The sequence below is a fragment of the Aphelocoma coerulescens genome, chromosome 4 (assembly GCF_041296385.1).
Source record: "Aphelocoma coerulescens isolate FSJ_1873_10779 chromosome 4, UR_Acoe_1.0, whole genome shotgun sequence".
Lineage (NCBI taxonomy): Eukaryota > Metazoa > Chordata > Aves > Passeriformes > Corvidae > Aphelocoma > Aphelocoma coerulescens.
Window position 1 is genome coordinate 32404360 of NC_091017.1, and position 139475 is coordinate 32543834.

General features: G+C 46.0%; 8 protein-coding genes across 14 annotated transcripts; 4 read left to right on the forward strand and 4 right to left on the reverse strand.

Annotated features, from left to right (window-relative positions):
• Window positions 1–6990: 6990 nt before the first annotated feature.
• REST (RE1 silencing transcription factor) lies at window positions 6991–23923 on the reverse strand. Of its 2 annotated transcripts, XM_069013436.1 has the most exons (6): window positions 23865–23923; window positions 21899–22809; window positions 15898–15981; window positions 11271–12890; window positions 10494–10595; window positions 6991–8293 (listed from the first exon to the last, which is right to left on the reverse strand). In XM_069013436.1, exons 2-5 carry the CDS (start codon window positions 22797–22799, stop codon window positions 10504–10506), a joined length of 2697 nt encoding a protein of 898 aa, XP_068869537.1. In that variant the 5' UTR covers window positions 22800–22809; window positions 23865–23923; the 3' UTR covers window positions 6991–8293; window positions 10494–10503. The 2 variants fall into 2 exon arrangements, with proteins under 2 accessions (XP_068869537.1, XP_068869536.1); XM_069013435.1 differs by having other exon boundaries at window positions 6991–10595.
• An 11104-nt stretch (window positions 23924–35027) lies between these two features.
• On the reverse strand, window positions 35028–45156 carry SARAF (store-operated calcium entry associated regulatory factor). Its single transcript, XM_069013437.1, has 6 exons — window positions 45048–45156; window positions 44213–44388; window positions 42581–42974; window positions 39483–39591; window positions 37849–37967; window positions 35028–37363 (listed from the first exon to the last, which is right to left on the reverse strand). Exons 1-6 carry the CDS (start codon window positions 45139–45141, stop codon window positions 37338–37340), a joined length of 918 nt encoding a protein of 305 aa, XP_068869538.1. The 5' UTR covers window positions 45142–45156; the 3' UTR covers window positions 35028–37337.
• A 224-nt stretch (window positions 45157–45380) lies between these two features.
• Window positions 45381–49738, forward strand: LEPROTL1 (leptin receptor overlapping transcript like 1). Its single transcript, XM_069013438.1, has 4 exons — window positions 45381–45466; window positions 45709–45784; window positions 47161–47347; window positions 48371–49738. The coding sequence occupies exons 1-4, from the start codon at window positions 45451–45453 to the stop codon at window positions 48485–48487; spliced, it is 396 nt and encodes a 131-aa protein (XP_068869539.1). The 5' UTR covers window positions 45381–45450; the 3' UTR covers window positions 48488–49738.
• A 2199-nt stretch (window positions 49739–51937) lies between these two features.
• On the forward strand, window positions 51938–65888 carry SRP72 (signal recognition particle 72). The gene is made up of 19 exons (XM_069013439.1): window positions 51938–52090; window positions 53128–53248; window positions 55025–55148; window positions 55950–56093; window positions 56841–56952; window positions 58040–58071; window positions 58646–58770; window positions 58867–58924; window positions 59092–59223; window positions 59597–59725; window positions 60210–60282; window positions 60883–60947; window positions 61946–62041; window positions 62503–62606; window positions 63203–63280; window positions 63895–64032; window positions 64301–64338; window positions 64652–64811; window positions 65635–65888. Exons 1-19 carry the CDS (start codon window positions 51985–51987, stop codon window positions 65807–65809), a joined length of 2010 nt encoding a protein of 669 aa, XP_068869540.1. The 5' UTR covers window positions 51938–51984; the 3' UTR covers window positions 65810–65888.
• Window positions 65889–67946: 2058 nt separating this feature from the next.
• Window positions 67947–73937, forward strand: ARL9 (ARF like GTPase 9). Its single transcript, XM_069013440.1, has 4 exons — window positions 67947–68198; window positions 68601–68769; window positions 71515–71690; window positions 72763–73937. Exons 1-4 carry the CDS (start codon window positions 68001–68003, stop codon window positions 72940–72942), a joined length of 723 nt encoding a protein of 240 aa, XP_068869541.1. The 5' UTR covers window positions 67947–68000; the 3' UTR covers window positions 72943–73937.
• Window positions 73938–74139: 202 nt separating this feature from the next.
• On the forward strand, window positions 74140–83797 carry SPMAP2L (sperm microtubule associated protein 2 like). Of its 4 annotated transcripts, XM_069013442.1 has the most exons (9): window positions 74140–74171; window positions 74857–74905; window positions 77077–77127; window positions 78132–78254; window positions 79834–79947; window positions 80258–80378; window positions 81444–81575; window positions 82090–82262; window positions 82842–83797. In XM_069013442.1, exons 1-9 carry the CDS (start codon window positions 74147–74149, stop codon window positions 82954–82956), a joined length of 903 nt encoding a protein of 300 aa, XP_068869543.1. In that variant the 5' UTR covers window positions 74140–74146; the 3' UTR covers window positions 82957–83797. The 4 variants fall into 4 exon arrangements, with proteins under 4 accessions (XP_068869543.1, XP_068869547.1, XP_068869542.1 ...); XM_069013446.1 differs by lacking the exon at window positions 78132–78254; XM_069013441.1 differs by lacking the exons at window positions 74140–74171; window positions 74857–74905 and having other exon boundaries at window positions 76965–77127.
• Window positions 83798–84734: 937 nt separating this feature from the next.
• HOPX (HOP homeobox) lies at window positions 84735–92165 on the reverse strand. 3 transcript variants are annotated; one of them, XM_069013447.1, is made up of 3 exons: window positions 92082–92165; window positions 87479–87654; window positions 84735–85162 (listed from the first exon to the last, which is right to left on the reverse strand). In XM_069013447.1, the coding sequence occupies exons 2-3, from the start codon at window positions 87620–87622 to the stop codon at window positions 85085–85087; spliced, it is 222 nt and encodes a 73-aa protein (XP_068869548.1). In that variant the 5' UTR covers window positions 87623–87654; window positions 92082–92165; the 3' UTR covers window positions 84735–85084. The 3 variants fall into 3 exon arrangements, with proteins under 3 accessions (XP_068869548.1, XP_068869549.1, XP_068869550.1); XM_069013448.1 differs by lacking the exon at window positions 92082–92165 and adding an exon at window positions 87918–87989; XM_069013449.1 differs by lacking the exon at window positions 92082–92165 and adding an exon at window positions 87817–87902.
• Window positions 92166–103665: 11500 nt separating this feature from the next.
• SPINK2 (serine peptidase inhibitor Kazal type 2) lies at window positions 103666–109231 on the reverse strand. The gene is made up of 4 exons (XM_069012108.1): window positions 109166–109231; window positions 108640–108680; window positions 108022–108131; window positions 103666–104221 (listed from the first exon to the last, which is right to left on the reverse strand). Exons 1-4 carry the CDS (start codon window positions 109215–109217, stop codon window positions 104176–104178), a joined length of 249 nt encoding a protein of 82 aa, XP_068868209.1. The 5' UTR covers window positions 109218–109231; the 3' UTR covers window positions 103666–104175.
• Window positions 109232–139475: the final 30244 nt, after the last annotated feature.

A 139475-nucleotide genomic window follows, 5' to 3' on the forward strand; every position in this document is an offset into this window, starting at 1 on the left:
ACTGCACATTCCCCAGCAGCCCTAATTAGTTGAAGAAACTAAGCGTTTTACCACATAACCTTCAAATAATCTCTTTGAATTCACTGGTTTCCCAAGTGCTTCTTCCTTGTCCCATTTCATACAGTTAATGAAACATCTCAATCAAGGAGCAGGTTTTTATATGTGAGCAGTTTCTGTCTGCATTCTAAAGGACTGAGATTTGAAACAAATCACCACTCTTTGCTTTGCTCCTTAGGGTAAAAATGAGTGTCAGCACCATATCCTCTTTCTGACCCAGAAATGATTTCTCAGGTACCTCACCTCCATTTTCAGTCTCAGAAGAATACTTTCACATCTCAGGAGGAAAAGAGTATGGGCATAGGAATCCAAAAATGCTTTGCTTCTCATGTACAGCTGCTAATTGGAACGTCCAGCCCCTCTCCAGCTTTACATTTGAGGTGGGGTATTCTGGTCTGTGCCCTGGGAAAGTTCTTGTGAACAGAACACAGTTCATACTTGTCAAGGCACTGACGTTGCCACACCTGGCACATATGTATGTAAATAAAATTTAATCCAGGGCAGAGGGTGACAGGGGCATCCTGTTCATGGAAGGCCTGTCTTCCTTTTTTTTTTTATCCAGCAGCTGTCCAGAAATTGCTTTTCAGTGACCTTTAGTCCAGTCTTCCAGGAACAGATCTCCAACATAAGATACCTAAGCTAAACTGACCAAAGCAGTGTCATTCCATTCCAAAGTCTGGGAAATTCACCCACACAGAGAAAGTCTGGAATTTGTGCAGCATTTCTAGAGCTTCTTCTGCCTTTCTCCTTGTGTTCCTCCACTCACTTATTTCCATTATGACTAAGTAGGACAAATACAGTTGAAATTCCTACTGGAATTATTGCTATTGGCAAATCCTCTACTAAGGGAAAAATCTGTTGAAGTTTAATCTATATGGAGTCACATAATTCAGATGGTTAAAGTGTTCATGTAATATAGGTACTTGATGACCTTCAAAATTTGGGGTCTGGTTGGCTCAGTGAGCTACCCCAGAATCCTCAACATGGTCACTGTTTGCCTCTCTTTCTCACTTTGAACTGCACTTAGCTAAAAACTTAGTGAAAAGGTTTATAAGCTCATCAGTTTTGAGGACAGCTGGTAAGCAAAAGAAGATGAAGTTAACTAATCTGTAAAATAATTGTTAACATTCTTTTACTCTATTTTTTTTCTAAAAATGCTCAACTAAATGATCATTTAAAATATGAAAAATTATTGCTGGATTTCCACTAAAAATCCCAATTCTGTTCCTGCTAAAGTTGTGGGGGTTTTAGAGTAACTGAAGAACATTGTGTGTGTGAAAGTGTTCCAGTGAAAACATTTGGCCAGCCCCAACAGACTCCTAGAAAACTTCTTCCTTTGTCTTACCATTGCAAATGTAAGTACATAATGGGGTAAAGAAATTACTTATTGACGAAGGCTTTTATCTATTTGCTTTCTGAAATAAGCACACATTGCAGTTTTGAAGGCTGTAAAAACTACAATGCAAATGCAAGCTCACGATCTGCAGCATTATAACCCATTAATGACTAGGCACAAGGAAGAGAACAAAGACCAGAAGGGAAGAGGTGAAAGAAAGCATGGCATACAAATCTAACCTCAAGAACCAGCTGGAAATTATCCATTAGAGGGTTCCCTAATTGAAAACAACTTCAACAAAACTGCAAATTGCATTTTTTGCAGTAATTATTTCAACTCCACATTGGGAGAAATTGCAATGAAGTTATTTCAACAGTTTTCAGCATTTTCAAATCCTACTTCAGGTCATAGACAAATGCTCAAAGGTTGAAATATTCCTTAGGAGGGGGAAAAAAAAGTTGTCCAGACTTGCTGGTTCACTTTGATCTTCCTGAGTAAGATATTCTTTTGACAAACAAATTCTCATCAGGTGGAAGCAAACCCAGTGGTTCAGAACCCACTGAGTTGTCATTTGGCTCACAGCTTTGACAGCCTCTGTTTTCCTGGATGCTCTTGGAAGAATGCTGTTCAGAGAACGTGTTTGCTTCTAGTGCCAGGTACATTTCCTTTTCAGAGTATCTGGGGCACACAGAAACCAGCACCATCAGTGTTGTGCACCATGTTCTGACTTCTCACAATGGGGTAACAGAGAAGGTAAGTATCGGTTCAGTATCACATAAATCTGTGATACACCTGTTCTGCTCCAACTGTTACTCCTTTCCTAAGAACTGCTCGTTTTCTTCCTGTGTAAAATTTTACAGCTGCTTGAAAACGTGCTCGTGTTTCTGGCACTGTTTTTGCCTAGAAGCGATTCGCTAACTTGGAACTTTGTAAAAAATGCGGTTGATTGTTTTGTTCAGCTTCGGAAAAATAAACCGGGCTTGTCGCCCTCAGCCGGGTGTCCAGCCCACGGCCGGGACATAGCATCTGGAAGCTGGTGTTCCTTCCGGCTGAAGAGCAGTGCTGGAGCTGGCGGGCTGCTGGCACCATCTAGTGATGCCTGCGGGCTTGCACAGCTCCCTCCTGCCTGAAGCACGGGGGAATGCTGGCTCAGAGTGCCAGAGATCCCTGGAAGGAAAAACAACTCTTAAACCACAAACACTGTTACAAGGACTAGAGTTCTATCCTTGGCATCACCCTTTTTAACTGGCTTTTCCCGTGACACACCATGTAACACTAAGTACGTTTGCATCACATTTGTATGGATATCAAATGAACTACACAGGGTTTACAGGGCACAACAAAGTGGTACTTACTGGAGAAAGCAAGATGCAATGGGAAGGGTCAAACACATTTCCACATGCATTTTTCTGTAAATCCAAAGTTTTCAGTCAAAAAAAAAAAAAAAAATCTAGACCAACCCCCAGGTTTTCTCTCCTCCCTGCTGAAGTTGACAGCTCTCTCAGGCTCTGCTCATATGGCAACAAGGAGAACTTCCACTGGTCCTCTTTTGGAATGTTTTGAAAGGCCTTCACCTCAAGGCACTGGGGACACTGGCCTTTCTCTCGGTCTCCTCATCAGCTGTGAGATTGGACTTGGGTTCCTGTTGTAGAAACCAAGGTGGAAGGTGCTGCCACCTGTCACCTACCATGAAGGGGGGCTGCAGCGGAGAGGAGGCCTGTGTTGATTTCCCACCTTCGTAACAAGAAGTCCATGCTCCATTGTGAATTTGACTGTAGGTTCCTCCTCTCATCCCAAGTCAGGTCCCTTAGTGGTCCCTTGCCTTTCCTGCCTGCTCTTCTGCTTCCATACTGGCACAAACCAAACTGAGTGCAGTGCTCAGCTCTCTGAGGACTGACATCACCTGTAAAGCTGGACACATCTTTTCTTTCCTGCTTCTCCTCTTCAGGAGGAGATGGTTTTGGTCAACCAAAGGCTTTTGTGACTCTGTCCCCGTTTTTTGGTCTGTTGTTGCATTTTTTCCCCTTAGAGGAAAATTAATCAAGGTATCCAAGGCCATTTTAGGATCTATGGATCAAAATTAGGCAAAAAAAAAAAAATTCTAGGGGAGTTGGAAGCCATTTTTAGTTTAAAAATCTTCTTTCTATGTAAGACAGTCCAGAACTGCCACTGAATGACAGGCTCAGAGTCAAAAACAAGGGTTGAGGCTGACCAGAAATTTTTTCCCCATTGTTTTCATCCACTGGCGGATATAGGAGGTCAAAACCAGATTACTTTGAAAGGAAAACATTTCCTTTCCTCTGTCCTCCTTCTTCTTAACAGGTGATCTGAGTTTTGGTGATATCTTTAGTGCCACATCGCTGCAATAATAGCAGTGACACACTAAAGACCACAAAAAAGGCAGAAGATCACAGAGAGATCATCAGGTTGGAGAGACCCAAGGACAAAGCAGGGGACTTTGCCTGAACACAGCTGGCTGGAGAGAGAGGCATCCATTTCCAAATGAGGTCAGCTCGTGCCCTCAGCTCCCAGGCAGGACTTGAGTCACACCCATGAGTGCAGAGCAAGGTGACTCCTAGAAAGAGGTTTGCTTAGCTCCATCTGGCCCAGGAGCATTTCACTGGATTTCAGCCCTTGCCAGGGCTGCAAGTTCATGCTGAGGCAAGAGACCTTGCCTGGGGCTAAGGGTTATGTCAGGGGACCAACAGGAGACCCCCAGCCCCTGGAGTGGTGCTTGGAGGACCAGCCCAGGAATTCATACTCTTTGTTAATATAATGCAATTCACTATTTAGAAAAGACAGGGTTTGGTGGATGGTTTTTTTTTTTATTAGAAGTGGGAAACAAGGAGTCACAAGTCTCAGGATCAGTGCTGTAAGTTACTAAGCTCTCAGTTTATTGCCTGTCTCCAGAGTCCCTTGTGTAAAAGTAGGGGCAGTTCTTGTCTGAATTGTCAGAGCATTTCCAGGGTTTGCTGGCTAATGCTTGAAAAAAGGCATAGAAACCTTTGAATGAAAATTCTGTGACACAGAATTCAAGAGACTAGAATTAAAACAGAGCAAGAGAAAGAGCAGATTTGTGTAAAAAAAACCACCCCACAAACATGTCTCTAGTTCTGCCATGGGGAGCAGGGAAGCTATTCACCTAAAAATGAACTTAAAGGCTATTGGTGACTTCGTGGGGATTGTAATTCTTTCTTTTGAGTTTGAGGGCAGAGAAGATGGGAAGGGATGAGAGCAGAAACGAGGTGCTCTCCATTTTTCCTTCCACTGTGCTAAAGCTGAGGTTTACATTGTGTTCCCAGAGACTGAGTACCTACTCACAGTCCAATCTTCTACTAAAATTATCCAAAGAGGTCTCACCTGAAGAGTTAAGTTGCTGAGTGCTGTCTATATATGAGCTGATAGATGCACTCTGCAACCACTCAGGGCACTGTCAACATCCCTGTTCCTGGCATCCCCTCTGAGGGACCCGTCACTATCTTTCCACTCAACTTTTTGCCATAACTCTCCTTTGGCTGGTTTTGATGGAAACAAACCCATCAATAAACCTCATCTGTCCCTCACATGCAGCACAGCCTCTGCTGCAGATGACAGCAGCTTGAGCACTCGGACCTCTACAGGGCTAAAGGAGACCAAGAAGGCTCCTTTGACCAGCCCATGGGCAGGGGACAGGTTCAGCTGTCTGGCTTGAGCCAGGGTGCGTTGCTGCAGGTCTGGTGCTTCCAGCCAAGGGGGAGACGCAGAGAACTCAATTTACCAAGGTTAAAAATACAACCTGGGCAAGGGAAGGATCTATCCTTTTAGATTTACCTTTTCCTACATATAGCTCATGTTATACATATATACACTTATATTACATACAAGAACAGTGGTAAAGCCACTTATGACAGCATGGCTAAGCTTTAAAAACAAACAAAAGACAACCACCAAACCGAAATCAGGAACCTAGCATTTCAGCTCCTTCAGAGCATTAGCAAAGCCTGAATAAGGCAGCTGAATTAAGAGCTTGCTCTGTCCCTGTACATGCCATCAGGAAGCTAAGCCATCCCCCACACAAGCCAACACACCTTTTAGGCAGCTCAGTTTGTGGGCAGATCTCCCACTGGCCTGCAAAGTACGGCAGAGCCATGCGCTTGTGCTTGGCTACCTGGTTCTGTTAAAAAACAATTTAGCACAAAGCAGATTCTTACCATGTTTTCAGCCTAGTAGGTTTTACCCTGGTTTTCTACCAGGAAAAAAACAGCAGGTTTTCTGCCAGGGTGTGAGAAACTAGTCAAAGATGAGGATGACCTGACTGCAGGTTTAAGGGAAAATGATTTCTCAGGTTGCCAACCCACTTGGGTTCCCTAGATCAACCACCTTGTCCTGAAAATGCCTTCCTGGGGGTGGGGGGCAGCACTAGCTGGTGGTACAAAAGGCAGGGCCTCCTGTATTGATGCAGTTTGAAATCATTAACTCACACAGCACAGGCAGAGGCGCTCACATACCCAGGCTCCCCATCTCTATGCCATGCTCTTAGATCTCCCTTGCAGTCCATGGGCAGGCCCAGGCACCACTCCTGTTCCCTGTCTGCACCATAAACTGCTCACATGCTGCCTACAAAACTTCAGGAGCAGCAACCCAAGCCTGCCCCTTGGCACTGACAGCCCCTGCCACACTGCAGCCCCCAATGCTATGTCCTGTGGTAGCACTGCACCCTGCTCTTTGCTGCTTGAGTAACAACTGCACAGCTCAGAAACCCACATTTCCATGACAGACTAAGATGACAGAGGGCAGGGGGGCACTGCTTATTAGAAAACATTTAATCAGAGACAAAAAAAGCTCTAGGACTGTTGTTCAAAGCTGCACATACAGCTATCCCCTTATGAAACAGTTTGCCTTTATCCCTTGGCAAGTACAAGTTGTTCTGTGCTAGTAGGAGGCGAGAATGACCAAGGCCCCAGAAGGTAAGTCAGCATCATGGGCTAATCAGCCCAGGTTTTCTAAAGTGGCCAGGCTGGCAGAGGTGAAATGTCACCTTTGCAGGCTATCCCAGGCTCAACAGCTCTCAAGACACTTTCAGTAGCTCTCCAGACAGTACTATAGCCATAGGGATGATGGATGACACAAATTTTTATACATCTATTGCTAATTCCCCGAGTGAGACTGCACCAGAGATCCTTCTGGAGTGCAGAATGAATTGTCACCTGCATCACCTCTGAAACTCAAATTTAAATTCCACAGCTTCCATCAAGCTACCTTTCTTCTCCTGTGGCAGAGAATATAATTCCTTTCATGCCCACTGGCCCCACCCTTCCAAATCACAAACAGGTTCAGCATTGTGTTTGAACCTCATCCGTGTGCATGCAGCTCCCACCTTGCACCCTGTCCTTACTGAAGTGGACAGAGAAATAAAAACAAAACGTTGAAAAGGAAAAAGAATATTTTTCTGGAGCCACTACCCCTGTCTGCAGTCAAGTCTGACACCTCTGTACTGACTCCCCCAGTCCCACCTGCCTGGCTTGAGGTCTTCAGGAGCTCTGTCAATGACACTGGCACTGCTCCTGCCTCTCATTACAAATGGCTTCCATAGCCATTAATAAGTGGAAGATAGAAGCTGCAGGTTCCTTAATAAAGTTTATTTAATCAACTATGCTTAGGAAAATACACTTGTAAAGGTTAATATAATGCAATTTAGTTTATACTACATTTTGAACAAAAGACTTCTTATACATGATTTAGGTAAAAACAGGAAGTATGATCTGGCTCGTTTTACATCTATTACAAACGTAGAAAAGACTGTCATGCACTACAGTAGAGAGCATGAAAAAAATTACCTTTGGTTTAATTCAGAGAATACAAGTATTGCACTGTAAAAGCATCAAACATGGTGCAACTAAACATCATAAACATGTTTCCATGCCAGCTTACAAAAGTTTGTTAGCTAGTGTAATTTTAGAGGGGGGAAAAATATATGTACACATAAAACAATTTAATTAGCTATTTGGATTCTGTTAATATCATATGCACGCCACGTATCTACACAACTGACATTCAAGAAAACTCTTGAATTTGATTTAATACCTTTCAGCTACATTAAATGTGTTGAAATCAATGACATTATTGTATCTTAACTGGCCTGTCAGCTGTTAAACATTCTTCTTTAAATGACTAAAGTTCCAGCCTAGATCATCAAAATCCAGAAACAGCAATTGCAATACCATGGATTTTAAGTGCCTAGCTACACATTTCTTGACCATTTCTCCAGGCAGTTAGTTTGAGTGTATAGATTCATACAGAAAAGGCCCAAACACATGACTCAACTGAGGGCTGGCAGTGTAGGGGTGTATAAGCGTGCTAATCCTTCCAACCACATATTGGAGGTTGAACACAAATACAGGTATTATTGCCAAAAAACACAAACATGCTAGCATTGGCAAAACCAACACAAAATAATTTAACAATATTGAAAGAGACCAAAAAAAAAAAAAAAAAAAAGGCATTGTTTACAGGGAGATACAGCAATGTAAGACCACCATATATGGTAGGCTACGTGGCCCGCACTCCCCCTCAAATACTCATATCAGCAGTGCCTAACATTTGAGATAAACATAATGCATAAACACAATACATCCTTGCCTTTTTACTGTAACATAATCCCAAACCTTGCAGACAATTTCAACACAGTTCTGCACCAAGATTAGTTATTTCAGGACATTGTCGACGGGTCTTAGATAGAAAAAATCAACTTTTCTTCTTTTTAATACGTTAATAATTTATTTTCAGTTTCTCATCTTCTCATCCGCCAAAGAGGAGCTGACTGTTGTCTTCGAAGAGTTCTTGTCAGATCAAGCATTGAAACCTTGACCACTTCACAGAAATGTGCAGCACAGTATTTCAGAGAACCACCTTCGCTTTTATCTCACAGAAAGAAATTTAAAGTCAGTCAACAGCATCATTTTCGTTTAAAAACAAACAGGAAAAAATTATCAGGCCAGTCCATGAGTTTACTTGAACATAGCTAAAGTCCTTGAAGTCTCTCATAAAATAGCAAGGATAGGAAGGGAGTTTTAAACCTCTACACAGTACTGGAATTCCCAGCATCTGCTCATATCACTCACAAATGGTGGCAACATTTATATATAAAAGAAACACTATTAAGAGGAAAAAAAAATACATCTAAAACGATTACAACTGGTACTTTAGGAAAGCAATTCAACTAGGTTTGTCTTCTTAATGTTTAACATAAATATAGTTGCAACTTGATCTTGAGTTGACAATGATTGTCGCAGCCAAGGTAAGGATTGAACACTATCTATGCAAACAAAAACTCACTATACATTATACAACTTATTTCTGCCATGAGGGATGCCTTCCCTCTCAAATCTTTGGCCTCCTATTACTAATCTCTCCCAAAAGCAGAAGCAATATAGCATTGTTGCTCTCTATTCATTCACAGCAGTGGGTTTGTTTGGAGGGGAAGATGCTGTGGGGACACACAGTGAAGAATGGGGTTTATTCCAGAGCTTACACAGAGAGTTACTTGCAATAAAGTGCTCTGACAAATGCTGTCTGAGCTCTTCAACTCCACTCTCCAAATAACACCTGCCTCCAAATTTGTTTCTTTGGAGCTGTCCCCAACTGCTCCCACTGGAAAGGCAGCTAATGACAGTTGGAAGAGTGCACAGATGGGACCTGGAAGGTTTTCCTTCTTCCCTGCAGGTTTGGATTTTGTTTACATTTTGCCACTGGTTGGCAACCAGCATTTAGGTATGCCATCTCTCTTGCATTTGTGTGTGCTAGAAATGAAATCTGTTTAGAATTAAAAACTCCTGGTATGACATGTAGACCTGAGATGACAATCTGATCACTTATATGTTTCTCTCTGCATGGAAGCTGGATGGTTTTATTAAATGCAACTTGAATTAATACGGAGCAGAAATTTCTGCAGATTTTTAATGCCAGGTTTGTTGCTTACCAGTTGATTTATCCTTATTTGTTTGTTGTGGTTTCTTGTGTATGAGATGTTAGATTATGTCACTGCTGCTATTTTATTGTTTTAAAGCTCTTGAAGTTTGACTGCTGTCCACCACAAAAATGAAAACGGAAGGGGAAAAAAAATAATCATCCAGACTTGCAGAATCTGCAGACTGTTTCCACTGAAAGCAATTATTTTCCTGCCTGGTGATCCCAAATTATAAATCAGAACTTATTACTCTGCATGTGTATTCAAAGAATCAGAAGTGGCATTTCCATGACAGAATAAATCTTGTAAAAGAGCATTTTGGAGCTGCATTGATATCCTTTTGCTCAAGGACTGTACAATTCTAAAGCCACTTAAAAATGCATAGCCAAGCAGTTCATAATTTCAGCAACTTCATGCACAGCTAATCACATCCCAGGAAAACAAGAAAAATCTGCAGTAAGGAGCATCACAGAAAGCTGCCACAGAAAACTGTCCCATGGTAAGCAACAAGTCTGAACGTTTTCAAATAAAAAAAACTTACATATACAAAACCAAACATGCATATATAAAGTGTACATATACTGCACAAGCGCTATTCCTAGAAGATTAAACTGCATAGGTAAAAATCAAAAACAAGTGCAACATTTTAAGCCCTTAAAGCACAATCAAAAAACAAAAAGCAGAAATTAAAAATAACAAACTTGCTCCCCCACAACAAAGCCAATTACATATCAGTGATTAAGATATTAATCAAGACAAAGACTTTCCAATCAAAAGTTGGAAGTGAGACCTTAGGGTTTAACTTTTGTATTTTTCAAATCCTGTACTGCCTAGTGTGTAACTCTGAAGTTTCGTGTGGCCTGTTAGCTGCTGCTCTCTCATGCTGGTTAGACATAACAAACCTCCCTAGGTTTGCTCTCCAAGGACACCCAGATTGTCCTAGGTCCAAAATGTGTAAACTAAAATCTTAAGAAGGGGGGTAAACCTGGGGAAATTACATCATTAACTGAAGTTTTAATTGGAGAATTAACCCTGATATGCAAATGAACCAAACTTATAAAAGTGTGAAGAAGAACCCGTGAGCTGCATCCATCTTGGGTGTAGCCTTTTGACTGCCCAAGGTGTACTTTGAAAGCCCTTCAAATAAATACCTACCTTTATTCCCTTATTCTTGTCTAGCCTCTGTTTTTAGGTGGCCACCCCAGGCATCAGAAGGACTACTCTCAAATTTTGGCTCATCATTCACACTTAGGGGATCTGAAATGTATGTTCATAATTGTAATTAGCTTAAACATTTATGTTCATCACTAGCCAACTCTGATTTCTTTTACAAAGTGCTCTTTATGTAATAGAAGCTATCTTCCTGGTAGAAAAACCATCAAGTAGTTTAACACTTTGAACATCAAGATACATTGAAAAGAACTTAAAAAAACAAAAAGTGGGAAAGGGAAAAAGGGAGAGAAAGAGTTGGCTGCTAGAACAAAAAGCAACTTATGCCAGTGGCTCTATAAACATCCAACTTGTATATTGTTAGCTCCAGTCTTGTTCCTAAAACTCAGTTTATAAAAGAGCTGCATAAGCTAATGGACTAGAAGCTTACAGTGACTTTATAGGACAAAACCTTATACACCCTACCTGCTTTCTCTAATTAAGAGATCCAATAGTTAATGAGTTCACCATGACACATAAAGTTGTCAAAAATATTTTCAACTTTAAAAAAAAAAAAACACTAAACCAAAAAAGAAACCAATGCAGACACTAAAGCAAACCATGCTTAAAAAAAAAAAATCTACAGTATTTTTACATAAGCTGTGTAAGATCTTACAAAAGAAGATTCCCCAAACCACAGCTACTTCTACTCCTGCCCTTTTGCTGCCTTCTCAAGATAATACACATTAACTAAGTGCCTGTTGAGGTGCTTGCTGTATTCACCTTCCTTTTTAAATGAGCGGTCACAAAAAATGCACACATAGTTCTCCCTGGCCACCGTGGTGTCCGGAGCTCCTTGTGACATCTTTGGACTTGTTTCCTCTTGTACAGAGCGAGCACCATTTAACCCCGAGTCATCACTTCCTTCTGATATGTTGTCGCTGATGTCGCTGCCTTCATGGCTGTGGATGCCCTCATCCTCATCCATTTCCTGAGATTCATTCACTGCTGTGTTATCCCGAGGTAAGGACAGAGCCACTTTAGGGCTTTGTGTATGCCCTTCTCCAGGCACAGGTGCTGGCGCAGCACCTCCTGCTGGCTCTGTCGCTGGCAGGCATGTCTTGCTCAAGTCCATCAGGTCTGAGTTACTCTCAGTTTCTGCCACAGTTTCCTCTGGCTCCTTCTCAGGTGCCAGATCTGGTACCACATCCATGAGCACATCCAAGCTTTTTTCAGAAGACACTGCATGGGAAGGTTTCTCAGAGCAAGTGTCTTCCCCTCTGTCCACCTGTTTCTCCTCCTCCTTTGCACCACCAGTGTCTTCACCCTCACCTGCTGCCGCAGGCATTTCTTGGTCCTTTACCTCAGCTTCTGTGTTTGCATCCTGAGCTGGCAGACGAAGCTGCCCTGGGCCTTGGATGCAGTTTCCTTTGGGATCAGTGCTCTCCCCGCTGAGAGCATGACCACCATTGTTGTTTAATGCCACTGTGTCAGTGGGATCTTGCTCCTTCTGGTCACTGCCCTCAGTGTCCAGCTTCACACATCCATCTTCTTCTGTGATAGGATACTCATCTGGCATCTCCTCTTCCTCAATCTTCTCCTGATTGAGTTTACTGCTTTTTTTACTATGCTTAATTTTCAGAGCTTTCTTTTTTCTGTTTTTCTTGAGGCAGTAATTTTGCTTTTTAGGCTCTTCCTCTGGTGCAACATCACTTTTTTGAGCTTCCTGGCAGTCTCTGGGTTTAGCTTCCACTTTCTTTTTCTTTTTTGTTACTACTGAGGTATCATTTGCAGGCTCTTGCTTTGAGGAAGTTGCCTCAGTCTCTGCCTTTCTTTTGACCTTCTTTGTTTTACATGTTTTCTCAGTACTTTTCTCAGTTTTAATATCCACCTCCTTGTTTTCTGAAGCCGATTTCCGACTTCTGGTTGTCACCTGGCCTGCAGAAACATTGTTTGTTGCCTTCTTTTCCTTTGCCGAATTATCTTTTTTCTCCACCTTCACAATTTTCTCCGTTTTCTTTGCAGCTGAATCCCCTTTCGTTGGTTCCTTCTCCACTTTGTCATTACTGCTCTCAGAAAAGTCAGCTTCGCTCTTTTTAGTCCGTAGCTTCACCTTTGAGACATCCATGGTGATGTCAGAACAATCAGGATGCCTGGACTTGATGTGATACTGCAGGTTACATTTTTTAGACGCTGCATAATCACAAACAGGGCAGAGAAACTGGCGCGGGTTGACGTGGAGCTCAACGTGCTTTTTGAAATTGCTGCGGTCAGCGGTTTTGTAGTTACAGTGCGGGCAGATCAGAGGCTTCGGCCCATTGTGCACTTGCCTCGCATGACGAGTCACTTCGTGCTGGTTTGAGGCCACGTAGCTGCACTGGTCACATTTGAATGGCTTCTCACCTAAGGAAAGGAGGACGGAATGGAATGATGGTGATTATTAAGCATGGCAGTTTCGGAGCAATCACGTCCCACTAACACAGATACAGAAATATGAAACTTGAAAAGGATAAAAAAAAAATGATCCATGCGCCTTTAAAATTAAGCAAAGTCAACATAAGAAATCCACAAGTCACAAACACATTCACGAGACACTAAGAAAAAAATACAAAAAAAAAAAAAAGAGAGAAGGGGTGAGGGTTGGGAGGAAGGGGATCCAAAACCAAACAAGCAGTAACAACGTCACAGGTTCTGGCTAGGCATACATACCGGTAGAGATCTCTCTACAGTAATATTAGCAAATGGAATCCATACCCAACTGGTCCATTGAATGCATTGTAGAAAAATGGAAATGTAACATTTGATGAATAGCAGTTTCACACAAGCGTTTCAAAAAAAGTCCAACTTTACACAGATTTAGCATACTTCATGTTTGCATTGAAAAGGAAATGAGGGAAAAGAAGCTAGCAAAAACCTAAGAACATGAAAGGGGTGCCCAGATGATCTTTACCTCTGAAAAAATTCAGTTCAGTGTTTTGGTGCCTCCAACACATGGTGCATTGCCTGCAGGCTACTCTTGGCAAGTTAAACAAACATACTCCAAAGCCATCATGTTACTATTTAAATCTGCATTTATGTTAGCGCAATGACTCTTATAGAAGTGTTCCTGAAATGTTCTGTTTAGTGCATGCCACTGCAGCAGAAGTAGCTTTCCCTTACACATCAAAGCAAATAGGAAAAACACTTCTAGTGCAACAACTCAAGCAAGTCCAGAAATACTTCGGGAGTATCTGTGCATGTGCCAATTTAGCTGAGGAATTTGGGATGCTCCTGAGCTCTTAACCAGTATCTCAAAACTGATGTGAAGAACTAATGCATGCTACTTCTTCAGTATGTTGAAAATCCATTCCAGTCCCTTCTGCTCCCATACAACAGGGCTTCTCCTTTCCCTGCAACCCACTGCCCATATTCAAGCATGCTCTGTAGCATGACTCAGGAGACCAGCCAGCGTGCACTGAAGATGTGGTGCCTGTGTGTGTGTTAACCACATATCTGCAACACCCTCACAAACTCTAGAAAAGCTGTGCTGCCTCCCTGGCAGGAAGGAGCAGGACACTCGTTTAAGAGTCCAGATCATTTCATGTCTGTCTGCAGCATCCAATTATTATTTAAAGAAGAGCTACTTTGATTCCCTCCCTCTCCACTTTACTTCCTTCTTTTTTCCTCCCACTTCCTGGTGACATTTTCCACAAGTTTAAGCTTGATGTGTTTATTGCTCATCCTTCCTCCAAGTATAGAGCCTTTATCACCTAAACTTCAAAGAATAGTTCTGTGTTACTGGGGGAGGACAGCCTCTCTTACATACACATGAACGAGCTGTTCTAAGCGCACAGAGTGCTCAGAGGCAGCTGCAACAGCGTAACTCAAAGATAGCATGTGAAGAGTTTGTGTCCATCGTCTCTACTAAATCCAGGGGTTTTACTGCGCAAGTGAAAAGGATATGTACCAATATGGCTAAAAAACCAGCTCTGAATTAGGCTCTAAACCACTGTTATTTGCCATCTGGCATGGGAAGAAAGCTACAGCGCCTGCGAGCCTGTGAACTGCAGGACTCCAGAAATTCCCATAGAAAAGATGCAGATGTCTGGGCAATGCAATAGAACATACAATAGAATTTAGGACAGCTAGTAATACAGCACCCCTGATAGCAAAAGTCATGCCTTCCCTCAGAGACCTTTGAGGCAAGGGCCACAGGCAGATCACACTCCTTACCTCCTTCAGATTTGAGACTTCCTTGCACAGAACAAGGGCAGAGTAATATGTTAGTGACATGGTTTCCAGGCTCGGTATTGATGAAACCATTTGCAAATTTAGTGGTTCATTTGCAAACCAGAGGTTCAACCAACTATTATTTTTGTTTCTGCAAGCAGAATACTACATTCACAAAATTCTCACACCAAAATACTGACATGACATTTTAAAGCTGGCTATTTTTAATGGGCCCAAGCCTTACTCCACTACAGTTAAAACTGACGTGACTCCTGGTTTCAATTAAAAGCCTCATCAATTGAAACTGAGACAATTACTGCTCAGGAGACTTCAATTCCTGTTTGCCAGCATTAGGAATTCACCTAGGGCTGGTCAATTCAGATTTTACAAAAACAAATCAAGATCATAGGCTCAGGTCTACCTGAACTCCCCTACAAGAGTCATAAAGGACAACTACGCTTGTGTCTATGGTGTTACAGCTCCCAAAAATGCTGTTAATTCATTCAAAAAGAGATTCACAAGAGCGCAAGAGCAGATATTTGTAACACCACACAGCTCATGACCAGTAACTGGAAATCAAGGCTAGTGAAAATTGTTAACTTGGCTTTTAGTGCAACAAGACTGAGTTACTTGTGAACATCCTCTGAGTTTGCTTTTTCTCCTGTGTCTCCCTGCCACAAGCAGACACTAATTTACATCACTGTGTCATACAAAACAAAAGCTCAGAACCCCTGGATGAGATCCAATCCCAGACATCACAGAGGAGACTCTCAGCTACTCAAAATTTTCCCAGCTTCACTGATTTGAACTCAGCTATGACAGCAGACAGAGTACAAAGATTTGTTCCTGTATCATCACAATGTTGTATTTATTCCTAGATTACTAGGACAACTAGAGCAGTCCTATGAATATCAGAATAGATCTTGAAAAGTAAAAAGATATATTCCCATTATCAGTTACATTCATGGCACTTAGCATTCCTTAGCAAGACAACCTTCCCCATTATAAAAGGAGCTAAAAGCTTAGGCCATACTCGCTAAGATGGCATGTCACACAGAACTGGGCAGGCTGCTTTAGGTGGCCTTCTGGACCCAGGATCTGGCCCAGATGACCTCCAGAGGTCACTTCCAACTGCAACCACGCTGTGATACTGTGACCCACCCCCTTTTCCTCAGTCACGCTGCTGCCACTCTGTACCAACCTGAGTGGGTGCGCATGTGCCTGGTTAAATGGGTCTTCTGAGAGCTGGAATAAGGACACATCGCACATTGATACGGTCGCTCCCCTGCAAAAACAAACAGCAAAGCAGTTACTGAAACACAGCAGATTCCCAAACTTGGTTACAAAGCCACACAGGGGAGGCTGTCACAGATCCTCACACTGTGGGGCATGTTATCTCGCAGCAAAGGGACAGTGAGAAGTATCTGCCCAAGCTGGACCACTGCAACATGTCATGCCTTATGAATGAGAGCAGTAAAAGGGGAGGATATGACAGAGGCACATTCTAATGTCCACCTGGGGTCAAGAGTAACCCCAGCAAAAAGGTGATGAGGACAGACAACTTTAGGAAGCCTTAAGCCACCAGACCTGACTTCCCTACAGCATTTTCTCCCAACACTCAGAAGATGCACAAAAGATCCCCTAAGAAACTAGCTATGTTTTTGCTTTGCATAACATCTTACCCGAAACCTCCATGTTTAATTTGGATTAAGATGTGGTACGACCACCAGAAAACAACTGCAGATAGACCAAGTCTTTACTTCCAAAGTTTTACTGGCAGAGTGAAAATAGCTTGCAGCATGGAAAAGCATGATGCCCTGCTCAGTGAAATTATGCTGCTAGAAAAAGCTTAAATGTAGCATAAACATTTCTTTTGAAGACTCAAAACCCCATGCCTGAAGAGTTATTGGTTCTGGAGAACTAATGGAAACTAAGCTGTCATAAATTATATCTCCACTGAGGACAGTCAGCTTGTAATTGTAGCTAAAAATTGTATCAGTACAATGATACTTGAAAATCTTTTTCAAGTGAAGACAAGCTCCAAACAAAGGCAGACAGTTTTATAATTAACATGTTAGGCAGGTCCAGATAAGCACCAGGAGTTTTTGCCCCAAACTGCTAGCACACTGTCTCCACTACAAAGACTTTTTAGTCTTGGGTGGACACCCACAAGAGAAGAGAGGAGGGAAGCTGAAAAGGGAAAAAGAAGTTACTCAGTCATAGTATTTATTCAAATCATACCCAGAATTACACTACAGCATTTTGATAAATTTGCTACATATGAAGCATACAACCAAGGTGCTCTCCAAATCACAGAGACCTGGACATCAGTAAAAGCCCTGCACATGGGCTATGTGTTCACTCTCAGAGGCACACCTGTATCTGCAGCAGCAAAGACCTGCATCTGCCAGTATGTGATGTGAGGCTCCGCTGCTGGCCTGTGCCAAAACAGCAGTAGAAGCAGCCTTTGTAATGCAGATTAATTCCACATTTCTTCCTTCCATCCAACATTTAGACTATCGTTCTTGATTAGATCAGCAGTTTAAAGGTAAATTCACCCTAACAACCACAACTCCCCTCCCTTTCCAATTAAAACAAGGTAGGAGATTGGTGCAATACACACAGTAAGATTAAGTCATGTACAAGGGAGGGGTAGTCCTTTTGTTACAAAGAAATGGTTTTGGTTTTAAATGACTCCTTACAATTAAAAAATATGTGGCCGAAGGTCCTGGAATATTCAGTCATATCTTCTTCCCATTACCTGAAATTTCATATCTGTAAAGTTACCTACAACGTTAGGAATGTGAAACAGGCTTTCCTCCATGCCCTTTTTTACATAGGGCACAGCCACAAAACATACTGGATTTAAGCATAATGAACGCAACTAATTTCAAATGTGTTGTTGCCACTTGAGAATTAAATGCATTGTACAGGCTGTTCTGTCAAATACGATCCCCCAAAGGATATGTATTGTAATTTTATAAGCTCGTTCATTATATGCAAACAAGCCATCAAAAAAACCTCTCCAGAAGACACTTACAGAATAAGCCGCAATCTAGCAAAAGCTTAAGCAGGCACTTAACTCTATGCAAATGAACAGGCAGACTGACATCAGCATACAAATTTAAGATCATCTTGTTAAGGAAAGTTCCCACCATTCAAGAGACTCTGGCATTCACACTCCCAAGGCCAGACTGCTGGGTCTGAAGCCCCTTCATGGCAGGAGCTCCAGTGACCCAACACATGCCCCACTTGACTCCCTGCACACCCCACTCACACAGTGTCAGACCAGGTTTCCTCACTAGTTTGACCCCAGGTTTCCCAGAGCAGAGTCTCAGATGTCTCGTTCCATAAAGCCACTTACTCATGGCACAGTAACACAGAAACACCTGGAGCTGGTGCCTCCAAAGAGGACCCCCAACGATGGAACCCCTGGGCTCTTATACCCTCACAATCTACCTGCAGGCAAGTCTCGCTCTTCCTCCCCAGCCTTCTGCTCCTGCTGCTGAGCCTCTCCATGTCCATCTACCTCGCTGGCATCATCAGTCTTCATCTGCTTTGTTATCCAAAAGGCTGGCAGTCCATGGCTCCTGCTGTGTCACTCAAGTGTCCATTCACCTGGCTGGCACCACCAGTACAGGGTTGGCAATTCATGGCCTCTCTGCGCTCTCACCCTGAGCAAAACCTGCATCTCGAACTGCAGCCTGCACACTGAGCTACCTGCACCAAAGGCAATCCTCAACAATCTCTTGATAAAGCCTTTTTTTGTAATGCCAAAACTAGACACAGAACACTGTAACTGCCTGAAGCAGATGTCTTAGTTACATAGTCCTTCAGATTATTTTCAACGAAGTTTTCTAGAAATTTCTTCTAACAAGCAAAATACGGGAAAAAAAAAGAGAACAATGCTGCACTGTCTTGCATATAGTACAGCTTCAGGATCAGCAGGTAAATCAAGTCAAAACTTGGTCTAAAAGGTCTAACAAGCACTAACGAGCTCAGGTAGATCTGTCCCTGACACAAAGAGTCCTTTCTGCTCCAGCAGCAGAGGAAGGGATTGCCCTGAACATCTCCAGCCACCCACTGGGCAGCAGACAGGCTCTTCCAGATGCAGCTTTCCCAGGTGGCAAGCCTATGACCATCTGCAGGGTCCCTGAAACACCCTTCTGCCCAAGGTGTCCCACATTTGTCAGCAGCCTGTCACACAAGCACTGTCACAAGCTGCAAGGTATCTTCAGTACAGGGTGGGCTCTGGGACACCTGCTTTTCAACGTGGATGCAAGCAACAGGCAGGCACACAACCTCTGCCTGCCTTCCCGTGGTCCCCAAACATGCAGAGGATAGGTATGTTTCCCAATCATGCATGCAGCCCCCTTCCCTGCTCCTGGCCACGTGCTCTGGTGTTCACATGTTTCCTTAGTAAGGCAACTAAGTTCACTAACCAGCAGAGAACCAAGCTGGGGAAGAGGAACTCCTTTACTCCATTTTAGCGAGCTGAATCAGCTAGTCCCAGGATACAGGTAGAAAACTGAGACTGCCTTTCTCCAGCAGCAGCAGCACATTCACAGTGCAGTGAAACCCCACTCTGTACAGTCAGTGTTTCAGAAAACTGTATGGCTCTAACACAGCAGAATCAAATTAACTGCAAAGAAGCATTTTCCCACACAAAAAAAAAAAGTCTGGTGAAGAACAAAAAACAGGAGAGAAAGAAAAGTATCTATCCAAAATTATTTTACCTATTAGAAATCAGGAAACCAAAGAAACAGACAATTCCAACTTTCTTCTCTAATATCCTGAACCCATAAAACAGGAAGAAAATGATGGATGGATGTATCCCATTCATTTTTCCCAACAAATATATTTCTTTAGTTTCAAATGAAAACTACAATCCAAAGCTATTTTGGTATAATTTAGACAGTTTTTACTAAATTCAATACTGTTATGTAAACAGTCTGCAAATACTTTTGACTATAAAATATCTGTGGGTGTTTTTTTCAAGATTTTTTGGGGTGGGGGTTGTTTGGGAAGTTTTTTTGTGCATTCTGGTTTTGTGTTTTTTAAGGCAACTTATTACACACTAACATTGGCAGAGATTTTTAGCCTGGTATATAAAATATACCTGCCAGAAGCTTATTCATTCTTCTAACACTCTAGCTTTAACAGTCTCCTCCACAAAATCAATGTTACTGGAAACAAGGCACATTCCTAAATCATTCTACTAACATATTTGGAAGTTTTTTATCAAGCAAGAACTGCCTGAAAGACCTTAACTATGTAGTTATGAAGTAACAAAGAAACACCTACAAGGGTAGACTAAAACATGCCGAAATCATAATCGCTCATTCCAGCTTAATTACAGTAATGAAAAGAACCAGAAACCTTGACTGCACCACTGTCTTCAAAGGAGCAAAAGAGGATCTGGATATGCTTGATTTTTTTAAAGTTTAACACAGTCCATTGGTAAATTGGTCAAATGCAGTGATAAGAGAGCGCTTCTTCAGCAAACACGCTTTCAGGGTTAGTTTCTGTAAAACTCAACAAGTGCTTTCAGAAATCAGAACGGGAGACCTAATGTAATCCACAAACACAAGCAGAGATTAATTTAAAGTTGAGACAAATGTAAACTAGACAGGAACTACAGCACTGGTTCACATTTCACCATGAGTTCCACACATGATTCATTTAGGTTTTTTCTTACTATTTTGACATTTTTACCCTGTCTCTTTCCTGTTTTCTCCTACAAAACACACAAAGAAAATGATCTGGAGGATAAACCACACCATTTTCCTAATACCTCTCACAATAAACTTTGTTTACTTGGTTAGAAAAAAAATAGACAGGACTGATTTTGAAACTGATGGTATCCTCTGAACAACAGCTATTCTTAGGAGAATAGTATGTCTTAAAGTACTGAAATTCCCAGCAGACCCTCCCAGCCCCAACAAAGCAGATACTGAAGCGAGCTGACGAACACTAACTCCTGCACACTTAAGCTCAAGCCCAGCCCAGAGGCCTCCGGAGTGCCCAACCCTTCCAGACAGCTGCAGCCAACTGAACTGAAACCTCCAAACCATTCATGCCTCTGCTGTGACAAAACACGACTTTAAAGGAGAAATTCCCCAGTGTTTTGCTCAGCCAGCACAGTCTACAATAAAGGGGAACCAAGTCAGGTGAGCACACTAGGAGATGGTTAACAAGTCAACCCTCTCCACAGAAAAGCCCTGACAAGGTGGAAATAAAAGCTTCTAAGAAGCAGCAAGGAAGCTCTGAATTGCCCTCTCACTTCCACAAAAGGGATTAGGAGGCATAGTAAGTGTACCCCATGACCCAGAGAGGTGACATGGATATGATAACCCCTCGTTGAAAGGAGTTTTGGTTCGTCAGAACTCCCCATCGAGAGGCTGGTGAGGCTCTCTGATGAAAAGCAAGGTATTTCCTAAGTCACCTGTGGTCCCAGCTCACAGGACGGCAGCAACACTGCAGGTCCTCTGATTCCACTTGGTATACACCAGGGAAAAATGGGTCTCACACTGTCCCTTTTAGTTACAAACCGAGGCTAGGAGAAGTCAGGAAGTCAGGCCAGACTCCCTCGAAGGCTTCCTATATGGCAACAGCAGTATGTGTCTACTTCTGGCTGCTGCAGTGATGCAGACCCTAGAAAAAACGAAGCCTCTGAGCACTAAAAGGAATTAATTCACTGCTCAACTCTTATTCTGACTTTGTGGATGCTGGAGGACTCCTTTCCATGTATCTATCAGCTCCTTCTTCTCTGTAATTACATCTTAGTCAAGTTTCAGCTCAGGCTGAAGGTACCATTTTCAAAACTACCTATGGGATTCAGGCACCTTTTGTCAACCTGTTTGTTTTGGTTTTAGAGTACATCACGTTTTGGCGTTGTAGACCCTGACAATTATCACTGGCACACTTTGTCCCGCCCTCTTCAAAAAACTGGCTTAAAATTACTAAACAGGATGCCCTTAATCTTCTCTTGGGCATCTGAAATTTCCTCAGTCGTCTAGCACTGTAGACTGGAGCTCAGACCAAATTCCATGAGGCTATAACCTGGTAGAACCAAGAGAAAAGAGCACAAAGCTTTATCAGGGTAGAACAAACTTTGCAAAAAGAGGACTCTGCTTGTTTCATTCATCACAGATTCTCAGTAGTCTTACTGCACTTCAGTCAAAAAAAGATGAAAAACTTACCTGTGTGAGTTCGAATATGTTGAATATAATTGTTCTTCCTGTCTGAAAAATAGGAGCACTCTGAGCAGGTATACACTTTCCTGGGAAAATGATTTCTTAGGTGTTTTTTCCAGTGATATTCACTGACAGTAGTGTAAGTGCATATGGTGCACTTGTAGACTCTCTCATTTTCCCCTGCTTTGTTGTGGTGCTTCAAGTGAGCCAGATAGTGATCATATCTGTTAGTGTTATAGCCACAGCGATCACAACGGATTGGGCCCTTAGAGAAATCCACCTCTTCTGCAGTGCAGGAATCAGACTCCTTCACCTGTGCTTGCTTTTCTGCACTTTCTTCCACAAAGAATTTCTTAGCACTGTGAACCCTGATATGATGCACAAACTCCTCTTCAGACTCTGCCTCATACTGGCAAGGCTTACAACGAAATGGTTTGCTCTTCAAGCTCTTACACTTGTCCTCTGTGCTTTCTGGAGTACCCAGTGCTTCCAATGAGACATCTTTGTCCACACTGGGAGTCTTAGGAGGGGAACAAGCAGCTGGACCTTGAGTTTCCACACTAGGAACCTCAAGGGAGCTTAATTCCATATTTTCAGGTGCCTCACGGTCACTCTCCGCAGCCTGGGTATCTTCCATACCCTCTCCATCACTATCTGAGAAGTTGCTGTCCCCCACCGTTGTCAGTTCTGCCATTTGTCTCTCTTCTCCAACCAGGTAATCACAGCAGTTGCCACTAACTTCTCCCGTCAAGGCCACATTTGCCAACATAATAAGCTGAGGAGCTGCCAGCTCAGCTTTAGAAAGGTCCTGTAAGTCATACATGTCATTGGACAATGCCATGCCAATATTAGAACTGCCAGGAAAGAGGCTGTTCCCACCAGACTGTCCCAGCACTTGAGTTGCCATGGCAGTAATTCTGTTGGAAGAGAAAAGAAACACCTGTAAGCACCCAAGTGTGGAAAAGCCTCCTCTGCTGTGTACTGTCGAAGCAGCCCTCCAGGGAACACCAGCGAACTAAAGCTCTTTGCTGACGTGCTAGGGCAGCGGGAAGCAGAACCCGGAGCTGGGGGATCTCGTTCCTCGCCCGAAGGGGCTGTTGAGCTCTTGCCTACGTGTGGTGCGGGATCCCACCGTGTGGAGGACGGGTGGGAGGCGCTGACAACGGGGTCCCAGGGCCCAGGCGAGGCTCCGGGCAGGCGAGGGACCCCGGGCCGGGCCCCGCGGCTCCCGCCTCGCCAGACACCGGGGGCCCGCCGGTGAGTGCTGCGGCCAGGCTCCACCGAGTGCCCCTGTCCGGCCGCCGCCCGCCCCAAGGGCCCCGCCGGGCCCAAGGCCGCCAACAAAGGGGGGCGGCCCGGCCCTGCGGCGACCTCCCCGCGGCCCGGCGCACATCCGCCGGGGGAGCCGGGCCGGGCCGGGCCGTGCCCCCGCCACCCTCCCTCCTTCCCTCCCTCCCTGCCTGACAGGCATGCGGCCATTTTCTGCCTGCCCACACAAAGCGCCCTCCCCGCGCCGCCCCCGGCCCGCCCGCTGCCGCCGGCCGGTCGGGACGCCCGGCTTCCTCCTCCCCCCGCGGCGGGCAGGGCAGGGCAGCGGCGCCGGTGCGGGGGCGCGGGGCGGAGGAAGCGCCTCGGTACCGGCAAGGTCACGGCGGCCGCGCCCACCCGATGCCCGGCTGCGGGAGGGGGAGCGAGCGGCGCCCCGGGCCTGCGCCCGGGCCCAGGGCCTGCGGCTGCGCCCGGCCCGGCCCGGCCCGGCCAGCGACGGCTTCGCCTTCCGGCGGCGGCGCGGCCCGGCGAGCGCCCCCGCGGCCAGCGCGGCTCCTTAGCCGTGGTGCTGATCGCCCCGCGGCCCGGCCCGCCCGGCCGCCCCCGCCCGCCCGCCGGCCGCAGATCAGCCCTGGACAGCGCCTCTCGCCCGGCTCCCGGCCCCCCCTCCCCGGCCCCGCCGGGCCCCGCCGCACTCACTCACCCACCGGCGGCGCGGGGCCGCCCGGCCGCGCGGCTGCTGCGGGGCGGGGCGGGCGGGAGGCGCTGCTGGCGGCGGCGGCGGGCGGAGGCGCCCCCGCATTCCAGCACACAGCGCGCAGCGGCGGCACCGCCCCGCCCGCCCCCGGCAGGAGGGGCCGGGCCCAGCGGGGTCACCCGGCAGCGGCGGGGGCACCGGGCGGGCGGCGTGCGAGGGGGAAGGGGCACCCGCCCGAGGGGAGGGTTCGTGCCCAGGGGTAGAGCTGGCGGCCGCGGGGATTGTCCGTGCCTGGCCCCGCTGCTGTGAGCTCCTTTGTCCCGTTCAGGGATGATAACGCTGATCTGCCCGGCTTCGAGGCGGTGCCCATGGCATCGCCTTCACGAGGCGAGTCCAGAGAAGGGCAGCGAAGCTGGTGAAGGGTTTGGAGCACAAGTCTGATGAGGAGCAGCTGAGAGAACTGGGTGTGTTTAGCCTGGTGAAAAGAAGGCTCGGGGTGACCTTATCGCTCTACAAGCACCTGAAAGGAGGTTGTAGCCAGGTGGGGGTCGGTCTTTTCCCCCAGGCAACTAGTGACAGGAGGACAGTCTTCAGCTGCACCAGGGGAGGTTTAGGCTAGATATTAGCCACGGAAGGGATGGTTAGACATTGGAATGGGCTGCCCGGGGAGGTGGTCATCGTCTCTGGAGGTGTTTAAGGAAAGACTGGCTGAGGCACTTCTTGCCAGGGTCTAGGCTGACGTGGTAGTGTTCAGTCAAAGGTTGGATTCAGTAGCCCCAGAGGTCTTTTCCAACCTAACTGATTCTGTGATTCACCCTGCTCCACCATCACATGGTCCAGGCCACTAAAACTACTCAAATTGCTCTTGAAACATAAAATGCCTTAACCAGTCATGGGACTCAAAACCTCCATAGTTTGTCCTCATTGTTACAAAACTAGGGAAAACCCAAAAAAGTTGCTCTTGCAGAGCCCAGCCATGCACTCACTGGCTGCAACAGAGAGCTCAAGAGCAGCATCCAGTCCTGCTTAGGCAACAATCCCAATCCTAAGTGAGGAACCCAAATTTCTTAGTGGTTCTTTCTTCTCTTGGGCACTCACGTGGCTCTTCACCATGAATATCTGAAAAATTTCCTTGGCCCTGACATTCCTCAGGCTGAGCTGATTTATGAACCTCAAAACTTTCAGCAGGACCTGAGTACCTATTGAGCTGACACCACTGGGAGACTGCAAAAACCCCTCTCTCTGTGTCATCTGGCCAACTTCAAAGCGAGCTGTGCTGCACCGCCTGGCAGTGGGTGCAGGCAGGGCCAGCCACCCCAGCTAGCAAAGCAGAAATGTCTCTAAAACTGGAGAAAGTAAATGGGGTTTTTCCTAGGTACAAAAACAACTGGAGAATGCAAACTACATCAGGAGTTGTTGAAGGAGCAAAAAGATACTTTGTTAGATATTTAAACTGAGCATGTAAAAAGTATCCCTGATCTACTCCTGTGAGTAACAGCCTTCCTAGCCTGAACAGCAGAGATGTTGCGTGTGTGCTGGCCAGTCTTGCCAACTGGCCCTACTTCTACTTAGCTATTTCTGTTTCCCAAGGGCAAGCTCCTTTCTCCAACCTCCATATATGCCTGCCTGTCATTTTCATCATCCAGAAGAGAAACTCTGTAATACGTGTATGTTGTATTACAAATTTATACATATTTATATGTATTATGTTATGGATTTATTTGGGAGAGGTTGTCCTAAAACCTTAACCTGAGGTCCCTTGCCTAGGCACCACATCCTTGCAAACTCTATGTGTCTTTCCTCCTGCTTCACTGTTCTCAGGATACTCATAGTTAGGAGCAGGGTGCTAAGACCAGAGCCGTGCTCTGGTACTAATAAAGGCTACAGCTCTGAGCAGCTACTCTGGCAAAGAAACTTGAACACACGGGGAGACAGACTCACATCAAAGCTTTGCCTTTACAAAATACACGGATGCTACTGGCTCAGACTACTTGGCTCCAAAAAATCTAACCCAACTTCAGTCCAACGTCTGTAAGCAGTTTTGACATTGCCATTGCCTACCCCTCTTCCTGCAGAACTTACCTTATTTGCAGACAGCTCCTTCTTTGCTCAACGCTCTCCTTATGCCAGGCAAACACAAAAGATGTGTTCCCCAGTGAAAACTCCTTTGAGCTCTATGTCAAGTCTGAGCCATTCACAAACCCCTTAACTCTAGGGCTGCCCCATCAGATTTATAGGTTAAAACCCAAGTTACACCACTCCTAAGCTATGCCAGCAGTCAAGTGCAGTTAGCTCTCCAGTGCTTTTCAAAGAAATCCCACATGTGCACCTCAAGAAATCTTAGCAGCACGCGGAAGTGGCTACACCAATTATTCCGTGGTCAGGATGCTCTCAAGCAGCTTGAATATAGACAGTCCTGCAGTGAATATGTATCGTGAAAGAAATGTTCCACATCAAAGCCTGTAATGTCTGCAAGAAATGCAATCATAAATAAAAACTTCTGCCAAAACAAGAAACTTGACATTAACATTCGGATGGATTGTTTCCATCCTGCATCAGCTGGAGAGCAGGGATCTGCAACTGCGTTTCTAATAGAAAGCATATTTCAATATTAACATCCATCTGTTATAAAAATAAAGGCACTGCATTTAGAATTGTTAAAGCATTTTAGATGACTTGAGATTCCTGAGGGAACTTTGGTTCTTTCCTTTGTGTATAATTTCACAACTGAATTTGACATAAGCGCCCTTTTAGGTTCATTGCCTGGCAGCAGGTTTTTTGCACCGTCTGGTTTTCCTCATTTTTTTTTCTAGTGACCAAATTGCTTAGGCTTCTCTGAAAGCACCACTATTAATGTTATCTTAATAGTATTTTAATGTTTATCACTTCAACAGAGATCTCTTTCACCTTTCAGAAACCAGTCTGACCAGATTTCTCAACTTCTGTACTCTGCAAGTACACCAATGTGCCGTAACTGTCTGTGTTAATGTGGTAAAAATGTGTTTATCGTTCCAGTGTTCTAAAAAAATTAAATATTAATTGCTTCACTGCCAGGAATAGAGCCTACAAGCACTTGCTTTAACAATGCAAACACTAATTCAGAGCCTCACACCATATATACACTTTGTAGTATTGTGCTCCGGGAGGAATCTCTTTTAGTGCTAGTGGAGAAAAAGCATTGCTGTCTGGGTTAAAAAAGGTCTCCATCTGTTTTGTTTTGCCTCCTTTGCTACTTACAAGACATGTCATGTTTGAAAGTTTCAAGCAAAATTTCAAGCTCTATGCAGCATCGCTTACATCTCAGAAATCCTGGCCTTAATCCTTTTGAACAAGCTCGTTCTACAGCTTTCAGTGGACACAGATCTCATGATGAGAGCAATCTAATAAATTATTTTTTTTAAAGGGTCAGTAAAATTCTCTGACTCATAGCCATTCCACTGTGGCACCTCCTCCCTCCTTCCAGCATGAAGGTTTCCACACCTGTGTGGTGAACAGGATCAGTAGAACAACACATATTAAAACTACCTCTCCAAAAAGCTCCTCATCTGTGAGTAGCACTGGGCTTTCCTACCTTACAAGATCAGTGGAAACACCATGTTCTCACTTCTGCCTAGAAGTGGGTGTAATGGGTCAGTTTGAGGGACTATGAGTTTCCAGAAGGTTATCCACACTTAGCTACTTGCTCTTTGCTCTTTCAGAAAAGCACACAGAACAGATTGCATTTGTTATGGTTTTGCTGCCTTCTTTGATATTGTGAAGGGACAAACTTTGGCAAAGGCATCATTTCATACACTACAAAATATCATGCACAAATAAGGCTAAGACTCTTCAAAAAGGTACTTACTGAAAGTTACCTTTTTTATTCAGAGGATATTTCTCTACAAGCAATCAGTCTTAATACTTGTACCTATTTTAACATAGCCCTCTCAAAACATCTTTCGCCTTCTAACATAAGACTGTTTCCAACTGCTGTGGCTGTGATTTTACCAAGCAGTAAACCCAGTGTTCAGGTTGCCACTGCCAGACCTAATCCACCACAGCCATCTGACTCAAAGCACAAACCTGGCACAAAACACATCCTGTCAAGTCCTGTTTGTTTCAAGATGCTCTGAATGGTTAATTTTGTGCCATCAGACTTTACACAGCTCCCATTTATGTGGTTGGTTCCACATGATTTCAGTCCATGGAAAGGAGAGGCAGTAGGTACCAAGAGATGTGGAAAATGTGCTCTCAAGTTTGCAGCTGAAAGCTGTGCAGCTGGGTGTCAGGGCTAGGCACACAGCACCTAATCCTCTGCAGCAATTCCTGGCTTCTAAAATGAAAGTTGCCTGAGTAACTATTTGGAAGGGGAGGGTAATGTTGTGCCTGGAATTACAGTGCCACAGCCTAAACAGACATGCAGCTGCAACAACTCGTAAAACTGTTTTTAAAGGCCTTTCTCGTATGGGAGCACTGGTGTAACTGGATTTGGAGCTGTACATCTTTTGTCTTGGGTGATGGTAGGGTTGGGAATGGTGTGCCTGGTGTTTGACAACAGCTCCCTGGATGAGCAACTGTTGCTTAAGCAACAGCCCTCTGCTCTTTGCCACTGGCTAATTGAAAACAACAGGGATTATGCGGGGAGGAGAGGAGATGTAATGTACAATTGCTGGGTGAGAGGAAGAGGAAGGGAGGAGGAAGGCCCCCCTTTAGATGGAACACGTGGTTGTATGGTGGGGCTCAGCTGTTCTGACCACAGTCCTGTCCCTTGGCTTCCCCTTTGTTCCCAGCAAGTCAAACTCCATGCTGCATGTCTGCTGGTAAGAGTCTGTCTTACTTCAGGCTCAGAAATTCCACCTAACTTTGCTAAACACCTCTGCATTTAAGCCACAGTCCTCTTGCTCCTGCTTCTCACCAGGCTTCCTATGCCCACTGGCTTGGAAGTGTCACTCAGCCAAACCCATGTGGGATGTTCACCCCTTCTTTAATTAAGCCCTTCCTTCCTCTGTTTCCTCCTTCACTGAGTCTTTGCCCTATCTTTCCCATAACAGCAACCACTGCCCGTTCTCCTACCTGCTGCAAGCACCAGCTTGCCCTCTGACAACCAGGCAATATTTAACCCCAGTTTGACTCTCAGGAAGAGCTGTACCTTTGCAGTACCAGGGACTGGAGGAGGGGTTAAAGATTGTACAGTAGCAAGGGAAGGGTACTTTAAATCATGTGATAAGACTAAAAAGAGACAAAAAAACTTCCAACGTTCACTCCAGCCCAGCTCTCCAACCTTTGCTGTTTTCACTAGCGCAACTGTTCTGAGGGGAAAAGTTGAAAACATTGCCTAAATAAACATATAAACTTTTCCACTTTGCCTCTAGTAATTGTTCAGTCAACAGAAACATCGTTTCACTAGCCTGAAATAATCCCTAAGAATCAGTGAAGTGTATGAGCATTTTCCTGAGCACGCTCTCTGTGCACTCCCCTGGAATTGTACGGGCTTTTTCAAATGCTCAACACTGGGCCATGCCGTGGCTTTCCACGCTAGGAAAGCTGCACCACACAGGACACCCACTTACTGTCTGAATGTCAGGAAAATCCACAAACGCCAGAGGTTTAGGTCCAAAGAGGAGACAGAGGAGTCCTGCAACTTTATTCTAATGAAGGAAGAAAGTCCACTGGGGCACACGCCCACAGGGTTTCCTCTCTCGAGGGTTCGGAGGGCGCAGCCTCCTTTTATCCCAAACTCCCGGCCACACGTTGCCCTCTTCCTTCCCCCATTGGCTGAGGTACCAGGAAGGTACAGCCTTCCCAAACTGCCTCCCACATATCCCCCCTTGAACCTACTATTTTACCCCAAAGTTCAGAAACTCGGGCTTATGCAGACCCCCTTGTCTGTTTCAGGAGCCAAACTATCTGGGCTCTGCAAGAAACCTGGTGCCCAAAGTTAGTGGAGACACGAAGACCCATTTCAAAGATGTTAACACCCATACCTTCACCCATCAAACTGTTTGTGAAGACAATAACACACATCTTTCCTATCATGAACAAAGCACCCTGGGGTGTTTCTTGCCTTTCTGTTCTCAGGGTAAGTTGTGGGGTTGTAGCACAGTTTCAAGAAAGGTTTCACTGGTGCAGTCACATCACTCAGTACAACACTGGCTAAAGCCCAGGTTTAAGCAAGGCCTAACATTTCCTTTACATATGGAAAATGCAGTGCTCTATGCAGAGAAAATTACTTTTCTATTGTCCTCATTTTTTTCTTAACGGGAAGCCAGAAAAAACAAACAAAACAAAAGCTGTCATTAACAGCTGCCATTCACCTTTGACACACAGGTAAGTCTCAAACCCCCACTATTAATGTCTCCCTTTTCACTCTTTTCCCAAGTATCTCTGCAGCTCATCTTGAGCCAATAAACCACTGCCCACAAGGTAAGAAAGGAACCAGAAAACCCACCTCCCCTTCATCTTTGCAGGGTGATCCTTGCCCCCAGTCTTTTGTCTGGGGGACCTGAAGGAAGGGGATTGTGTCTTACTGGGGGTAAAACGCTGCCCAATATGATCCATCCTTTTCTTTTTCCAGTCTGGGCAAAGCGTTTTTCAGTTGGCATTACCTTTCTGTGCTCGGAGACTGTGCCTAGGATAAGTAGATCCTTATCCTCATAAACAGTGATGTAAGAGCTGTCATACTGCCTTGGAGGAAAGCTCTGCCCACCCCAGTACCCCGACTCTGATGGAGGCCATTAACACCTTCTGTTTCTGGAATTCAAGTTCTAGGGCTTTTTCAGCCAGAAGTGTAATGGCTCAGTCACTGATGTATTGCTTTTAAGCAAAATCACCCAATCCTTTCCTTTTCATCTTTAGTTTTGGCCTTTAGAATATGTTGTGGTACAAAGTTTCATAAACCAAATTGCCTGTGTTTCAAGGTGCACGCGATTTCTGAGCTGGCAAGATTGTGAAAATGTATGGTTAGGCCGTGCATTTGGGAGGAGAGCAAGAGAACGGCCAGCACTGACCCGGCAGCTGAACCAATGCAGAGTCTTCATATAAGCCACATGCAGACCGTGGCATGCAGCTCCTCCAGCTTGCTGTAGCCACAGTGTACAAGAACACCCTCCAGTGTGCCGGCTGGCTCCACCAGAGCATTCTACATCTCTTTCTAAAGGTCTCTGCTGCTGACTGTTCCATACCCTTGATTTATTTGTCATTCCAGGGCATGAAACATTCCTGTAGCTCAGCTGTCTTCCTGGGCCTCTCCTGACATACTGTGCAAAGGTCATTAAATACAATATTCCCTCACCCACAGCCTCTTGGCTTGGAGGTCTGCCAAGCTGAGGCTAAGTGGTAGCACTCGTGGCTACATGAGGCCTCTCAGGTGCTTAAGCACACAAAGACTGGAGAGGAACAGATGCCTCAGTAGCAGGTTCAGGCTAGAAACACACTGGTTCCTGTGTGGGACTTCCTGTTCTCCCCTCCTCTTCTCAGGCTGAATGCTCTTGGAGGATGGTTCACGCTGTGCTTCTCTCTCAGCTGCTGCAGAAAGTTCTGTTTCTCAGTTATGTCCAAAGCAGTTTCACAATTTAAAAGTCACTATCTGCCCAAACCCTATCTCCTCTTTAGCAGCTGCATCAGCTGGGCTAAAGGGAATGTATTAGCATCTTATGTAAAACTGGATTACCTGAGTCAAGTATGGTCTTCCTCTCCTCACTTATGTTTGCACTGTTTCAGCTCTTCACACATTCACTTAGTTACAGCCTAATCCCCAGCTCCTTGTTAAAAAGGAAATAAATCGTTCCACCCATTAATGTAGAATTAACCACCCAAGCCTGCCAATTCAGAATCACACTGGACTATGACCCAGGGGGCCTGGCTGATTTTCTAACAGTCTGGATGAGGACACAGGGTTTGCCTACCTAAGGGAAAGAGAACTTCAGCGCTGACAGTAGTTGTCAGCAGCAAGATGACAATTTGTGCCAAACAGGATCTCCTTAGCTCAAAGCAAAGACAGGAACAACTTTCTGAGCTGTTTCAGCCTGATTTGAGCTTGTTTTCACCTCGGTTTCAGAAACAGCACAGATCAGTTTGTTTGTGTCTATGCTGTAACCATGTGAATTTCTGCACTGATCTAACCTCACTTTTTACTGGTACCAATTCTTTGCAAGCTGTGTATCAAACTACAAAGAGCCCCAAACAGGTCTGACTTTATTGAACACCAAACCTGGTACAGTTCTAAGTCTTCCACTCTTGCAAGTGCAGAAGACACTGATGGCATTATTTAAATCCACATCAATAAAGTATTCATCCAACTCCTGGAGAAGAATGTTGATAAAGTAATCCCAGCATGAAGGTTAGCTCTGCAAAATTGTTCCAACTCAACATTTTATCTATATTCATTGTACTTTTTTTCCCTTTACCCTCAGCTGCAATTGTTGTCTGTCCGTTAAAGCAGATGTGATATGTTTACAGCTGCTAAAGGACATGAAAATGACTACAGGAGCTGACTGGGAGGTGAATAACTCCCATTAGGCAGCAGCAGCAAAAGGTGTTTTGGATTGCTGGTAATTCCAGTGCTGCCTCAATAAAGACATCCTCCCCACATGCTCATTACAAGGACACAGGAGGCATACAGAAGGCAGCTTACAGGAACAATGATGTCAGGGCTGTGATCTCAAGGCCAAGTCTCATAGGATCCTGCACAATGACATCTAAATAAAGTTGCACAGCAAAAACTGCATAAGTTCTGGTGCCAGGGAAGTCAAGGCAAATGCAGTAAATGAGGAAAAGCTCCCTTTGCAGTACTTCAGAGAATCTGGTCTTTAAGCAGGCAATGATTCATCTCCTCCAAATTTCACAGTGGTAGTTTGAAGTCTGCACTATGGTATGGCTTAGATGGCCCTCAGAACAAAAGGTGTCAATGCGTATTACTGCTAATTGTCTGTAGGACTTAACTTTAGGGATGAAAGATAAACTTTTAAATCCAGTAAAATAATCCTGATACAACTGCTGTTGTGTGAGAAGAGGGAGCAGGCAGGCCATACTAGGACACAGACTGCACCTGCAAGCCTGGCTTTGGCCTACTGTAGATGTAAACTTGCTACCCTTTGTTACAGTTGCTTGCTGCTCTTTCCATGTTTGGCCTTCTCTGTTCACTCCAAGTCACACTGCAGCAGGAAAGAAACACGGATGCACGGCCAAGTCACTTTTCTTCTGCTTGGCATTTTCAGAAGCACCTGGTATCTTTGAACATACATCTGCCTACAGGATTTGCAATGACATGATTGTGGAGTGGCTGAGCTAGCACATCCTAGGCCAGCTTCCTGGTGATACAAGTCTTAGTCATTCCTAAATTAGGATGGAAAGGATGTTTTCAGGTCTCCTTGCTGCCAGTTCACCAGCCCTTAATCTGCTCCAATCCCCAGCTGCCACACTGTACCTTTGACAAAAATGCTTCTCTGACAGAAAGCTGAAAAAGTCTTTCCACAGACATACTGCCCACAAAGGTCAATTCACAGCCTGACAATCGGCTCCCGTGACTTCATTGCTATCTACTCCATCCATTCCCAGCTGAATGCACTTTTTACAACTGCTCGTCCTTTCCTTGCTAAAGAAACATTGACCCCCAGCAGGAACAGAGGGAACTATAAGATGGAACACAGTGGGAGATAAGATATATAGGCCACATAAAGGGAGTCTGCTGATTATTTTCGTTAGCATTGGCAAATCACAGCTGCAATAGAAAAAGGGGTGTCAGAAAGTGAAGACTACTGCAGCTACACACAATACTTGTAAAGCAAAAGAACTGGCTGCAGAGGAAGGTTTCAGCAAAATATGCCAAGTGATAAGGAGCCTCTCCCACACAGCACTCAACCCTGAGCTGCCCCAATAGGTACAGAAGGAAAACAAGGAACCTGACGTTATGTTTCATTAGACACAACATGAGACAACAGCACTGATTGCTGGTACACACTGCATTGCTGTGATTTTAATATTTTTGTGGGTTTGCTCATATACCTTAGTTCACAGGCAGCTGGGCTATGTCTGAAAATATTAACACTACTTTGCTTTAATAGAGAAGAAAAAATACAGCACTTGTAATTGGTGCTAAGTGCACAACAGTCTATGTGCAAGTGCTGCATTTTCAGCTTTTAGACAGCTGTGTAGGCAGGTAGGTATTGCTTGTTACTTCAGTAATTTCTCTCTGCAACAGCTTCTAGTGCTGGAAACTGTGCCACCTGGCTTAATTCCCCTTTTGGAACTCGGTGATGTAACGTGATGACCACGGAGGACTTATATTTTTAAAACCAACCACCTACCATCTTGCCTTGGTGCTAAGTCAAACACACACATGGCATCCAGGGAAAAGAGCAAGGTGCACAGCATGAGAGTCCACAGAACCAGGCAAGATCTGACCTGGCAGCTGAGTCACAAGACATAGCAGCATTGAGAAAGCTTATCTCTATCTTTTTTTTTTCCTTTCATCACATGCTTCATGGGAAGTCAGCTGTAAAACCAGGAGTTTCGTTTCTGTAATGAGTTTTAGCTTTGTGTGAGGATGTAAGCCTTGTCAGAGTACCAGCAGTTCTGGTCCCAAGTGCCAACTAGAATTGCAACTATCTACAACAGCATTTAACAGTTTAAGCATTTACATATGCCTTGCAGCAATGAAGTTGCTGTGAAAATGCTTCCAAAACCCCACCCAGGAGCAGAAGGGAGACTAGGAGCTTCCAGATCTGATGTTCAGGAAGGAAGTTCAAGGTCTCTCACAAATATCAGCTCTAAGCTGCCTTCCACAAGTCCTTTTCACTCAGGAGCATCAGCAACATTTGACAAAGGAAAACACTGACAGCAGGATTTGCAGGCCTTTGTTTAACCCCAGTTTACAACTGCCAAGATGTTTAACTCTGTGTGTAGAGTGTGTAGACCATGTCTCTGTTCAGCAGTGCACATCCTCTGTGTAAGAAACCAGTACATCAGCTTGGGCTATCCCTGTGCTGAATTCTGCTCTGTCCACAACCAAGAGCAGCAGCAGTGATTATAAATTTTTTGAAGGGTTCAGCTCACCACCTTGTAAGAGCAGGAACTTGCTCACATAAGAGTTTTTTCTGCAGACTCAGATCCCAAACCTTGATTTACAAGAAAGCCTTCAATTCCTTATAGGGTTCAGTGTTTTGTTATTGAAAACTTAATTAATGCAATAACTCTATTCCCAGTATTGTTTTATTTTATTGAAACAACATACAGCTTACCCACTCTGCATCTGAGGGGAAAGGATGGTATTACACAACCCAGGAAGTGGATGATGAGATGGACTCTGAGAAAACACACAATTCTATCCCTGCAGGCCTCAAGACAGTGATTTAAAGACAAAAATACTCCTTATTCACTTTTTTCATTCCTTTATCAAAGGGAAGGGCAAAAATATCCTACAGATTCAAAATCTATGTAATTCATCAGATTTATGTATCAAATCACATTTCATGCAGAAACTGTAAATACATAAATAAAAATGAAAACATTGTCTAAAACATTTCATAACATATTGTAATTTGAGAGCAAACTTTGGCTTCAAGCTACCCAGTTAGAAAAAATCCAGTTTCATTGTTATGCAATTAGTTGGCAAAGCAAGTATTGACTGTGACCAACTTAACCTGAATACACTTAAAAATAAGTAAAATACATTCTTTTGCTACACTGTGTCATAAAGGTAAGATTTACCATGGACTTCTTCTCATAAAAGGTAGAACTTTCCCTTTTTAGGTTCATAATGCAGGCTATTAATGCAGTTATTTTCTCCCAGCCCTCAGGGAGATCTGAGAACCAAACCACCACCTTTACCCTCAAATTATCAATTTCACTTGATACTTTCAAAATAACACTTTAAGTACAAGCACTTTTTCATGAACGACTTTTTCTGTCTGCCTGCTTCATAAAGATGTCTGGGTTTTGCTGGTTTGGTTTGCTTGTATATTTTTTTTGTTTTCTTTTCTTGTTTTCTCTCTCTTGGTTGCTTAAGCCACACAACGAACTTGGTGTTACCATATGAGCTTCTGTACTCATGAATGGACATGACTGCTTTCCAGTGAGTTATGCTGGAGTCAGTTTCTTAGACTAACCAAACCTACTGCATCTCCTTGTGCAGATGCACCTTGTATCAGCTCAACAGTGCTTTGCTTTTGCTGTAGTAGTGGATATCAGCTCCCAGACACAGTGTTTTCACAAGGCTGGAAGATAACGCTTCTCTGGCTGCTGCCAGCATAGGTGAGCTGTGCACACACACTTCTACACTGTTAGCATGGCTCAGGAGAAGAGCTGGTAATCAAGCAGCCCGTTTTTCACTCTTCCTCTCTCCCCACAACCCTGAGAAATTTCTCTGCTTTTTATCCAGCAATGCCTCTCCCAGGAGAGAGTAAATTACCCAAGAACTACTGTATGACACTTCACAGAGGCCCCAAAATATCATCACAGAACAAAGCAAGGCCTCTCTGCTTCCCACTCTTTGACAGCACTTTGTTTTAATAACCACAGTTGGGGAAGTTTACATCCTGTTAGATATTCAAGTTCCTTTCTTTGCTTAGTATCAAGGCCTGCTGTGTCCCAGAGATTCCACCTTCTTTGCATTAAGAGCATTCCCTTCCCTTTCGTAACGGTTTACTGTGCCCTGGACAGGTCATCTAGCAGGACAGACCATTCACATCACAAGTTTTCACAGCATTGCAAACATCCACCATTAAAAGGAAAGTCTGTGGCCTCAATGGAGGTAAAATGACTGTAATCACCTGAATTTAAATTACCTCGGTCTTCCAGAAACAGGTCCAAATTTCCAGGCTACTTATTTCTTTACCCCCATAACTTAGAGACAAAATCCCATCGCTTTGCACAGTCACCGTGGATAAGCTCTAAAATGTTGAGAATCCATGAATCTGCACAATTTGGCTCCAACAGTCACACAGCACAGATATAAATATTAATGTTAGTCTCTTTATATACAGTTTTGCTCTTGTCCACTGAGGAAGAACTCCAACACTTATCTGAGTAGCTGACTGCACTTACAGTAAAGTTCACATGAATTCTGCAAAGGCAAACAAAAGTAGCTTCAAAGAACAGCCCTTCTTGCGTATCAGGTAGATACTGGAGTACCAGGAAAGAGGAAAAGAATATCAGAAATCCTGGATCAAATGAAATTAAACCCAGAACATGAGTAGTAAGATACATGCTTTGAAAATCTGGTAAGGCTGTCATTGCCATAATCTCTCAAGTACAGTTACTGTAACATCATTCTTCTTAACTTGGATGAGCTTTTTCTGCATGACATGCTGCTGATTTGAAACAGTGGATGTTCCAGCACTTGTGATACCCTAAACAGCAGTGAGAGTCCACAGAGAAAGTGAGGAATTCTTTGCCTAGTCCTTCACACCTCATATTCACTTCTGAAGTATACTACTACTAAAAGAAGTACAAGTACACAACAAGATTTAGTTCAATCACTCTGATGTAATAATGTCAAGGATTTCATCTTCGTTTTGTGCCCCCAAAGCCTGCAAAGAAAAAAAAAAAGTCAGCTCCCCCATGGCCTTTCCACTGAACTCTCTAGTTCTAAAAAGGCTAAAGGTGGCAAGGGAGACAAGGTAAACATATTCACATGAAGTGGAACAGCAAGCAACTGTGGGCTGACTGGCCTGGAAACTATTCTGCTCTTGCAGATTAGACAACCTGCATTCTACAGAGAACATGTCTGTGCATGTTTGCTAGAGAAGGGAAAGCCTTAAATTAATGCACCTTGCCAGTGAAGACAAGCCAAATGCTGGTGATGCCATGCCCACCACAGGCCTGTGGGGAATTTCATGCCTCACAATGGTGCCCTACTTCCACAGGGAATGAAAGGAAGGGACATCATTACATGCCACCTACACCAACAGGTAAAACAAAACAAGAGGCTTGTTGAACCTCAACTAACATCTGCATGTTTTTGATAGGTCAAAGTCTCTTGAGCTTCAGGAAATTAAAAGGTGTTTTGCCTTACCAGAAGCAGTTCTTGCTCCTGAACTGCTGCCTTCTGTGGAATTCCTTGAGTACCCGTTCACAGGAGGTGCAGCTGTGGGATCTGTCCACATACTGTGATACGGGGAACGCGGCTGTGCTCTGGCACGAAACAAAGTAGAAGAAAGGCTTCATTAGTGGCCTTAGGAAAAATTAAGAGGATACCATTCCAAACAAGAGAACTGACTGCACCTCCAAGGGAAAACTGTAAGCAGTTATTTCAAAGCTGGAAATGTTCCTATATAATGTATTTAACACGTTGAGAGCAAGGATACCCAGTGCTGTGATATCATGATCTGTAGACTTTCAAAAGGAAATTAGCTTTGTTTTTCAGAATAAGCAATTCTAACAATTGCAAATGAGGAATTTTTCCTCTCTGAAATTTTGACCTTAGATTCTGTCAGACAAGAAAGAAGTTTGAAATCTGAAGTTTAAATGCATTTTGGTATCACCTGCATCCCAGCCATGTTTGGCAAGAGAAAACATCCTTCTGTTAACTAGTTTGAAAAGGTCGTATCAGTAACACTAACATATCACGGTCTTTGACTCATTGACTTAAAATTACTTGCTTCCATGGATATGGAATTTCCTGCTGTTGAAATTTACAAATAGCTCTCTCACACTTCCTGGCACCAGCATTTTGAGACACAATTTCAAAAACCTAAAAAACCAAATTAAACAACAGTGGACCAAAGACTGTTTTAAACAAAAAGAAGCCCAAGTTAGGAAGATTGTTCATGTATTTGAATGTACTCAGTTACATCTCTAATCTTGAACAACAATTTGTGGCTCCTGAAATGGAGGTTTGTGCAGAAATCAGGGAACTAACCTGTATGTAGATACTACGTAAATATAGTGCCTCAACACAAGAGTCATGTATTTAAGACTTAAGAAATACCAGGCCAATAAAAACTTCAACACATTATACCTTAGAAAAATTCTTAGCAGAATGAATATAAGGCTTCTGTTATTAAAAATAGCCCACAACTTTACAATGAAGATACTTAGCACGCTCCTGTCCATAAATCTTACTCTCTAATCTGTTACATTACTACAAGAATAGACTTGATACATATGCAAGTTATTTGATAAATAGAGAAAACTGCTTAGGCTCTGAAGATTTCCTGCAGGAATCTCATATTTTCTCCAGTGAAACCTAGAATGGCAGCAATTGTTCTCTTTAAACTGTTAATCTAAAAATGATGCATTCTACATGTCTAAATGTCTATAGCAAATATGGCCATCCAGACTTATTTTAGGAAATATGACACTGATAAAAGAGACCCATCTACAGATGATTATACGCTTAATATGACTATGTGTGTTTAAGGCATTCTGCAGATAAATCATTTAAATGCTCAATTTAAATTTGCAGGCCATCATGCCAGGTCAGAGGAGGCAGAATTAAGTACCTCAGTCTTTCCAATTCTTCCTCAGAAACATGTTTGAAATGTCTCTGGCCCTGGAGCTACAAACAGCTGCTCAAAATTCTTCTAGCAGTGGGATTTTATAGCTCGAATGACACAGGCCTGAAAGCTTAGAAACAATGTCAACATAGTATATGGCATATCCCCTGAAAGCTTAAATACTTAAAATCTGATAGTATACATATTTTACCTGTAACTGCCTGCCAAGTAGCCTAGCAAGCCTCCTGTTCCTAATCCAGTCCAAAATCCTGGTCCTGAACTGGTTCCATGATGGGAATGAGTTCCAAAGCTGCTGTCATCTTAAACAAAATGAAGATAGGAAGCATCAGTTAGTAATAGCCTAATCCTCAGGCCAGCTGTTGCAACAAGGTTCTCTCCTGTTAGAGATAACGGAAAATTAGACAACAAACTGTCCTGATTTCAGCAGATTCTTGATCAAGCTTAACTTGAAAGGCCTCATATTTCAGAAAGCAGGAAAACCCACATAAACGAACACTACTGGAAGGAGTTTTATGTTAAAAATCTGCTTCCACTTCATCTCACAGCCCTGATGCTTGCAAAACATAGAAAGAGTCCCTGCCTTCTGATCTATAAACAGACAAGTTAGATTAAAAATAGAACAGGAAATGAAGAAAGAATAATCTGCTGAAGGTCACAGAGCAGGCCAGAAGCAGATGCAGGAATACAAATCAAGTAGGTAACGCTGCGCGGCGAGCAAACCACAAAGACACAGGGCTCCTAATCTCACTGAGCACAGCTGCACAATCTGAGTCACAGTGGCTCAGTGTAACGCTAACATTACTGGTATTGTTCCTGGTAATCCGAGTCTGGCACTTGGTATCAAAAACCCAAGCTAACTGCAATCACATTGCAAAGTTTTTATTATGCATGAGTCACCAAGCTTGACAAATACCTTGATGCAACTGCAGGTTGTGGGGGAAGGAGTCACACATTTTTTTACAGGCGACCTGCGTAACATGAGGTCCTGAGTCAGAACAAATGTCTTCCATTAAAAATGAAAAGAGAAAATACAAACCCAAACTAAAACAATTTTCTCGTCTAGCAAAAATCATGGATGCAAGAATAAGCTCAGCCCCAGGCTTAATACATAAGGAAGTATAAAAAGGACTGAAGATAATATTAGGGTCTCCCTGAACTATGCCCACCTGAGCAAGTGGGCCAGAGATGACATAGGTAAAAATTACACAGGGCCTGGTTTGTCTTCAAACTGGTATGGGTTGTCTGAAGTCATAGAAGACAAAACAACAATAAAATAATCAGTTTCAGTCTACACTGGATTTGATGTTGAATTTCATTCTGAAATGTGTGGGGATAAACTCTCATTGGGATGATATACCATTAAATTATGCTGATTTGGAACAACAACAAAAAAATGACTTAATTTGCTGCAAAAACAATGCTAATCAGAGATGAACCAACTCATTTGTTCAAAAGCACCATGACTAAACACTGACTCAAAAAACAATAATTTTTTGTTGAAATATCTAGAGTAAACATTAAGAATCATGTTAAACCACTGAGAGAAAGCAGAATTTAATTAAGATAGTCTAGCTAAACAAGTTTCACAGGACACGTTCTGCATGTTAAGGGGATTTAAAATGAGGCAAATTAAATATTAACAGCAATATGTAAACAACATTGCTCTTCATTACTGTCCAGGCTCCAAAAGACTAATACATTCCTGGAACACATGGACATACACACTCAGAGATATGCTTTTGCTCTGCTCCTGCAATGTAAGGCAGACACTAAATGCACGAAGTAGCCTAACACTTAGTATTTTTAATCTGGCTCCACATTTCAGTTTTCCTCCTTACTTTGTCAGAAATCTAAAGAGACATCACATTTTACTAAAAATATCACAAGTTAAACATTATATGGCTCCCAATGTGTATTTTAAGTGTCTCAGTTTTCACCAGTCAAGAAAACATTCTTTCAAGGCCCTGCCCTTGCTCGATTTGAGACTCCTGCAAAGAAAAAAATGCATTGGGGCAATGAATTGACAAGGAACTGAACAGAAAAAAATGAAAATAACTCTTCACTGTTTCACCTGAGCCCAGTGTGACAGAGCTGCATGTCATGGCCAGGGCTCTTATTGACCACGACATACAGCCAGTGCCATGCCTACACACGGCCACTGATGCACACACAGCACAGACACACTGACATAACTACGTGCAAACAAACCCCCCCAAAATTTGCAATGCCAACAGAAGCAGATTCCCTTTAATTTTCTGGTGCAGGTACAGCTGAAAGTTTCTGCTGAGCACGCCCTGCACTAGGGTATCCGAAAGAATTACACTGCACCCTCTGTTGGCCAAGCTGCTTAAGTAAAACTTGGAAAAAGCATTAATAACCATTATTAAAACATAAACTTTTGACTAAGTAAACTTAATCCTTGCTATGTATTTTCTTGCCAAAACCCTTTCTTTATTTTACAAAAAAAAAAAAATTATGTAAGTTGTGAGAATGTAATTTAAGTTCCAGTGCTGTGAGCAGCTGGCATGTTTACAGCCAGTTAAATAAGTTAGTCAGACACCAGATGAGTAATGTTTATTTCCCTGAGACACTATGACTGCCTAAGGAAGACCATTTGTTATGTGACAGAACTCACCAGTTTTCTGGGAAAAGAAAAACTGCTTCTTTTCCCAGCAGCAGCCTTGTCACTGCTTTTGTAATTTTCAACTTCAGATGAAAGGCCCCACATGAGATTCAGATGCTGTACCCTCTAATGACTGTCCACAGACACTGTTCTTTGCTCTGGGAACCAAATCTTTCAGCTGCTGGGACTACACTGAAGCCCCTGTTAAACAGAGGACTGGTACATGATACTCAACTCCATCAACTGCTTTGTGAATGAAATCAGGGCTGAAAGACAGTTCTGTAAAGTTTCAAAGTGCTCCTTTGGCGTGGTTTTGTTTCCGGCTGTGTAAGACCATTCTCTTTTCCAGATTACCTATGACAATCATTCTCCCTGTCACAATCCTGCTATTTCACAGGTGATGAAAAGACTGCTTGCAGAGCATGGGGAGATGGCTTTTCAAAGGTTCAAAGGGCAGCCAGCTCTGAAAGCCTGTGGAAAACCAAGCCCTTATTTCCTCTTTTGAACAAAGAGCAGAATGCAAAGCTGGCCGTAGGCTCTGCAGCCAATTTGGCAGTCACCTGCAAATGCTGTGGTTTTAACTCTATCCCACCTTCCCTTACCACAGACAAAACAGGACAATCCTGCTTGCTCTTTTGAATACTGTAAATGGCTCAGAGCCCTACCTGTGAAGGTGGACTTAAAACCAGGAGGAGGAGGTGCCTGCTGACTCTGCCAGAAGGGCCGAGAGAACCCATCACTGTCCCCAGAACTCTGCTGAGACTGCTGGTTGTTGCTGAGGAAGAACTTGTATACTCCAAAAGCAAGAATGAGAAGAACTATTACAACAATTGCTCCAGAACCAGAATCAGAATAATCTTTCCTTGACTGGTAATAGCTAGAGCCAAAGCTTCCGGAGTTCTTCACTTTCCTTTCACCTTCCTCAGTCAGCTCCAGCCTGAACAGCAAACTACAGGAGCCTCTTAGGATGTAAGGATCATCTGGGTAATCGTAGCCTTCACAGCTCACTTCTAGTTGTCCAAAACGGTATGCATTTTCCAAGTCTGCTTTGCACTGCCACTGAAAAATAAACACAATACGAAGTAAAACGTACTGCCCCAGAGATGAAAACACCTGTCTGCTTCTCCAAATACGCCCTGAAATAAAGCTGTAATTGATAACAAATCATCTAAGGGGCATAGAGTAAGACATTTCTGTGCACTCCTATTTTTAAAAGGAGTAGGAATTTGATGTTTAAATGAATTTTAAATCCTAAAACTTAAAATAATAATAAAAAAAAATCTTATCTTTCAGAACACTGAAGAGTTACAACTCTGGAAGATTTTGTTGCTCTTCACTGAACAGGTTTTTCAAATATCCCTTCTTTAGATACAGCAATACTTCTAAAAACATACTGTACCCTGTGCAACAGCTACTTAATAAATGCCTGTCCTGTGCAAACTCGATGGCAGCTCCAAAAATGTAATGCGTGAGCCTGAAATCCAGTGCACCCTATTCCATTTCTGTCTGTGTAGAAATCAAGAGAAACTGGGACAGACATCATTAGGCATCCATATGCAACACTTAACAATTATACTGGGGATTCTCTGGTTGAATATAGGTGGATCCTCAGCCTCACGTTTCCTTGAGGTACCCAAACACAGGGATCTCTAATGGCACGTACTTTGGAGAGGAAATAAAAAAGTAGTCATTTCTAAATTAATAATTCAGGACAGCAGCACCAACTGTCAATTCAGATTTGACTGTTCTTTCACAATACTGTATCGGTTTTAACAATTACTTTCAGCCTTGATTCCTGGTTATCCATTGACAGGATCCTTGGTAACAGCTAACAAAACAGAGGGTCATGACTACTGACTAGCACTCACATCCTAAGGTGCAAGAAAAAGTCAGGAAAGTCTGAAATTTAGTTTTGAAAAGGTAGAGCAAATATTCAGAAGCCCTTTCCATGCTAATAAAAAACGGAAATCCACAAAGCAGTAACAATTCAAGAGCATCATCTGGGGTTTGCAAGAGTTTGATTTTACAAACTCAAGCACCATCTTATTTAAAACCAACAAAGGTTTTCTATGCCATGCTTTTACATTAGCTCCTTCAAAGATATTTCAAACATATACCTATAGCAGCTCTGGAAAATCCAAATCTAAAAGTATTTTGGTTAAGTTTTAGCTGCAAGAGTTCATGTAACAAAAAGCACCTGAACTGACAACCTAGCTCATTACTCTTTTTTCCTTTAGAACTTACCAGCTTGGGGGAAGGTGATTTCATAAACAGTTTAATAAGTTTTAAACAGTTACCTGTACATCATAGCCATCCCATCCTTTGTTGTAACACTGAACAACCTCAGGGACACGGGAACACCCTGCAGAGCCTCCTGTGCACTGCAGCTGAGGGAGTGCGGCTGTCCGCCTGGATGTCGTGTATTGCCCTCTGTGGAGAGTGAGCACCTGAACATCCCGCAGCAGAACCTTCCCTGAAACAGGCAGCACAAAGAATCACAGAAGCCATTAGGCTGGAAAAGACCTCTGCGATCATCGAGTTTAACCTCAATAAACAAGCCCGACCACGTCAACCGGACCATGGCACTGAGTACCACGTCCAGCCTTTCCCTAAACACTCCAGGGACTCTACCACCATCCTGGGCACCCCATTCCAATATTTAATCACGCTTCCTGTGAAAAAATTCTTCCTAGTGCTTGTCAGCGTTTGTGCGGGTGCACTCCTCTTGTCTACAAGGGCCTCCTCTCAGGAAAAGGCTGCAGATACAGAGACCGAAGCAGTAAGCCTACATCTTTACGAGAAGAAGCTCTAGGAAGCATCAGACATCCAGAGGGAAACATGGCAGACTTCCCCATTTCCTTCCGAGGCGGCTCTGGGCTCCTCCTCGCATACAGACAGCCAGCACTGACCGCAGTGCGGGATTACTGCTGCGACACAAGCCGATATAGAGGGAGACCAAACCCAAACGCCTTCCTAGCGCGGACTGCGGCACACGCCCTTCTTCCCCCGTGCCGCCCGCCGCTAAACCGGCAGCACTGCGCAGTGCCGGGCCGCGAGGAGCCGCCGACGCTCCGGGAGAGGCGGCAGGGGCGGCTGAGGCCGCACGAAGCCCCCTTATCCCGCGGGTCTCACCCGGTCGGTCCCAGCCCAGCACGGGTCCCGCGGCGGCGCAGAGCAGCAGCAGGAGGAGCAGCGCAGGGCCCGCCATGGCAGCACCGATACCCATCAGCCTCCACCCAGGGGGCGGCCGCCCGCGCCGGAACGGGCGGGGCCCGGGGAGAAGCCCCGCCCCCACGCGCCGCGGGGCCAATGAGCGGCCAGGGCGAGGCGCTTCCCGCGCTCCGCGCAGGGGGCGGGGCCGCCGCCGCGGGCCCTGCGCGCGCCACGTCTGAGCGTCACGGGGCAGGACCGGGAGGGGCGGGGCACGGCCCTCCCCCCCCCCCCCCGGCGGAAGCGGCTTCCGCTTCCGCGCGGCACTTCCGCTTCCCGGCGCGCGCCTCTCGGGTGCCGCGCGGTTCGCGGGACGGGCGGCGCCATGGCCGGAATCAAAGGTGCGCGCGGCGCGGCGCGGCGGGGCGGCCGCCCGGTAACGGCGGGAGCGCGCGGCCCGCGCGGGGAGGGGCCGGGCGGGCCCCGGGCGGGAGGGGCCGGGAGCCGCCGCGGGAGCCCGAGTGCTCCCGCTCCGCCGGGCGGGCGGGGCTGCGCTGAGCCCCGCGTTTGCCTGCGGGCTGCGGTCGGTGTTTGACACGGTGCGTTGTACCCTTCACGTTGGTTCGATCTGTTCTCGTTGTAGCTCTGATCAGCCTGTCCTTTGGGGGAGCGGTCGGACTGATGTTCTTGATGCTCGGATGTGCCCTTCCCCAGTACAAGTACCGTGCACTCTCTTTCTGTTCTGCATTTCTTCTTTGTGTGTCTGTAACTTCACAGTAATCCGGATTCCATAATGGTGGATTGATAAATCCTCTCTCTGTAGGATAGGCCTTAGGTTTTTTGGGTGGGGTTTTGGGGGATTTTGTTTTGGTTGGTTGGGCTTTTTTGGCTTTTACTTCAAAAGATTGGGGTGGGAAAAAAAAAGTACCATTCAGGATTTAATTAACCCTAAAAAGTAATGGCAGCAAAAGTTAAACTACCAGGCCTGGCTGCAAACTGTGAAAGGATGTGCTGCCCTGAGTGTCTCGACTGGTGTCCCGCTGTGGCTGACAGGCAGACAGCAGCATCTCCTGAGGTGGGCGGCAAGTGTGTGTTATCCAGGGAAGCACGTGCCTTTTCTGTGGCTGCCTAGTGATAGCTGGGCTGTCAGTGACCATCAGGTGGATCCTTGGCTGTGTCCCACACTGGTAATGTAGCATCTCAAGTAATTGCAGCTGCTATCTGTACTTTCCCTACATTGATTCCTATCTCTTAGCTTTCCGGAGATACCAAGTAGCAGACCAGGTGTTAAGATAGTAATGCCTGTGGCTTTGACTCTTTGCAAGTGAATGCTGATTTTACAGAAAATATTTTAAATTTACTTATTCAGTGTTGAATAAATACCAAATATCCTGTTATTAGGTTGTAAATTGCAGTTCTCTACATATATGACTAGAATTCTTATGCCAGCTTTCTCTTGTTACAAAACCATTGCTAGTGACAGAAACGCTTAGGAAGGAGACCCTTATGCGGTTTCCCTTCAAACAATGCAATAAAGTTTTATTGAAACAATGTGCACTTGTGTTTTTGTGCCTGAGAAATCTAGTCTGGGGCGCTGCAAGCAACAAAGCAAAGTGTTGCCAAATATGTATTTCTTGTAGGTTTGTGCCGTTGCATTCAGATTTAAAAAAAAAATGAAAGTCTTGGTTTCCTGCAGTGACTGAGTATGGGCTGAGAACAATACTCTGCTCCATCTGTGCACTGAAAGCTTATTGACAAAATGATGTAAGGGCCCTGCAATGGTATCTCTGCAATTCTTAAGTACAGCTGATAGGATAAACTTGGAGTTAAGCTCACCTTGTGAGGTGGCATTAGATTTAGTCTTGCTTTATGAATATCCCGTTAGTGAGCTCTGCTGGCGTTGAGGTCAGCCGAAGCCACTCACAAACAGTCTGTTGGATTAATGTCAGCTCATTTCAAGGCAAAGGATTTGCCTTCTCAGGGTTTGTCTGTCTTTCTTAAATGGGGATGCTGGATGGGGAAAAGTGCATTGATTTTAGGAGGAGCAGGAAGTAAATCCAGTTAACTAAAACTTTTCTTCTCCTTTCTTTTTCAGCCAGTACTGGCCACTGTTTGTTCTGTTTTTTTACATCCTTTCCCCTATCCCATACTGCATAGCAAGAAGATTGGTAGATGACACGGATGCTACAAGTAATGCCTGCAAGGAGTTAGCAATATTCCTTACAACAGGCATTGTGGTCTCAGCGTTTGGGCTGCCCATAGTGTTTGCAAGAGCAGAACTGGTTAGTAATATTTCAAGCTGTGATTGCTTTTTGGTTTTTTTTCTAGAAAACTTCGTTCTTCCTGTTTGTTTGGGGTTTTTTTTAATTGAAGTTAAAGCTTTCATGCACTAAATAATTCTTATAATTACATACTTTTGGAACCAGAATAAGAGTTCTTTTGGCAAGAAAAATCAATACAGAAACAGGAGCATGGCAGAACATTGTGATTGCCAATTGCTTCACGTGGTCATGGAATAAAGCCTAACAAAGCAATGCAGAGAAAATGAGACAGAAAATACTGTGAAAACTTAACAGGGAAGTAACCAAATATAGAAGTGTAAAGAGTACTTTGAAGACAGTTTGTGGAATAGTTGGGCTAAAGCAGCATGAGAAAACAAACAAACAAACAAAATGCATTTTTGTACTGACTGTAAATGATATTGGTGTAATTTTTTAAAACTTCCAGGTTCTCATTACATACTTCCTGGTATACGGCTTTTCACTAAAATACTTTAAAAGTTCACTTTTGAAGTGGATGTCAGAAGGCACTACCAAGTCAAAAAACATGGAGTGCACTTTCATAAATGTCTTTAGGCAAGAACAGTTCAAATGGGCAGTTCAAATGCCTCACATCCTTTGAGTAATCCACTTACTCTCCTGTGAAAACATCCACCTCCTTTTTTGTTGCTCGGGTTTTGAAGACCTTAAATATCTGTTTTAAACAGTCTTACAGCATACCTGGGCTGCAGATGTGTTTGATGCTGTTGTCTAGCCTTACTCTACATACCAAACCAGTTGAGCCTGCTAGCCAATGCTTTGAGTACAGCTGGAAGAAACTTGCAGTGCTGCTTGGCTGGCTGTGAATTTGTCAAGTAATTTTGGGTAAACCCAGCCTGCTTGGTGTAAGCGCAAGTAATGAGACATTGCCTCTTGCATCATGGACATGTTACTGAGCTTTGCTGAGAATGGGGCAATAAGATGTTACCTTTTGTCTTGTTAGGGTTCAACTCCAAACGTGTCTAACTGAATTCCCCCTGTTCACAGATTTACTGGGGCGCGTGTGCACTCGTTCTTACCGGGAATACAGTCATCTTTGCCACGATCCTAGGATTTTTCTTGGTCTTTGGCAGCAATGACGACTTCAGCTGGCAGCAGTGGTGAAAGGAAGATAAGAGAACTATCCACAGGCATCTTGTCATGCAGTGGCCATCCATACAAATGAGAGAATGGGCAATAAAGAGAAGTAGCGTAGCAAGCCTCTTGAGTATTCTAGATGCTCCTTTTGACATTGTTCGTTCTGAGTGTACTACTGTTGCTGACAGGGTTTCTACGTTTTTATGAAGTGGAGAGATGATTGATTTCATTTTTACCTATGGTATGTTTTTAGGTGCTCTCTTGGTTTAAAATTGTTATCCTTCTGTCCAATGTTTTATGTGAAGCTTTAAACCAGGAACAACATTTAAACATAGTTTCAAAGAGTTAAAGTTGGGGGGTTTTGGTGGGGTTTTTTTGGTTTTCTTTTTGTTTTTTAAGTTAAGCATTAATACTATGTTTCATTTTTTTTTTTAATACCAGGATTAAGTTATATACAAGCTGAATGGAGGTAAGAGATTGTCCACCACCATTGCCAATTACCAGATCAATAGATTGTTGCTATATTTTAGCAGAGGCAAGGTGGGCTGGAGAGTACTGGTTGCAGATTTTCTTCTGCCCATACCTCAGACTGGGTGATGAATGTTGATAGCCTTCATTTCAAGAGAAGGCTGAGGAGCAGGTAGAGTTATCTGGGAGAAGAGTCCTAAATTTTAACACCACTAGCTCTTTTACCTGCTTTGTTACCGATTCTGTGGATGTGACATTCAAATACTCTGTAAATGTATTGATGCTGACATACAAAACAAGTGTATTGTAGGGGAAGAGAAAATGATGTTTAAATTCCATTTTTTAAAAAAAGTATCTTTTGAACTCTTTCTATTTATAAGTATTGTATGGTTTTGAAGTTTTATGTCAACTTTTTACCACAAAGATGGTAAAATGTTCATTTATGGAACTACTGGTCTGTGTTAATTTGAAGCATATACAAAGCTATTTCCTCCTCTCCCTTTTTAATTTATTTTATACATAGCATATATATATATAAATATATAATAAAACAGCTTTTAAAATGTAGATTAAAACTTTGTGTTAAACTTGCCTGAGTTTTTCCCCCCCTTTTTTTTTTGGTTTTTTTTCCCCCTCAATGCAGCTGAGGCACGACTTTTTCGGAAGTCACTGGCTGAACTGATGTCATTGACTGTTTTTAAGTTCTTATGCACTATTGGTTAATAAGATTTACTGTTATGTCTGTAACTGTAGCTTGTGTTCTGTAAGATTGCACATGTAGCTTCAAGTATTTAAGACAAGTTTTCTGCATACCTCTCAATTGTCTGGATTTTTTGTTTGAAGAAATCTGCCATTAGACATTCCATTACAACACAGTTGATGAGTACCACTTAACCAGGTGTGCCTGTACCGTGTGCAGTGATGACCTTGACCAAACTTACTTCTAAACTTTTATTTTTCAATTCTTTAAAAATAAGTCTATGAAACTTAACCATGTAGAATTAAAAGCTGGCAGTTGCTTAGGTTTTGCTTAACAGTATGAAAAGGCACAGAACTGCAGGTCTTAGCTGTAGTAGTTGTGCGTGGATGCAAACAAAGTATAAAGCTTGCATATGTATATATATATGTATATATATGTGTTCATAAATGTATATGGATATATACAAAGTCTGGTAGTAATGGGGTGTGCTCCAGGAACCGGTACTGGCAGGTGGGACCAGCAGGGGTGTAGGTACCTACACACGCTGCTTTGTTAATGTCCTGTGTGTGAAACAGAGCAACAAGCAGGTACCAAGGCTCCAGTGCAGAAGCCAGTCCAAAGCAGACGGTATTTCAAGCATAGACAAGTGCTTCACCAGGCTGCCTGTGATGGTGGTGTTTGGAGCTGCATGGGGGCTATAGTATCACGTGTTTCTTCCCCTTTTTCAGCAAGATTTCTGCACCCAGGCCCCCAGTACAATGGAAGCTTCAGAAAATCTTCCATATCAGTAGCTAAAGGTGCAGTCCTCTGCAGTCCTTACAAAGGAAGAATGCCTAGGACTTGTACAAATATGAATCTGTTACCTATTTCTTTTTCATGGTCAGGAACAGTTTTCTCCTTCATTCCTGAAGCCACATGATGCTATTTTCTGAATCACTGGTCATGGAGCTGACTGTGTATGTATCAATGGTGCATTTTTTGTTTGTTAATTGCATTACAGCACTCCCTCCTTGCTTGCACACCAAGTACATGCAGTATTGCTCTGATTTATGAGCGAGACACTTGAGAGGTATGATCCTTCCATATATAATGCACTGAGATTATGTTACCATCCTTCTAGAGGGAAAAACTTCGAGCGATACAAATTTTAAATAGCAATCTTGAGTTCTGTATGTTCAATCAAAAATACTCTAATAAAAAGAGTATTTTGTTTAAAGTATTAATTGTTCTTTCTCCAATGTGGTTGTCATTCCTGTGGAAGAGATGACACTGGATTGCTCACCAGTCCTTCAGAGTGAGTATTTGTGTTGTTTACCTGGAACTGCTCTATAAAGAGGGGCTCCAGTGTCCAAGTTGCACTGAGCTGACTTTTTTGGTCATACCTCACATGACAGTTTTTTCTGCAGTTTCTGCTTGAAAGCCAAATCCTGATATATTGGTGGTGTTATACAAAGTGATGGCCACCTTCACCCTGAGTCACACCATGTGCCTGAGAGCATTGTCACAAAGCTTCTTGAATTGTCAGGCTTGGTGCTGTGCCCACTTCCCTGGGGAGCCTGTTCCAATGCCCAACCACCCTCTGAGTGAAGGACCTTTTCCTCATATGTAGCCTAGACCTTCCCTGACTGAGCTCCTTTCTGTTTCCTTGAGTCCTGTCACTGGTCAGAGTGAAGAGGTCGTACTTGCCCTTCCTCTTCCTCTCATGAGGATATTGAAGACCATAAGGACGTCTCCCCTCTCTCCAGGCTGAACAAGCCAAGTAACCTCAGCTGCTCCTCACGCAGCTTCCCCTCAAGGCCCTTCACCATTCCTATGGCCCTCCTCTGGACACTCTCTAACAACTTAATGTATTTTTTATACTGTGGCACCCAGCCCTGCCCCCAGCACTCGAGGTGAGGCTGCCCCAGAGCAGAGCAGAGTGGGACAATCCCCTCCCCTGCCCGGCTGGCCATGCTGTGCCTGATGCCCCCCAGGGCACGCTTGGCCCTCCTGGCTGCCAGGGCACTGCTGGCTCATGTTCAGCTTGCCATGGACCAGGACCCCCAGGTGCCTTTCTGCAGCACTGCTCTCCAGCCTCTCGTTCTCCCGTCTGTACACACAACCAGGGTTGCCCAGGTGCAGAACCCGCACTTGCCCTTGTTACACTTCATACTCGCAGCGTTGCCCGCAGGAGTAAGACCTTGTAGCGCACTGACACAATCACAGATCACCGGCGAGGGGCGGGGCGAGAGGAGGCGCCGGGAGGGGCGGGGCTGCCGGAAGGGCACCAGCGCCGGTGAGGGGCGGGGCCCCGCTCGGCACTTCCGCTTCCGGCGCAGCACCGCCCCCGCGACGTGTGTCTGGTCCCGGTGCCAAGATGGCGGCAGCCGCGGGGGCGGCGGCGGCGGCGGGGCTGTGGAGCGAGGTGAACCGCTGCGGCCAGAACGGCGACTTCGCTCGCGCACTCAAGTCCGTCAATAAGAGTGAGTGCGGCGGCAGCGCCGGCCCCCGCCCCCCGGGTCTGGGGTCTCTGCCCGGGCGCGTTGGCCTTGTGGAGGAGCGCTGCCGTGTGGCGGGGAGTGGGTGGTGTCCGTCTGTAGGCTTCGTGCCGGGAGCAGGGCTGCGGGCAAAGGCTCCGGGGATCTTACTGTGTTGGGGTAGAGGGAAGAGGGGCAGCCGGGGCCCAGGCTCCGCTGCTGTACCACAACCATCGGGTGCTTGTGTTGCATCGCGCATCCCTTGCTGTGGGCCAAGCCTTCGAGGAAAACTCGTGTGTTTTCCTTCCGTTTTGATCATGGGAGAAAGGAGGGCTTTTCCCCCGGGAACTGGAGAAGTGGTGTTGTGCATATGGACCAACTGACTTGGGAGCAATAACTTGCTCGGAACGGAGAGTCCGCGTTGAGGTGTGTTGTTTTTGTAGCTTGGCATCCAAAAGGGGATTACAGTATAAGGCACGTTGTGGTTAAAAGTTCTGTCTTTGCTGCTTGTAGGCAGTAGGGATTCATCTCCTCTCCTAGAAAAGCTGGCATCCAAGAAAAAATCAAGTAGCAGAACTCATGCCTCTCTTCTAGTTCTCCCTCGCTGTCATCCACTGGCAGAAAGTTTTAGCATGTAAAGTGATTCCCTGACAAGAGCCACACTGTTCTTGTGTACCTGCTGTTTTCCTTCCTGGGTATCCTTTATGTGGCACTGGGGCCTTGGCACTGTGTTCTCTGCCTGGAAGTGAAATGCCATTGAAAGGTTTGCCCAGGTGTATAGAGCCCCTTTGGTGCATCCCTCTTCTGGACATGTTAGCACAGCGGATGCTTTGGGTAAGTTCAGGATTTATGCTGGATACTTTTATCCTGATGGGGTTTGTTTCATGATCTGAGCCAAAGCAAGCCACGCCAGGATGCTTTAAGTTGACGTGACCACTGTCTAGGATGGGTTTTTGCAGCTGTAACAATATGAGGCTCTTTAAAAGCTTGAGTGTGTTTGATAGTGAGTTGGATTGTTGTGTTGAAACTGGTTTCTTCTCCAGTACTGCAGATCAACAAAGACGATGTGACTGCACTTCAGTGTAAAGTAGTGTGTCTTATCCAGAATGGGAACTTCAAGGAAGCCCTTGGTGTAATCAATACCCACACTAAAGTGTTAACCAGGTGAGTTGTGGTTTGCTGTGCTCTACAAAATATGAAACTCCTAAGTCCTTGAGAAGCTGCTGCAGGGTCCGTGGAGGGGACTAATAAAGCAGCAAAATAAAGAGCAGGATATGCTCAGAGACATTGGGGTTGGTCTTCTTAGTGACACACTGATATTTGGGAGGAGGTGAGATGGGGTCTGGTTGAGTTTGAGGCAGTCTTAAACATCCTGCTGTTACTGTTGAAGGGATTGTCCCTAACCTAATTTTCAGCCACTTTCATGTGCTGATTCTGCTTGTAGGTACGGCTGGGTAGCACAGCTGGGACAAGAGAAAGGGACAGATCTCTCAGGGAGAGAAGGGAGAAGCCTTGTTGGTGGCAGTGAGCTGTTGGCTCTGCTTGCCTGTCTCACCATACGGCTCTTTGGGGTCCTTTTCTCTGCCAGCCTGAAGAAACTACCTCAGCTTCTGGGGTGGTGCAAGCCCTTTGTGCATCCTCTCAAAATCAGGACCTCAGAGACAAACTGTTTAAGAACAAGTCAAGCTTCCCATTTGTGTCATTAAGATTCTAATTTTATTCCTCATAAGGATGCTCTTTGTGCAATGACAAGGATGAAAAGTGCTACCCAAGAACTGGCTGGCAGCAAAATTTTTGTATTTCAGTTACTGTTCTTATTAAGGAACTTCCCAGAAAGGTGTGTTGAAGTTATCAGTGTGATGAAACATACCCTTGTTTTTGTTCACATCTGAGTAACACATAATTACCCTGTTCACCAGTTCCTTCTTACCTGGGACAAAAGGGTTTAATTCAAGTTTTTTAGCTTATTATTTTATTATTTGGTAAGGAGGAGGAATATTTTGTTTTATATTCAACTGGTTTCAGAGTTCTTCCTATAACTTCTTTAGGTTCACTCTACTGTGTGTCTGTTTCTATGCCCTGCAGAGCAAGGAAAGTGGCGGTTCTTGGTCTGTCTTGGAAGTTTTCCTGTCCTTCACTGAGGCTGCTTTGCTTTAATTCTAAATGCCATTAATTTTCAAACTTCCTCAATACTCAGTTGAATCGAGATAATTTTAAATAGGCAAAGAAAAGCTGATTATAAGTGGCCGCAGGCATGAACTAAAGGAATTGCTGATTAATTTTCCTTTGGCTTAACTGGTAACTCAGGGAGTAGGTGGAACATAGCATTCAAGGCTCTGCTTCTTTGAGAATGCTTCCCTGCTGGTGTGAGCTTGCTTTGAAGCCAGTTTTATGTTGGCAAAAGCAAACCCTTTTGCTGCAGTTCTGCTGTGATGATATTTCAAAATAGGTTAATGTTACCTTTGTCTTGGTATCGGCCTGTAAGTGGGACTGTGTTTTAGGCCTTTTCCTTTCTCTCTCTCTGTGAGTCAATTATCTTTAAAAGTGTTCTGTGGCAATAGTTCATTGCAATGCGATCCCTTCTCCTTAAGAAAATGTCACAGAATGAAGTTTGCTATTGTTTTACCTTTTAAGCATTTGATTAGCATAATCAATAGGCAGTCTGGAGCAGAGAGGATTTGGAATGCTATGTGTGTGGAAATGCCATTAAAAAGGAACCTTTTTTTTTGGATGAAGTTTTGATACGTTTTCTCTGTTGAACACAAAGTAGATAGAAGATACTTTCAGTGCACAACAGATACATAATTCAGTAATCTGGGATCATGTGTTTGGATTTTTGGTTATGTAGCAGTCTGTGACTAATTAGGGCTGCTTATATGTGGGTGAATGCTGTTGAATGGAAACCAGTGCATGCTGTCAGCCTTTGTCTTGTCCTTGCAGTGACGTTATTGCCTTTGAGAAGGCCTACTGTGAATACAGGTTGAACCGTATTGAAAGTGCTCTCAAGACCATTCAGAGTGCCAGTCAGCAGACAGACAAACTGAAGGAGCTTTATGGACAAGTGGTAATTACAAGCTTTTCTTCCTGGTGGGAGTTTCATATGCTGGATGCCTTGTCCCTCCTTTAGTGGGGGGACAAGTATGGGGACAGAATTTCCTTCTCTGGCTTGAAGGTAAGGACAGGTACGGTTCCAACTGCTCAAACTTTTGTGGAACTTCAGTTGCCTGTTTCTGAAGATAGAGTCATCATGATCTTATTCCCACTGAACCAAAACAATACATCTGTGACTTCCACTCCCTTCCTGGCTTGGTATTAGCCATCTGGTTGAGGAAGAAAGAGATCTGATGGGATTTGTTAGTGTTTCAGCCATCTGTTTGCATTAGATGTGTCTTCAGGAATGGTTTGTGGGACCTGACATCTGAAGCATTAAAAGTGATGCAGAAAAGAAGTTTTGTTTTTTCCTCTCGTTTTTTCCTGGTTGATCAGAACAATTTTGTGAAGAATTGGCTATCTTCTCTCAGCTGCATGAAAGACCATTCATTTAATTTCTTTCTTAGAGAGGCGATCTAATTTGGAAGAAGGCTATTTGAGGACAAAACTGAGTAAACTGCTGCTTTTAAAGAAGCTGTTTTAGGAGTAAGAACTGTGTCATTTTTGTGCAGGTATCTGGTGTCACTGCTTGAGTCTTTGCAAGTACAGTCTGTATAGTTTGCCCCTAAAAGGTAGATGCAAATGTTAGTAGTGTTCAGCTTAAAACATATGATGCTCTGCTGCCCCCAGTCCATGGGGAGGGAGGAGGGAGGCTGTAGTTACCAGCATGCACAGAAAAATACTGTTCTGAAGGCTAATCCCTTTCCTTTCTCAGTTGTACAGACTGGAGCGTTATGATGATTGTCTGGCTGCATACAGGGACCTCATCCGCAACTCCCAGGATGAGTATGAGGAGGAGAGAAAAACCAACCTCTCTGCTGTTGTGGCAGCACAAAGCACATGGGAGAAGGTGGTGCCAGTAAGTGAGTATGTGTGTCTATGGGTGTAAGAGTGAGAGCCAAGGAATAAGGGATACAGGTTGTATTGAGCTGTAGATATTGAACAGGACAGAAATGTGTTCCTGTCTCTTAAAGATTTCTGAGTGTGTTGAAGATCACCTATTATTGTTCATGAATTACACTTCACCTTTGATCTCTAGAAAGCTTGTACTATTAGATGTTACAGCAGAACAGGAAGTAGATTTTCCTGAACCTGCATTAGCAGAACACCTGTGGTGACTAGCACTTTCCTCTCTCATTACCCTCTTGCCCAGGGTTAAAGCTAATCGCTCTGATCACCCAGCTGTGCTTGGGAACATTTTTGTTAAGAACAGTGCAGATTGTAATGTTTTGCTTAGAAATCCTTGTCCTTGGACGTGTGCACAGCGTGCTCAGCTTTCTGTTCAGTGCTGTGGATCCACTTTCTAATTCTCTAGAGCAGCAGTTCTTACCTGCCCTTTTGCACCAGCCTAAGTAGTCCTCAGGTTCAGGCTGGAGTTCCCTTGCTGCCTTGTCAGTTGCCTCCGACTTTGTGCAGTGTGAGGGAAGAAAATCCTTTGTGCTGCAGCTTACTTGCCAGGTGTGTGCCCTGTTCAAATTGCCTCTTAAATTTATTTTGCAAGGATTAGTTTGAATGTACAGGAAATCTCTAGTTTGTGTCCATTGCCTGTCAAATCTGTACAAATCAGTTGGTGTTTATGCAGTGTTATATTTGTTTTTCATGCTAGGAGGATTTAGGCCTTCGAGAAGCTACCTACGAGCTGTGTTATAACAGTGCGTGTGCATTGATTGGGCAAGGAAAGCTGAATGAAGCAATGAAAAAACTACAAAAAGCAGAAGGTAAAAGCCTGGTGAGGTGAGAGGGAAGTTTTGTGTGATAGAAGTAGTTATTTGCTCTCTGTAGACACAAATCAGAGGAAAAGAGGTTTTGAGAATTTAAAAACTGACCAGCAGCAGGATTTGTTGCAAAGCTGGTGTTTTTGTAGAAGTGTTCCTCTGTAACTCTTTTCCAGAGCCATGCAGTATGTACCATCTCCTGGCTCTCCTATAGCTCCCTGACATGTGTTCAATAACTTTGAGCAGTTTTTTGAAGCAGGATGTAGATGTGGGTGTAATTGCTTCTCATAAGCATGAGATGTCTCATCTGTTCTAACTCCTGATTTTGTTAGTATGAGTATGTATTTAAATACATGCTATAAAAGTTCAAAATACTTCATGGTATGAAATTAGTATAAGCCAGTAAATGAGCTTTTAGCAAAGAAGATTTTTTTTTCCTCTGGGATGAAAGGGGGATTCTGTCTGTTTAAAAAGCAGGTTGGGAAGAGAACTAGGAAGGACTAGTTCTGTTTGATCTAATTGCTCTTGCAGATAAATGGGTCAGTTCTGTGTCAGTTTTGATGAAGAATAACAACTGTCCCATACAACTGATAAGCGTGTGTAATTTGAGCCTGTGTCCTTTGGTAGTAATCCTTTGGAGAGCAAACAAGTGATATTCTGGTGAAGTATGAGAAAGTTAAGAACTGACTAGTATGGATGCTGAAAACTAACAGAATTGATGCCACATAAAGCTTGATGTAAACTGAATATTGCAGGTTTGCAGCACTTAACTCACAAGACAGTTGCAGCTGAGTGATCCCTATGGGAAAAATCAGATACTATATCTAAGGAAATTTGCTTAGGAGAGAAATTGAGTGTCTGGGAGGGACAGTATCTTCTGTGCCCTTGATATTTCTTCCATATCATTTAGTTTGCTCCCTCATACTCAGTCCCATCCATCATCAGACTTGTAGTCTGTTGTGCCCTTGTAGTGCTGCAGAAATTTCAGGGATACATGAAAACGTTCTATGTTCCCCCATGCTTCTTGCCTGTTTTTTTCTCCCTAAAGCCTTCTAAATTGTGTGTTTTTTCAATTTGTTTTTCCTTGCAGAGCTGTGCCGCCAGTCACTGTCAGAAGACTCTGTAAGTTCTTGATGTTCTGGAGAGTGTTTGCTTTGCAGCAGCGGGAGCGAGGGTGCAGTCACCAAGTGCAGAGAGCCAGAGGAGCGCCAGTGCTGCTCTGCTGGTACCAGCTTGTGAGGCTGGGGCAGCCGTCATGGCTGTTGCAGGAGGGCAGCTGACGCTGCAAGCTGTTTGCTGCTGTGCTCCTTGCATAGTTGCCTGTTCTGGGGCAGGTAGAAGGGTACAGGTTGTCTGAAACCTCCCTGTGACCTACCCCTGCTAGGGATGAATACTTTTGAGTGGGTGGTGACAAACAGGGAATTTGTAACCGATCATTGCAGAGGGGCAGATTCAATGTACAAGTTAAGGTAATCTTCAGATTCTCGCTGGAGTAGGTGAAGCTTTGTTTTCTCCCAGTTTAGCTCAGATGTGCTTCTGTTTGTGCTGTGGCTGCAACCTTCACCTGTGGCAGCTGGGGTACTTTGCCGCTAATACTGCCCAGGAATGCTCACAGATGTTTGCCAGCAGAATGCTGAAGCCAGGGGCAGAGAGGTGAGATAGCAGCTTTTTACTTTTTGCTTTGATTTTCCTTCAGGATGTGACAGAGGAAGACATTGAGGCTGAACTGGCTATTATTCATGGTCAGATGGCTTATATCATGCAACTGCAGGGGCGTACAGAGGATGCTCTACAGCTCTACAATCAAATAATCAAGTTGAAGTAAGGAGGTTTCTTTTTTTCAACAAATGCTCAGCCTTCCATCTGTGAGAGACCGCTGTTCAGTAACAGTATGCTTTCTGCTTTTCTTATTTGCAGGCCAACAGATGTAGGACTCCTTGCTGTCATTGCAAATAATATCATCACAATTAACAAGGTAAAGAATTTCATTGCAGTTACTCAGCTTGCTTCTCTGCTTCTGTAGAGGGAAGGGAGATAATCAGTAAAGACATTTTCTTAAACAGTAGTTAAATTGCAAACCCAGGGACCTTTTCTTCTTCAAGGAATGTAGTGAAATCTTCTCATGATGTGCAATTTCCCCAGGACCAAAATGTCTTTGATTCAAAGAAAAAGGTGAAGCTGACCAATGCAGAAGGTGTTGAGCATAAACTCTCCAAGAAGCAGCTCCAGGCGATTGAATTCAACAAAGCTTTGCTTGCAATGTACACTAACCAGGTAGGGGAGACTGATCTGCAGTAAGTAGCTACAGATTAAATCCACGGGACTTTGACTGGGCAAAAATGGAGATGCAGCTGTTCTATGTTAGAAGATAAGGCCATTTGGTTTAGGCACATAAGTGAGCAGAAAAACAAAATCATCCCTGAAAACACAACTCTCTGTTTAGTGACTTGGGTATTGCTGTAGGGAAGGGATATGGGGGTTCTTAGATGTGTCTGAAGTGCCACTAAGAGGACTTCATCTTGGTTCTGTGTACTCATTTCAGGGGAGTCATTGCTAGTATCTCTTCTTAGATACTGTTGGTTTCTTAGCCCTGTGTAAGGTGCTCGCTGAGGTTGAGAAAAGTGTATTCTCTCTTCCCTCTCCTCAGGCAGATCAGTGCCGCAAGCTGTCAGCAAGCCTGCAGTCCCAGAGCCCTGAGCACCTGCTCCCTGTGCTTATCCAGGCAGCCCAGCTGTGTCGTGAGAAGCAGCATGCAAAGGCCGTAGGGCTTCTGCAGGTAGGTTAAGAGAAAGTTGGCCAAGCTCCATTTAAATTTGTGCTTTGTGTTCTCCTGTGCTGTTTTCCCTTAGTATGTCTTGTTTGGTTTCAATTTCATGGGGTATCTGACTCCTTATTTTGGTTTGGTCTAATGCTACTGGAAAGCCTTCACACCCAGTTGAACAATTCTGCTTTTAAAGGGAAATAGTTCCCTTACACCTCTGATTTTTATGCTTAGGAAGCTGTAGTAGACTTCTAGGGTAAGCAGTAGGCTTTGTTGCTCTGTTTACACCCTTTTTTTTGGAGGGAATGAGTGGCCTGGGACAGAAATCTGAAAGGGCAGACTTGGGGGTCCTCCTCTGCTGTGTGCTGAAGCCTGCCTGTGCTGGAAAGCTTCTTTTGGCTCTTGCCAGCTTGCTGTGACTGAGCATGACATATGATTCACCAAAGCAGCAGCCTGCTGCCCACACACAAGTTGAACTGTTGTTTCTTCTGACTCTCAGGACTTTGCAGACCAGCACCCTGCCAATGCAGTTGAGATCAAGCTGACGATGGCCCAGCTAAAAATTGCTCAAGGTATCTAGTGTCCTCTTTTGTTGGGAAGTGTCTGCACATGATAATGGTAGAAGGGGTAAGAAAATCAGACTTCAGGGCAATCTTTGCTGCAGTGACTGTTGTGACAGGGGTGCAGAGCAGAGATACTTTCAGTCAGGGAATACGTATATTTAGCTATGGCAGGATGCTTATAGCTTAATGCTGTAGCTATATAGCTTAATGCTTTTAGGTTGATGTCTGGATACACAGGCTCCACAGATTGCTGGCAGAAATGCCCTCAGGCTCTGTGAATGATATGGCTGAATCTGTTCTGGGGCAGGATAATTTTGGGAGCAGTGTGGGGCTCCACAGTGGTACCATTCCTGTATGCAGTCGGGCAGCACAGACTTGAGCCTGAAGAGAACTCCCTGGTAGCCTAAGCTTGCTCCTGAACCCTTGCAGGATGTGGCAAGGGCAGAAAGGTCCATTGTGTGGAGGCTTATCCTTAATTCCTGGAACGGGGGAGATGTTGTGAGAAGGGGAATTTTCTGTCCCCATTGTTTACCTTTGGCTCGAAGTTCACTGGTGGGATCAGGTGTTGTGATGCCATTCAGAGTGTGTTCTTCCTTGTCTCTCTTCTAGGTAGTGTTACCAAAGCCTGCATGATCCTGAGGAGCATAGAAGAACTGCAGCACAAGCCTGGTATGGTAAGCAAAACTCAGTCTGAACTGTGTTTTCACAAGTCTCCCTTGTAGGAGAGCTTTGCACTGCCTGCTCCTTTTTGCCTCTTCCCCATGGTTTCCACCTGACTTGAGTGTCTACAGGGATTCTGAGCCCATCTTCCTTGTCTTGGACAAAGGTGGTATTATAACTTGCTTCAGGCAGCCTGAACGTAGCCACAGAAGTACTCTGTCTGTCAGAGAAATGCTCTCTGCCAATGTTCCCGCTCCCTGGTAATCTCTTAGTCCTGCATTTTGCCTGGATTTGCTTGCATAACATGACTGGAGCAACTGCTGGTTGCTGGTATGTACTGTTGGGACATTTTAGAAGCAGCTTTAGGACAACAGGCCTTAGGGGGAAAGTACTGTGTGTTCCATCCCTGCAGCATCACCCTGGTCTGCATGCTTATCCACACCTGGTATTCAGAAAACCTTGATGACCTTGTAAATGCTCACATGTTCAGCATAAGCATCTTGAACAGGGACTGATAGTTGTGGATCTGTTCCAATTTTAAGTGTGATGATCAAAGTAATTTATAGGGGCAGTTAACAGTAACAGCTCCTTTTCCTGGATCACCTCTACTTGTGACTGGGAGGTTGGCAAATGGATGGTATCCTTATCATCTCTTCAGTGTTGATTTCTTTTTTCATAGCTCTTACAACAGAGAATGGGGGATGAAAAAGATTTTCTAATGAAACTGAGTCCTGTGATAAGCAAATAAAGTGCCAAGACAAGAATCCTTCTGTGAATGCAATCTTAGGCTTGTACCACAGGAGAAAGATGGTGGGGATGTTCCTTTGGGAGGGACTCGGGTAGGAAGATCTGGCCTGGGTATCCTGCCCCCTACCACAGCTGTTTTTTAGGAACAGAGCAGAAAGCTCACACTGACTTTACTTTTGGGAAATCCCATCATTTAACTGCTGAAACTCTGGCTACAGACAATTTGCATGAAGATCTGCTATATACTGCTCTTGAATGTTTGCAGGTGTCTGCGCTGGTGACAATGTACAGTCACGAAGAGGATATTGACAGTGCAATTGAGGTCTTCACACAGGCTATCCAGTGGTATCAGCAATACCAGGCAAGTCAGACCAGAGGAGCTAATGTGCAAGAATCTGTCTTGGTATTATCTAGCTAGTCCCATTCAGCTTTTCCTGTTGATGTGTAGGCCCAGCAGTTATCCAGTTGGGGGTTTGGAGACAGGTGAGCTCCTGTTTTGTGAGCATTTATCAATAATACATTATTTTACATGTGTTGCAAATAGGGAAAAGCAGCTGCTGTCAGATTAGGAGAGTGGCATCAATGGATACCCAAACGTAGCAATCAGGACTTCTCCCTGATGGGAAAACATGGTGGAGCAGCAAGCTGCCTTGTCCCATGCAGTTCTGCCTCACTTCCCAGACTGCAAAGGTGGTCTGCTTTCTGCATGACAGGATGTTCACTCAGTTCTCCTTGGCCAGGCCTCAGGGGCATTAAAGCCAGCTAGAGCTGGGCTCCATACTGTGATAATAAGGAACTAATCATGGCTGCTGTGTCTTTCAGCCAAAGTCTCCTGTCCATTTGTCACTGATAAGGGAAGCTGCCAACTTCAAACTAAAGCATGGCAGGAAGAAGGAAGCAATCAGCGACTTGGAGGAGCTCTGGAAGTGAGTTGGGTGATTGCTGAGCAGCAGGTCTCCACCCAGAGTCCTCTGCAAGCTGTCTGATGGCAGGCAGTGTCTGACAATTGTAGCTGTCCTTTAGAGTTGCTTTTGCACAGGGGCTTCAATGCAAGGCCGTATTTTGGAAGAAGGGGAGATAATTAACTTGATCTATAGTTGATATTCACTTGAAAACAGGGTAGGCTTGTCCCAGAGGCCTCTTGTGTGCAGTGAACATTGCTTTGGGGACTGGAATGCAGTTTTTTCTAGTGCTACATAAACATGGATGTCTAGGTTTTAGTTTCTTTTGTGCACTTAATGGGATCTTTTATTGGAGGGGAGTGTTAGCTTGCCTTTGCTACTGAGTTTTTCATCTTTCATTGCCTGCTTCATGATACTGTGAAGTTGTCTGCACCTCCCTTTGTCCACACCAGCGATGTTTGCTGCACTGGAGGAGACCACATACTAATAAGCCTGTCCCCACAGATAGCAGCTGTGCTGCAGCAGCAAGCACTGCCTGGTGTTACCAGTCTTTGGGATGAGCAACACTGGTAACTTGGTCCTTTTCTGGTTTGTTTTGGTTTTTTCTTTTCTCTACAAAGGCAAAACCCGAAAGATGTGCATACCCTGGCACAGCTCATCTCTGCCTATTCCCTGGTTGACCCTGAAAAAGCTAAAGTGTATCCTTTTAATGGTGGTAAAAGAAGTGTTTGGGCATTGCTTCCTTGGACTTTTAGCTGTGTGGGGACTTCAGACCCACTCTTACCCAAAGAACAGCAAGGAACCTCTCCAGAACATCTACATATCCAGGTCAACTTGTCTGGAGCTACATTATTTCTCCAATTGGCTTCATTACTGTGATATCTCAGGACCCTTTTATCTTTGGCCTCCTTCTCTTTGAGAATTAATAAGACAAGGTAGAACCAAAAATAAGAGCACCTCCATCTTTTCTGTTGGAATCTTAACTCTGTGGTAGTAAGGCAGGACTGATAAAATGTGGCTAAGCTCTTGCTCACCCAAAATATGGTTGACATTCTGCTTTTGTCAGCTGAGCCGCTTTCACAGGAAGTTGCTCCCTCTGTCCCCACATTAAAGAGGGAAAAATGAGGCAGATGGCGATTAAGCAGCTCATCCCAACTTGTGTAAGAAGCTAGTGAGAAAGATGGAAATAGGCCTGTCTGGTGTCTGCATTGCTAATAGAAGAATTTATTCAAGCTGAAGTTGTTTCTTGCTGTCTGGAAGAACATGGGTGTTTATCTTTGCTGGTTTGCATCCCTGAACTCTTCCCTTGCAGTCTTAGCAAACACTTGCCTTCCTCAGACACCATGTCACTGAAAGTAGATGTTGATGCGCTGGAGAACTCCCATGGAGCAACCTATGTTCGGAAGAAAGCTGGGAAGCTCACTGGAGACAACCAGCAGAAGGAGCAAGGGTAAAGCAGGCTGCTATATTGTTTATTTTGTTTTCTTGCTATAGCTCTGGTGCATCCTTCTTTGGGGTGGTTCAAGAACCACACCTGGTGTGGTAATTGCTGCAGAAGGCAGGCTGGTGGAAAGGGAGCCTGTTATTTAACTGCAAGGAGCTTTATGTAGCAGCATACCAAGTTCTTAGAGAGATATTTTAGCTTCTGCTAGAGCTGGTTTTTAGTTGACTTGTCTGCTCTGTCTCTGTTGTGTCACAGTGTCTTGTTTCCCTTTCAGACAAGGCGAAGTGAAGAAAAAGAAGAAAAAAAAGAAGGGTAAGTTGTATTTCCTAGCTGTTGACACAGCACAGCTCCAGAGAGCTCGCCAGATTGTTTCTTCAAATAGCCAGCCTCCAGGTCCCTAGGAGCTAGAGCCCTTTCTAGGACTGGGTCTCTGGGAACCTGGATCTTCATGATAGCTTGTTTGTTTGGGGCATTTTACTGCAGAAGTGAGAGGAACACCCTGATAGGATGATGTAGTTGCTGGTCTCTTAGTGCTGCCTGTTTATTGACATCCCATGCATGTCCCTTGATGATGCCTCTAGTGTGTTGACCCCAATCTCACTTCCTGGCACTGGATGTTCTTCAGGAAAGCTGCCGAAGAACTATGACCCCAAGGTGACTCCTGACCCTGAGCGGTGGCTTCCAATGCGAGAGCGGTCCTACTATCGTGGACGGAAGAAGGGCAAGAAGAAGGATCAGGTTGGCAAGGGGACTCAGGGTTCAACCACAACTGGCTCCTCTGAACTGTAAGTACCCATTTTGCAAGGATTGATATGGGGATTCACTCCTGGGCAGCTGGGAGGGCTGTGTTTGTGTTGCTCTGCTGCAGCTCTGTCACCACACCAACTGCAGGTAGCACAAGTGACATTGTACTTTGCTGCTTGAACCTGCTACCCTCTGCTCTCCCTGGAGATCCCTATAGGTTCCTGAAAACCAGTGTGATAAGATAGCCATACTTGAAGTTGCCAAGGTGCAAGTAAAATTCCCATAGTCTTTTAATGTGCTTTTCCTAGCTTTGGTAATGAGATGATTTTGCATGCTTTCTCTTGAGTAGTTTGCTTTCAAGTCTTTTGGCAGCTGCAGAACGTTAGCCATGATTTGAGAAAACACTGTACTTCCTTCTAAGCTGACACTGATTATTTGAGCTGGAATCAAGAATTACCATTAGTAAGAAGCCTGACAGCAAGATGGTGTCTTATTAGCATCTGAGAGGAAGGATGCTGGGTTTGCACTGCCTAAGAGTGGGACCTGAAAGGCTTCTTGTGTGTTGCATGAGCTGTCACATGTCTATTCAAGAAGAAAGTTAGCCTTGCTTTCACTGTCAGGGACTTACACTGTCTAGTGAACATCAATTGGAAGGTGATTGCTGCCCTTTGAGACATGTTCCCATCCTCCATCAGCTCCTTCTGTATGTTGAAGCTATTTAAGGTCTTGCATGAGTGCCCTCCCATACATAATGCTACCTAATGGGGCAGCTGCTGTTTTTCCCTGTCAGCTCCCTGCATTAGTACCACATCTTGCAGGTGGCTGTGAACCCACACGGTGTCTTTTTGTCTTGCCTTCCTGCAGGGATGCCAGTAGAACTGCCAGCAGCCCACCTACCTCCCCTCGGCCCGGCAGCGGGGCAGCTGTATCGGCTACAAGTAACGTCATCCCTCCCAGGCACCAAAAACCCGCGGGTGCTCCAGCCACCAAGAAGAAACAGCAGCAGAAAAAGAAGAAAGGGGCTAAAGGAGGGTGGTAAAAAGCAGGATGTGTAGCCTCCCTCCTTCAACAGGTGATGCTGGTTGCAAAATAAAGGTCAAAAGCAAGTGCTGCCGAAAGACTCTTGGCGTCTGGATCTCTGTCCTGCCTGTCAGTGGTCTAGGGGGAGATGGGCTGGTATAGATGTCATGTGTCTGCTTACCAAGTTCCCTTCCTCACATTTGCCCCCACCGTGACTTGGGTTGGTTGCCATCAAAGTCAAATGTAGCCCCTAAGAAGAAATCTGTTTCTGTGTTGCCAGACATTTAAGAGATGTGGGATAAACAAGAATTTCGTGAAATACAGTTTCATGCTCCTCCTGCATATGCCAGTTTAGGCCTTTAGCAGATTTATCTATGCATGATCCAAGCACTGTTTTTTATGTCAGTCAGTCATTGACCACCAAAGAGCCAAGGCACAAAGCATCTTAGAAAACAACATCAGGGCTTTATTATACAGGATAAGATAATCTGAAGGGGGATAACAAAGACTGTTAGGAGAAAGCATGGTGAAATATATAGCAGCGGATTCAGTGTCCCATTTTCTGCAAGCCAGCTGCCATATTCTAAAGGGCTTGGCAAAACAAAGGTGAGCGGAACGTGTGTGGTTGTCTCAAGTGCACTTCCGCCTCGTTTGGCCTTGACCCTGTGTTTCTTAAGTCTTAGGTGTTGGGCTTATAAAAATAAATTAAGAGTAGTACAGCAGGAGGTCGGCTTAGGATCGATAACTCTGGAGAGGGACTCAGAACAAAAGAAATCCCCAAGAAATTATACCTTTGAGACTGTAAGTGCCCACCCTACCTGTGCCTTGCACATGCCTCTTGGCCCAATGGTTATTTTGGTCTGGATCTTTAACACCTTATTGAGGTGTTTCTCTGTGTCTCTGCAGGAAGGCTCTTAATGGTTCTTGTGAAGTTGCAGCTTTGCTGACGATTGCTTCCTTATCTTCTGGTGCACCTGCTCACTGGCAGAGCATGGGAAACAGAAAGAGCCCGAGTTAGGATAAACATACTGCTATTTTCATTATTGATAAGTATGTTATCAATATTCTTCCTGTACTAAAGACAAAACACAGCAATGCACTAACTACTAGGAAAATCACAAGCAAACTAATTTCAGCTATGGAGGTGTAAGTTCATGGTTTGCAGCCTGAGGCTTCAGCAAATCCAGCTACTCATCCTGAGCAAGTAAAGCTAAGTAAACAGCATATTAAATCATACGGAATTGTAAGTCATTCTGCTGAAAACTTATTCATGCTAAACAACTACTATTTCTCAACACGTCTTGAAACTTCTGGTTTGAAGCCAAAACATTTTTCCAGACATGGACTGTCAGTGGGTAGAAATGGCACCGGGGAGAGGATTGTCAGATGTCAGCCCAAAATGCAAAGGCTTCTGTCTCTGAAAGAATTTAAAGCAAAGGCCTGAAAAGGTACATGTCACCGTGGCTTAAGAAAAAAACAACTCCTGAGTCACCAGGGAGTAAAAATCTAAGCAGACTCCATTTTTTTTACCTTGACTGTACAGCGGGAGTATCTGGGAAGGGGGCTGAAAGTGTGTTGTCTGAGAGAGAGAAAGGAACAGAGCACAGAGAAAGAAAACAGTTGTATCAATGGCTGGCAGGCACTTGCTGCCGAGTGCTGAACAAAGAGTGTTGTTTTAAATTCCCTGGGCGCTGTGCCTCCGTTTAGGCAGCAGCTGGTGATTACAGGAGCGAGAGCACTGCCCTGCAGCAGTCCAGTGTTAGGAGGAGAGATGCTGGAGGAGAACGCAGCTCCGTTCTTCAGGCGTCTTTTCTGGTCAAACCTATCATCATGTCTGGCCTGATGGAAACGCTGACTTGTGGCACTGCTGGAGCCCTGTCCCGGCTACCTGGACAGTGTCCTGACTGCTGCGCCGGAGCTGGGCGCGCAGGCAGAGGCAAGCTGGGAACAAATCCCGCGGGGCTGGGAGCAGGGGAGGGCAGCAGCTGGTGTGCGGAAACCGTGGCCTGCCTCCCTGCACCAGCGAAAAGCCGCCCGTGGCACGGCTTGCTCTCTGTTTCACTGCCGCTCGCGTGTTCCCAGCCTGGCCCTGGGAGCCCGGCTGGCGGCGGGAGCCGCGTTCGGGGCTGCGGGGGGCGCTCTCCGTGCGCGGTGCGGGTGCGCGGTGTCCGCTGCCCGCGGCCGGAGCGCTGCCCGCGGCCGGAGCGGCGATGGGCTCCCGCCTGCGGGCCGCCGCGCTCTGGGGGGCGGCGCTGGTCCTGGCGGGCGGCACGGTCGTGGCGCTCCGGGCCTGGGCCCGCCTGCGAAGCCGCGTCGCGCTGCCCGCCCGCCCTGCAGCCGCCGCTGCCGCCGCCGCTGCCGCCGCCGCTGCCGCCGCCGCTGCCGCCGCCGCTGCCGCCGCCGATCAGGTACCGGGCCTGGGTCGGGGCGGCGGGCGAGGCCGCGGGGTCGGGGAACGCCCGCGGCGCCGCCCGGGGCCTCTCGGGCCGCCGTGACCTCGGCCCCGGCGCTCCCCGGCAGCCTCGGCGGTGCCCTGGGCCGCGGCGGGGCGGGTGGCCGGGCCGGGGCCGCTCTCCCCGCTTTCCTGCCCCGCAGTGCCCGGGGCTGGCTGATGTCCCAGGGATTCCCCGTCGCTGCGGCCGTGCGCTTGTGCCGCGGGAGTCCAGCGGGCATCTTCGGCCTCTTCACCGCCAAGTGGCTTGTGCTGTGCTCTCCAGGCCCCTTGTTCAGCCTCCTTCTTTCCCCCAGCCCTGCTAAGCTTTGCTCTTGCCCCGGCTGCCCGGGTAAGTATGCTGCCCCTCGCTTTGCAGGGTAAAGGACACGGTAAGCAGATCCTGGTGCTGGGCCTGGATGGGGCTGGGAAGACTAGCATTCTCCACTCCCTGGCAACTAACCACGTCAAGCGCAGTGTGGCTCCCACCGAGGGCTTCAATGCCATCTGCATCAACACCGAAGAGTCCCAGATGGAGTTTCTGGAGAGTGAGTGAACCTATTTTAGTATTGAACATAAAATAAGTTCCTGTCTTGTGCCCTAGGGATCAGGCACATATTTTAAAAGCTCGGTATCCCCACATGCCAGCTCAGTAACGTGAAGTTGGGATTATTTTCTCCCTGGGGATTCTGCTTTCCTACCCAGCCTCTTTGAAGGAGAAGACACAATGATGTTAGAGATCAGTTTTTATTCAGCCCTGACATCCTGGGAATTCTGTTCCCAGAGAGAGAAGGGTAATAAGCCTGATTGGGTGAAACCAGCAGACGTTTCCCCAATAAGGCCTGTGTTGTGGTTCATAGCTTTTGTGCTGCTTCTCCTTGGTGCTTGTGCCTGGCAAAGGGCAAGAGCTACAGAGGAATAAATAATAAGTGAAAGAAGAGAGGGGGAAGAGAAAACCCTTTCTATTTAAAAGCCTCATAAGTGGTGTTTTTTAGTCTTAAACAGCTTTTGAATGTCCATAGCATTTTGTTAAAACTTTTGTACTGTCCTTAGCTCTTATTTTTGGGTATCATCCGTGCCTGCAGATGGCATCTCCTGTGATGCCTTTGGGACATCACAGCTGTTTGAGGTGCAGCTAGCTGATGGGAAAGGTGGAGGCCCTGGAGTCAGGTCAGTCCCTGGTACAGAGAGGCTGACATCCCAGCCTCATCAGTGCCTGCCTTCTGTGGAGGCAGGAGCTGCCCATTGCTTCCTGCTGTTTCTGCCCTGTGGTGTACCAGTGCTTGACTGGCTCAGTTGGCAGCTAGCCCACAGATGTCTCTGTACCTTTAGCAGGCCTAGAGGAGTTGTGCTGTTCCCAGGTAAGTTTTTGGGGTGTGAGGATGAGGTCGCTTAGGCAGAGTTTCATTCCCAGTCTTATTAATACAGGAGTCTCTGCAGTGGCTTGGGGAAATCATCTTTAGAGAGATGCTTGTAGTCTATGCCCCTCGCCTGGTAGATAAGAGGGTATTTCCTACTGGGATGTGCTTTGCCTATCTGAGCCCAGAGAAACCCACAGTGTCTCTGCTCCTGCCTGGGGACAGTCTGGGCCCAGCACTGCGCACACCACAGCAGAACCTGTTGTTTCTGAGTCGTCCTTCCCTCTCTGGTCCAGGTTGGTAGTGACTGAGATGTGATGGCTGCGATCTGACTCATGGGAAATGCAATGTCTCAGGCCAGTTTCAGCCAGGTAAATCTGTGCATGGCTCTAATCTGGTTACTTATCCAGTCTGTACCATTGCCTAGTCCAGGGGTTAGCAGCCTGTGCTGTGCTCACATGGCACAAGGTGATCAGCAAACAGCAGGGGTTTTGTTTTGCTGGCTTAGACATGTGGAAAACTGTTCTTTTCTTTGTACCAGCATACAGATAACTGGGTGGTATCTTGCCCTCTGCGAGGAGTAGGAGCTCCTGGCTTCTGCTGAGTTCCTACAGGCTGGGAAAAAAGCGTTCTCTGTGAGGTTGCTGACCCCTGGGTTATGCTGTGCATGAATACACTTAACAAAGGGAGCAGTGCTGAGCCCCTGCGGTATTGCAGTACAGAATCGGGTTTCTGTCCCAAAAATTACATGTCAGTCACAGTCCTTTGGCTCCTTTCCACAGTGGCAGACTTGCAGTTCTGCCTCCAGGTACACTGGGCCACTTGAAGAGGCAGGCATGCTCTAGTGGGAAATGTTACTTCCCTTTCTGTGTTCTTGAAACTACTGAATCCTTTTGACTTAAGTGAAAGCAAAATTGCTTTGAAACAGAACAGTCAAAAAGGGCAATAAAAGATGGCTGTCTAGTAAGACAATTTTGAAAAGGGCTCCTGTGTAAGGCAGGGGAGTTACAGGGAACCCCAGATATATTGCTTTGAAAGCATGCTACTTTTGAGAGACTCACACATGCCTTTTGAGCACCTCAGTACTCTTTGAGCGAGTGTTCCTGCAATGTGCCTGGAGAAGACCTAGAGACCTGAAAACACATCTGAACTACTTAGTATACTGATAGTTATTCCTTCTGCTATTGAACTCAACAAACTACTGAATTCTTTGTCCCCAGATGGGAACAACAATCTCAAACAACTTGCTGTCTGTGGTTTTACCAGAGAATTGTTTTAAGACCTAGTTTTGAAGGTGGACAGATTTCCTCTGTATCCAGCAGAGAAGAGGTCATGTAGAAATGTATGCTGTGAAAAGATTACTCCTAAGCATTGCCTGAAGAGTCTGCTGGGACTTGATTTTTCTCTCTTCCTTAAGCACCTCTGGTTATTGACAAAACTCTGTGAGTTTTGAGCTAGTTCTTGGTGTCATACAAATACGATGAGAGCCCTCCACACCTCAGAGCTAAATTTCTCCCCTGGAAATTGTAGACCTGCTTTGTCTTACAATGAGATGGGCATGTGAAGATAGGTTATAAGGGGACATTTGGTGTTTATGGACACTGAACCATTTTCTACTCTGTTTACTTGCTTGAGAGCAAGAACCAACAAGGCAGAAAGCAACCGTAAAGATACTGAACCCAAAGTCCTCTCAAAATAAGAGCTTAAAATGGACAGATTCTTTTTTTCCCCCCAGAGCATACAGATATGCCTTCATGGGCCTTGAGTGGGGAAAATAAAGCTGTTTTCAGTCTCATGTGCAGTAGCTCAAATACTCTGAGTCTTTGGTAACCCAAATACCTTGGGTTTTCAGTTCAGGGAAATGCTGTCTGCACCTCTGGGAGCAGTGCTGCTTGAACTACTTGGTGAATCCTGTGCTGCTGTCTTCTCTTCCAGTCGGGGGCAGTGAATCCCTGCGTTCATACTGGAAGATGTACTTGCCCAAAGTGCTGTTGCTGGTCTACGTCGTGGACTCGGCTGATCATGCCCGACTGCCTATGGCGAAACAGCTGCTTCATCAGCTAATCCAGAACAACTCCACCCTGCCTGTGGTGGTTCTGGCCAACAAGCAGGTAAGAGTTCCCTGCTGCTAGCACAGCTAGGTTTGGCAGCAGCTTTGGAAACAGCAACAAAGCCTTTCAAAAGAGGCTTCATGCCTTTAAGGAAGGCACATGGCTAGGAGTCTTTCTGACACACCTGTTGACCACAAAACAAAATAATCTGAGGTTGTTTTGGATCTGCAAGATGCAGGTCCTGTGCCTGGTGAAGATGCAATCAGAGCTGTGGGTGGAAACTGCTGTACAGTTGCAAGGTTTTGGAGCTTCAGGGGAGACCACAGTTAGATATGAAGTTAGGTTTCTGTTCTGAGTATCTGCCCAGAAGTACCACTTTACCTAGCAGCAGCTAAAAAGTGAAGCACTGTTTGCCTTCAGACTGTCCAGTTGGTTGCTCCAAAGGCTGCATCTGAAACCTGAGAGAAAGAGCAGTTTTCCTCTAAAGGCAGTGCTTCCTCCTAAGATCTTCGTGAAAGTCTCAATGATTGGTGCTGTACCTGAAATAGAGTTGGGCCTCTGGTACAATCAGATGACAGAAGAGCCCAGGGGTTTTAATAACATTCTCTTTTATCACGGTTGTGTGCTCGGTTTGCTTGAAGTTGTTACCTCCTAAATTTCTAGTAACTGAGGCCTGTTACTAGTAGTCATTTATGTAACTCTTGAACTCAAGTGCAGGCTTGGGCTTCATCAGACTCGTGCATCAGAAACACTGGTGGCTAAGAAGGTAGGCAGGGCATGACTGTTGTATATTTGCCCTATTTTTATAACCCTTTGCTGAGCACGTAGGGTCTTGGGCCAGCAGTGCTTTTGTCTGCCTTGTACAGGTGGTCTTCCATAGTTATCAGAAACTCTGGAAGTGGTGTAGAAATAGGAACAGAACTGTACCCATATTTCTTTGGGAAGAAATCAGGTTAGATTTTTCCCCAAAGCATTTTAGGACATGGGAAGTTGACCTCATAGAAGGTACATAAGAATGGCACCCCAGAGCTTTTGAGACTCTTTCCCTCCCTGGACAAAAGCCGTGGCTCAAAGTAGGAATGGTGCCACCACCTCTTGCAACTAACAGGGTTGTTTTATTTTTGTATAACAGGACCTCGAAGGTGCATATTGCATCACTGATATTCACGATGCTCTGGCTCTGTCTGATATTGGGGATGAGAGGAAGATGTTCTTGATTGGTACCCATGTGGCAGAAGATGGCTCTGAGATCTCCTCCAGCATGAAGGATGCCAAGGAGCTAATAGGGACACTGGTTTTGGAAACACAGTGACAGCTCTTTTCTTACAACTAGGTATTTGCAGCTGAGGGAGACCAGGTGTTAGTATATGGTCATTTTACTGTTTGGCAGCTGAAATGTACAGATATGTTTTCCTTGTGGGTGTGGAATTCCTCTGAAAGTGGTATCTAGTTGGTAAGAAAATCTAATTTATAGTGGTTTGAAAATACATTTGAGAAGTAGTCTATTTTTAGCATATTTGTAGGAGAAAAATAGTCTGTCTCTCAGGCAGCAGATTTAAGGGGAAATATAGCTCAGATGGGCAAGATAGCTTCATGTCAGGTGGGAATCAAGCACTGATTTCTGTGGAAGAAAGTTGCACCCAGTGAATTCAACATGGCTTGATGTCTCAGGTTAAAGTGAAATATGTTTACTTCACAGATTTTACAGAACCCTTTTAACAGTGGTGTTCTGTTAAAAATGAGACCTCACTTCGTGACCGAGTCAGAAATTTAAAGTGCTGCAACTAGTATTTTTGACAGTGACAATTCTTGTTGCTGTGTTGGACCCAGTTGTTAAGGGAGTGGCAAACTAGTAATCTCTGGAAATTGGGTTGGTTACTGTTTCTTTAGTGGGTAAGGATAAGAAAATGAAAGCAGTAATATATTAAGTGTTTCTTTGCCTACAGGCAAAAAGCCAAAATGGTGTAATTTGAGGTAGCATTTAAGTTAAATTGGCAGCAAAGGTGGGAGACTCGTCCATCGGGTTGAGCAGCTTATTTAAGCTTAGTCCGAGATATCCTCGAGCAATCAGTCTTCCTTGTGAAAACCCTGTTGTTTCTTGCCAGTGGTTTCTGTTAGCACAGCAGGTGAGGAAGGTGACAAGCTGCTGAGGAGTGTCACTCTCCCAGTGTCCTCCTAATCATACTCGAAGGACATGACCCCGGAGCAGTCCTGTAAAGGCCCTGTTTTGCACCCGCATCTATTGTACGAGGCTTTTATAGTTTTGTCCTTTGTAACAGATGCATAAAGCAGAAAATTCCACCCAAACCACTGGTCCGGGCTGCTCTCTTCCAGTTGGGGAACAAGATGTTGGGATGCGGGAGGCTCCCGAGGCCTCTCTGGGACAGCCACCATGACGGGGGCCGCGTCACCCGTGGGCAGAGGCCGGGGCCGGGCTCGGGCTGCCGCCGGCAGCGCCGTGTGTGTGCCGGGCCCGGCGGGGCGGGCGGAGCCGTTGGGCGGGGCGGGGCCGGGCCATGGCGGCGGCCGGGGACGTTTACGGTGCGTGCGGCCGGGGCGGCCGGGCCCCAGCGGCGCCGGGGCCCGCGGGCGGGGGCGGCCCCTCCGCCGAGCCCCGGCCCCGTACCCGGCCGCGGTGGGCTCCGGCAGGGAGGGCTCCCGGGCACGGTGGGCTGGCTGGCGCCGGCAGGCCTCGGGCACCGCGGCGGTGAGGGCGGGATGCCGGGCCCGTTTTCGCGGCCATCGCTGCCATGGCACCTGGCTGCACGTGTCGCTGGTTTTCCTGTCATCCCGTGTCTCCCACCCCCGCCTTAAAACACGGCAGGTTGTTTTGTGCTGGCGCCGAGTCCCAGTTTAACACGGTTGCTATTCCCCCGAGGCTCTGAAAACCTGCCCTGTAGGCTACTGAAGGCGGTCGTAAGGGGGTGGCTACACTGAGTCGGGTGGGAGCCCACAGGCTGGTGACCACTGGTGCTTGTGCCAGGAGGAGGATGTGGTGCTGGGGGTGCTCTATCCTGCAGCCTTGGGGGCTGCCAGCATCCCCCCGTGAGGAGCAACCACTGGAGAGGAAGGTACCAGGGAAAAAGAATGCAAACATCTGCTGAGCAGCTATCCTAAGGAGATGCACAAACTTCATCTGCCATATGATTATTGCACACTAAAGAGCAGGCAGCCCAGGCTCCGGGTGCTACCAAGCTTTTAAATTCACCTGTTCTTGTTTTTGCAGTTTCATCTTATACATCTTCTTACACATGTGTACACCGCCCACACAGCAGGTAAGAAGCCCTCTCAGCCTCCTGGCTGGGTGTTCAGGCCATGCCCCATGTCTCTTTAGAGGGCTCAGTCAGGGATTTACACCAAGCAGTGAGTCAGTATATTGGATGACACTGTGATAAACACTTGAGAGGAAATGATGCCCAGTTTTGCCTTTACCTCAGCTTCTAACAAACATCCTGCCTCTTCAAAACGGAAGCTGTGACTGCTTTACAAGGAACTGATCTCAAAAGGAGTCAATCCCCCTTAAGCAATAAGTCTGTGAATGCTCAGACAGTGGAGGGGAGGTGTTTCTGTGTCTGGCTGAAGCAAGGCCTCATTTTCCTTGCTGGGAAGCATGAGCAGGTCCAAACAACAAAGGCTCCACTAGGGCTGTCTTGTCAGTGAGGTGGTTTAACTCCTTCAAGTTGCAGAGCTGCTGTGGGTGCATCCTGTGTGAGGATATCTGTCTGTTCGTTCTATCTATCTATCTATCTATCTATCTATCTATCTATCTATCTGTCTGTCTATCTATCTATCTGTCTGTCTATCTATCTATCTTTTTACTGTGATAAAACTAATTTTTTGTAATTGGCAAAAAAACCCAAAAAAAGATTGTCAAGTGAGTTGAGAGATGTGATCTGAGTGTACATGGGACTCCTTCCTTGGCCAGATCATGGTGCAAGCTTTGCACAGCAGTGTGGGGCACTAGGGCCATGTGCACGTTGTGCTAGATTTGGCTGTGGCTGTGTGCTGGGCCTGTGCCAGCGGTTGAGGAAAAGCAATGGGCCTGCTTGCAGAGATAGAGCCAGCTCTGCAATACAGCTAGGCTGGGGGGGACCTCTGTGTGCTAATCCTTCACTCCCTTGCACCTTTGCAAGGAAAACACTCTGGGGAGCCGCTTGGGAATAAAGAACTGAAACTGGGTTTTGGCTCCTGAAATGACATCTGCCTTCCTGACTGTGTCCTGTCTTGAACTAGTGGCAGGGGGCCAAAGTCCTACAGGCAGTTGCCTCTGTGGGATCTCAGCAGGAGCCGTGTTTGCAGCGCTGTAGCCCAAGTGAGGCGTGACAGGCATCTCGCAGGGAGCATGCAGTGAAGGTGCTGTAACAGCAGCCTGCCATTTCAGGGATCTCTGTGGTGCTGAGTACTCTGACAAGCATTTGCCAGGGCTTGGCATCTTACTAGCAGTATTAGCCCCATCAGAGAAACCACAGGTGTGTCCCCAAAGCACAGATTGTTTTCTGTTGGCAAGTATCTCTCTCTTCTGGTGTCCTTGCTCTTCTCTAGGGCTATGCTAGGCATCTTTGCCAGGTGATACAGAGCAGGGAAGCAATGCCCCAGGCTTCCACCTTCTCTGCTTTTTCCATGGTGGGGCACTTCCATAGCAGCCTGCACAGTGTGGTTGTTCACCAGCTGGCTGTGGGTAGGCACCTGTTGCCACAGTGGGTGGGTATGGGCTTGGTCTGTGACATTGAGGAGTTGTGTAATACACTGTGGCACTGGATCATCTTGTTCTTCTTTCTGTACCGAGGCTCTTAAATTTCAAGCACTTCCCAATCACTAGGATTTCAGGCCTCAGCAGTGATATCTGATCTTCCTGAAAGGTTTTGGTCTGTTGTATATTCAGGAAAAACATTTCCAGAGCTGCTCCTAGGGCACAGACTTTGTGTGTTCCTGTGTCTCTGTAGCATCTAGGACCTCTGTGCTAAATGGAGTGAAATAAAATGTGCTCCTAAAGCCATGTGGGAACACAGTGCTGTCTCCATGGTGCCTTTTAGTAAACCACAAAGGTGGTGCTAACAGGTGTTTCTTCATCTGGGCTCCCATAGGCTGGGAGAGCATCCCTCTCGTACCTGCAGAGGTTTCATGGTATGTTATTGACCAGAAAAGTTCCTTCCCGTTCCCCTAGCCATTTCCCAGAGGGACCTTGCAGTGGAGGCAGAGTTGCAAATTTGTGTCTCTGCAGTCCAAGAGAAAACACAAAAAATCATGGGCTGGTGAGTTTGCCAGATGAAATGGATGGAAAGTACTTTCAGAGAGATGTCCTTAAACAGTCTCTCAAGGGAATGGAGGCAAAAGCACAGGGGCTTGAGAGTGTTTATATGGCTTTGAGTACAGCAGTAGCTTCTTCATGCTTTGTTGGTTTAAGTTATGATGATGGCATGTTTGTCCTTTTCTGCAATTTTGACAGGATACATGTACTTGCAGAACCCAAGCAACGATTTTGTGACAGCAGTCCCAGGTAAGCAGGTGCTCAAACAGTGCTTGCTTGAGGGCTGGGGACTGACAGGGCTCAACCAGAGCAGACCCTTGGCCATTGTCTTGCTATTGCTTTCCCCGCTGTCTCCAGAAAAGCAGACTGAGATGTTCCATGCTTTAAGGGCTCCCTCCAATTTTCTCTTTCAAGTTTTCAATGAAAAAACTGGGCTTGACTCAAGCCTTGCCTTTGTTGCCCCATCTGATCTGAGCTGCCCAACTGAGATATTGCGGGGTAGGATGGTGTGTGTGGTGCAAGGTAACCGGACTCATGGGAGCCACAGGCTGCTCTGTCCTGGAGGATACAGTCCAGCTTTAGGAACAGAGCTGCTGTCTGCATGATGTGATCAAACTACAGCTTGACAAGCCAGGGCAACAGTCTCTTGATAACATCTCTTCTCCGTTACCTGTATGGGTCTCGAAAAAGGCTCCACAAACCCATTGCCCTGCTGTTCCCTGTCCTGACTACCCTGGTACCCTCTCCCACCATGGCCTCTCAGTGAGGGATAAGCAACTCCAAATTTGCCCTGGGCACAGGAGAGTAACCACTAACCTGCTGTAAAACCTCACCCACTTTCCACGGCACACCCTGACTGTAACATTATTACTATTTTTACTGTCATACCTGTGGTATAGTTAGGTGGTAATAGTGAGGCAAAAGAAATGCAATGATGAAACTCCCCCAGGAGTTTCAGAGAAGTAATGAAATGACCCTTTCTGCACATCCACTGGTAACTAAAACCAGACCTATCACTTTAAAACTCTTTTTTAGTTGACAACAACCAGCAGGAGAGTGTTGGGAAATTCAGTGCCACAGAAGGTGAATGCGCAGGGGGTGGTAGTGGCATTTTGCAGGTGTGGGGAGCCATAGGGCGTGTGTATGTGTGTGTGTTCCATCCTAGGCAGGGAAGGATAGCCCCAGCAAACACATTTCATGTTTCATAACTTGTGCATGTTACTAAAATTTCACAATCTTGCTGTTCTTGCTAGGCTTGTGTGGGGAACCCAACAGATGATATGGACCCCCTCATGGGGTGCTATGACAGCTCGACCATCTGCAAGAATATTGTCACTGTCCAAGCCCAAGAAAGATTATAGCGAGTACCAGTGCAGGTCAGTGACGTGGTAGCACATCCTGGGGAAGGAGGCAGCTCAGAGCATGTTCTCTAGGGGGGCATACTGGCTCCCAGGAAAAGGGGAGATGCGATGTCCTCTCCTGAAAAGGCTGCCCCGCAGGTAGCTCCATGGCACTGAAACTCACCAGACTGTTTTGTGCTTGGAACAGGGCTGGCTGAAGCAGGGAAGAAAGTGCTATGGGAGCATAGTCACCCTGAGTACTTGATTTCCAAAATGGGGAGGAACTGGCAAGTGCTAAATTTTGGTGCCCTTTTATTTCCTCATACCCACTTCCCAGCTGTGAGAAGGACTTCTGCAACACATAGTTGCTGGTCTGATTAGAGCTCTGGGTTCCCATCAGCTGCTATAGGAGCTTGTCTTGATCTCAGTCTCCAAGTACAAGGGAGCATGTTCCTCTGCTGTAACAAAAATACCCATCCAACAGCTCTGCTTTGGTTTGAAGTAGACATCATGTGCATGCATGCATTCCTTGATGGAATGTGTGTGTTGCACCTGCGAGTAGAGAGGAACTGTCCCTAGAATGTTCCCTGTCCTACTGGGGCTGATGCAGCCCAGACAGGCATCTGGACACAATTAATGATCCCCTGCATCCTCTTGGAGTCTGACCTAAATCTTTAAGATATGGTTAAGAACAGAGAAATCTTGCAGTGTTCTGCTGCTGGAAGGAATCCAGGTCTCTTGCCTTGAATTACACCTCTGCTGTCACTGCATGGTGAAAAACTAGACCATGTTTTGGAATTGGAATGAAAAATTATGTAAAAAGTATAAATGACAGTGCTGCTAGATGATGCTGCATTACTTGAAGCAAGTCATCTGTAGCTCTGTTGGAGGAGATGAAGCTCTTTTGGAGTCAGGATGGTGGTTGCTCGTCTATAAGAAATCCTAGCAATGAGGATGGAGATGAAACTGTGTTGCACTCCTGGCTTTCCTCTGCCTGGAAGGATGTCAAGACATGCATGTCTGTAGTTTTATCCCCTCTGGCAATGTCATCAGTTATGGGCTCTCATCCCTCTGAGAGCTTCTTCCTCTTGCTAAAGGTGTTTGTATGACAGCCCTTCCTGCCTTTTTGCTTACCTCTGCTTGCTTCTTCCCTGGTGATGACAGGCATAGTCCAGCAGTTAAGCTTGACTGAAAGCTGGATGAACAAGGCACTAGGGGAGATACCATGATGAAAGGAGCTACAAGGGCACAAGGTGCTGTCAAGCCATTGTAACAAAGAGGTTTCTGAATTGGCAGAGCTGACCAACATAAATGCTGCTGGCTGTTGTGGGGCAGCTTCTTTAAATGGTCCAGGAAAAGCCTAGACTTTAAATGCACTGAGGGTGCTTAAAAGAGGACTCTTCAGATGCAAACGACATTTAAAGTGAGGAAATCTCAGGTATAAATGCCTATTTGTTCATGGCTTTTCCATGTGCACCAGGGCCAGCTTTTGTACATGCAGCAGGCACAGATGTTTAACCAGACTTAGGTTACCATCTGGTAGGATCATGTTCTCTGTCAGTTGCCTTTTGCTGACTCTTCCGTGCTGTTCCTCAAAATTCTTCCTTCTGTACAGATGCAGACCAGTGATTGGTGGACGTCCCCCGCTAGCGAAGTTTGGCTACCCTTCTGAACGGCTGCTGAGGTTGGCGGAACCTAAAAAATACCTCCCTGCTTACCTGGAACAAAGGTGAGAGGCTAGAAAGCCTATAGGGTGCTATAGGTAGGGCCTCGGGCCTTGTAGCATCAGTGTGTCTTCAAGTAATAAATGCAGGAACAGAGGATGGGTGAACAGAGGATGGGTAAACAGAGGGCAAAATGCAGAGCAGAGTCTCTGCTGGGATTAGAACTTCTGGATTCTCTCACGGGATGAGTTCTGCACTGAAATGGCCACAAGACAAAGCTGCCTTCTACTGCAGCAAATGTGAGGCTTAGACACGCCAGCTGCAGCCAGAGTGGGGAATATCTGTGAGTAGCGTGCCGTGACTCTCTGCTTCCAGAGCCCGTGAGTCCCCTGAGTGGCCCGTGTCCCTGGCTGCACGGAACTATAATGCCTCCCAGCGGATCCTGGAGCTTGCCCGGCCAAAGCCGCTGCACCCAGACTTCCTGCCAGCCAGAGAGGTGAGGAGGAGGTTGAGTGAGATTTGGAGGGTGCAGGGATGCAGCAAACTGTCCTGAAGTTTTAGATGCAGTATGCCACCCCTGGATGTGGCCAGTGTGTGCTCTGGAGGGGAGAAGCTGTCTGATTCTGTTGAGGTTTATGACACTGAGAGAAAGTGCGTTTTCAGAGAAGAATGTTGTCTTTGCAAATCTTCTGCTGGGAGACAAAAAACAGGCAGGTTGGAGCAGCCTAGTATAGCAGGAGAGCCAAGGGAGGCATCTGGGCTGCATCCTCTGATAAAGCAGCCTGGGAAGGTGGAGAGACCTGTTGGAAATGTCATGTTTAGCTCCTAGGGAGTAGTCATGTTTGTAGTTGGGCAGCTGTGCTCCTATCTGAGTACACAGGGGGCATGAGATTGCAATCACTATATTTATTTTAACTACAATTTACTAGAAGCCTAATTTAGAGACATATTTCTGAGCTTGTTCCTTTTAGGTGGGTCATTGCTTTGGCAGGGGTGAAAGGGCTTGGAGCAATCTCAGATTACACTCATTTCCATGGCAAAGGCTAGGTTTTCTGCATGCAGCCTCTGGGGCTGGGAAATGGGAGGCTGGGCTGGAGCAGGTCTGGGCAACAGTAACCCTGTGAAAAATAGAGGAAGAAGTCCCCTGTTGGAGAAGTAATCATTTTTTTTTCTGTAGGAATGCAGGGTAAATTTGTACCAGCAAATTTACCCTGAAATCTGGGTGTCTCTCCTTAGCAGGGAAGTCACTTGATTCAGACAGGAAAATGAATATTAAAAACATTGAAGAAATTCCTCTGCACTTTTACCTGGCTACACAGGGTCTCATTACAGGCACTCCCCTCCTGGCTCTGAGTGGGCAACAGCTGGGGAATCCCTATAGCACCAAAATTACCAAATAGTTCAGGTGAAAGAAAAATAATAGCTTCTGAAAAAGTAAGTGACCATGTCTGCAGAGGAAGGGTGCTGGGCTGCTCATCCTTGTGGAGAGGGAGCATGTCCCTGTGGGCTGCTGTACAAGCTCTGTGTCTGCACATCCCTCCCCCATTCTGGACCCATGCAGGTGCCAACAGAGGTTTCCAAGTTTGCGACCTCAGCCAGTGCATCAGCGCGGATCCAGCAACTGGCAGAGCCCTTGATCAGGGAGATGACGTGCTGCTCTAGGCACACCCATCCTGGTCCTGCCATCTCTACGGTAAGGCAGCATCACCCAGGACCCTACATGGATGGGACTCTTGGCAGAGGAGAGGGCACAGGAGCTCAGTCACTCGTGGCTCTCTTCATTCAGCCCTCATGCTGCTCTCCGTGAGGCTGGCATAGCTGCTTCCTGAGCTGGAAAGCAGGACTTGTGCTCCATTCAGTGCGTGAACTGGCTCCCAGCACAAATCCCCAGAGAATGGCGGAGCTGTGCCTAGCCTGCATTTGTGGGATGGGGAGAGGTGGACAAGTGCCTAACTGGGATCTCCAGTGCTGGGTGTGGGTTGGGCAAAGGGCTGTAATAGGAGGCTGGAGGACAGGTTGTGGGACTGACCAGGCAGTGATTTCTCCTTCTACAGTTTGTCTGGTGCCAAACACAGCTGAGGACAGGATCGTGTCCCGTCTGCATGTGGTCAGTGGCTGTGAACCTGGTTATACTGAATTAGTTGCAAGCTGAGCACCCCTAAATGCCAAGAGCACCTCTAAGGACCTTCTTCCCCATTCTTTCACAGGTTTCCAGGTCTCAGAAGGTAACTGTGAGCCCTCGGACCATTGAGCTGTCGAGGCCAAAACAACTCCACGCAGACTATGCACACCCGCGGGATCCTGAGTGGCCTGTGACAGAGGCTGCCAAGCGCGCAGTGGCTACACCAAGGGTTTTGGAGCTGGCCCAGCCTAGCGCAAGGTAGGTACTGCTTCCCTGTCACGGGCAAATGATCAGCTGCCAGCCCATTTTGTGTGGCTTGTGGCACCTAGTTCATTTGTGTTTGGCCAGAGAGATTAGGCCAAGATTAGGAAGTGCTCTGCCAACATGCATGGATTTTATATGTCTGGATGTGTTAATGCTACATGGATTGCAGTTTAAAAAGCCCTTTTGAGGTGGAAGGAGAGTCAAAAGAGAAGAAACAGGAATTTTCTAATTCCAGCAGGAATTATTGTTTGGGACTTCTTATTAATTGCAGTTATAAAAAGCAACCAACTGACAAAGGGCAGAGTGTACGACATTGATGTTGCCCAGCATGTTGCAGCTGACCTCAGCCCAGTCTGCAGGATGTGCTGGGGAGGATTGACAGAGGGTGAGGGAATGCCTGGCTGTAGCGGCTGTGAGAGATGTCCCTCTCCTGACAACAGCAGTGGAGGTGTGATGCCTTTTGTCTTCCCTTGATAGGGAAGGGCAGGCTTAGGTGGAGGTGTGGGAGCTGGCAGGCAGCTGACAGCTGGCCTTGCCAGTCAGGATTGACCATCCCTACCCTCTCTCCTCCAGACCTCGTGTGGGCTTGACTGCATACAACCCAGATGCATTCAGAGTGAAGGAGGCTGCTTTGAAGGCAGCTTGTTCTCAGCGGCTCCAAGAACTAGCTCAACCAATTCTGCGCTGAGCTCCCTCAGAAATGCTCCTGCCAGCTGCCCACATCACCCCTTGAACATCACTCTCTGTGCAATGGCTGGAAAATCTACTTGAACAGAGCACAGAGGCAGCACTCAGCAGTAACACTTTCTGGGAATTCAAATAAAATCATCATTCCTTAAGATTAGTCTTCAGGGAAAATTAACAGAATTTGACCAAATGTGGGAAGATTCTCTCCCTAGGATGGGTTATGTCTGAAGTTTCTCTCTTGATTGTTTTGCTGTAATAATTTAAGATGTAACAAAACAACTGCTGGGGGAAGGAACTGTCCTTTCACGTAGGGAAGTGTGGCAAACCAAACCCAAGAGCATGCAGTAAGCTGATGCAACACAACTCCTGAATTTGGGTTCAAAAATTTTTGCTGAAGTTTAAACATCTCCTGACACTCAGAAGTTTTGTGCTTGTGACAGAAGTAGATGTACAAAAGGCTACAATGTATGTTGAGTTGGCTTGGATTTGGGGCCTGTTTTCTCAAGTGCCTGGAGAATAGTTACATAGCTGGGTTAAATCTGTGTGGTTCAGATACTCAGTTGTGTGACCCCAGACAAAATAAGAGAGTTCTGCATTGGGATTTTTGGAGCCTAACTCAAAAAAGCAGATTTCCCCTCAGAGTAAGAGAGAAGGCACGTTGCAAGGGCTAAGCAGAAAACAGGTATTGATGCCAGAGTCTGCAGAACAAATTCTGAGCTCCAGCTGGGTCTGTGGGTGAGTCACTTTGGCAGCTGGATTGCAGGGGAACAACACAGCCTGTGTGGGGCATGGCATAAGGGAGAATGCTTTTATCTGTTTCCTACAAGGTCGGTGTGTTTTGCACTGGCTGCCCAACCACTGGCGACAGGCTGGAGATACTGAGGCAAGAGAGATGCTCACCAGGAAGAGACAAAAGCCACAAATGAAAGCATATGGCAGTTACAGAGCCAATGTATTTTAATCTTCCCTGTGTTAAGCTGATTCTCTTTCCAAAGGAGTAGAGGGCAGGTGACCACAAACCAGAAGGGGATTAATCAGAGGATCCATTAATTGATTCAATAATCCACTAAGCAGAGGACTTTTGAAGGCTTTTGAACAAGGTAAGGTCACTGGGCAATGGTGCTGGTTATTTTTAGACCAGGCATTGCCCTATGCCAGGATGGATGAGAGTTTGGACTTCGTGCAAGAGGCCCAGTGCAACTGCATTCCTCAGGCTTGAGAATAGCCAGGAGGAGACTGGGGTCTTCCCCTAAAGCCCCTACCCTGTGGGGGACCCCAGCACCACCTGGGGCAGTTAGGGTGTGTGTGGGGCTATGTGGGCTGCCATGCATGGACCCACGGGTGCCTTAGGAGACGAGGCTGCCCATGGCTGTCCCTGTGGCAAGAGGGAAAACCCACAGTGCCCACTGAGGCTGCCTGGGAGAAATGCTGCCCTTCCAGAGGAAGGAGTCCGCCTCCTGTCATGGGGGCAGGGAGCATGAGCAGGGACAACACAGCTCCTCTCATCAAAAAACTTATTATTGCACTGGGAAAAAACCCAAAACAAGCCACGAGTTCTTTCTCTTTAGTGACCTTTAACAGAAAGGTCAAAAAAGGCATTCCAGGGGTGCTTGGCTTGGTCTGATTATGGTGTAGGCACTTAGTTTGCCAATATCCAGAGCTGATTCAGGCATGTTGAGCCAAACCAGGTCACCTGAACAACATACCTGGTTTTCCAGATGTCCTACTCTCTGGATGATCTGTACCGTAAAGCTAGCACACATACTTTGCCTCTGAGGATTGTAAGGAAAAGGAATCTTTATTTCTTCCTTCTATATTTGAACATATATCATGGCAAATTTCCTGCAAGCCTAGGACAATGGCATGAAATTGCGTTTTCCTGTGCAGCTGCTGTTAATGGGTTGGAATCACTAGACAGATTATCAGCCATCAAAAGTTGTATACACACATGTATATACATATATATAAAATGGGATTTTTTCTGGTTATGTACATGTTAAATAAAACTTATGTTAAATAGCAGAGTATTCGTATCGCAAAACCTATTGCAACAGAAGAACCCCAAGGAAACCCAGTCTGAAGAGCTTCACCATCATTTATAAGAGGCAAGGGGATTGGAGCAGCATCCTCTAGTCCCTGACAGACCCGCTTTCTGAGGGCAGCCCTTCAGACTTCCTCCACTCTGCCAGGCGCTGCTTGAACCATTTCTGGAGAGAAAGAACAAAACAGAGGTTGAGTGCACTGGGCGGAGCAAAGCCTCTGAATAACTTTGCTCTGCAGATGGGGTCAGCACGTGGGACCAGGTGAGGGGAACTCCTGGTGCTGCTGCCTTGTAGCAAGGTACTGTTCCCAGGCAGTACAGGCAGCAGGACAGTTGCTCCTGACCGAATGGTCTTTTAACCTACGTCTGCACCTCTTTCCAATTCATTTCTCTTGCTCACTTCAGACCTTGACAAGCATGGGTAAGTCCTTTTCTTATTGCTGTGAGTCCAGGTTTGTCTTGCAAACAGAGTAACAGACTGGCTAAGAAGCTGGATGGTGTCTGTTTAAATGACTGGAGCAGTGAAACAATCGCAGGTCCAAAACTGACAGGAATCAAAAGCTCACCTGTTTCAGAAAGCATGAGAGGTACAGCACAGTGGCTCTCAACAAATTTAAAAACAAATATATCTTAAAAATTGTTTAAAAATTGTCTTGGTCTTCAGGCAATATGCATGTCTATGTTAGGAGTAACTTAGCACTATGTCTGTAGTAACTTAGCATCTGCAAGCCCATTTCCAAGAGCTGCTGATGCCACTTTAACGCAGACAAAATTAAAAATATTAGATAAAATGTATCTGGTTAAAGCTACACTACCTAAGAAGAAAAGTAAGAAAAGAGATATAAGTCATGTGCCGGAAGCACAGCTCAGCCTTTTGTTTGGCAATGTGCCTGTGATTCCTTTTGTTGCAGCTCATTTTGTTGCTATATTTGTTCATGGCTATTTTTGAAGCTATTATGGTCCGTAATGATACAACCTCGGTGCTCTCTACAAGTGTCTCTCGCACTCACACTGCCTTCAACCACATCCAGTCAGATGACTGACAGCCTAGCCTCCTCCCAAAAATTTCACTTTCTGTCCTAAACCACCATCTCCTCTTTGCATCTCATTCTTACTTAATTTTTTATTAAAATAGCTACTATTTCTAGACGATAAAGCTCTCCAGATGTCAGGAGCGATGACTCCCTGTGTTCTATGCAATGCAGGCACTTTGCAGCTCACCACCCCAGTCTTGATCCTGTCCCTAACATGACCTTCATCTCCAGATCTCTCGGAGCACTCTAGACTAGTGGAAAAAGATGGCTATCAGGGAATATTTTAAGACATCTAAAGAGGTGCCTTGGGTGTATATGGCCTGTGTTTACAACTTGCTGTAGGAAAAAAAAAGGAACAGTGCCATTTCTATGGAGAAGATGGTATTTTAGGGGTACTGCCTCCTTGCTGCCTCAAACAAGCAGTGATTGATACCTGCCTGTCACTAAAGCACAATCCACACCAGCCGAGGACTGTCAGTGCAATGGATGCTGTCCCAGCATCTTTCCCTGGGACAGGCTAAATGCTGACATTGCCTGCTCGGCTTTTATATCCCTTTTGGCTTTGCTGAGGGAGAGCCAGGCTTGGCAGCTCTCTGCAAACTGCTGTTAACTTTTCCAGTGGGTTGGATTTCTTTTCTATACCCATAAATGCTATGGGTCTAGTAAACACCTGCGTCACAGTGAGCTGCACTGCCACCTGAAGGAACTGGGAAGAAGCCGTTTGCTTCTGAAGCCCATGGTAGCCTGCAGGTAGCCAGGTGGAGCAGAGGGCTTGGTGGAATTCCCAGACAGGGGCAGCCTATCCCTGTGGAGGGGTATTTGGAGGCTTCTATGTCTCCTGGAGAGGCTGACAGACTTGCCTGACATCTGGGCTCAGGGACACTGAGGCGGAGGGTGCAGAGCCTGAGCATGTCCCACATCACATCCTGCAGGAGTTGCATCTATCCTCTTTCTGTTTTAAAATGGCAGTAGTTTCTTCAGACCTTAAAGCCAGCAGTAGTTTGTGCATCCAGGACTATCAGAAATGGTTTGGAAGAGCAGCATGCACGGGTTGTACATTCAGGAGCAGAAACACGTGGGATGCAGGAAGGACGTGGGGTACAGGGAGGTGTTGTGTTGCATTAGAGCTCTATGGGTGCAGTGTGGAGTTAGGGGTGTGCTGGGGTTTGCAGAGGTGCAGAAGAGACTTGTGGGGGCAGTGAGGAGTGTGCAGGGTGCACAGTGATCCAGGGAGTGCAGGCAGGGAGCACATGGGGTACAGAGGAGTGCAGGTGGTGTGGGGGCATCATGAGAGGGGCAGGGACTGCTGTAGGAAGCCTGTGCGGGGGACAGACAGTTGCAGGTGTATGATAGAGAGACCAGGAGAGGAGAGGCAGGAGATGTGGGGCACAGAGGCATGCAGGGGGAGTGGGGCTGGTGCCAGGGGAGGGATGGGGACATACACTCACCAGAGTCTGCTCCTCAGAGAGCCCGGTCTCTGCCGCGATGAGGCACAGCGTGGTGGAGTCAGGATGCTTGTTCACCTTGCAGAACTGGTACTCCAGGATCTCCAGCTGCTCTTCAGTGGGAATCACTGGCTTTTCCATGGCCATCTCCTCCTGGGGCAGGGCTATGGGGCCAGGCACTGTGGAGAGGGGCCGGTGTTATTGCTCAAGCTGGGAGTGGCCACCAGTGGGGCCACACTTGCTGAGCCCCAGATTTGCAATCCGTGTCCCCACCAGCCTCCCTCCCCCCCTGCCGTGGCCTCTGGCTGCAGCAGGGCTCAACTCCCTTCCCAAAGACATGCCAGGGAACTCAGCTGGGAGTGCCAGCCCCCCAGCAACTCCGTCTCAGTTTCCTCAGTGCAGAGACTGCACGCCAGCAGTGCCCAGCGCTGAGCTGCCTCACCATCCTCAGCTGGCAGGAAGCTGCAGGCTGCTCAGCGCTCCCCTGTTGCTGTATTTATAGCCAGTGTGACTCCCATGGGAACGATTCCTGTTTACAGCCGTATTTAGGCCTGGGCGTCACTTAGGAGTGATGTCACAGAAATGGGCATGTTCAGGGGGTTAATTTAAAGAAATTCATTTAAAAAATTATTTGTCCTCTTGGTGAAGGGACAATATCTGGCATCTAGCCTAGTGGGTTGTTGTTTTTTTTGTCCCTACTTCCCAGTGATCAGGCAAGTTTGTGCAAAAGAATCACAAAACAGAGGATACAAGATCTTCTGGGAGCATGGTCTTTGACCCAGCAACCACCCTATTTCCCCTCCTGGTCAGTGCCCTGGTCCTTCTCTTAGCAGTGTGGCTGGACATCACACAATGCTGGCCATGAGAAGGTAAGCTGCATTGTTTTAAGTAATATTTAATGTTACCACACGTGGGCATAAACAGTTAGTCCTGTTGTTCCTGAGCATCACTGGTTGGTTGGGTTTTGGTGTATAAGTGAGGGGTCAGTCCTTGACTGTACCCAGTGTATGTTTGTTGCTCAGGCACTTGCTGCCTCTGCCTGTGGTCAGTGCTAGGTGCTCCCAGCAACAGCAGCAGCAAGAAGCCCATGTTTTGCTCCAGAGTAACATTTGTCCCACTTGTGCTTTGCACAATCTCTGGAAGACTTGGCCCAAAAGCACAAGCAAAACAGGTGCATCTTGGGTATGTCCCACACCTCTCCTCTGCTGGGCTCCAGGTTTGTTTCCACGTGGCAGAGGGTCGAGCTTGCCAATTCAGTAAACTAAAACACGAGGCACTGTCCCCACACAGCATGCATAAGTCCCTTGATGCTGAATCACTGTGGTGTTTCCGAAACCAGGCTGTGGGGTATTGGCAGGGGAGGAGCTGGTTGCAAAAATGTGGCCTTTCTTGATCTGCTCTCCTGCTGTCCCAGTTGCCTGGCCCGTCTCTGTCAGCTTGGCTGGTTGGTGTTGCTGGCTCCCCAGTGCTGCCAGGAGCCCTTTGCCCACCTTGGGACTCCTGTGGGCCATCTGCTGCAGTCCTGGCCTGCCTCCACATTGCAGTCCAGCTTCTCCTTCCCTTTGGCTCTGGGATATAACCCCAGAACATCCATCATGCTGCACTCCTACTGCATAGGTTTAAACCCAACTGCTTTCTTGGTTGACTGATAACCCACCTTAAGGTACCCTGGGGTACTGAATGCCCCAGGGCTTTCACTTGCTGACAGAATTGCTAGGATGGAGGTAAGCTTCAAAACTGTCTCACAGCTTGCGAAGAGCCAGGCTCAATGAGAGGCTGGAGAGATCCTCCTCTTTGAACTTTACCTCATAAAGCAAAGATCCCCCTGAGTCTCCTGTGCAGAAAGTGCTTTGACTAATAAGAGTCCTCTGGCATTTGAGTAGGGGCTTATAAATAGACCAGGGCTGGTTGTGAAACAGCCCACTCTGCTTGAGTCACTTGGTAAATACTCATTGTAACTCAGTGGTTGTGTAACTCTGGAGCACCTCTGAGCTCGATGAAGTGCTGGTAGACACTATCACCCACCAACCTGGGATGGATTGGGGAAAGACCATCTTTAACCCCAGGTACTGCAAGCCAAGCTGGCCTTGTCTGCAGAGCGTTGCAGCTGGCTGGTTTTCCTGGGGTCAGCTCAGTTCAGAAGCATCCATATAGGAACGGGGCAGACATAATTCAGTTCCTCGTGCATGTAAGGTAGTAGAAGTCTGCTGAATGCTGCTCACCTACCTTAGGTGTTTGGAGACCTCTGAAAAAGATGCAGGGGTACAGGGAGGACCCCTGGAATTGAGGTGCTGCTCTCCAGCACTGTGGCTGCCAGGCTCTCCACGAGGTCACAATGCAAATGAGGCTAAGCTCAGGCCACAAGTCATGCCTCTTCTCTATCAGCACACCACTGAGCCACCTGCCCTTCTCATAGAAAGCCCAGGCAAAAAAGGGCTCCTCATCACCTCCAGATCATGCATCTAGCCCAGGCCACCAGCAGGAACATGACTTGGCAGTTCATCAATCATTGTTTGCAGCCTGCCGCATTAATGTACCTTGATGTGTGTGCATGGATTTGCATAGGGAACACAGGCTTCAGCTTTCATGTTTCACCTGCACAGCTATTTCTGCTTCTGATTATCTCTAGGTTCCTGAGGCGTTTCCCCGCAGGACACAGTATCTTCTACCTGCTGGCAGCTCAGGGTGCCCCAGCATGTGGGATGTGATGCTCAATGGCTTTTCTTTGTGTCCCCTCTACCCCTGCTCTGGAAGGAGAACAGTTTTTACCTCTCAAGGTTGTGAGATGGGTTTCAGGAAAAGGCAAAAATCCTGGGGTGCCTGGAGGGCTTTGCAGGTCTCCCCACATCACTCCACTAGGTCCTAGAGGCTTTCAGGAGCCATGTGGCCCCTGTGCAGCATATGACCTCTAGCACTTGGCACATCCTAGGTGCTGAAAATTGGGGGAATATGACATGACTTGAGGGCACCAGGAGTGCCTAAATGCCCTGACTGGCCCTACGGAGACCACTAGTCACCTGCCCACTACTTAAATGGAGCCTCATTTAAGCCCAGGCCTGCAGCCTGGCCTTCAGACTGTCCAGGATCTCTCCCCTGTACAGGAAAGGTGACTGTCTCACATTTCTTTAAGCCTGGTAGAAATATGGAGACTCACAGCTATTTGGCTTAGCTGCTGAAAAGCACCACTTCTCACTGCTTTTTTCCTCTTAAATTTTTGACAGCATTGAAAAAAAATTGCTTTTGCCGTGCAAGGAATGCTAGCCATTCAGAAAGGCTGTGGGGCTGCAGTTGTCATTCAGCTGGGGTTTACTTACCCAGGCAGAAATGACAATGCCAGATGCACTGTCACAGTGAAACCACCACACCTGCTCTGTCCTATGTGTCAAGCTCAAGACCCCTGGGGAACTCATGCTTGGCTCTGACTATCTTGGTTTTAGGTGGAGCAATGTGAGAGCAAAAGCTTGCAAGTGGTTCAGCGGTTGCCTGGGCTGTGGGCAGCTCCAGCCAGCATTGCTGTGTACATGACAGCACCTGGTGCTCTTAGTATGCCTGATAGGGCATTAAAATGCACTTCAGGGCCATTTTGGAGTGAGCAGACAAAAGGTAATGCCTGATGGACACAAGTTGCAGCAAGAGAAAGTCTTATTATAAATATATAGTACTCTGCCTGTGTCCTGTGGTTGCACTCAGCTCCCCAGAGACACCCTGGGGGTTACTAGCAGGACACCTAGCTCTGGCCTGAAATGGGAGAGGACATCTCTCTGTCTCCTAGCATGCTTGCCCAGCACTGCTAGTGCGACAGTCAGCATTTACTATCCTGGCAGAAGTCTGCCACTTTTCCAGAAAAGACATGATCTCTGTTTGCTCAGCTCTGCTTTTCTGAACAGTAGTCACAATAGCTGGCTGGCTGCGCAGCTTTCTAACGATTTACTGCACCCGAAGCCCCTAGAAATCTCTCTGAGCGGTAGCTCCTGCCAAGCTGATGGGGCCCCATAGCTTCTGCTGGGCTTCTTGACCCCTTTCCCAGTGCTCCCACTGTCAGAGCTGGGATGTGACTGGAGGCATCTGCATCTGGTTTTAGCTTGCAGCTATTTCCTGCCACTGCAGGGATCAAAATAGCAGTTCTCAATGCAAACGAACCCTCTTACCCTCCCTTGCTCTGCTGCAGAACCATGTCCTGTCCTGAGCTTTGCTCGGCCGCCTGCTGTGCGGTGGCTGTGGATAACATCAGCCAGCATGGTGCACAGGATAAGGTGGGACAGAGGCTTTAAAAATAAACCGGGCCCTGCCATAAATAAGGAAAAAACACCTGTCACACATCCTGTAAACTACCCGTCCAGTCTTTTAGAAGATAGTATCGGATGGGAACAAAGCAAACAGGAGCGCAGCAGCTGCTGCAGCAGAGGCAGGACCCCGTGGTGGCCCCTGCCTGGGGTCTCTCCTGCCTGCGTGCCCTTCTGCCTGCCCCGGGCATGAGCTTTCCTGCCCTGCTGGGTGCAGCTCCGACCTCCTCAGCATCAGCACTCACAGGGCAGCTCCTCCCTCCATCCCCTCATGCCCAACTGCAAACCCACCCCAGCACCCCCAGCTCAAAGCCTGTCCTTACCTGGAGCTGGCAGGGCCCAGAAGTGTGTAAAACAAGAACCCCGCAGGTCCTTGGGTGACTGCTTAAGTATCTGCGTGTGTGTGTGACAGGCGGGGACCTGAAAAACCTGCCGCAAATCACAGGAGCTGCCGGGATCCACAGCCACTCTCGGGGCTGGTAATTCAGGTTTGGCACCCGCTCCCCTTGGCAGGGCTCCGCGCGTGGCTGTGCGCGGCGGGCTCCCGGTGGCCCGGCAGCCGTCGGGGCGCGCCCCGCCGCGCTCGGGGCCCGGGGCCGCTTCCTGCGGGGCTACGGAAGGGTGCAGCGGGCTGCGGCGGAAAGCGCGCTTCTGTCAGCGGAGCTCCAGCCGAGCCCGCCTGTCCCTCCCGGCCGCGCTGCATCCCGCGCCCCCGCCGTAAGGAGCCCCGCTCCCGCCTTTGCTGATGGAGCCCGGCAGCGCTCGCTGCTGCGCACGGCTGGCGTCTCATCGCGCTTTGGTATCCTGCAAATGATGTGTCCAGGTTTAACATTCCTGAGTCTGCTGTCACTTTAGTCAGCCATGTGATCCCGCCAGGCCGGGTGTAAGGGCAGGACTAGGTCCTGGATCTGTCCCGCTGCTGCAGTCCAAGTGCCCTCAGAGGCACCGCCTGGCTGGGGATGGGGAGGCAGGAAGGTCATCCTCTCTGCCAAAGACCTCTCCTCGATTAAAGTGCCCAGGAGCCTGCAGTTCCCAGTGGGGTGCTCTGGAAGCATTAGGTAGCAGCTTAAAAAGAGGCATCTTGTGAGGTGGGGTGCAGTGGGAGGGGCTGATTTTCTCAGTTCATAGACAGCTGGAAGGGGATGCTGGAAAATCAGAGAGGCTGAAGAAAGGGCTCATGAAAAATTGACTACGGCTTGCAGTGGCTGAGATTATCTGCCAGAGCAAAACTCAAATTGGCACAGAATGCAAAAAGCTGTGGAGCTGACTGGTGCCAGAGGCAGGGAGCCCTGACCCTGGAGAGAAGTGGCTGCACAAACCCAGGTAGGGAACCTGCCATATGTTTAGCAGTGAGCCAAAACTGCCCTGAAGAGGTTTTGTAATGTTGAGGGAAACATGGGCCAAGGCAACGGGATTGCAAAGAGATCTGTGCCAAAGGACAGGCAGACCTGTGTCAATCTTCCTGGCAGGATGACATTGATTAAGCAAGATCAGGGGATGGCTTTACTGCCGATAAACCAAATGGTGCTGTTCAGTGGCTGCCAGAGGAGGTTTTTTGGGGGAAGACTTGATCCTGCATGCTTTGGGCAGGCACCTGGCCAAAGGAATATGCCGTTTATCACTGGTGCTAAGCAACAGGAGCATGGGTGGCAATGGGTGCAGACCAGCAGATTGGACAATGTGTCCAGTGGGATGGCTCCAGTAGCTGTGGATTGGGGCATCAGGGTGCATTCAAGGAGGCTGGAGCAGACCCCTACAGCAGGACTCAGCCGTGGATTTCAACCCCATTGTGGGAAAGTCCAGGCAGAGGTCCTGAACTGCATACTGACATTTTCTTAGGGGAGCTCTCAGGGGTATTGCTGCTTATCTGCCGCATGCTCTATGCTCTGCTCTGGCATCTGCTCTTGGCCAGCCTTGGTGACAGGACAGATGGGAAAATATTCTGGCCCAGAAAGATCTTCCTATGTTTGTATGCTGGTTTTTTTTTTTTTTTTCTTCCATGCATGTGCCCCAAGCATTGCAAAATGTGAGTAACCTGGCCCTCAGGAACAGGATGGGCTCCTCTCTTCCCTTGTTTGTTACCGTCAACAGAGAGAAAGCCTTTAATGTGGAAAAACCTTTTTCTCTTAGCCTGTGAACCCAGCCCAGACTTGCACTGGGAGCACTGGCAGTGACGTGTTTCAGGCTGAGACACCCCACTGAAATGGTTTCAGAGGTGCTAGGAGTCCTGCAGTGACAGTGTGAAAGTCATGTCACAAATCTGTTCACATCTGGCTGGCATGTGTTAATGCTTTTCTGACCTTTTAAAAAATCTTTTAGGCCCCATTTCTCCTCCTGGGAGAGGGTCGAAATACTGCTGGAATTTATGCCTCACCTGATATGACGAGATCCTGTCCCCAGAGGATGTCTTTTGTCAGCAGAATTAAATAGAAACAAAATGCAGGGTGCATCCAGGCCCATCACAGAGACTTTTTTCCTGTTGAGAAGAAGTACAGATGTTGTGATGTGCATTTGACAATTTTGCATAATACTGTGGCATTGCAGGGAGGAGTTGGCAGCTGCAGCCTGCATTCAGCACCCCATTCCTCTGGACCCCTCCTGCAGAGGCTTGAATATCATCCATATCGCTCCATGGCAAGATATTGGCTGAAGTCACTCTTGGGGGGAGGTGGGGTGGGCATTGGACACACAGCTCATGCTCATCCTGGCCCAAATGTTGTCCCTTTAACACTGCATGGAGACAGAATGGAAGAAAAACATGGAAAGGAGAGGGGGGAAGCAACTTGTCAAGCCATCAGGATAGAATGGGATATAGTTCAATTTTTCTGACTTGTTCATATTTCCTCCTTCCTATGCGTCTCTCTTGAATTTTGCCATGTTTTCTTTCCTGAAAATGAGGCTTAGCACCAGCACCCCTTGTCCAGGGATTAAGCAGAGTTTTTGGTTTTTTTTCCTGAGTATGTGAATTAAAAAATATGTGCTTTCCAGACTCCACCCCAACCCAAGAGTCAGAGAGAGAGCAAAAGCTTCCTTTCTCTCTCTGAACACCCCAATGCAAAGGAAAACCTCAAAAGCCATCTTCTGTTTAGTTTTCCAGTTTGTTGTATTTTTTTTTTCCCTGATGTGCTGGGGTTTTCTGGCTGCTAATGCAAAAAAACACATGTGGCTGGAAAGAAGGCTTTACAGAATATTTTGGTTCCCATTCAGTTAGAGAAGAGTTTTCTAACCAGCCAGTACTGACTCACAGGACAACTCTTGCAGCTGACCAGATGAGATTTCTACCTCCATACCCCACTTGCCCCATAACAGCATAAGAGATTGGTTGTTCTTCAGGGTACAGCTAACAATTGCCTTTGTTGGACATCCCAACACACAGGAACTTGACTGAGTCATTGTTCTTTCGATCAGTTTTTTCCCTAGGAGAGCAGCAACACTGGTTGCAGCCCAAGAGCCAGCAGCACACAGTGCTTACCCAGACCATGCCCTGGGCAGGGGGAAGAGGAGGTGGCACAGGTGGGTCCTTGCTGCTGGAGCAGGGCTGTGTGCCTGGGCTCAGCAGTTGCCTTTTCTGTACTCTCCTTCATGCATTGTTTTAAGCGGGCAGGGTTCAGCCTGTCTCTCCTCAGCAGTAGAACAGATCCAGACCAGACAGATACTAATCAGATGTGACTTCCAATAAGATCCCTGCCTTTACTTTGTCCGTGGGATACAGTTCTGTGGATGGAAACTGCAGTGTTTTATTATTCCTCCAGTTGTTCCAATACTTCTCAGAGAGCAGTGTCATCTCATTGGTATTTCCATGTGCAATCTCTGCCTGGGGTACAGTCTTCCTCCCTACTCTCACTCTTACTAACCGGATTGTTTTGAAGTGACTAAACTGGGAGTTGATACGTGCAGTTCTTTGCCGGGAGGATTTCCAGCAGCGCTGCCGTAGCTTGCAGGCAGAACGTGCAGCAGCATGCAGAGACAGCCGGCAGGGCACACACGTGGGATGGGAGCTGCTGCCGTGCCCAGCCCAGGAAAACACGGGCTCCGGCACTGGTGAGAGGCAGGCAGGGAGGAGGACAGAGTAGACTTGCAGATCCACTCTCTGCCCTGGTAGTGCCAGGGCTATGTGCAGGGGAGTGAGTGCCCTTCCACAGACTCGGATGGCTGTGCATTTTCTAGGGAGCAAGTCAAGGAGGCGGGAGGCTGGAGAATGTCTGCTGAAATCTGTTCTGTTCTGAATCTCTAGCCTGAAGCTGCCTGGTTTTGGAGGTTCTGACTGAGACACTTCAGTGATCAAATACTTCAAGTCAAATACTTCAAGCTCAGTGAAGGGACTTTATCCATCCCCAGAGCAGGGATGAGCTCTGTCCAAACACTTGCCTGCCACCAGCATGGCCCTCTCAGTTGCAGCAGGAATGCTATCCTGAAGACCTACTTGGAGGGTCTTAACAGGGTGAGCACGGGTGCTGACCATCCTGTGACTTTACGCAGCCTTCACCACGAAGGACAAGGACCACATTTTCCCCTGTGCTGTCCCATGCCAGGGAGCCCACGCGTGCCTGGCCCTTGTGCCCCCCTCATGGCAGTGGTGCCATGCAGCCGGCAGCCTGTGGTTTCTGTCAGACCAGTTTGGGTGGGCACCTGCAGAGAGGTGATTCTGGTGCCACCAGCTGCTGGGGCATTGCCACAGGCAATGGGCAGGATGGGTCATCTCTGTGTGACACACACCATGGTCCCTGTGGCACCTGTGGTGCCCTGTGGCCCTGGCAGACAACTAGAAAGACTTGCAGAGTGACAATGAACAGGGAAAGAATGTGATGGAGGCTGGCCCTCTGCTCCACCTGCTGGGTGTCAGGGAGTGGCTTCAAGCGCCCTAAGCAATTAACTTTAAAAATGTTGTTCCCTTTAGCAACCTGGTTGATAAAGAGGGCTCCTGGAAAGCTGGCAGTGACAAAGGATGCTAGCTGCCCACAGTCGTCTCTATGAGGACAGCTGAGTGAGCCTAACAGAGGCACTCACAGATGCCTTCCTCATTGCTCTCTGACAGTCTCATCACCCCAGGGAGCTAGTCACCCTCAGTGGGACACCCCCTGCTCCTGGGAGCTCCCCCCTGCTCCAGCTCTGGGGGCTCAGGCACTCCACTGTCAGAGGGTTGGCTGTGTCTAGTGTGCCTGGCAGAGAGGCTCCAGGAGGGACGAGGGTGCTCCTTGCCATCTGTCTCAGGGTATGGTCACTGGGCTGGTGGACGGGGGTGCTTTCCAGGGAGGAGTATGGGAGCAGGGTGCAGTGCTGCACAGGCAAGCAGCTGGAGAGTGCTCAACCCACAGAAGAGCTCAGCAGGCTCAAACAAGCACAAACAGCCTAAGAAACCTGAGCTAACAAAGCTGTACCTGCACCACTGCTTAGGGAAGTCGCACTCTTGTCACAGCATGTCTTTTAGCACCTTGTCCTGCTGAAAGGAAGTGGTTTGGGGGACACCCAAGGCTGGGGACCAGTTCCCATCAGCAGTGAGGGCAGGTTCTGGAGGCTCACTGCCAATCTGAGGCTGTTTGAAGCAGAAGGAAGGCTTCTGGCACTGGTATGGGATTGCTCTCATGTTGCTCCAAGTGTCTCTTGGCTGGCTGGTGCTACATACAGCCAGTCTGTCTGGCTTCTCTGGGTGGGTTTTTCTCCCTTCTTCAAAGGCTGTTTCCCATCCTAGGCCTAGTCTTGGCTAGTAAGATCTTCTCCAGGTATGTAGGGCCATGTCTCCTGTTTCTTAGGTCTCTGGCCTGGCCACAGAAAGCCCTGCTCAGTGGGGTGGGTACAGCAGGGCTGAGCTGAGGGAGCCCACTGGAGAGCTGTGACCCCTGTGCTACTCCTGCTGTCCAGCACAGGCCTATCTGCAAGGCAAGGGAGCACTGGAACAGACTGGAAACAGGGGTTTCCAGAGCCTGCTCCCCTTGAAATACACTTCACTTAGCAGATACAATTTTAGCAAGATACTGATTCTAGCCTCTGCTGTGCATAGAAATGGGTTTGCTGACTTGTGAGGCTGAGCTGGCTTTAAAGTATCTGGCTGTAAAGGTAGCCTTGAGTTCTTGTTGACTTGATTGTTCCCAACTTGATTTCTCTTCCCCCTCACCCTCCATTGTTGGGTTGTGTCACTGGGAAACCTCTGCCAGCAGCAAAGAAGGAACAAACTTGCACCATCCAGGGTGAAAGGATTTCTCCAGGGCATATTTGTTCTGTGCTGCAGCATCTTCTATGTGCTAGATCTCTGCACAGCTTCAAAAGAAGCTGTTCATGGCAGTGCTGTAGAGCACTTTTATCTGCTCTGGACCTTCTCTGGCCTAGGAGAAAGCATGGCCAAAGGAGTTCTCTCTGGCTAAAAATGCCACTTTGCAGACCCTCGGTTAGCAGGGTGGCAGGACCATGAAGTCTGGAAGAGAAGAAGCAGGTGGCAAGAAGAGGCTAACATATCCCCATATCAGCCATCCTCGATTGCACTCTGCTTGTCCTTAACTTGAAATTCATTCTCCCTCCCTTGGTTCCAGCAAAGGTCACTGCAGCTGGCACATCTCACCCTGGTGCAGAGCTCTGGAGCTTGGCCACATTCATCCTGTTGTTCACAGCAACACCCTTCTCAACCCTCTTCAGACTCAGAGATTAATTGCACAGCTACAGAGCAAGCCTATGTGCCTCAGGAAGAGCTGTGACACATCATTATTCCCTGTGATGACCAGGGTCCTCCCAAGGGAACTTGTCCAGTTGAGTATTGCTGATCTTTTTCTGTGCCATGGTTTAACTCCAGTCTGCAACTAAGTACCATCAGCTGCTTGCTCACTCCCTTCACTCCTGCTGGGATGGGGAAGAGAATTGGGAAAAAGTACACTTGTGGATTGAGATAAGAACAGATGACTTTGAATGAAGAAGCACAGTCCCAGAGTGACTTCACTTGTACAGACACAACTACTTTATAGGGACTGGGAGTTACAATAATTCAGTAAGTTAAAGAAACAGGATGGGTACAAGGAGGTCGTGTGTGTCTGCTCATTACTGAGCTGAGAGTGTTATCCTTTCTCTGTGTGATGTGTAATTGCTCAGTTAGATCACTGGCTCTGCAGTGGGGTGTCAGCTTGGGTGGGTGACCTACTCTTTGCAGCCTGTTTTGGATGAACATGCTGCTTTCAGCCTGGCCACCCAACCCCCTGACCATGTCCTGCTTTCCTGACTGCCAGAATGGATCAGGGTTCCCAGTACATCTAAAGGCTGTCATGGGCTCAGTGGTGTTCCCACAGCTCAGCTGGGTCAGTAGAAATGCCACTGTGCCTGATCATGGCAAACATGAGCCATGGGAAAAATAAAATACACAAGGGGCCAGCTCTGCTCTCTGTGCTCAGCCTGCTGTTGCATTGGAAATGCTGGTGACCTGAGAGTAGGGACACACGGGAGAGACCTGCTCTGTAACTGCTCACAGCCTGCTGGTCTCTGCTAGATGTTTTTCAGTACTGTCATTTCTGAAGACCTGGAGGCTTTCTTGAGTCTCTGAGAGTGTTTTATCTGTTCTGAATAAAGTAATCTTATCACTCCCTAATGGCAGGCTGTTGACCCTAGACATTCATTTCATGATGTTTTCACCCAAGGAGATCGAATGCAAGAGATGGGGAGTTAAGCAGAAGGTTCAGAGGCATTTTTCTGCTGTGCACCTACACACAGCACTCCAGATGAGTGAGGTGCTTTCTCATTAGTAGTCAGACCTGTCAAGGTGGTTCTGGTGGTTCTGGTAACACCCGACTTTGGACAGCACAGGTGCTGGTTGCAAATGCAGTGGCATCCTGTTGCTATTGCAAACTACAGAATAAGTGAGGTGGAAATGATCTCTCCAGGTCTCTAGTCCAACCTCCTGCTCCAAGCAGGGCCCTCTAGATCAGGTAGCTTAGGATTGTGAGCAGCAGAATTGTGAACATCTTGAAGAATGTTGTTCCTAAAACCTCTATGTGCTCCTGTTCTAGTATTACTCATGGGAAATAAATTTTTGCTGGTATTTAATAAAATTTTTGCAGGTATACAAGATCCCTATCCTAGCCCATTATTACTTATATGTGGTTTTTTGCCTTACTGGTGCATGACAGAGTCTGAAGGCACTGTTTGTCAAAGGACAACAAATGTTTTTTTCCCTCCTCGTGAGCCCAAACAGTTTTCTTTTCAGAGTTAAAAATCTCCTTTTCCTCTTCTGACAACTTTTTAAAAGGATCTTTTTTCTCTGTGGGAGTGGAAGAACTCCTTAAAATATGCAGGTTTTTCCTCTTTTTGGACTCAGTTACATAGCAACAGGTGGTACTAGGAGTTTACAGACCCTTATGCCCAGAGTTTAGAAAATCTTTACTTTGGCTGAGCCATGGAGATGACTTGCTTATTGCTTTGTCCGATTTGGTTCTGACATGAATACTATCTAGCTCTCAACTGACAACAATACATATGCTCAAGTTTTAAACTTTGATTATGGCTGCAGATCCCTAAATTCTCCTGGAGAAATTGTCTGGTCATGGCATGGATAGGTGCACTGTTTGCCATGTAAAAAACTGGCTGTGTGGCAGGACCCGGAGAGTGTTGGTGAATGGCATTACATCCAGTATGTGGACGGTCACTAGTGGGATTCCCCAGGCTTGGTGTTGGGGCCAGCCCTGTTTAATGTCTTTATCAATGATCTGGCCAAGGGAACTGAGTGCATCCTCTGGGCAGAGGGCAAGTTGATAGGTGGAGACAGCACCAGGGATAAAATTTGCATTTTGCTTGATTGCCAGGATTTACATTTAGTAACACAGCTTAGTGGAAATGGCCGTGTTAGGTTTATGGTTGATGATCTTAAAGGTCTTTTCCAACCTAAATGATTCTATGAATCTTAGTAGATGAACTTAATAATTGATGTGACCTCCCATTCACAACCATTTCACTACAGCTTTGTGCATCCAGCTGTATTTATGTCTCCTACCATAGGCCTAGGGAAGGCAGAAACATTGTGGGGCAAGCTATGAATCCCATGCAAATGCAAAGCTGATTTGTAGAAATTCAGAGAGAAGCAAACTACTTGGAGTTTTCCAAAGCTTACCAGAAGGAAGAGTGTGCCTGCAGATAGCTACTGTATAACAGCCCCAAAGCCTCCTACAGAAACCACTCCTCTCTTGGACAGATGCTCTTCAAATGAAGAGAGAGAGTTCACTTCAAGTGCCCATTTACAGACATCTGCAGATTGCTGGATAGCCAAAATATTTGAAGGGGACTGGCAAGTAAGAAAGGACTTCCAGGAAACCCAGGCCCTTTCAGGGCAGCAGTTTGGGGCTTGCTGCAATATCCCACAGAACCTTCAGTCACACCAGATATTACTAGACAAGTTAAAGACCCCAGTCCCAGCCCTATTCGCTGCTCCAGAGTGCTTCACAGTCGGATTTTTCACTGGGGAAGCTGGAGCAGACTAACTTATGTAGGAACAGTTTTAGGTCAAATCTAAACACTTTTGCACCTAATGTCAGGAAGGAGTATTCAGAACTGCTTAAAATATAAAACAAAACACATGTACCATAGTCTTGCACAATTTCTCACCAGTTGACAGAAAAAGCACTTAAAAGGGTTAATTCTTCCTCAATGTAAAGATGACACTCTGTCACAGAGAAAAGTTGGGTTTTTTTCCTGAGGTTATCTAGCTAAGAATTCCCAGCCCAGAAACCTACGCTACTTCTGTAGATGTTTAGAGTTTAGAAAATGAAGCAGTTGCTACGTGACCACCTCGAGAATCACAAAGCTAAGATAGAAGCCAGTGCAATCCTACACATGGCAATGAATGCCACAGCTTCATCTGTGAGTCATCTGCCCACAGAATAACGTTCTACCAAATTGTGTGCCATGGAGTCTCCTTCATCAAATATACCTAGATTCAATGATCAGGAAAAAGCAAGTGAACTTTGCCAAGTAAATGAGATTGACCGTGTATCAATGGCACTAATAATGCAGTTGAAAACAAACAGCTCCTAACAGAACGTTTATGCATTCAAACTATAAGGATGAATAAAAAGCCTTTCCTAAACACCCTTCTGAGAACAGAAAATGAGATTTAGAAGAAAAGAAATGCTGCCGCCTAGAGAGCAAGGTGGAAATCCACAAATCCAAACTCTTCGTCCTGACTCTCTCCCACAGGAATCAGACATTGCTTTCCCTTCTGCTCTTGTTCATGGTCCTGTGTCACCCAGGAGAGACTTCTCTCTTCCTCTAGATACCAATGTTAGCCAGTATTAACCAGTTACACATCTGGTTGAGACCCTTCAAAGGGTGCCTGAAGCAAGGGGCTGAGTACTTCCAAACTACCCACAGCTAAGCTGGGAGCTGGAGCCCAGTTGTCCCAGAAAGCACACACGCTGCCTGCTGAGCAACAGTACATGGAGTTCAGGGAACTTTTAAAAACATGTTTCCTGGGCAAATTTAAAAACAATTAAATTCCACAGGAAGGATAATTTAATTCTGGAATTTAATCAGCTAAAAAAAGCTCTTCTTGTAACTCAGCCAGGGAAAAAAGCCATTCATCTCCACATTTCATTAGCAAAAGCCAGTAAGACATCTTCTGACCTTCCTTTCATCTGTATGGATGGCTGCACATTCTCCTCCCAGTGAGATCAGGACTGTGCTGATCCTGTGAAGCTGGAAAATATCATAAAATTCTAATCAATCAAAATATTGTTCAACCACCTGAGCTCAGACAGAAAAGAGATTTTCTGGATTCACAATCCTGCCATTCAGCTAGTATAACTCCTTGTTAGCCTCACACACGTGTAATAAGCTAATGGGAATGCTTGCCATAGGGTTGTTGATGTCTAAATGTCCTTCTATGATGCTGTATTATGAATTATGCCATGAAGCTGTTATTATTATATTAATATTATTATAACTTGTGTTGTGAAGCTGTGTCAGGGGAGGTTTACGTTGGATGTTAGGAAAAGGTTCTTCACACAGAGGGCAGCTGGGCACTGAAACAGGCTCCCCAGGAAGCACCAAGACTGCCTGAATTCAACAAGTGTTTGGATAATGCTCTCAACATGGCCCTAAATGTAATGTACAGTTTTACCTTAAAAAAATTAAACCCATCATACTGAAATTCACCATCCTTTTGAGATATAAAGCTTCACAAACACCCAACTGCGTTACATTACTGTTTGGGGTTTTTTTTTTTTGCTTCCAGCCCTCCAGTTGTGCCACACATGACATTCCTCCATCAGTGATTAGTCTTTCCTCAAAGAACATGAAAGCAGACGTGCTGGAAGGATAGCTTTGACCCTTTAAAGGAAGTGCAAGGCAAAACCATTGTTTTTCAAACTCGAAGTCACTGACCTGAGAATGTTCCTCAGGCATGAAGTATGCTGTACATACCTGCCTGCACTGCTGCTGCCCAGCAAAGCCTGACAAAGCCATTGTCTGGGACCAGGGGAAGAGCAGGTGCTGCCTGGCTTAGATCGAAGCCACCTGTGTATCACCAAGCACTGTAGGACAACTCAAACACAGTTACTTTCAAGCAACATGCAAAAAACAGGTGTTCAGTGGAACAGAAAGGAACAAACCTAAGATATGTGCCCATATCCATGCCAAGTACAAGGAGAGGACCAAACCCCGATGCTTGCACACCCTCCCTGTGGCCAGGCCCCCCAGAGCTAGTCTGGAGTTCACCCCTTCACAGGAGTCTTGAGCTTTCCAATTCTGCTTGGTGTTTGCCACAGGAAGTGGCTCTTGGGTGCCAGCCAGGCCAGTGACATCATTGCCCCAGGGAGCAGAGCCCAGAGGGATGGGGACCTGGAGGGCAGTGCAAACCCCTTGCCCATGCCTCCAGCATTCCAAACCAGCCCTTACTTCCTCAGCAAGAGCAGACGGTGCCCAGGTCACCACCCTCCACCAGCAGGACCTGCAGGTTGGGAGCCAGGGGCAGAGGCTTGGCATGTGTCAGGTTGCCATCACCAGTTTGGTAGCCAGCACAGGAAACCCCTCCAGTGGCTCTCCAGGGGTCGCTGGCACCTGTGGGCTCAGAATATCCCAGAAACAAAGAGCACTGCCTTTGACAGAGATGCTGGGGCCTCCTTGATCCCAGGCAGGGCTGTGGGAATGGCACTTGGTACCCATTCACTTCCTTCTTTGGTACACTCAATCCCTTCTCTGGACAACTGACCTACTGGAATAGAGTCAGGACATCTCTTTTTTATGATCCATCTTTTGTAAGAAAATAAACCAGGGTTCAGGTTATAACTGTACTATGGATATGTTTATGAACACTGGTTTTCATACAGTAGACATACTTTAAATATGCAAGCTTGTTTATTAAGACAGGCTACTTAAAAGGTACATCTAAGGCATTGTTTCCATTTGGACTGGCTGTGACCCTCTTATTTTCTTGAAAAGTGGTCATCTGTCATATCAGCAAGTTCCCCGTCGAACAATTTTTACATGCTTGTGCTCTTCCCTACAAACAGAAGAGAAATATCTTAGAAGAGGAACACTACTTGAATTTTACAGACATGTTTTATAAAGTGGACTCTCTCATGTCTTTCTATGTGTTCAATTAAATGCAGTGATGCATTAATTGCATCACTTACTGTAAGCATTACCACAAAGTAACCATGATGCAAAAATGTATGAATCACATACACAGACTAACTTACCGCAGGCTTTGTTACCTATAAAAACCTGATAAAACCATCTGCAAATCTGAGAACTATCAAACCACACGACAAATCTCACCAGGAGGACTAACATGTCCATTACAAAGCACTAACACAAGTTAAACTTCGCAGTCTCTGAGGTGCAAATCAGTTCTAAGGCTTACAATATTTCCACCTTTCACATGGGAATTCAGTGGGAAGGGTGTGCATCCTGATGCACCTCTGCATCTGAGGCTTCACTAAGTGTGGTTCTCTGAATGCTAGAATCTTATTTAAGGAAATTTTAGCCAAGTACCCCTTAGCTTGGGAACACTGGTTTGGTTTTTTTGCAAGTCCTATATGTAGTATTTTGGGGAGCTCCATTTACAAATCTCAATTTACCAGGCAAGTGCAGATAGAAAAAGAAAGTAATACAATGCAAATTGTCCTAGATGGTCAGTTTGTTTCCTTATCTTAACAGAATCAAGCTGGTTTACTCCTCATGAAATTCAAGAGACTTACGTTTACCCAAAAGCAGGGTTAATCTGTACTAATAGTTTTATCAGGGATCTTTTTAACCAGAAGGTAGTGGAGCAGATTAGGAATATGAAAGGCAAAATCAAGGCCAGGGGATGTAAAACACCAGAAAAGATGTAAGGAGAAGTTCTGGCTGAAGGACAGCCCTTACACTAAACCCTGCAAAGACAGCTGAAGCTGCTGCATCTATTTCCAAAGAGCACGTGTTGCTGTCGGACTAGGTTTAAACTAAGATCAGATGGGGTCATTGCTACTGGACACTGAGTGCGGAAGAGACCTGGGATGTGAGCACTAATTTAAGAATGGATTAAATCTAAGCTTTAAAAGAAAAAAAAAAAGTAGGGAGGAAAACCCACTTTGGTCTTACAGTTAAGGGGTTTCACTGCAGAGCCAGGATGGGCAGGGTTTGTGCTTCACCTTTGCTCCAGGTGTCTCATGTTATCATGGATCAACCACAGCAACCTCTTCTGCAGCACTCCATTCACACAGGGCTTGGCAGGTGCCCACACAGTCCTGCATGGCTAAAACAGCTCATGGACAGTACTGTCTTAGCCATCAGGGAAGTACAACTCCCTTTAAAAAGACCCTTCATGGGCTTAAATATGGGCTAGAACACATCTGCAAGTTGGCCATTGAGAATCACTCCAAGTTAATTGAGAAGTGCCTGTTTTATAATTTAGTACTGGATATGTCCATCTATCTGTTTCTATATCACCACATTACACTATTTCAGCAGCTGGTCGTGCAGCTTGCTAAATAGGGCAGAAAAATCTCTGTTCTGTCCTCCTAAGAAGTGTGACAGACTGTACCTTAGATTACTTGGAGTGGAATGACCATTGCTTATGACTATGGACAGTTCTTCAAAGCTGAAATTCCTCCAATAAAGCAATGTGTTTTATCCGTGTTGTGTTCATGCCAAGTCAAACACTTTAGAACAACAACTCCAGACTGAACTAGAAGGCCCCCAAATGTGCCAACTACTGAACTATAGAAGAAAAACCATCAGGAGAGTATCTGACCATCCTATGTCCGTTCAGATCAAAATACATGTTTCTGAGCATGTAAGAAGACAGCAAAAAAAAGATAGTTAAGACAAAATTCTATCTTGTATGTATAATTGGATTTAATCTCATCACACAAAATGTGTCCTTTACATCTTATACTAAAAAGCAATAAGCCCCATCACTAATTACACTTAAGGAATTACTTAAGGAGTTGAAATAAGCAACAGATTTGACTGGAGAACCCTTTGTTCTGTGTGTAATGCTATATTCAGGAATCTGCCATGCATCCGTCTGGAACTGAGGGATCATGCCTAAAAAAATGAAGCATCTAGAAATGTAAGGCTGGATCTCAAAGCCCATCCTTCTGCTCTGAAAGGATCAAAGATACTGTTTAGGTCATGAGATGCTCTCTGGTCTGTATATCCACAATATGGATTTGCACTCTCTATGGGCGATACTCAGCACTTCTCTTTGTCTTTTATTGTACTGATTTCACTCCATTTCTCCAGATCCCTGAGCATTTTTATAATATCCTGCACAGATCATCATATCCATGCCATCTTGCAATTTTTATTACATAAAATATAATAGCACTTTCCAAAGTAAAATGCTGATCACTGCTTTTGAACCGCAGCATTTCAAACTTCTGTGATTTCATCCTTTAACAATTTCAGCTGAATAATTGTTTGTCTGCTTCTGTGAATGTCAAGTGGAGATAATGTAAAATGCCTTATTAATGTCATGCACCAATGCTTCTACTTCCTCCTACTCTGTTTGGCCAAGTTATCGTGCCAAAAAACTAAATCTCATGGATTTGATCGGATTATTTCTGACAAATCTGTATCTGCTTTGCTTACTTTCCTCTTTACCTCTGGCTATGTACAAAGCAAATCACTTAATAACTTACTCCAACAGCGCTCCAGGCAGGAAAGATGGGTAGGCTCCTAATACATAACATTCCAGAACCTCTTTTCTTCCCTTTTAAGAGATTCTACTGCGTGTGAATTTCTTTTTTTCCTAAGCTATAGGTTTACCAATTTTCTTTGCAATCTGTCGTTTGCTTGTGTAGTTTGTGTTGTGTTCTGGTTAAAGTGTTAGCAAATTCTGCAGATCTGCATGACACACTTCAGCACTTTCTTTACAGTATTACCTTAAGTGTCCTTTGACACCTTTGCCTCTTTCCTTATTCTGGCCTATGTTTCCTCTGTCTTGGTCATTTGAATTTTGTAAATCATCTGGTCAGAATTAATCTTTCCTCTGCCCCAAAGTCAGAAACACATTTCAGCCTTCCGTTTCTTGAGATCTATCTGTTCGCAATTTTCCAAGTTCCCCTCACTGCTATTCTGCTACTCTCACTTCTACCCTCTGTTGGAAACAAATGATCTTTTATTTCATTTGTATAAATTGCCTTTTACCATCAAAATTCTATTCACAGCAGTTCCTCTCAGTTTGTACGGAGAGACTGCTCTATAAAGGTTTCCAGTCAATTGTAATGGGAAGTAATAATGCTCACTAGATACTGATTCTGTGTTTTCAATTTGTTTTTAAAAATTATTACCTTATTAAAGAATAAAATACTCTCAAATATCAGGCAGTCTTTTTCTTGATTTTTAGACAACCCGAAGGCAAAATAGTATTTCCCCCTAACATTCAGCATTCTTACTCTGTGAAAGAAGTACAGGTGATTGGATCTTGAACATAAATATTTTATATTTAAAGCTGCATTTTGGGTGAGATCTTTCATGTTTTCTGATGGAGAGTGTGGAAGGGTCTGGCATTATATTCATTGGTAGTATGGCATTGTATGAACATGACAGGCAACCTCCTCTAAGATGCTCCTTCTCAGGAATTACTAATACAAATACTCAGTACACCCAGCTGACTGAATCCAAATTAAGCCATTTACAGGTATCACAATAAAATCTGTTGCAAGGGATTCATGGCTGAGAGGACACTGCTGAAACTGTAGCGCAACAGTGCGAATGATCCAAAGCCAGTAAATGATCTATCAGTTACCTGGGATGTCAGGGTGAATGTTCTGCGTGCATATAGGGAAGGGAAGGACAGAATTAAGTGACTACCTGTTAGCAAGGCAGAGCACACACTCGTTTCCATAGGTCTCTCCATCCGTGCCACAAACTGGATGGTAGTCCCTTGGACATGTATGTGAACCATAGCTGTCACAGTCAGGCTAGGGAAGACAGGTACAAAAAAAGCTTAAGTTACACCATTTGAAACAGGTTTCTGCTCATGTTCTGAAGAATCCTGACATGCACAGAAAAAAACGTGTCCAACAGGAGCTGGCATAGCATTTTAAAGTGCCACTTTTTTTATGCTCTTATGGGAATTTATCACTTGAGGCTTGGCTCCTACTGCCCGGCACGGCTCAGCTGTGGTGTCAGGACATATGTGTGCCCCACTGCGCAGCCCTTCTGACCTCTGAGCGTCAGCGGGACACACGGACAGCGAGTCCCCATGAAGGGCAATGCATCGAAGATGGTAAGAGATGGGAATCACCAGGGCTTGTGTGCTGCGGAGCCAGCAGCCTCCCGGGCCCCTCAGCTGTGGGGAGAGCCCCCTGCTCAGCACCGGAGCTCCGGAGCCAGGGCAGGCACAGACCCCCAGCGTGAGGCCCGCGGCTCTGGGGAAGGGGCAGCCGGCAGCGGGAGGCAGGGGACGGCGGGGCGGGCGGCACTCACCGAGTAGCTAGCCATGGCGCCGGGACACGAGAGGAGGAGCCCTGTGGAGAGCAAGCGGCGTTAACGGCGCCTGGTCCCGCACGGGTCCCCCCGACCTCCGCGGGACCAGCCCTGCCCGTTACCGACCGGGCGCTGCCCCGTCCCCGCAGCCCCTGACTGTCCGCTCCTGGGACACCCTGACTGTCCGCTGTCCGATCCCGGCATCCCCGACCAGCCGCTGTCCCGTCCCGGTCCCGGCTCCCCCACGACCAGCCGCTGCCCCGGTACCGACACCGGCCCCGATACCGGCCCCGACACCGGCCCCGACCAGGTGTCGTCCGGCACCATCCTGTGCCGGTTCCCCGCCCTGCCTCCGGATGGCTGGTGCCCACCCCCGGCTTTAGATTCCGCCGCCGCGCCGCTGAACGAGCCGGGCACGGTACCGGTTCAGGTTTGCCCTCCCCTGGGACGGGACTGCGCGGGGCACGGTACCAGCCCGTTTCCCACTACCCCGGCACCGCCTCTCCTGCCCTCCCGAGCGCGGTACCGGCGAGGAGGACGGGCAGCAGCAGCAGCAGGAGCGCCGGCAGCCGCGCCATGTCGCGAACTGAGCGGGCGGGGACGGCGGCCGGGGCGGCTCGGGGCGCAACGGCCGCGCCGCGCGGGGGGAGCAACGGGGGAGCGGGCGCGGGGCGGAACGGGCGGGAGCGGGCGCGGGGACACGCGGGAGCTGGGATGCCACGGCGGGAACGCGGGGTTGAGCACTGCAGGAACCTCCCTAGAACACCCTCACGGGATGGAAAACTTTGCCGTCGCAGCTGTGCAGGTGGGCAGCAGAGTTAATGGCGGGGCGCCGGCTGTAATCTCAGCGTTCCCCAGGCTTCCCTGCTTGCCTTCAGCTCGTTAGGGTTGTGCTTTGATTGTAGTGTCTTGGCCAATGCAGCGAGGTTGGAAATATTCACGCAGTGCCATGCGGCTTTTAAGGTCATATCCCCCATCTCGTCATGAAGTGACATGAGATGGCTTCTGCTGACCTGTGAGTGCGTTCCTGCCAAGAGGAACGGAAAAACTAATACAGTCCCAGCAATAAAGCAACCTGCCTGCCTCCAAAGGCATGAGAATACAGGGGACTGGAAAGCCTTGGCACGCTGTCCTGCCAGCATGGCTGGGTGTCTCGGCAGCACTGCTTTCCAAAGAGTATCTTATCTGTCGGTCACTGATAAGAGTGGTTAGCTTTCCAGAGCCCAGATATTCGCTTTGCACAGAGTCTGGCTCTGCAAATGTTTTTATGAAATTTCTTAAGATCTAGGGTATGAACTTGTTGTGAAATGGCCTGTGCTTCTGTGTATGAGCTGGGGTTAGACCTGTCAAGTGTTTTGATACATCCCACACAGGTACATACACAGGTGAATCGTGCCTCAACCGGGCCAGGAGACACTTCAGAGACAGAGTCAGAGAAGTGGGTATTTGCTTTATTCGGCGCGCCGGGTGTGTGGGGATCGCTCCTCCAAACACACACACCTGGTGCTCTCTACAACACAGTATTAAGGGTTAAATTATGAATATTCATCACATTCCTTGGGACAGGTGTGGTTAAACAAATTATTTCTCGGAAGTCATTAGCATATGGGTCACGCATGCGCTGTGTGTCCTGGTGGTCGCGCTGAGGAAGGCCTCTCCTCTTCCTCGGGGGTCTTTCTGATGAAGGCCAGTAGTCATCCTCGCAGTGAACTTTTCGCCTTTCTCCCTGGGCGTGCGTAGTCCTTTGAGGGATGATTCAGCAGTCTCTGAGATGATCCTTGTCCCCTCTATCTTGACAAGATTAGGGTGAATTTGGCTTCTCAGGCTTTGTAATTAACATCTGCTGTCTGAACTAACATTGCTGTCTCCCAATAGTTAACTTGTGTTTACATGAGTTAGTTATTGACTGCCCCTTCTTCCATCCCCCCTTTTCTTTGGTTATTTGTAATTCTTTACAAATCTTGTATGTCTTTAAAGTAAGAACCCTTCTCTATCTTATTTCTAAGTTTATACTTGTTTATATTGAGCATAAGCATCGCAATTCCAAGTACATAATATCATACAACAGTAACTACTAATACAAACAATAAGTAAGAATGCAATAACACAAATAGCTATTACAAACAATTGTTTAAGCCAGGATAAGTTGGGTAACCATGATGTAAGTTTGTCTCATACCTCTTTAAGCCTTCAAGAAGTGTCATCTAAAGTGATTTGATGCAATGTTCACTTTGGATAAATAATTTTAACAGTTTTCTGGATATGACTATGAGACCTTTTTATCTTAGCCCACCCATCTGTGCTAATAATTTTTTTTTTTTTTTTTTAATCTAATTTAAATCATAATTAGAGTTAGGGCTTGGATCTGAACTCTACTGGCCACTGCTTTTGCTGTTTTGTCTGCCATAGCATTTCTCAGTTCAGGGATAGTGTTACCCTGGGAGTGTCCCCTACAATGCATTATAGCCACTTTTGAAGGTTTTACCACTGCTTCCAGTAACTGCATGATTTCAGTAGCATGCTTGATTTCTTTCTTCTGTGAGGTTAATAAACCTCTTTCTTTCTAGATAGCCCCGTGAGCGTGTACCACCCCAAAAGCATACCTTGAATCAGTCCAAATGTTGATAGGTTTTCTTTCGGCCAACACCAAGGCTCGAGTTAGGGCTGTTATTTCAGCCTTTTGAGCTGATGTCCCCACATGTAATGGTTTTGCCTCAATGACAGTGTCTGTGGTTGTAATTGTATACCCAGCGAGCTGCTCACCATTCTTGATATAACTGCTCCCATCAGTGAACCAGCTGTCTGCATTTTCTAGCGGAGAGTCCTTTAGGTCTGGGCGGCTGGAGTAAACTGCCTCCATGGTTTCAATGCAGTCATGCTGTACAGGTTCCTCAGTAGCCTTGTCCTGGAGGTAAGCTGCTGGGTTTAAAATGTTAGTTACCTGGATACTCACATCCTCTGATTCTGCTAGGACAGCCTGGTATTTGGGAAAGCGAGATGGGGTTAACCAGTGATTTCCTTTCTGTGTGAGCACTGCTGACACTGTGTGAGAGACAAAAACACTTATCTGCTGGCCCAGTGTGAACTTGTGAGCTTCTTCTATGTTCAGGATCATGGCTGCCACTGCACGCAGGCAGGGGGGCCATCCTTGGCTGACCACATCTAGCTGCTTGGAGAAATAAGCCACTGGCCTTTTGTATGGTCCCAGCTTCTGTGCCAAAAGTCCCAGCGCCAGTCCTTGTCTCTCATGTGAGAACAACAGAAAAGGTTTAGTGACATCTGGTATGCCCAGTGCTGGAGCTTGCATTAACTCACGTTTCAGGGTTACAAATGCATTATTAGTCTCTGGTGTCCAGCATAGGTGAGTTCCCCCAGTCTCTTTTAGGAGTTGGTATAAAGGTTTCACAATGAGTCCATAGTTGTAGATCCATAATCTACACCATCCTATCATTCCCAGAAAAGTTCTCAGTTCTTTGGTTGTGGTTGGCCTGGGCATTTGACAAATTGCCTCTTTCCTGTTGTCTCCCAAGGCTCTTTCCCCTCCTGCCAGTTCATACCCCAGATATGTAACTTTCTGCAGGACTAGCTGAGCCTTTTCAGGGGAGACTCTATACCCACTTAGTCCCAGAAAATTTAAAAGACTTACAGTCCAGTTCTTGCAGTCTTCACGGGTCCTTGTTGCTATCAGTAGATCATCGACGTACTGCAGGAGTGTACCCTCTCCAAGTGGCAGTGTCCAGGCTTCCAGTTCCTTGGCTAATTGACTTCCAAATATTGTGGGACTATTTTTGAATCCTTGTGGCAATACAGTCCATGTGAGCTGACTTCTTCTCCCTGTTCTGGGGTTTTCCCATTCAAAGGCAAAAATTTCCTGACTGCTTTCAGCTAATGGCAGACAAAAGAGAGCATCTTTTAAATCTAAAACTGAAAACTACACTCAGTCACTTTGTAATTTTGTGAGTAAAGTGTCCTCAGGTCCTGAACTAATCAATAACTTTTATTTGGCTTCTGTACTGGTAGAATTGGGGTATTGCAGGAAGGTCTACACTCTCTCAACAACCTCTGATTAATAAATGTAGTAATTATTGGTTCTATTCTTACTCATGTTTTATGCCTTAGTGTATATTGTTTAATTGACACTGGTTGTGCCCCTTCCAGTAGTTCAATAATCACGGGGGGAGCCTGTTTTGATCTCTGGAATTTCAATATCTCCTACTAATGGGATCACTTGATTTGTTATTTTACTATCTATGAGTATTTCTCTTTCCTTTATCTAATCTTAGTGGTTTAACTTACACTTTAAAGTCTTAGTCAGGTATCTTCAGGAGGCTTCTTTGGTTGTAGCCTTTTTATACAGTTTTTGTTATAATAATATTCTTACTCGGCTGTATGATTCTATACATTATGAAGGATTAGTTTTTATGATACAAAACTAACACACAAAACATTTTCATACAAAATGTTCTCATGCAAACATATCTTTACATTAGGGCTATGCTCTGTTTTCCAGGAGACAGATTATAGCACTCTTGTCATTTAATCTTGACACAAACTACAAACTGTGGCTTTATTTTGGTGGGATTAAAAATGAAATGAATTCTCTTTCAAACCTAGGGGGTTTTTTTGTTTTTGGTTGTTTCTTTTTTTGTCTTCATCCCATTCTGCACCTACAACTGAGATTGCAGAATGTGCTATAAATAGGAGGGGTGAGGAGAAGTGAAAACATCCTCTTAAGACATATGGCTTGAGATTGAACAGCACTTTAGTTTGAGAGCTGGTAGAAGGCTTTTCTGTATCCCCCTTGGTTTAGGAAGGGGGATTCAATAATTTCTCATGTAGCATTTGCTTGTATTTTGTCAAGATTCTTTAATTGACTAATTAGAAAATCTAAAAAATTTAGCTATATTATAATAATTTTGAAGCCTTCTGAGGCAGAACCGGGAAGGTTAGTCCATATTTGTAGGATTTCAAATATGTATAAATTCTTATACCAACTCTCGGGATAATATTGGTTGAGACAAATTATACATCTATAAGACTTTAACTACACCATTTTTCAGTAAAAAGACAAAACAAGTTAGACAAAAATTAAACTCAAGAATATGTAGAATGCGTTAACTTCTATTTGATCTCTCACCAAGTCACTTGTAATGAAAACACAAACAAATTACAAACATTAACCAACTGACAATGCGAGCAATTATGGTGACACTTTACATTTCATTGGTTTTCACACAGCTCCATCTCATGTGTTGGTAGATTCCTATAAAAGGAAAGTGAAAATTTGGCCCACTAGACTGATTATTAAAAAAATAGTGAAACTTTTTGGGGCTAACACAAAGTGACAGTGGAGCAATGGTTATCACATTTAGGTGTGATTTAGCTGCTTGCAGTTTCCTTGCTCTCAAACTACTTTCTTTATCTTTGATGTTGGGACATTTGACATTCCTAGAGAAGAGAAAAGAAACAAACTTCCCCCCCCCCAAAAAAATGAAAAATATGTCTAAGTGAAACAAGAGTTTAATTGCATTAACTTATTCAAGTGGAGTTTTAGTATTTATTCTATGAAGTGCCTGTTGCACCACTTTTGTTGTCTCCCACAGGTTTTCGGTGGGGTTTCTTCCAACTGATTCTTCAGTGGAGGGAGTGAGACTGCTTTTAAAAGCTTTGCAAGAGTTGCAGTCTGTGAATCAGGCATTTAGATTGCCCCTTTTTTTTTTTTTTTTTATTACCAAGTCCACCCCAGGAGTAGAGAGGTGATTAACAAATTAACCACGGAAGAATAGCAAAACATTTTCTCCATAGGTTTCTCTACAGCCCCCGCAGACAAGGCTGCATGACAAATACCTGGGCCTGCACAGGGACACCACCATTCCCACAAGGCAGCAGCTACAGAATTGGCTGCAGGATTAGAATCTGCCAATTCTAGTTTTCCACAATAAACCACAGACTGGTGGCGGGGCTCCCCACAAGATAGGAGCTCCGGATTCGCCTCAGGTCTGAAACCTGCCAATTTTGGCTTTTCACAACAAAACACGAAAGGCACGGGGGCACGGGTCCCCTCCAAACAGGAGCCTTTCAGCTCTGCACAAGCACCACATAACAGGAGCCTTACAGCTCTGCACACCCAAACCTCTTAATCACGTCCACAATTCTTACAACTTCTGCCATCACCTTTGCCATCACTTTTGCCTTTTCCTCATCTCTTCTTACATACATATACACTTGCTGTACTTTTCTAACCGGTTTCTCTCAAATTTCTCACTATTCTCTGCCACTCTCCCCTTACTCTAACATTATCTGCACTTTCATTTTTTTTTATTCTTGCTCTTTCTAGTCTGATACCAAGCTCTCTCCTCTGGCAGCTTGGACACCACCCACTCCATCTAGTAGAAGTACAATACCACTTTCTCTCACAATTAATACATGCACAGAAATAAAAGCTTCACAACTGTTTTCATACACTAAACACGGGATTTCAAAAGGGAAATCAGATGGAGCTACATTAGAAAGGTGTTGGGGGTCTGGATGTTTTCAATTCAATAGCTAAAATCTTTCTCCTCTAAAATCTGCCCCCCCCCTTCGGACAGTAAGGTTGAATTCCAAACCAACGGTTTATATGATTTATCCTCATTCACTCTTTGCCAAACGCTTCGCTTTTCTCTGGCCGAGCCCGTCGCCGGGGTACGGAACCGCAGATAGAGCCCCTCACTCGCTTCGCACCTTGACAGCACGTCTCATCCACTCTCACTCACACAGCAGCACAATAGCAACAGACAAAACGCAAATAGCCGTACGCAAATAGCCGTACAATATCGCATAACAGCGGGGTCCAACCCCTTGAAGGTACCTTTTGCAGTGAGGTCCAACCTCGGGGGGGTCCAACCCCCTTAAAAGTACTTTTCACAGTGGGGTCCAACCCCAGGGGTCCAACCCCTTAAAAGTACTTTTCCTCTTGCCCAGGACTAATTTTGGGAGACCCAGTCTTCCTCGGGACTTTCAACCCACCCTCAGGGACTCGAACCCTGGACCTGCAGGTATTTTGTGTTTAAAAGGAATAGCAAATACCTTAATTTGGTGCAGATGGTCCTTGTCTGCCCCCGCCGTGAGCCAAAGGACAGCTGAGCTCCCCCTGAAAATTCAGGGTCGCGACTGGGAGGTCTGCTTACCCCTGGATCCAGCAGCCGGGCAGAGAGGGTCCCATCTGGGGTGCCAGATGAATCGTGCCTCAACCGGGCCAGGAGACACTTCAGAGACAGAGTCAGAGAAGTGGGTATTTGCTTTATTCGGCGCGCCGGGTGTGTGGGGATCGCTCCTCCAAACACACACACCTGGTGCTCTCTACAACACAGTATTAAGGGTTAAATTATGAATATTCATCACATTCCTTGGGACAGGTGTGGTTAAACAAATTATTTCTCGGAAGTCATTAGCATATGGGCCACGCATGCGCTGTGTGTCCTGGTGGTCGCGCTGAGGAAGGCCTCTCCTCTTCCTCGGGGGTCTTTCTGATGAAGGCCAGTAGTCATCCTCGCAGTGAACTTTTCGCCTTTCTCCCTGGGCGTGCGTAGTCCTTTGAGGGATGATTCAGCAGTCTCTGAGATGATCCTTGTCCCCTCTATCTTGACAAGATTAGGGTGAATTTGGCTTCTCAGGCTTTGTAATTAACATCTGCTGTCTGAACTAACATTTGCTGTCTCCCAATAGTTAACTTGTGCTTACATGAGTTAGTTATTGACTGCCCCTTCTTCACAGGCATCACACACACCTTTCTTGTCTGTCCACCTCTGAGTCCTTTCAAGCATGGCTTTTCTTTCTGACAGTGTGCCCTGCCTACGTGGCATCATAGGGAGGTTATTTTATTATCTGCTTAATATGTTCTTATTCCTCCAGGTAACCTCTGAAAATTGATTGCAGTTTCAGATTTTCATTCAGTGCCCACCTTTGTGATGATTACCCAACACAACAAGCCTCTGGCTTGGCTATTTTAAGCAAGATGCCTTATCAGAACGTTTTGTGGCTGGTGAAACATGTAGAGGGTTATTTCTCTCTGCTTGATCGCCTTCCCTAGCTTTCCCAACTTTCTGCCTCAGCTTTGCCTACTAAGCCATTTGAGATGAGGGTGTCTTTCTGTTACCTTGTTATTGGTGGGATGGTTGCTGCATTTGCCATCCTTGGAGGAAGGATTGGAAGGGGGTTAAATACTGGAGAGTTATGCTGGTGTGGGTTTCCTTGTTTCTTGAAGGTGTGATTTTTCAAAGGGAAAGGTGCCAGATGAAGGTGAAGAAAGCACAACCACAGGGAAGGTGAAGAAAGCAAAACCAAGGGTAGAAGTTATCTCTTAGACTGTGAATTTTGTAGGTTCGTCTGAACAGTTAAATGCAAAGCTCTTGCACAGAAAAAAAGCCTGAGCAACGTGAACCAAGTAAGAGCTCAGTGTTCCAGCTGTTGGTAGCCCAGACGAGCTTTGTCCTGAACAACTCCTGCACAACGGGCACTAAATGGGTGTGTACTGTCATCATGTCACCTCAGAGAATAGCTGCCCCCTAAAAAATGTTCTCACACTGATGTATTTTCCAGCATATTTAATGTTAATTCCATGGTCATCAATGTGTTGCAGTTGATCCCAGATAAATGGTGCGAATGGGACCATTTGGTTAAACATCACTTCAGTGGCCTTTCTGTGACAGCAGTATGGACTCAGTCACAGCTGTGTGTTCTGCCCTGGATGTTTCCTCTTGATGTTGCAGAGAAAATAGGGAAAAGTAAAATGAAGGTGCTCTATTAATTCTTAATGTGACAATCATATTTGAAACTGGTGCCAGTCTTTTCAGTTCTGAAAGCATTTTGTTTCACTACTTATATTTTTCTACTGGGAGTATTTAATTTTGCCTTATTTGAGTAAAATTTTAGAGACAAGTCTTTAGAGAAGGGAAAATGATAGAAATGAGATTTTAAACAGAAGAAAAGATAACTTACAAAATTTTTCTTCTGACAAGATTGAGTGTCTATTACAAGATACTAATTTTCTTTTGTTATTATTAAGAACTGGAGGCAAGGAAGAGTATAATTATGCAGAGGGCTTCTTAATAGCTTTTGTATTCTGTTAGCACATTTCTGATATGAATGCTGAGTCACTGGAAAGGAAAATTGCAGAATTATCTGCATATCTCCTAGAAGTTATCTTCTTGTTAACGTCAGGTAGCTGATTAATAAACATGGAAAATAATAATGATCCGAGCATCTAGGCTGCAGGGAACAATGCATAATTAGAAGTTACATCCCTACAGAGAAGGTCTGTTTCTGCCTTATGCTTAGTGGAATAACCCTCTGTGCTTGGAAGCTAGAATTTATTTGAACTTCACTCAAACTCTTCTGGTGCTCCACAGCCTTGCTGCTACTCCAGTGAGTGATGGGCAGGTGTTTCTGAGATGTACCTCAGTCCAGGTACCAGGAGGAGTGGGACTAAGGGACTGGATTGCCTGCTACCTTAAACTCTAGGATTCATCAGTGTGGCATGAAATACCCTCATTGTCACAGGCTGTGGTGGTTTCTAAAGGTTTAGAATTGAAAAACAGAGTTGCAAGGTAAGAAACCAAGAGGTGGCCTTAAGAGCATGAAAATTCCCACTTGAACAGGTTCCTGCAGGCTGCTGCAGGCAGGAGGGTGACACATGGGAAGTCTGGGTATGCATTTGCTCCCGTTTTCTCTTGGCCGTTGTTGATGGCCTCTTGGAGAGCAGAGGCTGGTGGGAGGGATGCTACAGTGACACATCCTTGCATCCTTGCATTAACCTGCAGTTAATGTCCTCTTGCAGCTCCCGGGAACTCGGGGGAGAGTTAATCCACTGTAGCAGCAGGACAGTGCAGCTGGTGGTGGGCCTGTGCTGCTGCAGGTGGTCTAGAAGGGCACAGTGCTTGGGCACAGTGCTTGGGCATGTCCCAGCTGCACTTGTGCCATGTACATGTGAGTCTCTTGCCATAAGTACAGGAGTTGGTCTTTCCACCTGAGTAACTGCAGGGGTAAAACCAAACAACGTAGCACAGGACAATCAAAAGTGCTTCTGAGCTGCTTTTCAGCACGCTGTCCTGGGGTGGAACTGCTGAAAGCCTCTTTCCTAAGGCACTGGGGGGCTCCTGCCTCTGATCAGACTGGAATGCCCTAGAAATGACTTGGCACTTGCTAACTGGCTGATTCTGCCAACCTGAACCTGCACAGCAGCAGGGCAGAGATGGACAGAGGGGGAGGATTTTTCTAATGTTTTAGTCTCCCTGACAAAGATTCCTGCAGGAAAGAAGTCAGCAGCACTGAGAAGAATGATAGGCTTTTGGTGTAAGCGTGGGTTTGTTGTGAGTGGGGAATCGGTTCCAGCTGACAAGCTGCCTCCCTGACCAGGTCCTGAGTGTTGAGCTGTGACATCATCTCTAATTTTGGTAGACTCCTCCAGGCTGTTTCCGTAGAGGCTGGGTTCAAAGGTTCATAGAAAGATGTGGAGGAAGCTCCTCATCTCATACACTCCCTCACCATCCTGTCAGTGGCATTCCCACCTCCACACCACTAAGAGATTGCTCTGGGGGTCCTATCTGTCACACACAGCCTGTGAATCATTCCCTTCAGTTGTGCTCCTACATTTGCAATCCCACGTAGTCCCAAAGACAGGATCCGGGCCTCAGGGATTCAATTATGTACACTCCACTTAGTCTTTCCATCCTTGATCCCTCTGTGCCCATTCATTTTGCTTCATCATGTGCTGTTCTCTGCTGTATCAGTCACAGATGGGCAATTCATCCTCTCCTGTTTCCCACATGAATCCCATCTATCACCTGCCTGTCTTTGAAATTAATTTACTGGCTGGCCAGCTGCCCACTTTGTGTCCCTGGCTCCTTCCCATCCGTGCGTAACACGGGGGGTGCTCCCTGAAAGGGGGTGGCCGCAGGTGCTGCAGTGTTCTGTGCCCTAAGGAGCATTGCTGACCTGTGGGCAGTGCTTTGGGACAGGACTGCTGCATGTGCTGTGGGACAGGGGGAAAGGGCTGCCGGGAGGTACCCACACCCTCCTGGATCTGCTCATGCTGTCATTCACCGTCACAGCACAAAGCAGCAGCCTTCTGCCTGGCAGAGAGATGTGTGCGTATTGCTGCGATACTCAGGCTTGAATGAGGGCTTTAGTAGTCTCTGGAGCCTGCAGAAAGCTCCTGAAGGGTGTCCTGATGGGCAGAAATCAACATAGTTTTCTTTTTTCTCAAGCCTCCAGAAGTCCTTTCCTGCTGTTGTTTTCAGCTCAATTAAGCACATCTGTCAACTTGGTCTGTCATGGACAGGTTTACAAGTGCTGGCTTTGACTTCTGCTGTCTGTGTGCTAGTTCAAATGACTCATGGCAGAGCTGGGCCACCGTCCTGCTGGAGGGGACACACACACACTTTGTCTTAGGGATTTGCCCAGGATCATAACTCCTTTGGAGGGAGGTGGTTGGTCCCAGTGGCATTTCTTGTGTCAAAAGTTTTCTCAAAAAGCAGAAAGTTTCAGGACAGGCTTTAAAGCTTCTTCTAACTGCTTAAAGGAGACAAGGTTAAGGGAACCTACCCAGAAGACTTCTCACCTTTTTCTGGGTGCTAAGCTGAACCCAAACCCCATAGTTGACCTGCAGCTATAGAGGAACAGCTTGGCTGGAGGGTCAGCAGAAACTTTTTTCAGCTGTGAAAGGGCAGAGGGTGTCCATGGGAGCAAAGCTGCTACTGCATCAGTACAGTGCTTGAAAGTGAATTGATCCAGCAATACTTGTCTTACTTCCATATGAGAAGACACTTTGAAAGGTCAAAGGCATCTTCTTTAATGCCCACCTGTTGCTCATAAAGTGAGTGGTTTCAGCCAGGGCAGTACCTATGCAGGTCTGCTTTCAGAGACAGACTCACACCCTCTTCACCCTCCAGGAAAAAGCTTTGTGAACGGTGTGATCATTTAAGAAATGTGGTCCCCACCTCTATTCCAGCAGAGCTCCTGTCCAACTTCTAGTACCCTTGGGCTGGGTTTGTAGGATGAGGACATTTTAACTGCTGGGGGGAAGGGATAGGCAGTAGCTGTGAACAGGGAGGTCAGGTGGAATGGAGGAGAGGGAGTATGTTCAGCATCGCCGTTTTCCCAGGGCCCTGTTTATGCAGCACTGTGCCCTGAGCATATTTCATGGTACTGTGTGCTCTCTCTGACCCTATAAAGAAAGGTATTCTTATCCTGAAGATCCCACTCAATGTACTTTATGGTCTGCAGGAGTGAGGATGAACTGCAGATAAGGATTTCACAGTTGGCTAGTTATCTCAGTCAGGCTTTGATGCCTGTCCACCTGATGGATTGCCTGGTAAAATGGAGGATAAAAAGACCAGGGAACACGATGACGGCTTGGAGATGGAGATGAGTTTGCTGCAAAGATGGCAGGCACCATGCCCAAGAAGGCTCATTGTTGCTGAACTGTCTCTTCTCTGGGAAGGCCAGTGACAGAGGCACCACTTTGCAACGTCTGGCTGTGTCTCACTGCCTGAACCACTCACAGCCACCACTTTGGGGTCTGTATTTTCATTAGGAACCTGCCATAGATCAAGGGAGGAGAACAGCAAATGGAGGAGGGGGTGGTAAAGCCTGGGCCTTGTTGGAGACACCATTTCTGTGTGGTTCTGCTGGATGGAAGACCTCCGAAAGTCAGGAATTCCCAAAACATGGCCTGGGCTTGAGGATTATGGAGGCAGGTAAATGTCAGCTTTGTTTCTCTGTCATCCTTCTATGGCCTGACCTGCCTGTACTCCTCCAACACAAAGCTGTGATTTCTCTTGCCCTTCTTGCTTCTGCATCTGTGTTTTGGTTCTGTTACTGGAGAGCAGAACCACAGAACCACAGTTACCTGAACTGCTCTGTAGTTCAACACGAGAGGCCAAGGCTGCCCAGCCATTATTGGAAATATTGTGCTTTTGGATTTAGTTCCATGCCACAAGCAATGTGAATTTAGGAACTGCAAAAGCTTGGTAGATTTTTGTCTATCAGTGCTCTCAGGCTCTGCTGAGCCCAGACTTTTCTGATCAGTGGGGCACTTGTTAAACTGATTTACTCAATTCTAATTTTCCATAGCGAGAACAGCTAGATCTCATCCGTGTCTTAGGAATCTCTATTTTACTAGATTCAGATGGTTTCTTTCAAGAGATTTTAGTGACTTGGAGTCGGTGCCAGAGAAACAGTTCCTGACCAAAGTAATTGATCCAGCTGAGACATCAAGATTTGGCCATAGCTTGTTAGTGAGCCAAGGGGTTGTTGGAGGTGTGAGGATAGTTTTCCCCTCCTGCTCTGGCTCAAGGAGTCTACAGGCTTGTCTTTGCACCATGTGGTGGCAGCCTTGCACACGGTAAGTGCTCTGTCTTGCCGGCTTGCGTGACTGGTTTTGTTTGCAGCATTTTTTTAGGGTGAAGAGCTCAATGGTCCATTTGTGCTGTCAGCTGGATAATGTACTGTAATACAGTGGTCTCATCCTCACAGCATCAGCAGTGCACAACTGCTTCCTTTCCTTGCTGTGCTGGGGACACCTATAATTCCCCATATAATGCCCATTCTGGTGGGCTCAGTGCTTCAACATCCGTTGTCAGCACTGCAGGAGTGACAGGGCTGTGCAGGAATGAGGGCATGAGGATGTCTGGGGCATGTGAGATCTCACCCAGCTGTTCAGATCCCTGCCTGGCAATCCTAGAGGCTTCCAGGAGCTGTGAGCAAGGACTGGTAGCAGGAAGCAAGGGCCATTCCTAGCTGACTCTCTTCCTTTTTCCCCTGCTAATTCACACAGGATTTTTCTTGTCTGTACTGTATCTCATTCTGAGCCCCATTTGGGAGGGCTGGGATCTCTTCTGCTCACAAGTGTGCCTGTGCTGATGCTCGAGGGGAGGAAGGGGACAGGTGGTATTTATCTTGATTGAGCTGCAGGGTTGTGTTTGGCAGGGCTTTCCAGCAGCAATGGCTGAGCAGGTTGTGGGCATACTCAGGAGTGAGTCACCAAGTAATAATGACAGTAGGAAGCGGAGAAGAGAAATGCTTCAGGAGTTGTTCAGCTTTTCCTGCTGGGAGCCAAACACGGGGCAAGGTTTACTTGGAGTGGCAGAAAGCATCTAAACTGAAAGGTCAGCTGAGGTAATCTGGGGACATGGCTCAGCTGTGGTCTCTGTCTTGAATCCTCTTGTGTCCCTGTCACCAGATGATGTGGAGACTTCCTGGCAGATGCATATGATGTTTGCAGGAGAATTTCCTACCTGTCAGCTCCTCTAGCCACCAAGAATCTCATCAGACTGATGTGGCTGTCCTAAGGGACATTTGCTTCAGTGTAAGCTGGCTGTACTAGAAATGATCCAAACACATCATATTTAAACAGCACGTACTGCTGTAATAAAAGCACCTGCATGGAGATGACAGTTTCCTGAAACTGGGTTACACTTCACTGAGCTCCAGCAGAAAGGAGGTGTGCGATTTGCAATACTGTTTTTTTCTCATTAATTTTGGCTTTCACTGCTGTTTCTGATCAGAGATGAATGTAAGGGATAGTAATTAGATAGGAAAAATTTTCTAGGCTGCGTTCTGAGGAATACAAGACTACTGCTGTGCTTTTCCCTCTGCAATATTTGCTAGCCAGGTTGCCTAAATGAGGGAGCTCTGCTCCCTCTACATTGTGGTTCTGATGTATGTGCCACATTGAGGCCCAGTACCCTGTGGGCACATTGGCATTGCTATGGGATCCTGCAGATTCCACCCTTTTGCTTGCAGGTGCTGACCCCATCATAATGACCACAGTAGAAAAACCTACTGGTGAGTTACCCTTTTGGTTTATCACACAGAGGGGAGGGACCCTTTGCAGCAGATCTGATTTTGCTCTGGGCTTCAAGTGGAGGTCTTGGAGCTATGAGATGAGTTTGTTGTAGGAACCCAGTGTAGTGCAGTAACTAATGACAGGATAATACCACTGGGGAGCTTGGGAAGGAGCTACGATTGCTAATGGCAGAGTTTTCTAGTGCGAAGGACAAAGAAGCTGTGGCCTCTTACTCATGTATTTGCTATTACTTTAGCATGGAGCTTTTCCTGCTGCTAAGTGGCAACTGTGCAAGCTGCTTGCCCTGTGGTGTTGGTCCACGATGGGATGCTTCCTGTTTTAACTGTGATTCCCATTAGTTCCTTAATAGATAGATTAAGGATTAATAGATTAATTAATAGATTAATTAATAAACATTACCAGGTTTATCTACCAGACTCTGGAAGCAAACTGGTGATTAATGCTGAGATTGCTGCTGAGGACTGTGGTTACACTGCCTGCAGGAGAGGCAGAGAGTGACCTGGCCTGTGGAGCAGCCCACCTGGCTGCATCCAGCATGTGGGAAGCCTTTTTTTTCTGTGAATAGGTGTGTGGAGATGTGCAGAGCTGAAGCCAGGGCTAGATTACACCATTCCTCAGCTATAATGCTCTGACCTCTTAAAAAGCCATTTTACTTTGGGTCGGGCCTGCCGTGTTGGGATGCTCAGGGTTACGGGCATTCTCCCAGAGCCCTGTGCTAGAGAGGTTTTGGGAATGGTGGTGTTAGTGGAACATGGTTTAGGGGTACCTTTAAAAGTGGCTTTGGAAAAGGGCCATGGATATATCCTAACAATCCAACTCTGACTTTTGTTGGTTTGCTTCCAGTCCTGAGTCTGAACAGGTGGTGACCAGAGGCTGCAAAGCCACATGGAACAAGCTAAGAAGGGCTGGAGAGAAGTCCCACATTCTGCTGTACTTCCTGAATGGTTTGGGGAAGAAAGGCCTCTTGTCTGTGCCTCTCAGAGCAATCTTTGTGGGGGATTCCAGTCACTCCCATCAGGGCAGAGAGGACAGGCTGAGCTTGCAAACCCCCTGTGGGCATCCCTCAAAACCTATCACAACCAGGAGCCAAAGAAATTGCCTTGGAAACTCTGATGAAGCTGAATTTGCAGGGAGCTCCTGCCAGGCTAACTGGAATTGCAATGTAAATACTGATTGCACTGCTGGCATCAGGCAGAGCTCAACAATCCTGGGGATGCTCATCCCAAGCCACATCCTGGCATAGCACAATCCTAGGAAGCTTTTCAGTTGCAGGTCTGCACACCTTGGGGAACTTGACGAGAGGCAAAGTTCATATCAAAGTACTTTCTCCCCAGGCTAAGAGTGAGCTCAGTCAGCTGTGCCTGTCCCTTGGCTATGTTACCCTCTGAAAAAGATGAATGAGCTGAGCAGGTACATTTGCACTTGCAGCAGTGAAGGAAAGGGATTCTGTGTGGAGTGGGAAAGGAGATGGACTGGAAGACCAAGCAGCTGATAAATTGCCTAAGGGACAAAGAGAAGTTACTCAATTATTTTTTTTTTCACATTCGCCATGGGCTAATTAAGGAATCTATGTAATGCTGGAAACCTTTGAATGTTTAATGGAAAAGCAGCTAATTAATTAACATTACAAATCATAACCATTAAGGAATTAATCTTTCATGAACTTAATTAGGAATGGTGAGTGAATTGGTACATGGGAGGATGACTTTTGGAATATGAATTATGGTTGTTTCTTTCCTAATCACTGCTAGTTAATGAAGACACACAGCAATATTACTGAGCAAACAATGCAGAAGGGAACAAGGCTGTGTAATGATCCCAGCTAGGAGTGATAGCTGCTTCATTTGTGGGGAATGCTCACAAATTGGAAGTGCTATTTGGCATGATCATTCTGTTGCTAGAGATGACCATTTGCTTATGGCAATAAACGGTTAAATTGTCATTGCCTAATTTTGCCTGGAAGGCAAAGTTCCTGACTGGCTCAGCCTTTGGGTCCAGTTCCCAGGGCTGGTTGTGGTCACTGCCCAGGGACCTTGGAAGTTCTCTCATCACAAGGTAATATGATGTAGATGAGAAATGCAGTTTTTGAAAGAAGGAGAATGGCCACAGTGCTTTGTGAGGGCTGTACAGAAAGAGATTGGAAGGTCTGAGAGGACTGCAGTGGTCTGGATCATAAGACTTCCCTCTGTGGCATTTTCCTAAGGGGTGTGTGCTGCTCCATGTGATGGTTCCCACGGTGTTCAGGTCCACCTGGGAATTTCAGACTATTAAAAATGTGTCTCTCATTTTGTGCCTGTATTGGGGATCTGCTTCCCATTGTCTGACTCCCTTCTGCTAAACAGAGATCCTCCCTATACCAGGGTGGTGTGACTGTGTTGGGGATGGTCCCAGTGGTGCCAGGCAGAGCCCTAAGTGAGCAAAAAAACTCCAAATGATGTTTGGAGAGTTCTCCCTTAGTTAATCAGCCCCGTTTCCTGTTCAGTGCTCATTTGGGGATCGTTCTGCTAATAATTGTTCTTCAGCTTGGCAGTCAGACAGACAGAGTGAGGCTAAGGACTCATTTTGGATGGAGGAAGAGACAGATCTTACAGGGATTTACCTAGGGAGCACATGCCAGTGGAGTTACACTAACAGCAAAAGCAGGGAAGGAACATTGGCCTTCTATTTTTGTCTCTGGCAGGGGCGTCTAACATACGGTTCCTTTGGGCACTAGAGAACAAAATATTGGAACAAAAGCTAATAAACACCCTCCTTTCTTAAACTACAACTTAAACTACAACTTAAATACAGCTCTTCTGGCAGTGCTTGATAGATTTCTCTTTCATTAAAGAAGCTCCTTAAGAACCTTGTTCTCCCCTCTTTTTTTTTTTTTTTTTTTTTTTCAATGTATTTGGGTTGGTTGTTCTGGACACAGAAAACAACCTATATCAGAGGTGGCTAACACAGTCAAAGAATAAAGGATGGTTATGAACACCACTCTTCACTGAACATTCCTTTCTGATGCTGTGCACTGGGAGCTGGCTTGCATGTCTGCACAGACATGTTTGCACTCTCCCCTTCCTGCAGAGTAGGAGGTGTGTTTTTCAGGTGGAAGTGGAAGGGGGCACAGGATGTTTTCAGGGTTTTGGTGTTCCAAGCTCCCTTTGAATGTCCACAGTCTCTGGAATTCAGGGATGTGGCGTGTAGTACTTGTGCAGTGCAGTAACATGTCTGGAAAGAGGTAGTGGAACCAAATAAATTCTTTCCAGATATCTGGAAAGAGGTAGTGGAACCTTTGGGTGACGAGTGTTGAAGTGGAAAGAAGACAAGCTAGTCATGGACCCTGCTTAGCAGAATTCGCTCTGATTTGCTGCCAGAAAGTCCAGCATAGACAAAAAAGGGTGGGCTCTTATATATTGGGAATTAGAGACCTTGCAGACTGAGCATTTGGTTTGTTCTGATAGTGAGCCTATCCATAAAGTTCAGACATAATTCTGGCATGAGTGCTGGGACTGTTTCCCCACCGAACTCGCACTCGCTGCCAGAGCAGCCTGTGACTGTGGCGATCACGCGGTAGCCCTTGGTGTTACTTTGTGTGTGATGGCCTGTAGGGTGGCTGGGGACCAGCCAAAGCCAGCACAGCTGACATACAAGCAGAGGTTCTCTGTGGAATGAGGCAGCACTAATTTCTTCATTCCAGGTTCGCTGGCCCTACAGTGAGGGAAGGCTTTGCACTTCTGCACTGCAATAGCCTCCGATGCATTCAGATAAATAATGAAATAAACGAATGAGAGTGAGTTCTATTAACGTGGGGTTTAGCTCCTACAATTCCTTTGTTAATTTCGGCTTTAGATATTAGGCAGAATTGGATGTTCATATGACTTGAAGGGATAGACCAGCCCCAGATACTCTTTATGGATTATGCTAAAAGAAAAAAGTGAGCAAGTATATGCTTGTCAAGCACATTATTAGGCTAATTTACTGCAGTTTCATGAAACTAATTAAAGAAGAACAAGACAAGGATGAAAATAAGCTCACAATTAAGACTGAATCGATAAATCACTGTATTCAGCAATTTAATGCAGCAAGTAATTTAACTGAATTATGAGTTTGGCATAAGAAAGAATTACTTTTTGTGTAAATCCTGTTCAGGGGTAGGTAAAGGAGACTCAGCTCTATTTGAACCAAAGCATACAATTTATTTGCTCTCATGGATTAATGCACTGACTTTGCTTGGGACACCTTGAGAGCTTGATCCATCGTGGGCAGAAGCTTGTAGGAGCTGGGCACCAGATCTGCTCTTAGCCCCTCACCTGGGGCTGTTGCTCAGTGCAGGCTGCTCTCTGCCCAAAAAAACTCCCATAAGGAAGGAACCAACATGACTGTCCAGAGCTGTTCCATCCGTGACAGTTCCATTCCACACACTATCCTTGAATATCTCTGTGCTTATATGGTTTTGTTTTGCTCCTTATTTCTCTCTTCCAAGTCTATGCAAATACAAAAGGTCACACCTTCCTACAAAGGCAATGACAAAATCAATTTGAGCAGTGGTTTTAAGCAGTGGTCTTTTTTGATCACCTATATTTACTGACAAACTGGGAGATGCACATACTCAATATGAAGAAATTGGACCTGCCAGAGACCTTTTTTTCAAAGGAAAGGTGAAGGTATATTGAGTGATTCCTTGATGGCTCCAAATGTTGTCACAGAGGCCAAGAGATCATTTTGAGGTATGAAGTTTTAGAAGCAGGATTTTAAAAACTCTTGTGTATTCTGTGATGAAATTAAGTGTATTGAATGCATATAGATGTAGTAGTCCTTTAAATACTCAACAGCATATTCCAAAATTGCCAAACTGACAGGGAAAAAAAGGCAGACTAATGCAAACAATTCCACCATAAATAAATTAACAACTGCTAAAAAACCCCAAGACTTCTATGTTGAACATCCTTCTACTTCGAATTCCAGAAGTTTAGGAATGGAAAACACCCTAAAGTGAAATGAAGATATCTTCCAGGGTTGATATATAATTTCTCAGTATCTTCTTCACTGTCTTTCTACTGGGCTGTTTTTAAATATAAACTCTCAAAGTAAGGAACATTGCTTGTGAGATTTCAACTGTTTTAAAAATAGGTTAAATTTATCTTAAGGTATTTGACTGTCTCATGGCATTACCTTCTATCAGCAGTCCCAGTCCAGGACAAATCTGGGATGACTAGTGGGGCTTACTTCCCTTTTGAGATTTCTGGATTTGCTGCTGCTTGTGCCACTCTTTCTTCTCTTATTGCATTAATTAAACTTTATGTGGGAAAGATAATATGTTAACAGTAATAAAACCCTGATGAACTGGCCAATTCCTCTAGTAGCCAAGTACTAATTTTAAGTGTTTCTCTTCATTAAGAAGTCTTCAAGAATTGCAGTATTGTAGATTATTGTTTCAGAACACTTGAGATTATGCCCTTATGGCAAATTTCACACCAAAATGAGTAAAAATTTTATGAACCCACAACTTTTAATAGTTATGCCCTACTCCTAGTGACTACCTACTGCTCTGGCTTCATCATTCCCAGACTGACACTGCAGTGGAAGATTCTCTTTGACTTGTATGTTGGCAATAGAACTGAGAGGACAGGAGTGTGTGTGGTGCTGATAGCTGAGAAGCACAGGTAGAATGCAAAAACAAACCAGTTTTGAACAGTAGCCGGTGCTGTATGGAAGGAACTGGAAACCCAGTTTTGTTTCTCAGCCAGTGTTGTTCAGCAACAGGGCCTGTTTGCAGCTGATCCACCTTAAAATGTTATTTTTGTCCCAGTAGAAAAACAGCTATTTATTGAATTTTTCTTCTGAGATACATAAATGCTATCACAGAAGAAGCCGTGACCTCCCCTAGAGTTACTTCTGCCTGCATCATGCAGTTCCTCCCCTTATGCTTGTGGCATCAAGGGAGGCTTGCACTGCCATCCCCTATTTGGGAGCGTCCCTACAGCTCACTGGGGTGCTGGGTTTGCCTTCTCCTGTTTCACTCTTCTGGTTCTACCCCCAGACTATCATTCACTTGGTGGTGGTGATCACCCACGTTACTACAATTCCCCTAACAGGCAGGCAGCAACTTACTGTTCAGGGCAGCTCTTGCCATCCCAGACATCCCTTGCCATCTTGTGGGTCAGGAGCCCCTTACTTTTAGCCTCCAGAGTATCTTACTGGGCATGAAAGAGGGGTATAGGGGCAATGGGTTTCTGACAGCGTGCGGGTGCAGCAAGGTGTTTTGAAGGTCATGCTGCTGCAGCAGGAAAGACACAAACATGTGAGTGAAACAAACCACAAGGAAATAATGAGTTTTAACCCCACATATCCCCTTTTGTCAGCATAGTAAGGTTACCAAAACTAATGCTTCAAATCAGTGCCAGTGCGTGATTTTTAATGGAACCCTGACCTCTCTCAGATAAAAGGAATTTAAAATTTATTGATTTTCAAGGCAGGATCTGGTGAGAGACAAAGAATGGCTTTGAGGTTTTTTTGGGCCCGGTGTACTGAGAAAAGAATTTTGAAGCATGATCATCAGCTTTGTTAAATTACTGGGCCGTCCAAGGTGTCTGATATTGATGCCCCTGCTTCTAACACTCTCAAGAGGTCAGCAGTGTTGATTTATTGACTTGCAGCAACTCAGAGGTTTACTCTGGCTAAATTCTGACCTCAAATACACCTTCAGAGAGGCAGAGTCACATGGGAAAATGGGAAATTAGCTAAAATAATTTTCTGTTAATTGTCTCTTACCCTTGGAATGTCTCAAACTTTTTTCTAACTTAATGGGATTGAAATGGCAAAAAAAAAAAAAAAAGGAAAACAAAAGGACAGATTAAGGCTCTATGATCTGATGCTTTAATAAAAATTAATTTAATAAAAATTACACTCCTGGGTGAATTTGCAGCTGACAAGGCTGACAAGGAGCAGTGGACTCTGTAACTGCTATTGCATTAGGTGCATTCTGACCCTAGCACCAGCCCTTAAATTGTAGGCAGCTCCTTTGATTTCAGCAGTTACTGAAGATTATTCCAATTACAAATAAGATCATAGATACAGAGAAGCTTTAATGTTTGTCACTTATGTATCTTATTAGTACGAGGCAGATCTCTGAAATAACGTGGCCCAGAAGAGGAAATACTGAATTGTTTGTTCGCGTGGCCACTCATCTAGCGTAGGCCAGGGCACAGCTTGCTCTGTTTTGTGCTCTGCCAGCTCCCTCAGCTTTGTATCCGGCTGTTGTCCCCAGGGCCTTTCCACCCAGGACTGCCTGTGCTCTGAGGGCTCACAGCTTCTGCGGGGAGCGAAATCTCGTTCCCTCCTCTCACCTCTCTGCTGGGCACAGCTGCCCCTTGCCTCGCAGCCACGCCAGGAGCCCTCTGCCTGAGCTGGCGTGGTCTCAGCTCAGCAGCTCTCAGCAGCAAGTACCACCCATGGTCAAGCCCTGCCCTGTGGAAATCCCTGCCAGAGTCAGAGGGATGAGGATATACAAAGGTTGCTGTGAGGAAACAAAGCTCGCGCTTGACGTGCGGGCAAGGTGCTGGGCCTGAGCTGATATATATGTGTGCTGACAGATGGTCTGCCTTGAAATACTCTCTCCAAATTCCATTAAGCCCTGGGAAGGCAGCGGGCAGCTAGCAGCCGTGAGGAAGTAAGTGGTTTCTTATTAACCAGCCCCCACGCTTCCCAACCCCTGCTAACAGCAGCTGGTGGAGTGTCTTTTCCGGATGTCAGTTATCTCTGTCCATCTGGCAGGTACTTTCAAACTTGCCAAGATGGGTATAAATAGAAGGGCTTTTAGGGAAGAAATGGCAGACTTCCCTTGCAGACCCCGTATGTATTGAGGGGTCCTGGTGGCTTTTGCTTCAAAACAGTGCTTTACCATGGGTGTTTTAGTATTGGCATGGATGAGAGAGTTTTCTTTAAAAAGAAAAGAATTACTTTCTTCAAGAGAAATTTTTGAGGCTGTTGTCCCCAGCCCTCCACATTGCCTCATTTTCAAATGTCATAAAGAATGAGCCTGGAAGCTAGATGAAAGGTTTCTTCTGATTTTGTTTTTTTCACCAGAGAAATAAAGACTGAGTCAGTGGTGCCAGATTAAGATCAGAGGGACTGAGATTTTTTCATTTAGAGCCCCAAAATGAAGTTTTAAAGAAACTGAATTTATGTTTTATGGGATTTGAGCAATGTTGCAACCAGACTCTTGTATAAGCACCAGCAATGTGCAGTATTAGCAGGAGAGAGGCACCATGCTAGAGTCACTTTTAGTGCTCTTCTCTGCCCACACCTTTAAGGACATCATCTAGAAGAACACCTTGTTTTCAGGTATAGATCTGGTCTTGAACAGACCATGCTCAGATTTGGCAGGAGTGGTCCAGTGAGGCTGAGTGTTGGCAGGTAAGTTAAATGTCAGTGGGATGAGAAGGATGCTGGCTAGAGATCTTGTGTGCTAAGTGTGGATTTAGGCACTTCATTTCCACCTAAGCATTGCAATGCCTGCCTACATGAATTGCTTGGTGTAACCGTCTGTGTTGTTATGATTAATTTGTTCAGATTGAGGTATCTCCAATACTGTGCTCTATCCCTGAGGTAGTGGTCTGAATTCCCTCCTAGAGACTGTGGAGAGATGAGCACTTTGTCTGGTTCTGACATGGGCTGCTAAAGTCAGGTGAGATAATTCCTCTCATATCCAGTCCCTAACTCAGAACAGAGACATGAGTTACAGATGTTACAGCAACGGAAGCTCGGGTTCTTATGGTGGAAAGACAACATGAACTACCTTGTGAGCACTGGTGTTTCTAGGTGGCTTTTAAAGCGGGTATTCTCTATAATAATGCAAACTGGCAACTCATTGGTACCGATTTCCATGGCTGCCAAAGCACAGGGAAACAGCCGAGTTTTGCTCTTTGGGCAAAAAACTATGTTGGCTTTTCCTGGTTCAGATGGGCACATACTGATGTGAAGAGTTGGGAAAACCATGAGAAAAAGCAGAAGGCAGTTGGAAGATGCATCTTAACAAGATGAAGACCTATCCCACTCCAAGGAGTGGCAAAAACTAACCCTTCTTCATCTGGCTGAGCTGACTGTCCAGGCAGTCAGCACTGGGTCCCCGTCATTGGAGAGCACACTGTCCCAACCATTTTGTATCAGCCAACAGATAATTGCTGTGTACTCATAAATTGTTTATTTCTTTACTATGTATGGTTATTCTTAATGTAGTGGCAGTTCCAGGGTGCAAAGCTAATCCTGAAGGCTGAAATTTAGGTGAATGGGATGCATATCCTTGTGATTTCTCTCAGTTGCCGTGAAAATATTTTACAGAATAATTTGCATTTTCTAAAGTGGACAAAGTGGGCTTGTTGATAGCAAGTGCTAAAATAGGGCATGTCCTGCAGCACAAGTTACATTTCCTCATCTTTCAGCCAAATATGACTGTAAGATGTCCCCTCTTTATGATCAGTGTCAACCATATCCATGTCCCACAAAGCCTGAGGATCTTTGTCGAGCAGGTAACACCACAGGGTAGTGGTGAGATGTGTTTCAGCACTTGCAGCTTCATGGAGCATCTTCTTGTCTCATGAGAACAGGTGAATTAGCTGATCTCATGCTCACATTTAATAGTATCTTTTGCTTTAAGTATCTCACCTGAGGTATTTTATTAATCCTCCCTCTGTATGAAATATTCCTCATCTTCTTAGAGTCCCTGGTACATATATGCCTGTCAAAACCCCACTGTGTTTATCAGGAGCTCTTTTTTTCACTTGGGATACCCATGCAGCTGTTACGCTGCTGTCTGCTGGGTGAAAACAGAAATCCTCCAGCCAGAGAAGGCAAATCACCAGCTTATTTGTTTATTTTCAGTATCATCTTCTGGAGGCTGAAGGCATAGCAGGGGGAGTAGCTGTGCAGACTGCTTGCTCTGCAGACTGCTTGCGAATGCTGCCTGTGTCGGCGGCACGAGGCCAGCCGGGCTGCCCTTTGGCAGTGAGGGACTGTAAGATGGATTGGATGGCATGTGGTCTCCGTGCTCGAGTGCCCGGGGAGCTGGCTCAGAGCAGCACTGGAGCACGCTCCCAGGCACGCGCTCGCCTTCCATTGATTCAGCAGGCTGCTTGCTCCCGTCTGTCAGAGCTCGTAGGCTTCTCCGGGCTGCCTGCGCAGCTCCTGCCAGGCCAGCATGAATGAAACTCTGGTAATTACTACAGCATGACTTCACTAGAACCATATTGCTAGGGTTCATCACCAGCTCATTAATTAAATAGTTGCCATGGTGACAGTTGCCTTGGAAGCATGAAATCCTTTCTCCTCCTTTCCCCCGCCTCCTCTCTGCTTCACAGGGTTTCTCATTCATATCCTTGCATTTTACATGAATGAAACCAGAGGGAATCACGGGGCTAGGCAAAGAGGTACTTGAGGAAAGATGATGCCTGTTTTCCACCATGCCTGTCACCTTGTGGGCATGAATGATCACTCAGCCCTGTGCTCATGTTTTGCTTTTCTTGTGTACATGTAGGATGGCTACCTCATAGCCATCCTATTTTTTTCATTTGTTGGTTTTAGGTCAAATCCTGATAATCCTGAGCACCTGTGTTGTTCTGGAGTCCTGGGACTGGCTCGCCTGATTTTCAGTGGTGCAAGGGAAGGACTGGGCACTTTATTTGCAGCCAACTGCAGAGTCTTGGCAGTCTTCCAGAGCTGAGCTTTTGCCCATGTGGGTTTTCTGTGCTTGATTAAATCACAATATTTCCTCTGGCTCTCAAGCCAGAAAGGACTATTAACTCTTCAAGACTGGCCACCTGCATAGTACAGATCAGGGACTCCCTCCCAATGGCTTCTGCTTTGTGCCTGAAAGCTTCTGGTGGAGCTGTGATTTCCTTGTCAGAAGATGTTTCATCTTTGTATAAATGTTGCTAGTGATGGTGAACACTTGTGCTGGGGTAGTCTGTCCAGGTGTTTAAGCACCCCTTGCTGTTAAGAATTTGCCTCCCCAGCATGCTTGGTGAGTCTTGTTTGGCATTACTTCTCTCTTTTGTGGTCTTTGATTGCCTGTGGGCGCTTTCTTATGGCATCTAGCAGCTCTCTTCTTCACACAGAGTTTGGATCCTTCCCAGTCCCCATGGATGCAGATGGATGGTTGATGATTTGCCCTGAGCTCATCATTCTGCCCACATCTCACTGTAGATATTTAGAAAAGAAAATAATCCTCAGTGGATAGCAAGACATGCCTGTATTCATTTTCTGAGAATGTTTTTCTAGTTTAAAGTGTTTGAAGTAATTAAAAGGATGTGATTCAATGTCCAAAAGAAATGTTTTCATGGCACAAAATTGAGAGCATGTGGTTTGTAGAACTGTGAGGAAGGACAGCCTGTTGGGAGAGTGTCAGAGCAGCACAGAGGGTCCCAGAGCCTGAAGTGACCTTGCCCATGTGGGTGCTGGGAGTGGTCACTGTCCTTTGAGCCATGTCATTGGGAAGGACGCAGTTGGTATGGGCTAAAATCACACCTGTAGTGTAAGAATGGTTGGGTTGTTTGGTGATTAGGACTCTGGAGTTCATCTTTCTCCCTGACTCTGTTTTATATAAAATTGTAGACATGGCATTAGAAGTGGGGGTAAACTTTAGCCCCTGTGATGAATTATCCCTTGTCTCTTTACTACCAGGCTTCACCCAACTTTGGCTGAAGCGCTTGGCAATGGCAGTGCTCTGGAGGAGGTCTCTCAAGCAGATGGAGCTAGGGGCTGGGCAAAATTGAAAATCCACATGTTCCTGACTTGGCCCTGCCCAGAATGTGAAAAATTGCCAGGGCTGTACATCAGCTGTGTTTTTTCCAGCCACAGTGTGTTCTGTCTGACTGTGTGTCCTTTCAGAGATGCATAAAACTTTCCTGAAAGTGCCGTAACAACTGGGACACCAGGCAAAGGAGAGGACCTGCCTCTCTGGTATCTCACAGCTGTCCTGCATGGCTGTGTTGGTGTTGCTGTAAGGCTTATTGAGTACAGATACAAGGACAAGCAGAGCCTTGTATCTCTGTTGCATTGGCGTTCAGCCCATCCGAGGGTAAAAGAAGGACCCCAGTTGTCTCACTGCCTGTAAGTTACTGTGTGAGCGACTAGGAAATGCTTGGCTCTGTCTGGAAAAACTTCCTGTACTAGAGAGGGGAAAACTGACATGGTTCTGGCCTGCTCCTTTGTGGGTTGTTACTCGGTTTCTTAGTGAGGTTTTCCTTCCCCTTCAGTTTTCTGCACTAATTTTGTAATAACAGTTAGCTCTGGATTTCATAACACAGACATACAACATGCAATTAGAAATTGCTTTGTGTGAAATAAAGTAGCTGTGAGTCATATCCAGACAAGTGAATTATCTGTGATTATTCAGCCAAGAAGGGAGATGGTGGTAAGCAGAGGAATGTGCACACCAAGGGCTGCACATTATTATTAGCATTTCCATACTATTTAGAAGCATAAGGAGGAATGCAATGCCATATACTATGGCAGGGCTTATTGGGATGTTGTGTAAACATCCATGTGATCAAGTCCACATGGGGAGGAACAGGGGATTTTCTTCTGATCCTAAGACTTGTGCATCCAAAGGAGGGGCCAGTGACATTGTTAGGTCTTTGTTTCTAAAAAAAAAAAAAAAAAAAAAAGGGTAGGGGAACGTACATATATATCTTTTAGAATTCTAAAATTCTAAATTTATGTGAAGCAAATCTTGTATATGAAGACTTAGCCTAATGGGAAACTAAGATAGGTAGGCAGCTTAGGAGCTGGGACTGCAGTCGGGGGCACGGGCTGGGGGCAATTTGCATTTCCTGAGTGTCAGAGAATCAGCCAGTGAGAGAGACAGCGACAGCAGGGGATAATGGGGGCAGGGAGCGTGCTGGCTGCCGGCTCCACACAGTTGCACACTCGTCGTGGGAAAGGTAATTCTTTTTGAAGGTGTACATTGAAACTGGAGGTCTTTCTGCAAGGCGAGAGGTACCAGGAAGGGACTGACAGCACTTGCTAAAGAGCATCTTCACAGTTCTTGGTGCGTTGCTTCAACTGCCCAAAGAAGTTTGTTTTCCCTCCCTTGCAGAGAATCAGTTGACCCTTCCCCAGCCAGTCACAAATGCCTCCATCTGTAAAATGACAGTGAGAAATGCTTAATCTTCCAAGATGAATCTAACAGATGCTTCTCCCAGGAAATGAACTAAAGGTTGCAGCTTTGCTTGAGCGATTGTGAGTCAGGTATGAGTCATTTCTCCCTTGAAGGGCATCTGGATGTGCTTTGCTGATAAACACTCAAAGAGCACAAAGCCTGGGGTGAAAGGTTATCCCAGGAAGGAGAAACTAGAAAAAAAACAAAAACTGCAAAAAAAACCTCAGAGATATACCAGTGTACCCTGAGCCTTCCTCTGTGGCCCGCAGGATGCATTAGCTGTGGGTTTTAATGATGTTGTTTCTCAACTTCCCTCGCATACCAACTTGGAAAAAGCAGAGAGGAGCCTTCTGTTATAATGGAATTTGGATATTAATATTATATCTATTGTTTCTGTGGCTTCTGATTGCTGCAGGTGCATTGAGCCCAGGGAAGTGGGAATTGTGGAGAAAGTACACCTTCAGCTGTTTTTCCATACCAAAGCAAGGCGGTCTGAGTACAGATTAGAGTCAGAATGCGATACTGCAGAGCATCTGACACCTCAGTAACTGATCTGTATGAAAAAATAGTCATTTGCAGGAAATAATGTGGTACTGGCTGGCTTTCCAATGCAATCATAAATCGATAAAGTCAGTGCAGAAATTGATGGCCAGAATTACCTGGCCTTGTGCTATGCAGATCAGAATAAGGGATCACAGTATTTCTGCTTAGTTTTAAAAAGATCACAGAAAGAGGCACTGGACTATAAAGAACTGGGTGTAAAATTTGTTTCTGGGAGCAAGCCACAACTGGCTTTAGATGGTCCTGTTAGCTCAATGGTAATCCCTGCTCCCACAGAACATCAGAGGTAGGAAAGCTGGCTGTGGCGGCAACTAATTAGCATTAATTGTGCTTCATCTGATGGAGCTAATCCTATCCAAGTGCAGCCAGACACCAATTTTCGTACATAGCCATTCTGACCATTTTACTATCAAGCTGTTTCTTAGTGATGTACATTTATTTATGGCACAGGGCCTACAAAAAGCAGCCGAACATCCTGCCTTAGGAAGTCACTGGAGCACGGTCTGTAGGAAGAGCTCCTATCTTTTACCAGGCTGACAGATGCATCAGGGAGGGGCCAGACATGCTTGCCAGCACACAAGTCCATTCCCAGGTCAGGCATGGAAGATGCTTCTTCCAAGTAGAGGCAGGTCAGGAGCAATTACTGTGAGTTCAACTTAATTATGCTAATCAGTCAAGCAATTAGAGGGATAAGGATGCTGACTTGCAGGGACAAAGAAGTAGCTAGCCTTTTTGGGGAAAGAGAGAGGCTAGTAATTAGCTGAGTTTGGTCTGGGAGTAGAGGTTGTGGGGGAGATTGATACAAAAATCTCTGATTGTGTCTATGGCTTCAGATGTTGCAGGGATTATGATTTTTAGATTTTATGCTTATCCAGAGCTCACAGTTTGCCATGTGGTAGAGTAGGTATACTGATGGAGATGCAGTTTGTCCCGGTTGCTGCCCACTTCAAGCCGGTGCTGGCAGATGCATGGAGTATCAGTGTTCCTTGTTTATTTGTGTTACAGGAGATCCCTGCCCTCTCCCCACACTGACAGAGAAAATTGTAGCTCATCCCTAGGACCATTTCACATTTGTCATCATGACAGCCAGGGGATTGGATCAGGTTTGGATTATCTGTTGTGCATATCCCTGACCTGAGCAAGCACGTTGTCTTCTGCACCAGCAAACTGACTTTCACCCATGGATTTGTGCCTGGCACAGCCACAGGTTTAAAACCATCAGGAGATTGACAGGCCAAAATGTAACCAAGATTGAGAGGTTTGCCCTTGTAGCCCTGTGCCATGGCAGAGATGAGAAATGCCAACCTTTTGAGGGGCATAAATCTGCATAGCCAGGATGAAGGAATAGCACAGAGGAGAGTCTGTTTTGGCTCAAGCATCCCTTCCAAAAGTGTTCTTAACTTGAAGAGCTGAAGCATTTACTGTGTCCCTTGAAAGTCATTTTATCTACGTCAGTTACCTTGACTGGAAAAACACAAGCAAAGAAAGAGCACACCCTTCTTAAAGCAATAGGTATCACTCAATAAAGGACACGTTTTTGGTCCTTCCTCAGGTCTGAAATAGAAGCAGCAGGCTTGAAGGTTAAATTCAAGCTGCTCAGTATTGCATTAGGTGTATACTAGTGAGGTCACCTCTGCAAGAAAAGGTGTCTGATACCTGTGAAATAGAGGAGGGAAGAGAGAAAGTGGAAGGGGATGTCTCTGAAAGGAGAGAGATTTCAGTGTGTCCTGATGAAGCGGGTTGTAATGGCTGCAGCTTTCCCTACCTGGAAGGGAAAAGCACCTTTAGGCCAGGCCTGCAGGGATAACGTGTTAGCCTGCTCTGTTTTCTCCTCCAGACCTCACTGTCACATAGAGGCTTTGACAAAACAGAAGCAAGGCAGGCTGGCAAATTTCCTGAGAAATAGAAAAGTCAAGAAGTATTCTACTCAGAAAAAGGCTTCCCAAGGCTGGTGACGTATTTCAAGATAGTGAATGATCGACCTCAACAGCAGAAGGGAAAAAAATAACAAAACTATCTGTTCTTCCCTCTGGCAGGCTCCAGTGCCTTGGGAGAAGGCTCTGCTGACTCATTCAGAAAGCAGTTTTCAGAACATGATTCTTTCTCTTATATCTAGACAACTCTTTTCCCTGGGAACAGCAGCCCACCTGCCCCAATCAGCAAAGGCAGGGTGGGAAACCTGCCCTTCTCCTGCTCTTGACTGGCCTCTGGCTCAGGTCCCTTGGCACAGGCACCCTCCACTCCTTGGTCTGCACTTAATTCCCAAAAGCCCAATTGCATAAAAAGCTG

Coding starts and splice junctions, on each gene's coding strand:
- REST (XM_069013436.1), bottom strand. CDS start 22,799: ATGGCAACTCAAGTGCTGGGACAGTCTGGTGGGAACAGCCTCTTTCCT. Junction 15,982..21,898: donor ACATATTCGAACTCACACAG/GTAAGTTTTTCA, acceptor TTGTTTTTGCAG/GGGAGCGACCGTATCAATGT. Junction 10,596..11,270: donor CCGCTCATTTAAAAAGGAAG/GTGAATACAGCA, acceptor CATACATTTCAG/ATCCCCTAAGTGTGAATGAT.
- SARAF (XM_069013437.1), bottom strand. CDS start 45,141: ATGGGTATCGGTGCTGCCATGGCGGGCCCTGCGCTGCTCCTCCTGCTG. Junction 37,968..39,482: donor TACTTGGCAGGCAGTTACAG/GTAAAATATGTA, acceptor GTTTCGTGCCAG/AGCACAGCCGCGTTCCCCGT. Junction 37,364..37,848: donor AGGAGCAAGAACTGCTTCTG/GTAAGGCAAAAC, acceptor TTTTCTTTGCAG/GCTTTGGGGGCACAAAACGA.
- LEPROTL1 (XM_069013438.1), top strand. Junction 45,785..47,160: donor TGTGCCCTTCCCCAGTACAA/GTACCGTGCACT, acceptor TTTCTTTTTCAG/CCAGTACTGGCCACTGTTTG. Junction 47,348..48,370: donor TGTTTGCAAGAGCAGAACTG/GTTAGTAATATT, acceptor CCCTGTTCACAG/ATTTACTGGGGCGCGTGTGC.
- SRP72 (XM_069013439.1), top strand. CDS start 51,985: ATGGCGGCAGCCGCGGGGGCGGCGGCGGCGGCGGGGCTGTGGAGCGAG. Junction 52,091..53,127: donor ACTCAAGTCCGTCAATAAGA/GTGAGTGCGGCG, acceptor TTTCTTCTCCAG/TACTGCAGATCAACAAAGAC. Junction 62,607..63,202: donor GACTTGGAGGAGCTCTGGAA/GTGAGTTGGGTG, acceptor TTCTCTACAAAG/GCAAAACCCGAAAGATGTGC.
- ARL9 (XM_069013440.1), top strand. CDS start 68,001: ATGGGCTCCCGCCTGCGGGCCGCCGCGCTCTGGGGGGCGGCGCTGGTC. Junction 68,199..68,600: donor CCGCTGCCGCCGCCGATCAG/GTACCGGGCCTG, acceptor CTCGCTTTGCAG/GGTAAAGGACACGGTAAGCA. Junction 71,691..72,762: donor TGGTTCTGGCCAACAAGCAG/GTAAGAGTTCCC, acceptor TTTGTATAACAG/GACCTCGAAGGTGCATATTG.
- SPMAP2L (XM_069013441.1), top strand. CDS start 76,988: ATGGCTTTGAGTACAGCAGTAGCTTCTTCATGCTTTGTTGGTTTAAGT. Junction 78,255..79,833: donor TATAGCGAGTACCAGTGCAG/GTCAGTGACGTG, acceptor CCTTCTGTACAG/ATGCAGACCAGTGATTGGTG. Junction 81,576..82,089: donor CTGGTCCTGCCATCTCTACG/GTAAGGCAGCAT, acceptor ATTCTTTCACAG/GTTTCCAGGTCTCAGAAGGT.
- HOPX (XM_069013447.1), bottom strand. CDS start 87,622: ATGGCCATGGAAAAGCCAGTGATTCCCACTGAAGAGCAGCTGGAGATC. Junction 85,163..87,478: donor TCTCTGAGGAGCAGACTCTG/GTGAGTGTATGT, acceptor CTTTCTCTCCAG/AAATGGTTCAAGCAGCGCCT.
- SPINK2 (XM_069012108.1), bottom strand. CDS start 109,217: ATGGCGCGGCTGCCGGCGCTCCTGCTGCTGCTGCTGCCCGTCCTCCTC. Junction 108,681..109,165: donor GCTGCCCGTCCTCCTCGCCG/GTACCGCGCTCG, acceptor TGCTCTCCACAG/GGCTCCTCCTCTCGTGTCCC. Junction 108,132..108,639: donor GCGCCATGGCTAGCTACTCG/GTGAGTGCCGCC, acceptor TGTCTTCCCTAG/CCTGACTGTGACAGCTATGG.